Source organism: Coturnix japonica, chromosome 26 (assembly GCF_054131305.1).
Source record: "Coturnix japonica strain WE chromosome 26, WE-NBRP24, whole genome shotgun sequence".
NCBI lineage: Eukaryota > Metazoa > Chordata > Aves > Galliformes > Phasianidae > Coturnix > Coturnix japonica.
The window spans coordinates 5,744,408-5,885,479 of record NC_140688.1 but is presented as its reverse complement, the minus strand read 5'-3'; the positions used below and the strand labels follow the sequence as shown (position 1 = coordinate 5,885,479).

Below are 141,072 nucleotides of genomic sequence, written 5' to 3'. Positions count from 1 at the left end.
GAGCTGCTGGCTTTACGTTGGGTGCAGCTGCTTCGAGCAGAGGAGGTAGGATACTTAACTGTGGTAGAGCTAATGGGCAGAATCGTGGTGGCCCCTTCCTTAGGTTGGTTTGCATCTTTTAAATTCACCGTGCTCAGTGTGGACTTCAGTGGAAGCATCAGGTGGACTGTAATAAGAAGTGTTATGAATGTGTTTGCTTGCTGCTAGTTTACACTGCATCTCCACAGGCTGTGGGGACAGTTGTGATTTGTGTGCACTACATCCATCTGCTCATACAGTTGTCACTTTCAGCACATCAAGTTGCCCATTTATTTAAATTGTCCCTTTAGCAAGGGGGAGGAGGGAAGAGAAGAAACAAAATAGGTTAAAGTAGCCTTGTTTTATGGGTGTGCAATTTTTCTTAGAGATGCTCATTTAGATTGTTGTTCAGAAAATCCAATTGCAAAAGCTGTAGTTTCATCCCAAATAGTAGTTTTATCTTCTGTAGCAGCGAAGCAGCAGATGAATTGCAAGAAGATGCATCTTTTGTTGATTACCACTGGATTTCTGTCACTTTGTTTTAATTTTAATAGTTTCACCTGCATAAAGCTCCTTTTTTGGGAGACATAATTTCTCACCTTCAATTACAATTGCTTTTGTTTGTGTTGTGGAGACGTAACAAAAATTGTCTTGGAAAAATAACTTCATAAGCAACAACAGTACATTGTTTGTATATACCGTATCTTTTTGGACATGGTTTGATTTATAATCAAATAATGTTTTTTTCAATTACTTTTATTTAAAAAAGAAAAAAAAAAAAAACAACTGAGAAAGACTTTGTGATCCAGAAAAACTGTTACATTTTCTCATTGCCTTGTAAATAAAAGAAATACATTCCTTCAATGAATTTGTAAAATCCAGGCAGCGTTTATAAGCTCAAATTGCCCTAAATGAATCTTAGAAAGTTGCTATTTTAGTATGAATGAGATTGCCTTGCAGTTTACGTTTCAAGCCCCAACGTACGAGGTTTTATTTGTTCCTTATTTTTAAGGGTTTTGTGAGAATCATGTGTCAGATGGGCAGCAGACTGTTCAAACACAAGTCATTACTTTTTTATTATAAAGACTGAGAAATATGATCAAAGAATACATGGCATATTTTTTCTTCCTGGACTTATCCCAGATGGAAGTATAGATTTTAGACCCAAGTGATGTTGCCTTTGACTTAGGAGCAGTTACTTTGAACTAGAGAGTGGTTGAAAAAGTTTCTTCGTAGCTTGGTTTTGAAGTTTTGTTTGCTTGTTTTTCAGTGGGGCTCGATACAGTTGGTTTAATCATTGAAATACTTTTTTTTATCCAAATCCACTCAGTTGCTACCTTCCATGCACATAGATAGTTGCTCTGGTACCCCATTGTAAGGACTAACAGGCCTGGGTTAATTTAAAATATGTGATTTGAGGGTTTCTTCTTCCAAGTAGAGGGTACATTTAGACTAGATATCAGGAAGAAATTCTTTACTGTGAGGGGGATGAGACACTGGAACAGGTTGCCCAGAGAGGTTGTAAATGCTCCCTCCCTGCAAGCATTCAAAGCCAAAGGTGCATGGGGCTTTGAGCAACCTGGTCTAGAGGGAGGTGTCCCTGCCTATAGCAGGGAGTTGGATTTAGATGATATTAAAGGTCTGTTCCAACTCAAACCATTCTGTGATTCTCCCTGTGCTCAGTCTCTTAAAGATGACACCAGCATGAGGAGTAGGAGGGAGCAGAGAGAAAGTTCAGTAGCGTAGTAGAAACAATATTGGAATTAATTCTGCAGTCTCTGATTGCATCCACACCCTGAATCATGAGAGTCCTTTTAATATGCCACAGTAACAGTCTTAAAAGTGTCCTTTAGAGAAGCCGGGATGTTGAGAGAGAGACCAGAGAAATACCCACTTTGGAATTCTTTTATTGTCTTTTGCTCTTCTGTTTTATTTTTCTGCTATCTAAAATTTTGACCTTATCCTTTCTGCTACTTTTGTACTTTCTAATTAGAAGAGGAGATTCTGAAGAATGTTGAACAGGTCAGCATTTTTCAACAAGTTTGCTCATGATTATTTGGATGTCAGAACATGAACCCTTTTATTAATCACGTACAGATTGGCTTCCAGAACATATTGAATGACCGATCTCTTAGATTTTAAGTAACAATTTCTTTTTGAGGAAAACAGTAGTTGTGCTATTTCTGTTTCTAGTATGTTTGCAGTGACAGTATGTTTGGCCACTGCAGCACATACTAGTGTATTGTTCAGCGTTTCCCTGAGTCATTTGCAATTGGACTTGATAATCTTTTCCAACCTTAGTGTTTCTATGATTAGAGGAATTGTCTCAGCATTGTAAAACTCTTTACAAAAGTAAATTATCACTTCTGTGTGATTTTTATCTCCTGAGGTCAGATAAAACTTTTCCTGTATTCCCTCTTAAGGAAACAGAGAAAAGCCAGAAGGGATGAGAAATCATCTTGAGGTTCTTTTCAACCCAAGCCATCCTATGATTCTTTTAAACTTTCTCTTAAGTGTATGTTTCTGATAGTAGCTGTTTTTCCACAGCACTGCATGTGTATGTGATAAAATCCATGTAAGTAGGACAATCTTCTGCTCCAGAGAAAAGTAACAGATTTATTGTGAAAGAATTTGATGTCAAGGTAGTGTTCCACAGTTTCTCTTTTGACACACAGATGTACACATGCACACAAATGCATGTCATAGTCACAGCGCATTCTCCCAGTGCTGTAGCTTTGTGTGTGTGCTTTTTGTATTTTCCAAACTTGTGAGATTCCGCATTTATTCTGATGTCATTGTTGTCTGTCCTTTCCATGCCTTTCCCTTAATGGATATAGAAATGCAGCGGTCCCCTGAGCAGACTCTGAGAACAGGAGAATCGAGTGAAGGTATTCATTCTGCACAGCAGTATTTTAAATACCACACATGTCTTGTGATACACAAATACTTATTCATCATAGGTGCTTATTATCTTGCAGATCTGTATCTTGATGATTTAAGATCTATGAGTTAGAGTGGATTTGGGGCAGCTTTTGTTTCTTTGCATGTTTTGCATGAGTCCCTTATTACTGAATTCAGCATTTGCTTTTATCACTTGTGATAGTGTTGGTTTTGGGGTTGTTTGTTTTGTAATCTGTTCTCCTCTTGCTCAGAAATGGTGATATAGGCTTCAGTTAAAGTGGAAACGGGTCCCTGGAGACTAGATCTCATTTCTGTGTCAGTGCATCATGGCTGTGGTTTTGGTCTAGCTGAAAGCTATCTCATCAAATTCCTGTCTCGCCTTCTAAAGGATAGCAGGATCATTGGCAGTATTTATATGTTGAAAGCAAAAGTGTAGGTAATTTAATGAGCTGTTTTCCTTACTTCTAGTGGTACTCATTGAAGATGTAACTGAAGTCGTTCGTCCAGAGTTTAACTGTTCCACACAGCAGCAATTTTCTGTTCTGCGTGGAAAGTTAGCAGATAGAGTCATAGTACTGAGTTAGTTATTTAGCTTTACATACAGCAGGATTCCATTAGCATTTAAGAATATTCTGTGTTTTCTGTAGTGGAAAACATCAAAAATCAGATTGTTAGCATTTGAACCATTTAAGATGCCCTCAGATGGGAAGTTTCAGCCTCTAGCTTTTTTCTCCATGAGATTTCTTTGAACATTTATACTGTACTGCATCTCAGAAAGCTGTGTTCAGATCAGGGAATATTCTCGCATACTGTGTTTAGGAAAGGCAAAATTTGTACACTCATTTGTAGGTTGTTAGTAGTAACCCTTCTTTTTGTTATAATATTTAACAGTTCAGAAACTTCAGGAATTATGATTTCTATGTGGAGATCAGATATGTCTGTTTTCCCTTCTGTGCTGGGAATCAGAAAGTCCTTCTATTATGTTTTAGTTGTTAAGAGGTGTTAGCGCTTCAAAAATTGTGTTCCTAGACTGCAGTTTTCATTAGAACGGTGACCTGAAGGATTTACTGCAGGGCGCTCTCATCAGGGTTGCTAATGATCTGAAGTAAGAGCGATTGTTGGATATGCTTCAGCACAGAGCTGGCATTCAGAGGGACTTCAATGAGCCAGGGCAATAGACTGGCAGGCATCTTAAGAAATCCATCGGGGGCAAATACCAAGACCCATTTGGGGTGAAAAAGCCCCTTCCTACAAAACATGATGGGACTGCACGGCAGGGGAGCAGCTCTGCTGAGAAAGGACACAGACCTGTCAGAAGGCAAGCTGAGCATGAGGCAGCAGGGTGCTCTGGCAGCTAAGGGCTGCAGCTTGCACTGTGCTAAGAGTAGCAAAGCCAGGAGACTGAGAGAAGCGATTGTCAGCCCCTGTTTAGCACTCACTTGACTGTGCCTTGGCTGTAATTTTGAGTTCCTTCTACGTGAGAGGTCGATGGATCAATAGCAAGCTAATTCTCTAGGGAGCCATCATATTTGTGAAGGAGTATTTGCCCTGTGAGAGAGGGCTGAGAAAGTGGACTTACTCAGCCTGAAGAAGAGGCAGCTTTGAAGGGCCCTAACTGCAGCGTCCAATGCAGATGAGAAGACAAAGCCAGATGCTTCCCTGTGATACTTGACAGGAAGCGAAGATGGCAAGAGGTATAAATGGAAGCAAGATGGTTTCTAGCTGGAGATGAAAAGTGTTGCCATGATAAGGATGGCAAAATAGAGAAGTTGTGAACCTTCTCTTGGAGGTGTTCAAGACTAGACTGAATAAAACCCTGACCAACTTTTCCTGACCTCAAAGCTGAGCTGGCTTTAAGTAGTTGGTTGAGAGACTTCCAGAGATCCCTTTTGACCTGACCTATCCTATAGTCTTAGGTGTGAGTTACTACCTTCACTGAACTGATAAAAACTTGGGGGTGTAGTATAGCATGCCCTGCTAATGCTCCTTTTGTCTCAAGTATATCATTTTTTGATTCACTGTAGAGAAATGCTGGTGATTCTTCTAGCTAGGGATAACCTATAGCTCCTGAGTATGCTTTTTGATTTTCTTTGTATTTATAAATATACTTTATTTATAATCCATAGCAAGGTACGGCAGCAAAAAATGGTAGATATTGTAGATATGTCTGATTTGTTTTTCAGTATAATTTGAAAAAGCATTTGTTTTGTAAATACTTTCCTTCATGCTGTTCTTATTGAATTGGCCACTTCAGCTTCTGTACTCTTATGAGCTGTTTTCATGTTAAATGTCTGTATTGGTTAATTTTTAGTATGCAAAATCTAATCTCAACATGTCGATTTATATTTGAACAGCAATGGATGACTTTTTCGAAGGATACTCAACAAGGTGAGTCTTATAAAAATACCAAATGCTTATTTGAGGAATTATTTGAGAGGACCAGTACTTACTTTTCGTTGTTTTTGAAGTTCTGAAAAAGAGGGCAGTAATGGCACCTGGAATAATTCTGAGGAAGAAGAACTGGATTTTACAGCCAAGGTATGGTGCCTTTATGGGAAAATAGTTGTGTAAAATAAGTGATTTGAAGGCAATTTCCTATGAGATAGAAGGAAACTCTTTTTCCAGCCAATTCTTTGTTTGTTTTTTTTTTTTTTTTTTTTTTCCTCCTTAAGAAGAGTCTCTCATCTGCCAACCTTTCTTCTGCTGTAAGTTTTTCCTAAAAATTGTTGCTTTGGCAGAACATGCAGTAGATTTGTGGTTTGAGGCAAAAGAGTAGATATTAAGATAAACTACCACATTGTATTAGTTGTTCATTGAGTGAGATTTGCCAACCCTAGGAATTGATAAGTTAATAAATAACCTGTTCTGTTCTCTTTCAAACTTCACAATTGTTTCCCCTAATTTACATGATAGGATGATTAATGAAAAAGAACACGATAATGAAAAAGAACATTTATTTATCAAAATCTAGTGAAATTGTTCATCACCTGGTTCTCTTTCCTTCCTCACTAGGTTCCTCAAGTGTTCGATACTTGAGTTGCTCAAATAATTATTTTTTCTTTCTTTTTTCCTTCTGTGGGATGACATTCCGTGCTTGTATATAATCTCACACTGCATGACTATCTTCATTTTTTGAATATTTGGACTTTTCTCTTTATAAGCTCCATGTGCTTATCCTGCTGTTTTTATGAATGTTCCAAAGGATTACCAGTTTTTTCAATGGCGTCTGGAGTATTTAGTCTGTTGCACTGGGATTCTGCAGTGATTAGGAACTTTAGTTTGTTAGTTCAGCACACTCTGTAATGCTGGAGATGTAAGCATGTGTACTTTAAAATTTTTTCTATTTTCTTACATTGATTTTAGGGGAAGTGATTCAAATTTCTAGCATTATTTTGAAATTTACAGATATTTCACTAAGTGGAGTTATATTAACTAATTTATTCTTCAAGCTTCAGGAACTTTAATTGATACTTGAGTTGTGCATACTTACAAGTAAGTTATTGCGAGTGTAGTTGTATTTTACCAATGGATTAAAATACCTTTTTAGAATTGTTATGCATTTACAGATAGTTTTGAATAGTCACTGACTTGTACACAAGAGGAGAGGAATGTTTGTGTAATTAAAGTTGAAGGATCTAGCAAGTATCTTAGTCCTTTCAAAAGGGGACAGCCTGGTTGTATTTACTGTTCAAGATTTGATGTAAGTAAAGGATTTGCTTTAAAACAAAAAAGCAAACAAAAACAGATCAAATAATTCTTTTAAAATGTGTTTTTATTTGCAGAAGCCACAGAAGCCAAACTTGACATCGTTAATGAATGTTCCCCAAAAGTTCAGAAATAATGGTAAGTTATTTGGAAAGTACTTCATAATACAATGACATACAAAAGTAAACTTACTAAGTAATTTCATTTCGGTTTTTGTTGTTGTTGTTTTCACTTGGCTGTAGTAATTGAGGAAAGTAGTGTTATAAGAACAGAACAGATGGTCATGTCAGAATAAAATAAGTAAGATAATGGAAATGACCATACTGAGTCCCCTCCTAAGCCTTTGTGTCTGATGTGTCCTTCTCCCATCCTGCCCTTACCTGGCTTCTTTTCCATACAGTCCCAGATGACTACTTTCCTGTGTTTTTAATGGGTAAAATGCCTGCTGCTATTTATATAACCCATTTGATTCATATTCCTCTTTCCCTTTCTCATGCTTTAAGGTGGTGGTGATAGTTCTAGAATTGAAATTCCTAAGTCACAGAAGAAAAGCCTCAAACAAAAAAAACCAACAGGTGCAAATCTGAGCAGAGGAGAATGTGGAGAGTTGTTGAAACAAGATGTCTCAGATTCAAGCAACCTTGAGGAAGATTTATTGGTGGAAGAGGAAGAAGGGCAGTGCAAAGAGGTACATAATAAATTCCATGAAACACTAAAACAAGAAAGTGAAAACCTGGGCCTAAATAGATATGAGGAAAATCTATGGGCAGCATTTCCCTCAAGCACAAAAGTAAGTGTACAGGGATGATTCAATTGGAAGAGTTTGTTAAGGGTAATACAGGTAAGCGACAGTAAATATTTTCCTGTTAATACTCAATCACGTATCTGTATTCAATCATTGTATTTTGATACTGAAAACATCTTGTTCATAGCCAAACTCAGACATTATTTTCAATATTTTTATTATGAGATTGGAGAGTTTTGGAAGGAGAAAGACAGGAAACTTCATTCTTTCTGGAATCTGTGCACTTTCTGTTATGTAAAACTGAGGGAATGGATAATATCCATTAGAAGTTGTAGCCATTTAGTAGAATTCATGAGGTAATGACTGGAAATGAAGAAACAAAAGGAAGTTTTGAATGAAATTGAGGGCAGGAAACTAGTGAAATTGTGAGATATGTAGGCAGAAAGAAGACTTTCTGAATAATATCAATGAAACTGCATTTAGATTGACACAAGGAAGTGCTTCTCAGAGGTTTTGCATAGCCAGAGATGAGGTTTACAACATGAGGCACTGCAGTTTAATTGCGCAGATTCCCACTAAAAATTGTAGGCCTTTAGAAACCATGTTGCACTTTGCTTCATTTAAGTCTTACCCAAGAAAACCGTTTTCCAAGTTGTTAATGGGTGGTGAAGTAGATATTGATTTCTGTGCTTTTCAGCTGTTTTGGTCAATCTGTTTTAGAAGGAGTCACCTAAATGGAAAGAAGAACAGGAGAAGGAAGATACTAGAAGGAAGCTGCAAACGACAGTTTTGGGGGATGTGAAACATTCTGTTTCTAGTAATAAACATCAAGTCCGTAAAGTTTCAGAAGACACAGCTTATGCGAGAAGTGAGTTTAAATATGATCCTGATTGCTCCTCTATAAGTATTAATGTTCAGTAAATAAAGTAAAATGATGATTATCCTCAAAGATGATAAACTTTCCTGTTACCTGTGAACCCTAGCCTGCTGTGGTAGAGAAGGTCTGCAGCTTTTGTTTTTTTTCGTTCTTACCTAACGGTCACAAATGGTGGTGCTGGATTCCTAATGATTATGTATGATGCAAGTTTCTTTATTAATTTTGTTGCTGTGTTCTCCTTGATGCCGTCTGAACAAAACAAGAAGCTAATCTAATCTATCTTCTGTGTGACAATATTGTTTCCCTTTCCGATGCTACTATCTGATTGAAAAGCTGTGGTTTTTCAGGGCTTCAGCCAAAAGCAGACCTGAGTCAAACTCAGAGAAGACTCTTCCAGTACCTCAACTTGTTCAGTTGTAGAATGTAGGAGATCTCTCCTTTGCTAAACCTTTGTGGGCTTGAGAGCATGACCAGCTCAGAGAGAGTTGGGTAATTTGGCATAGACCCCAGGGTGTGAAAACAGAAGATACTATTTCCATTGTCTGATTCCAGAGCACTGCTTGTTGCAGTAGACTTCTTCAGAGCATGTGTAGCTATTGGTCAGATGCTGCACAGAACATTGTCCAAACATGGTGAACGTAGCCATGTCAGCTGTCCTGCTTGGGCATCTTCTGCTGGAAAACAGATGAAGAGGAGTGAAGAGAATACTGTGATGTGACAGGATGTAAAGTTACCCTTGAGTGGGACTCACTGTTTGGTTTGTTCTTTGCTGTAGAATTACTGCTCGTCTTTCAGATCCTTTATTTGACTGATGGGGTATAAAAGTGTAGTGCAGTATATTTCTCAGTGTCTGTATTTCTCCTTTTTTTTTGTAGAAGCCCAACCCACAGTAGGAGCAGAGAAAAAGGAAGAGTCTGATTCTCCTTGGGATTCTGAGGTACTTTCTGTGAAATGTGCATCTCCCCGGTCTGTGGGAGAGCCAGATGAGAACTACGTGAGAGCTTGCCTTTGCGTTGAGCCCTGCCCCTGGTGAGGCTTATTTACCCCATATTGCTGCTGCTCGATGTCCTGTATCTGAGGGTCAACGAAATACTTGTAGTGTAGGTTCTGTGTGGAGATAGTACTGGGACAAAGTTAGGTTAAGCTTCTTGTATCGGCCCTTTGGTTGCAGGCTTTTGAGTTGATTTTCTAGCACAGTAGTGAAACAGAATAACTACTTCCCCTCTAGTCTTTGTTGTTGGGAAAAAAACTAATTCCCCACTCCTTTCTTAAAAATACGAGACTTTCTAGATAGCTTAATCGCTATCAGCTTTGCCTTTTTGGCCTTTAAGCAAATCAAATCTTGCTTTTGCAACGTAGTGATGCACTCACTCAACATTGTGGGACATGTGCCCCAGCAATGTAGGCTGATATTTGAATGCCAGGTGCAAATTTGATGCCAATGTTCAATCAACACAGAGCTGCAGCTTCTTGTTCACAATCAACATCTTGATTTCCTGTGTTAATTTCTTGTGTGGCTCTGTGATTTGCCAGCCTTAATCAACATTATGGAATAGTTTAGATGAATTGTGAGGATTTTTTTGCCCTTTTATTTAAAATGCAAAAGCCTTTGTTAGATTTTATTTTAAAAAAATTGTTTTGTACAAATTCTTACGCGTATGTACTGTATTATACAGCCGTGTTCTGAAGGTTCGAGGAAAGCATCTCCTCCTGTGTTTCTCCCACCTGCAGTTGAACATGGAGTACGCTTGCAGAGTGTTTCAGGGGAGCACAACAAGGGTAACTATCTGATAGATTGGATTTGTCTGTGTTTATAGACAAGTGAACTTTTTCTTTTGTTTTCCTTGTTAGTCCTGTTGTTCAGTGAGTATGTGCTGTAGCAATGAAGTGCTTGGCTGATGTTAATTAACAGCAGTGAACACTGAACTTGCTGGCCTGCTTGATTAGTCCAGGCGGTTCTTGCGTTCATTATGTATACTTTTTGGATATGTGTTTGTTTGGGTGTTTTTCTTTGCTTTAAGTGGTTGCTTAAAGTGGTGGGAGTGGTATCTGGTTTAAGATTTAGCTGTGAACCCTAGCCTGCTGTGGTAGAGAAGGTCTGCAGCTTTTGTTGCTTTTCGTTCTTTCCTAAAGGTCACAAATGGTGGTGCTGGGTTCCTAATGATTATGTATGATGCAAGTTTCTTTATTAATTTTGTTGCTGTGTTCTCCTTGATCTGCACAAAACAAGTAGGTAGTCTAGTGTGCCTTGTGTGTGACACTATTAATTCCCTTTCTAATGGGTACTATCAGATTGAAAAGCTGTGGTTTTTCAGGGCTTCAGCCAAGAGCTGACCTGATTCAAAGTCAGAGAAGACTCTTCCAGTGCCTCACCTTGTTCAGTTGTAAAATGTAGGAGATCTCTCCTGTGCTACTCGTTTGTATGCTTGAGAGCATGACCTCAGAGAGAGGTGGGTGCTTAGGTACTCACCCCAGGGTCTCAGAGCAGAAGATAGTATGTCCGTCTCCAGAGGATATCTTGTTGCTGTAGATGTTTTCAGAGCTCGTGTAGCTATTGGTCAGTTGCTGCTCAGAAGGTGTGGAAGCAGCACTCACGGTGCATTCACTTTTCTCTTAGTGCATTTTATGTGCAAAGAGTTTATTTTGGAAAAGCGTGAATAGTCAGCACTCAGGCTGTAATCAGCAGTTACGGTTTTCCAGAGTGGACGCCATTGCTCCTGTCTGGCTCATTCCTGTAAATTTTCCTTGCGTTTCTGTGTGAGTCAATGCTGAGTTTGTTTTACATAATGGAGTAGCTTAGAAGAGAGAACTGACTGTGGTCTGCTCTAGATGGGAGTTTGGTGGTCAGAAGATACTAGACTTTGAAGTGATAAGATTTAAAATGCTTGCAGTGTTCTGGACTGTATTGGAGCTGTGAGCTTCTGTTTCATTCCTAAATGTCAGTTTCTTATGTATGTACCTGGTCAGAAGTTGCAGGATTATGAATCATGGTCAGGTGAGGTATCCCTTGATAGCACTAAGCAAGGAGCCGTGTGTGTTGGCAGCTTCCTCTTAGTGTGAGGTTGTTTTGTATCGTGCTTTTGTGGTATGTCCTGTAGAGTGGAATGTGATAGTAAGTGCCAGATGATGGAGGTGTAGGCAAGAGGGAAGATGACTCAGGGTGTCCATATGCTGAGACTGAAGCATGCTGGAGTTTCTTCCTTAACGTTGTCCCAACACGAGGGACATTGTCATGTCAGCCACCATTCTTATGCATCTTTTGCTGGAAAAGAAATGAAGAGGAGAAAACAGAATACTGTGATGTGACTGGGTGTAAAGCTACCGTTGAGTGTAACTCATTTCTTGGTTTGTCCTTTGCTGTAGTACTGTTACTCATCTTTCAGATCCTTTGTTTGACTGATGGGGTATAAAAGTGGAGTGCAGTAAATTCTCAGTGTCTCTCTTTGTCCATTTTTTTGTAGGTGCTCTGCCAGCAGTAGGAACAGAGAAAAAGGAAGAGTCTGATTCTCCCTGGGATTCTGAGGTACTTTCTGTGATATGTGCATCTCCCTGGTCTGTGGGAGAGCCAGATGAGAACTACGTGAGAGCTTGCCTTTGCGTTGAGCCCCGCCCCTGGTGAGGCTTATTTACCCCATGTTGCTGCTGCTCGATGTCCTGTATCTGAGGGTCATTGAAATACCTGTAGCGTAGGTTCTCTGTTGAGATAGTACTGGGACAAAGTTATGTCAGACTACTTACGTTGGCCTCCTGGCTGCAGGCTTTGGAGTTGATTTTCTAGCACAGTTTTAATACAGCAGTTTATTGCTGCTTTTAAACTTATGAACTTCTCAGGCATATTTTTGTGAGGATTTTTTTTTTTCCTACTATTCAGATCTATTCTGCTGATCCAGTCAGAGTTTAACGGATGCCAATACACTGAGCAACCCAGACATTTAGATTTTTCTGTATAGAACCTCTGTCTTCTCTAGATAGACTTAATCCGATTTTGAAAATCATGTTCAGCAGACACCAAGTGTGCTGGCTGTGTTTATCCTTTCTGTCTGATAATTCTCAAGATGAGAGTGAGCAGGGTCTGTAGCTACTTCCCCTCTAGCCTTTGTTGTTGGGAAAAAAACTAATTCCCCACTCCTTTCTTAAAAATACAAGACTTTCTAGATAGCTTAATCGCTATCAGCTTTGCCTTTTTGGCCTTTAAGCAAATCAGATCTTGCTTTTGCAACGTAGTGATGCACTCACTCAACATTGTGGGACATGTGCCCCAGCAATGTAGGCTGATATTTGAATGCCAGGTGCAAATTTGATGCCAATGTTCAATCAACACAGAGCTGCAGCTTCTTGTTCACAATCAACATCTTGATTTCCTGTGTTAATTTCTTGTGTGGCTCTGTGATTTGCCAGCCTTAATCAACATTATGGAATAGTTTAGATGAATTGTGAGGATTTTTTTGCCCTTTTATTTAAAATGCAAAAGCCTTTCTTAGATTTTATTTTAAAAAAATTGTTTTGTACAAATTCTTACGCGTATGTACTGTATTATACAGCCGTGTTCTGAAGGTTCAAGGAAAGCATCTCCTCCTGTGTTTCTCCCACCTGCAGTTGAACATGGAGTACGCTTGCAGAGTGTTTCAGGGGAGCACAACAAGGGTAACTATCTCATAGATTGGATTTGTCTGTGTTTATAGACAAGTGAACTTTTTCTTTTGTTTTCCTTGTTAGTCCTGTTGTTCAGTGAGTATGTGCTGTAGCAATGAAGTGCTTGGCTGATGTTAATTAACAGCAGTGAACACTGAACTTGCTGGCCTGCTTGATTAGTCCAGGCGGTTCTTGCGTTCATTATGTATACTTTTTGGATATGTGTTTGTTTGGGTGTTTTTCTTTGCTTTAAGTGGTTGCTTAAAGTGGTGGGAGTGGTATCTGGTTTAAGATTTAGCTGTGAACCCTAGCCTGCTGTGGTAGAGAAGGTCTGCAGCTTTTGTTGCTTTTCGTTCTTTCCTAAAGGTCACAAATGGTGGTGCTGGGTTCCTAATGATTATGTATGATGCAAGTTTCTTTATTAATTTTGTTGCTGTGTTCTCCTTGATCTGCACAAAACAAGTAGGTAGTCTAGTGTGCCTTGTGTGTGACACTATTGATTCCCTTTCTAATGGGTACTATCAGATTGAAAAGCTGTGGTTTTTCAGGGCTTCAGCCAAGAGCTGACCTGATTCAAAGTCAGAGAAGACTCTTCCAGTGCCTCACCTTGTTCAGTTGTAAAATGTAGGAGATGTCTCCTGTGCTACTCGTTTGTATGCTTGAGAGCATGACCTCAGAGAGAGGTGGGTGCTTAGGTACTCACCCCAGGGTCTCAGAGCAGAAGATAGTATGTCCGTCTCCAGAGGATATCTTGTTGCTGTAGATGTTTTCAGAGCTCGTGTAGCTATTGGTCAGTTGCTGCTCAGAAGGTGTGGAAGCAGCACTCACGGTGCATTCACTTTTCTCTTAGTGCATTTTATGTGCAAAGAGTTTATTTTGGAAAAGCGTGAATAGTCAGCACTCAGGCTGTAATCAGCAGTTACGGTTTTCCAGAGTGGACGCCATTGCTCCTGTCTGGCTCATTCCTGTAAATTTTCCTTGCGTTTCTGTGTGAGTCAATGCTGAGTTTGTTTTACATAATGGAGTAGCTTAGAAGAGAGAACTGACTGTGGTCTGCTCTAGATGGGAGTTTGGTGGTCAGAAGATACTAGACTTTGAAGTGATAAGATTTAAAATGCTTGCAGTGTTCTGGACTGTATTGGAGCTGTGAGCTTCTGTTTCATTCCTAAATGTCAGTTTCTTATGTATGTACCTGGTCAGAAGTTGCAGGATTATGAATCATGGTCAGGTGAGGTATCCCTTGATAGCACTAAGCAAGGAGCCGTGTGTGTTGGCAGCTTCCTCTTAGTGTGAGGTTGTTTTGTATCGTGCTTTTGTGGTATGTCCTGTAGAGTGGAATGTGATAGTAAGTGCCAGATGATGGAGGTGTAGGCAAGAGGGAAGATGACTCAGGGTGTCCATATGCTGAGACTGAAGCATGCTGGAGTTTCTTCCTTAACGTTGTCCCAACACGAGGGACATTGTCATGTCAGCCACCATTCTTATGCATCTTTTGCTGGAAAAGAAATGAAGAGGAGAAAACAGAATACTGTGATGTGACTGGGTGTAAAGCTACCGTTGAGTGTAACTCATTTCTTGGTTTGTCCTTTGCTGTAGTACTGTTACTCATCTTTCAGATCCTTTGTTTGACTGATGGGGTATAAAAGTGGAGTGCAGTAAATTCTCAGTGTCTCTCTTTGTCCATTTTTTTGTAGGTGCTCTGCCAGCAGTAGGAACAGAGAAAAAGGAAGAGTCTGATTCTCCCTGGGATTCTGAGGTACTTTCTGTGATATGTGCATCTCCCCAGTCTGTGGGAGAGCCAGATGAGAACTACGTGAGAGCTTGCCTTTGCGTTGAGCCCCGCCCCTGGTGAGGCTTATTTACCCCATGTTGCTGCTGCTCGATGTCCTGTATCTGAGGGTCATTGAAATACCTGTAGCGTAGGTTCTCTGTTGAGATAGTACTGGGACAAAGTTATGTCAGACTACTTACGTTGGCCTCCTGGCTGCAGGCTTTGGAGTTGATTTTCTAGCACAGTTTTAATACAGCAGTTTATTGCTGCTTTTAAACTTATGAACTTCTCAGGCATATTTTTGTGAGGATTTTTTTTTTTCCTACTATTCAGATCTATTCTGCTGATCCAGTCAGAGTTTAACGGATGCCAATACACTGAGCAACCCAGACATTTAGATTTTTCTGTATAGAACCTCTGTCTTCTCTAGATAGACTTAATCCGATTTTGAAAATCATGTTCAGCAGACACCAAGTGTGCTGGCTGTGTTTATCCTTTCTGTCTGATAATTCTCAAGATGAGAGTGAGCAGGGTCTGTAGCTACTTCCCCTCTAGCCTTTGTTGTTGGGAAAAAAACTAATTCCCCACTCCTTTCTTAAAAATACAAGACTTTCTAGATAGCTTAATCGCTATCAGCTTTGCCTTTTTGGCCTTTAAGCAAATCAAATCTTGCTTTTGCAACGTAGTGATGCACTCACTCAACATTGTGGGACATGTGCCCCAGCAATGTAGGCTGATATTTGAATGCCAGGTGCAAATTTGATGCCAATGTTCAATCAACACAGAGCTGCAGCTTCTTGTTCACAATCAACATCTTGATTTCCTGTGTTAATTTCTTGTGTGGCTCTGTGATTTGCCAGCCTTAATCAACATTATGGAATAGTTTAGATGAATTGTGAGGATTTTTTTGCCCTTTTATTTAAAATGCAAAAGCCTTTGTTAGATTTTATTTTAAAAAAATTGTTTTGTACAAATTCTTACGCGTATGTACTGTATTGTACAGCCGTGTTCTGAAGGTTCGAGGAAAGCATCTCCTCCTGTGTTTCTCCCACCTGCAGTTGAACATGGAGTACGCTTGCAGAGTGTTTCAGGGGAGCACAACAAGGGTAACTATCTCATAGATTGGATTTGTCTGTGTTTATAGACAAGTGAACTTTTTCTTTTGTTTTCCTTGTTAGTCCTGTTGTTCAGTGAATATGTGCTGTAGCAATGAAGTGCTTGGCTGATGTTAATTAACAGCAGTGAACATTGAACTTGCTGGCCTGCTTGATTAGTCCAGGCGGTTCTTGCGTTCATTATGTATACTTTTTGGATATGTATTTGTTCGGGTGTTTTTCTTTGCTTTAAGTGGTTGCTTAAAGTGGTGGGAGGTGTATCTGGTTTAAGATTTAGCTGTGAACCCTAGCCTGCTGTGGTAGAGAAGGTCTGCAGCTTTTGTTGCTTTTCGTTCTTTCCTAAAGGTCACAAATGGTGGTGCTGGGTTCCTAATGATTATGTATGATGCAAGTTTCTTTATTAATTTTGTTGCTGTGTTCTCCTTGATCTGCACAAAACAAGTAGGTAGTCTAGTGTGCCTTGTGTGTGACACTATTGATTCCCTTTCTAATGGGTACTATCAGATTGAAAAGCTGTGGTTTTTCAGGGCTTCAGCCAAGAGCTGACCTGATTCAAAGTCAGAGAAGACTCTTCCAGTGCCTCACCTTGTTCAGTTGTAAAATGTAGGAGATCTCTCCTGTGCTACTCGTTTGTATGCTTGAGAACATGACCTGATCAGAGAGAGGTGGGTGCTTAGGTACTCACCCCAGGGTCTCAGAGCAGAAGATAGTATGTCCGTCTCCAGAGGATATCTTGTTGCTGTAGATGTTTTCAGAGCTCGTGTAGCTATTGGTCAGTTGCTGCTCAGAAGGTGTGGAAGCAGCACTCACGGTGCATTCACTTTTCTCTTAGTGCATTTTATGTGCAAAGAGTTTATTTTGGAAAAGCATGAATAGTCAGCACTCAGGCTGGAATCAGCAGTTACGGTTTTCCAGAGTGGACGCCATTGCTCCTGTCTGGCTCATTCCTGTAAATTTTCCTTGCGTTTCTGTGTGAGTCAATGCTGAGTTTGTTTTACATAATGGAGTAGCTTAGAAGAGAGAACTGACTGTGGTCTGCTCTAGATGGGAGTTTGGTGGTCAGAAGATACTAGACTTTGAAGTGATAAGATTTAAAATGCTTGCAGTGTTCTGGACTGTATTGGAGCTGTGAGCTTCTGTTTCATTCCTAAATGTCACTCCTTATGTATGTACCTGGTCAGAAGTTGCAGGATTATGAATCATGGTCAGGTGAGGTATCCCTTGATAGCACTAAGCAAGGAGCCGTGTGTGTTGGCAGCTTCCTCTTAGTGTGAGGTTGTTTTGTATCGTGCTTTTGTGGTATGTCCTGTAGAGTGGAATGTGATAGTAAGTGCCAGATGATGGAGGTGTAGGCAAGAGGGAAGATGACTCAGGGTGTCCATATGCTGAGACTGAAGCATGCTGGAGTTTCTTCCTTAACGTTGTCCCAACACGAGGGACATTGTCATGTCAGCCACCATTCTTATGCATCTTTTGCTGGAAAAGAAATGAAGAGGAGAAAACAGAATACTGTGATGTGACTGGGTGTAAAGCTACCGTTGAGTGTAACTCATTTCTCGGTTTGTCCTTTGCTGTAGTACTGTTACTCATCTTTCAGATCCTTTGTTTGACTGATGGGGTATAAAAGTGGAGTGCAGTAAATTCTCAGTGTCTCTCTTTGTCCATTTTTTTGTAGGTGCTCTGCCAGCAGTAGGAACAGAGAAAAAGGAAGAGTCTGATTCTCCCTGGGATTCTGAGGTACTTTCTGTGATATGTGCATCTCCCCGGTCTGTGGGAGAGCCAGATGAGAACTACGTGAGAGCTTGCCTTTGCGTTGAGCCCCGCCCCTGGTGAGGCTTATTTACCCCATGTTGCTGCTGCTCGATGTCCTGTATCTGAGGGTCATTGAAATACCTGTAGCGTAGGTTCTCTGTTGAGATAGTACTGGGACAAAGTTATGTCAGACTACTTACGTTGGCCTCCTGGCTGCAGGCTTTGGAGTTGATTTTCTAGCACAGTTTTAATACAGCAGTTTATTGCTGCTTTTAAACTTATGAACTTCTCAGGCATATTTTTGTGAGGATTTTTTTTTTTCCTACTATTCAGATCTATTCTGCTGATCCAGTCAGAGTTTAACGGATGCCAATACACTGAGCAACCCAGACATTTAGATTTTTCTGTATAGAACCTCTGTCTTCTCTAGATAGACTTAATCCGATTTTGAAAATCATGTTCAGCAGACACCAAGTGTGCTGGCTGTGTTTATCCTTTCTGTCTGATAATTCTCAAGATGAGAGTGAGCAGGGTCTGTAGCTACTTCCCCTCTAGCCTTTGTTGTTGGGAAAAAAACTAATTCCCCACTCCTTTCTTAAAAATACAAGACTTTCTAGATAGCTTAATCGCTATCAGCTTTGCCTTTTTGGCCTTTAAGCAAATCAAATCTTGCTTTTGCAACGTAGTGATGCACTCACTCAACATTGTGGGACATGTGCCCCAGCAATGTAGGCTGATATTTGAATGCCAGGTGCAAATTTGATGCCAATGTTCAATCAACACAGAGCTGCAGCTTCTTGTTCACAATCAACATCTTGATTTCCTGTGTTAATTTCTTGTGTGGCTCTGTGATTTGCCAGCCTTAATCAACATTATGGAATAGTTTAGATGAATTGTGAGGATTTTTTTGCCCTTTTATTTAAAATGCAAAAGCCTTTCTTAGATTTTATTTTAAAAAAATTGTTTTGTACAAATTCTTACGCGTATGTACTGTATTGTACAGCCGTGTTCTGAAGGTTCAAGGAAAGCATCTCCTCCTGTGTTTCTCCCACCTGCAGTTGAACATGGAGTACGCTTGCAGAGTGTTTCAGGGGAGCACAACAAGGGTAACTATCTCATAGATTGGATTTGTCTGTGTTTATAGACAAGTGAACTTTTTCTTTTGTTTTCCTTGTTAGTCCTATTGTTCAGTGAGTATGTGCTGTAGCAATGAAGTGCTTGGCTGATGTTAATTAACAGCAGCGAACACTGAACTTGCTGGCCTGCTTGATTAGTCCAGGCGGTTCTTGCGTTCATTATGTATACTTTTTGGATATGTGTTTGTTCGGGTGTTTTTCTTTGCTTTAAGTGGTTGCTTAAAGTGGTGGGAGGTGTATCTGGTTTAAGATTTAGCTGTGAACCCTAGCCTGCTGTGGTAGAGAAGGTCTGCAGCTTTTGTTGCTTTTCGTTCTTTCCTAAAGGTCACAAGTGGTGGTGCTGGGTTCCTAATGATTATGTATGATGCAAGTTTCTTTATTAATTTTGTTGCTGTGTTCTCCTTGATCTGCACAAAACAAGTAGGTAGTCTAGTGTGCCTTGTGTGTGACACTATTGATTCCCTTTCTAATGGGTACTATCAGATTGAAAAGCTGTGGTTTTTCAGGGCTTCAGCCAAGAGCTGACCGGATTCAAAGTCAGAGAAGACTCTTCCAGTGCCTCACCTTGTTCAGTTGTAAAATGTAGGAGATGTCTCCTGTGCTACTCGTTTGTATGCTTGAGAGCATGACCTCAGAGAGAGGTGGGTGCTTAGGTACTCACCCCAGGGTCTCAGAGCAGAAGATAGTATGTCCGTCTCCAGAGGATATCTTGTTGCTGTAGATGTTTTCAGAGTTTGCGTAGCTATTGGTCAGTTGCTGCTCAGAAGGTGTGGAAGCAGCACTCACGGTGCATTCACTTTTCTCTTAGTGCATTTTATGTGCAAAGAGTTTATTTTGGAAAAGCATGAATAGTCAGCACTCAGGCTGGAATCAGCAGTTATGGTTTTCCAGAGTGGACGCCATTGCTCCTGTCTGGCTCATTCCCGTAAATTTTCCTTGCGTTTCTGTGTGAGTCAATGCTGAGTTTGTTTTACATAATGGAGTAGCTTAGAAGAGAGAACTGACTGTGGTCTGCTCTAGATGGGAGTTTGGTGGTCAGAAGATACTAGACTTTGAAGTGATAAGATTTAAAATGCTTGCAGTGTTCTGGACTGTATTGGAGCTGTGAGCTTCTGTTTCATTCCTAAATGTCAGTCCTTATGTATGTACCTGGTCAGAAGTTGCAGGATTATGAATCATGGTCAGGTGAGGTATCCCTTGATAGCACTAAGCAAGGAGCCGTGTGTGTTGGCAGCTTCCTCTTAGTGTGAGGTTGTTTTGTATCGTGCTTTTGTGATATGTCCTGTAGAGTGGAATGTGATAGTAAGTGCCAGATGATGGAGGTGTAGGCAAGAGGGAAGATGACTCAGGGTGTCCATATGCTGAGACTGAAGCATGCTGGAGTTTCTTCCTTAACGTTGTCCCAACACGAGGGACATTGTCATGTCAGCCACCATTCTTATGCATCTTTTGCTGGAAAAGAAATGAAGAGGAGAAAACAGAATACTGTGATGTGACTGGGTGTAAAGCTACCGTTGAGTGTAACTCATTTCTCGGTTTGTCCTTTGCTGTAGTACTGTTACTCATCTTTCAGATCCTTTGTTTGACTGATGGGGTATAAAAGTGGAGTGCAGTAAATTCTCAGTGTCTCTCTTTGTCCATTTTTTTGTAGGTGCTCTGCCAGCAGTAGGAACAGAGAAAAAGGAAGAGTCTGATTCTCCCTGGGATTCTGAGGTACTTTCTGTGATATGTGCATCTCCCCGGTCTGTGGGAGAGCCAGATGAGAACTACGTGAGAGCTTGCCTTTGCGTTGAGCCCCGCCCCTGGTGAGGCTTATTTACCCCATGTTGCTGCTGCTCGATGTCCTGTATCTGAGGGTCATTGAAATACCTGTAGCGTAGGTTCTCTGTTGAGATAGTACTGGGACAAAGTTATGTCAGACTACTTACGTTGGCCTCCTGGCTGCAGGCTTTGGAGTTGATTTTCTAGCACAGTTTTAATACAGCAGTTTATTGCTGCTTTTAAACTTATGAACTTCTCAGGCATATTTTTGTGAGGATTTTTTTTTTTCCTACTATTCAGATCTATTCTGCTGATCCAGTCAGAGTTTAACGGATGCCAATACACTGAGCAACCCAGACATTTAGATTTTTCTGTATAGAACCTCTGTCTTCTCTAGATAGACTTAATCCGATTTTGAAAATCATGTTCAGCAGACACCAAGTGTGCTGGCTGTGTTTATCCTTTCTGTCTGATAATTCTCAAGATGAGAGTGAGCAGGGTCTGTAGCTACTTCCCCTCTAGCCTTTGTTGTTGGGAAAAAAACTAATTCCCCACTCCTTTCTTAAAAATACAAGACTTTCTAGATAGCTTAATCGCTATCAGCTTTGCCTTTTTGGCCTTTAAGCAAATCAAATCTTGCTTTTGCAACGTAGTGATGCACTCACTCAACATTGTGGGACATGTGCCCCAGCAATGTAGGCTGATATTTGAATGCCAGGTGCAAATTTGATGCCAATGTTCAATCAACACAGAGCTGCAGCTTCTTGTTCACAATCAACATCTTGATTTCCTGTGTTAATTTCTTGTGTGGCTCTGTGATTTGCCAGCCTTAATCAACATTATGGAATAGTTTAGATGAATTGTGAGGATTTTTTTGCCCTTTTATTTAAAATGCAAAAGCCTTTGTTAGATTTTATTTTAAAAAAATTGTTTTGTACAAATTCTTACGCGTATGTACTGTATTGTACAGCCGTGTTCTGAAGGTTCGAGGAAAGCATCTCCTCCTGTGTTTCTCCCACCTGCAGTTGAACATGGAGTACGCTTGCAGAGTGTTTCAGGGGAGCACAACAAGGGTAACTATCTCATAGATTGGATTTGTCTGTGTTTATAGACAAGTGAACTTTTTCTTTTGTTTTCCTTGTTAGTCCTGTTGTTCAGTGAATATGTGCTGTAGCAATGAAGTGCTTGGCTGATGTTAATTAACAGCAGTGAACATTGAACTTGCTGGCCTGCTTGATTAGTCCAGGCGGTTCTTGCGTTCATTATGTATACTTTTTGGATATGTATTTGTTCGGGTGTTTTTCTTTGCTTTAAGTGGTTGCTTAAAGTGGTGGGAGGTGTATCTGGTTTAAGATTTAGCTGTGAACCCTAGCCTGCTGTGGTAGAGAAGGTCTGCAGCTTTTGTTGCTTTTCGTTCTTTCCTAAAGGTCACAAATGGTGGTGCTGGGTTCCTAATGATTATGTATGATGCAAGTTTCTTTATTAATTTTGTTGCTGTGTTCTCCTTGATCTGCACAAAACAAGTAGGTAGTCTAGTGTGCCTTGTGTGTGACACTATTGATTCCCTTTCTAATGGGTACTATCAGATTGAAAAGCTGTGGTTTTTCAGGGCTTCAGCCAAGAGCTGACCTGATTCAAAGTCAGAGAAGACTCTTCCAGTGCCTCACCTTGTTCAGTTGTAAAATGTAGGAGATCTCTCCTGTGCTACTCGTTTGTATGCTTGAGAACATGACCTGATCAGAGAGAGGTGGGTGCTTAGGTACTCACCCCAGGGTCTCAGAGCAGAAGATAGTATGTCCGTCTCCAGAGGATATCTTGTTGCTGTAGATGTTTTCAGAGCTCGTGTAGCTATTGGTCAGTTGCTGCTCAGAAGGTGTGGAAGCAGCACTCACGGTGCATTCACTTTTCTCTTAGTGCATTTTATGTGCAAAGAGTTTATTTTGGAAAAGCATGAATAGTCAGCACTCAGGCTGGAATCAGCAGTTACGGTTTTCCAGAGTGGACGCCATTGCTCCTGTCTGGCTCATTCCTGTAAATTTTCCTTGCGTTTCTGTGTGAGTCAATGCTGAGTTTGTTTTACATAATGGAGTAGCTTAGAAGAGAGAACTGACTGTGGTCTGCTCTAGATGGGAGTTTGGTGGTCAGAAGATACTAGACTTTGAAGTGATAAGATTTAAAATGCTTGCAGTGTTCTGGACTGTATTGGAGCTGTGAGCTTCTGTTTCATTCCTAAATGTCACTCCTTATGTATGTACCTGGTCAGAAGTTGCAGGATTATGAATCATGGTCAGGTGAGGTATCCCTTGATAGCACTAAGCAAGGAGCCGTGTGTGTTGGCAGCTTCCTCTTAGTGTGAGGTTGTTTTGTATCGTGCTTTTGTGGTATGTCCTGTAGAGTGGAATGTGATAGTAAGTGCCAGATGATGGAGGTGTAGGCAAGAGGGAAGATGACTCAGGGTGTCCATATGCTGAGACTGAAGCATGCTGGAGTTTCTTCCTTAACGTTGTCCCAACACGAGGGACATTGTCATGTCAGCCACCATTCTTATGCATCTTTTGCTGGAAAAGAAATGAAGAGGAGAAAACAGAATACTGTGATGTGACTGGGTGTAAAGCTACCGTTGAGTGTAACTCATTTCTCGGTTTGTCCTTTGCTGTAGTACTGTTACTCATCTTTCAGATCCTTTGTTTGACTGATGGGGTATAAAAGTGGAGTGCAGTAAATTCTCAGTGTCTCTCTTTGTCCATTTTTTTGTAGGTGCTCTGCCAGCAGTAGGAACAGAGAAAAAGGAAGAGTCTGATTCTCCCTGGGATTCTGAGGTACTTTCTGTGATATGTGCATCTCCCCGGTCTGTGGGAGAGCCAGATGAGAACTACGTGAGAGCTTGCCTTTGCGTTGAGCCCCGCCCCTGGTGAGGCTTATTTACCCCATGTTGCTGCTGCTCGATGTCCTGTATCTGAGGGTCATTGAAATACCTGTAGCGTAGGTTCTCTGTTGAGATAGTACTGGGACAAAGTTATGTCAGACTACTTACGTTGGCCTCCTGGCTGCAGGCTTTGGAGTTGATTTTCTAGCACAGTTTTAATACAGCAGTTTATTGCTGCTTTTAAACTTATGAACTTCTCAGGCATATTTTTGTGAGGATTTTTTTTTTTCCTACTATTCAGATCTATTCTGCTGATCCAGTCAGAGTTTAACGGATGCCAATACACTGAGCAACCCAGACATTTAGATTTTTCTGTATAGAACCTCTGTCTTCTCTAGATAGACTTAATCCGATTTTGAAAATCATGTTCAGCAGACACCAAGTGTGCTGGCTGTGTTTATCCTTTCTGTCTGATAATTCTCAAGATGAGAGTGAGCAGGGTCTGTAGCTACTTCCCCTCTAGCCTTTGTTGTTGGGAAAAAAACTAATTCCCCACTCCTTTCTTAAAAATACAAGACTTTCTAGATAGCTTAATCGCTATCAGCTTTGCCTTTTTGGCCTTTAAGCAAATCAAATCTTGCTTTTGCAACGTAGTGATGCACTCACTCAACATTGTGGGACATGTGCCCCAGCAATGTAGGCTGATATTTGAATGCCAGGTGCAAATTTGATGCCAATGTTCAATCAACACAGAGCTGCAGCTTCTTGTTCACAATCAACATCTTGATTTCCTGTGTTAATTTCTTGTGTGGCTCTGTGATTTGCCAGCCTTAATCAACATTATGGAATAGTTTAGATGAATTGTGAGGATTTTTTTGCCCTTTTATTTAAAATGCAAAAGCCTTTCTTAGATTTTATTTTAAAAAAATTGTTTTGTACAAATTCTTACGCGTATGTACTGTATTGTACAGCCGTGTTCTGAAGGTTCAAGGAAAGCATCTCCTCCTGTGTTTCTCCCACCTGCAGTTGAACATGGAGTACGCTTGCAGAGTGTTTCAGGGGAGCACAACAAGGGTAACTATCTCATAGATTGGATTTGTCTGTGTTTATAGACAAGTGAACTTTTTCTTTTGTTTTCCTTGTTAGTCCTATTGTTCAGTGAGTATGTGCTGTAGCAATGAAGTGCTTGGCTGATGTTAATTAACAGCAGCGAACACTGAACTTGCTGGCCTGCTTGATTAGTCCAGGCGGTTCTTGCGTTCATTATGTATACTTTTTGGATATGTGTTTGTTCGGGTGTTTTTCTTTGCTTTAAGTGGTTGCTTAAAGTGGTGGGAGGTGTATCTGGTTTAAGATTTAGCTGTGAACCCTAGCCTGCTGTGGTAGAGAAGGTCTGCAGCTTTTGTTGCTTTTCGTTCTTTCCTAAAGGTCACAAGTGGTGGTGCTGGGTTCCTAATGATTATGTATGATGCAAGTTTCTTTATTAATTTTGTTGCTGTGTTCTCCTTGATCTGCACAAAACAAGTAGGTAGTCTAGTGTGCCTTGTGTGTGACACTATTGATTCCCTTTCTAATGGGTACTATCAGATTGAAAAGCTGTGGTTTTTCAGGGCTTCAGCCAAGAGCTGACCGGATTCAAAGTCAGAGAAGACTCTTCCAGTGCCTCACCTTGTTCAGTTGTAAAATGTAGGAGATGTCTCCTGTGCTACTCGTTTGTATGCTTGAGAGCATGACCTCAGAGAGAGGTGGGTGCTTAGGTACTCACCCCAGGGTCTCAGAGCAGAAGATAGTATGTCCGTCTCCAGAGGATATCTTGTTGCTGTAGATGTTTTCAGAGTTTGCGTAGCTATTGGTCAGTTGCTGCTCAGAAGGTGTGGAAGCAGCACTCACGGTGCATTCACTTTTCTCTTAGTGCATTTTATGTGCAAAGAGTTTATTTTGGAAAAGCATGAATAGTCAGCACTCAGGCTGGAATCAGCAGTTATGGTTTTCCAGAGTGGACGCCATTGCTCCTGTCTGGCTCATTCCCGTAAATTTTCCTTGCGTTTCTGTGTGAGTCAATGCTGAGTTTGTTTTACATAATGGAGTAGCTTAGAAGAGAGAACTGACTGTGGTCTGCTCTAGATGGGAGTTTGGTGGTCAGAAGATACTAGACTTTGAAGTGATAAGATTTAAAATGCTTGCAGTGTTCTGGACTGTATTGGAGCTGTGAGCTTCTGTTTCATTCCTAAATGTCAGTCCTTATGTATGTACCTGGTCAGAAGTTGCAGGATTATGAATCATGGTCAGGTGAGGTATCCCTTGATAGCACTAAGCAAGGAGCCGTGTGTGTTGGCAGCTTCCTCTTAGTGTGAGGTTGTTTTGTATCGTGCTTTTGTGATATGTCCTGTAGAGTGGAATGTGATAGTAAGTGCCAGATGATGGAGGTGTAGGCAAGAGGGAAGATGACTCAGGGTGTCCATATGCTGAGACTGAAGCATGCTGGAGTTTCTTCCTTAACGTTGTCCCAACACGAGGGACATTGTCATGTCAGCCACCATTCTTATGCATCTTTTGCTGGAAAAGAAATGAAGAGGAGAAAACAGAATACTGTGATGTGACTGGGTGTAAAGCTACCGTTGAGTGTAACTCATTTCTCGGTTTGTCCTTTGCTGTAGTACTGTTACTCATCTTTCAGATCCTTTGTTTGACTGATGGGGTATAAAAGTGGAGTGCAGTAAATTCTCAGTGTCTCTCTTTGTCCATTTTTTTGTAGGTGCTCTGCCAGCAGTAGGAACAGAGAAAAAGGAAGAGTCTGATTCTCCCTGGGATTCTGAGGTACTTTCTGTGATATGTGCATCTCCCCGGTCTGTGGGAGAGCCAGATGAGAACTACGTGAGAGCTTGCCTTTGCGTTGAGCCCCGCCCCTGGTGAGGCTTATTTACCCCATGTTGCTGCTGCTCGATGTCCTGTATCTGAGGGTCATTGAAATACCTGTAGCGTAGGTTCTCTGTTGAGATAGTACTGGGACAAAGTTATGTCAGACTACTTACGTTGGCCTCCTGGCTGCAGGCTTTGGAGTTGATTTTCTAGCACAGTTTTAATACAGCAGTTTATTGCTGCTTTTAAACTTATGAACTTCTCAGGCATATTTTTGTGAGGATTTTTTTTTTTCCTACTATTCAGATCTATTCTGCTGATCCAGTCAGAGTTTAATGGATGCCAATACATTGAGCAACCCAGACATTTAGATTTTTCTGTATAGAACCTCTGTCTTCTCTAGATAGACTTAATCCGATTTTGAAAATCATGTTCAGCAGACACCAAGTGTGCTGGCTGTGTTTATCCTTTCTGTCTGATAATTCTCAAGATGAGAGTGAGCAGGGTCTGTAGCTACTTCCCCTCTAGCCTTTGTTGTTGGGAAAAAAACTAATTCCCCACTCCTTTCTTAAAAATACAAGACTTTCTAGATAGCTTAATCGCTATCAGCTTTGCCTTTTTGGCCTTTAAGCAAATCAAATCTTGCTTTTGCAACGTAGTGATGCACTCACTCAACATTGTGGGACATGTGCCCCAGCAATGTAGGCTGATATTTGAATGCCAAGTGCAAATTTGATGCCAATGTTCAATCAACACAGAGCTGCAGCTTCTTGTTCACAATCAACATCTTGATTTCCTGTGTTAATTTCTTGTGTGGCTCTGTGATTTGCCAGCCTTAATCAACATTATGGAATAGTTTAGATGAATTGTGAGGATTTTTTTGCCCTTTTATTTAAAATGCAAAAGCCTTTGTTAGATTTTATTTTAAAAAAATTGTTTTGTACAAATTCTTACGCGTATGTACTGTATTATACAGCCGTGTTCTGAAGGTTCGAGGAAAGCATCTCCTCCTGTGTTTCTCCCACCTGCAGTTGAACATGGAGTACGCTTGCAGAGTGTTTCAGGGGAGCACAACAAGGGTAACTATCTGATAGATTGGATTTGTCTGTGTTTATAGACAAGTGAACTTTTTCTTTTGTTTTCCTTGTTAGTCCTGTTGTTCAGTGAGTATGTGCTGTAGCAATGAAGTGCTTGGCTGATGTTAATTAACAGCAGTGAACACTGAACTTGCTGGCCTGCTTGATTAGTCCAGGCGGTTCTTGCGTTCATTATGTATACTTTTTGGATATGTATTTGTTCGGGTGTTTTTCTTTGCTTTAAGTGGTTGCTTAAAGTGGTGGGAGGTGTATCTGGTTTAAGATTTAGCTGTGAACCCTAGCCTGCTGTGGTAGAGAAGGTCTGCAGCTTTTGTTGCTTTTCGTTCTTTCCTAAAGGTCACAAATGGTGGTGCTGGGTTCCTAATGATTATGTATGATGCAAGTTTCTTTATTAATTTTGTTGCTGTGTTCTCCTTGATCTGCACAAAACAAGTAGGTAGTCTAGTGTGCCTTGTGTGTGACACTATTGATTCCCTTTCTAATGGGTACTATCAGATTGAAAAGCTGTGGTTTTTCAGGGCTTCAGCCAAGAGCTGACCTGATTCAAAGTCAGAGAAGACTCTTCCAGTGCCTCACCTTGTTCAGTTGTAAAATGTAGGAGATCTCTCCTGTGCTACTCGTTTGTATGCTTGAGAGCATGACCTCAGAGAGAGGTGGGTGCTTAGGTACTCACCCCAGGGTCTCAGAGCAGAAGATAGTATGTCCGTCTCCAGAGGATATCTTGTTGCTGTAGATGTTTTCAGAGCTCGTGTAGCTATTGGTCAGTTGCTGCTCAGAAGGTGTGGAAGCAGCACTCACGGTGCATTCACTTTTCTCTTAGTGCATTTTATGTGCAAAGAGTTTATTTTGGAAAAGCATGAATAGTCAGCACTCAGGCTGTAATCAGCAGTTATGGTTTTCCAGAGTGGACGCCATTGCTCCTGTCTGGCTCATTCCCGTAAATTTTCCTTGCGTTTCTGTGTGAGTCAATGCTGAGTTTGTTTTACATAATGGAGTAGCTTAGAAGAGAGAACTGACTGTGGTCTGCTCTAGATGGGAGTTTGGTGGTCAGAAGATACTAGACTTTGAAGTGATAAGATTTAAAATGCTTGCAGTGTTCTGGACTGTATTGGAGCTGTGAGCTTCTGTTTCATTCCTAAATGTCAGTCCTTATGTATGTACCTGGTCAGAAGTTGCAGGATTATGAATCATGGTCAGGTGAGGTATCCCTTGATAGCACTAAGCAAGGAGCCGTGTGTGTTGGCAGCTTCCTCTTAGTGTGAGGTTGTTTTGTATCGTGCTTTTGTGATATGTCCTGTAGAGTGGAATGTGATAGTAAGTGCCAGATGATGGAGGTGTAGGCAAGAGGGAAGATGACTCAGGGTGTCCATATGCTGAGACTGAAGCATGCTGGAGTTTCTTCCTTAACGTTGTCCCAACACGAGGGACATTGTCATGTCAGCCACCATTCTTATGCATCTTTTGCTGGAAAAGAAATGAAGAGGAGAAAACAGAATACTGTGATGTGACTGGGTGTAAAGCTACCGTTGAGTGTAACTCATTTCTCGGTTTGTCCTTTGCTGTAGTACTGTTACTCATCTTTCAGATCCTTTGTTTGACTGATGGGGTATAAAAGTGGAGTGCAGTAAATTCTCAGTGTCTCTCTTTGTCCATTTTTTTGTAGGTGCTCTGCCAGCAGTAGGAACAGAGAAAAAGGAAGAGTCTGATTCTCCCTGGGATTCTGAGGTACTTTCTGTGATATGTGCATCTCCCCGGTCTGTGGGAGAGCCAGATGAGAACTACGTGAGAGCTTGCCTTTGCGTTGAGCCCCGCCCCTGGTGAGGCTTATTTACCCCATGTTGCTGCTGCTCGATGTCCTGTATCTGAGGGTCATTGAAATACCTGTAGCGTAGGTTCTCTGTTGAGATAGTACTGGGACAAAGTTATGTCAGACTACTTACGTTGGCCTCCTGGCTGCAGGCTTTGGAGTTGATTTTCTAGCACAGTTTTAATACAGCAGTTTATTGCTGCTTTTAAACTTATGAACTTCTCAGGCATATTTTTGTGAGGATTTTTTTTTTCCTACTATTCAGATCTATTCTGCTGATCCAGTCAGAGTTTAATGGATGCCAATACACTGAGCAACCCAGACATTTAGATTTTTCTGTATAGAACCTCTGTCTTCTCTAGATAGACTTAATCCGATTTTGAAAATCATGTTCAGCAGACACCAAGTGTGCTGGCTGTGTTTATCCTTTCTGTCTGATAATTCTCAAGATGAGAGTGAGCAGGGTCTGTAGCTACTTCCCCTCTAGCCTTTGTTGTTGGGAAAAAAACTAATTCCCCGCTCCTTTCTTAAAAATACAAGACTTTCTAGATAGCTTAATCGCTATCAGCTTTGCCTTTTTGGCCTTTAAGCAAATCAAATCTTGCTTTTGCAACGTAGTGATGCACTCACTCAACATTGTGGGACATGTGCCCCAGCAATGTAGGCTGATATTTGAATGCCAGGTGCAAATTTGATGCCAATGTTCAATCAACACAGAGCTGCAGCTTCTTGTTCACAATCAACATCTTGATTTCCTGTGTTAATTTCTTGTGTGGCTCTGTGATTTGCCAGCCTTAATCAACATTATGGAATAGTTTAGATGAATTGTGAGGATTTTTTTGCCCTTTTATTTAAAATGCAAAAGCCTTTGTTAGATTTTATTTTAAAAAAATTGTTTTGTACAAATTCTTACGCGTATGTACTGTATTGTACAGCCGTGTTCTGAAGGTTCGAGGAAAGCATCTCCTCCTGTGTTTCTCCCACCTGCAGTTGAACATGGAGTACGCTTGCAGAGTGTTTCAGGGGAGCACAACAAGGGTAACTATCTGATAGATTGGATTTGTCTGTGTTTATAGACAAGTGAACTTTTTCTTTTGTTTTCCTTGTTAGTCCTGTTGTTCAGTGAGTATGTGCTGTAGCAATGAAGTGCTTGGCTGATGTTAATTAACAGCAGTGAACACTGAACTTGCTGGCCTGCTTGATTAGTCCAGGCGGTTCTTGCGTTCATTATGTATACTTTTTGGATATGTGTTTGTTCGGGTGTTTTTCTTTGCTTTAAGTGGTTGCTTAAAGTGGTTGGAGTGGTATCTGGTTTAAGATTTATCTGTCTGAGGATTTGGATATTTCTGGATAATCAGCAGAAGAAAAATATCATTTGGTTGATCTTTTTGTTTGTTTATTTAATTTTTTTTAGTTTCCTGTTTTTCTTTAGAAACTAAAATATGTGGGCAAATTCTTGTTATGTTTCTGCGGGTTTCCACCTGCAGCTCATGGCATTTGCTTTATGACCATCCTGATTGATCATAAGTGTGCTGGAAAGTTTTGCTATTGGAATAAAGCTTTTATCTTTTTGAGAGTGCTTTGGCAATGTGGCTTATATTATGGATTCAATGACATAGCCTAAAAGGCAAGTCCAATTTTATTTTTGTAAGCAGTCACCAAATCTTAGCAAGCTTCTGGAATCCATAAATCAACTTACCAATTGTCTTTAATGTCTGCTTCATATGATTCTGCTAAGCTTGAAATCAGTGTGGGAGGGGGAAGAGGTGACTGTGGTAGTCTTTCTAATGTATTTCCATGTTACTTGACCACCTAGTGTTCGAAAATCAAGTCTTGATGATTTGTTTTTAGTATTTATTTAAATCTAAAATTTATTTTGTGGAACAATTCGTAGAAGCATTTTGTATGCTTGTTTCATGAATGGAGTCGTAAAGTATAAGATGACTGCAGCACAGGGCAGTAGGTTGTGTGAGTTAGGAAATAAAATTTGACACTAAACTTGAAAAAGATTTGGAATAACGCACATGTTGTGCATTACAACCAAGCAATGTTTGTATCATTTATTTCCTTGCAAACTGATCCAGAGAGGTCAGTTGAGAACCAGATTGTTTTTACCTCATTGAATGATGTTTGTATGAGGTTGCTGTGTCTGTACCCTTGCTCTCCATAAGCTGTTAATGAGAAAGTAGCCTCAACATTATGCACTGCTAGAATAGAAGTAGTCATAGTTCTGCTGGGTTCTTTCTTGATTGGTCATTAAGAAGCCAAAGCTATCTGCTCTAATTAATTTTTCCAGAAAGCAGAATTCAGCTTCCAAAAGGAACAAAATATTTTAATCTTGTTCTCTTAATAGACATGACTTAATGCTTCACATGAATTGTTGTCATTCTGTGATTTGATTCTTTTTTTTTTTAAATAAAAGTTGGATGATGGGAATTACTCTGTATTTCTTATATACTACTACAAGTTCTGTGTGATAAGATAATTGGATATTAGCTATTTCACTCTCAATGAAGTAATTTGTGCAAGAAACAATTACAGAGCCTACTAATGTTGTAAAGAATAAAAGATATCTTCAATTAAATAAAATAACGCTTTCATTTTTCATCTCCAGGCTTTTCAGAGAAACCCAGTAATTTGCAGGTAAATGCTTTTCATTGAAATCTACTTGTCCTGCTCATTAATGAATATGTGGTTACTTTGAATGTATGGGTGTTTATTTTTCATTGGTTTGTCTTTCATAGTTAAAGGTTTCTGCAGTTTTAGAGATGAATGAAACATCTTCAAAAACAGAAAAGAAAAAATCAGGTAATGATGTCTTTTATATTCTGATTTTAGCTTCAAAATCTTTCTGATAAGCATATTTAATTAAGCATTTGATTCATTTGTTTTGCAGATCCACAGGAGAAATTGAGTGTAGATGATATTGAAGGTATTTATAAATAGTTGTTGTTTTTTTTTTGTCATGTCCCTTTGTGGGCAGATACATTGTAGTTGTAAATTCTTCATATTAAATTAATGTTTTGCTAGCAAGATGTTATTTCAGCAGCAGATTTAATGAAATATGGCTCTATCTTTGGGTGTTTTCTCCACTACAGCTCCATTCAACATTTCTAAACATCCTTCTACAGTGTAAGGTTCCTCCGGCATACCTGCTATCATCACCCCTTGTCAGGCAGTCCACATTTACTCATTTCCTTCTCATTGCCAAATATACCAATCTGCAGAGGAGCAATAGGGTCATGTCCTGTGTCTGATTCCTGGCTAGGGTCTGCAGGTGGAGCTGTCCAGGAGCTGCAGGTGGGACAGAATGGGTGATTCACAGGCTTATGCTTCATTAGCATGATTGATTATTTACCTGGCTTTTTCTTTGCCTCTCTGGCAGTTGTATGAAAACATGTATTACATATGCTCTTCCAAAGCCATCCTCTCATGTTTTGTTTAAACTGGCCACTGAGTTTAGAGCTAGTGGAAGGACATGGGAAAGAGAGTGTAGGTGGGAGGTAGTGAGTGGAAGTATGTTGGCAGGTATTCCTTTTGGTTGGGAAAGATAAATAAAAGTGAAGCAGCTAGATCATTTGTTATACATGGGAGGGAGTATATCTAACCTCAGTGGGTTCTTAGTTTCTTAATTCTGATATATGTGAATTTAAGTATTTGTTAGCGAGATACAAAACAGTTCCCTATTAAGGTCTTAGAATTTCTACAACGAGCCCTGAAAATTACAAATCAGGTGAAAACCTATATAAGCAAGCATATGAAGTAGATGATTAGATAAGAGTTCAGAAAACTATTGCAACTTCTAAGTATGGAATGGAAATTGCTCCAAGCTGTTTGACATCCATGTCTTGGGAAAAAAGGTACTGTTTCTTTTGATGACAATAGAGGTTAAACTTCTTTCTAGAAAAAAAATGTACGTGTGTTTGCATAAAGAAAAGGAGATTCTCTACTGCAGTGATATTGTTTCTGTAAGATGCACAAAAGGTGGTTAGAATCATTGAATTATAGAATTGGGCTGGAAAGGACCTTTAAAAATCACCTAATTGAAACTTCCCAGCTGTGGGTAACCTGTTGCAGTGCCTCATCACCCTCATCAAGAATTTATTCCTTATATCTAATCTGAACGATCTTTTAGTTTAAAACTGTTACCCTTTGCTCTGTCACTACAGGCCATAGTTAAAAGTCTTTCGTGTAAGCCCCCATTAATTATTGAAAGGCCATCATATGGTCTCTGCAAACTCTTATATTCCCCAACTCTGTCAGCTTTCCTCATAGGAAAAGTGTTCCAGTCCTCAAATTGTTTTTTGAGACCCTTCCCTGGACCTGCTCTAGCCAGAGATTTTTTGTGCTGGGGGCCCCGGAGATGAACTCGGTGCTCCTGGTAGGGTTTTGAAAGAGTGGAGTAGAAGGGGACACCACCTCTCTTGGCCTGCTGGCCATGCAGTGCTTCTTTTTTTGTGGCCCAGGGTGCAATTGGCTTTTTGGACTGCAAGCATGCATTCTCAGCTTATATGTAATTCTTCATCCAGCATTATCCCCAAGTCCTTTTCCACAGGACTGCTCTCAGTCTGTTCATTGTCCAGCCTGTGCTGAAGCTGATGACTTCCCAACCCAGGTGCAGGATCTTGCGCTTGGCCTTGCTGAACATCATAAGACCTGCTTCTGTAGGCTGTCAGTATCTGTCTGAATGCGATCTCTTTTCACTAACATATCAGATACACCACTTGGCAGCACTTCCCTGTCTACCAAAGAATCCATCCATGATATTTCTCCAATTTAGAGAGATGAGCTCTCTAGGTAGCTAACATCAGTTGCTATTTCTTTATCCTCCACTCTAGTCACTCCATAATAGAAGGTTGTCTGGGCCTTGGAAAGTACCTCCTTTCTTAAACTCTTTAAAAACAAGTGTGATGTTTCCCTTTCTCCTGTCACTAAGGGTTTTACCTGACTGCCACAACTCTTTAAATATGGTGGATAGTGACTTAGCAACCTAATTTACCCATGATCTTGGAGGTCTTTTCCATCCTTTGTGTTTCTGTGATTCTGTGAGTTCTTGTTTTGTCTGTTTTATGTAGTCATGTGAAATGTAGTCCAGTGATGGTGTGGGACGTGGCAAAGTTAGATAGGAAAAACAGTCTTTTCATAGCTCATTTTATGTCATCATTTCATGTATTTTCTGTTCATCCTTCCTCGTGTCTGTTTTTTTTCTATAATCCATGTATTTGCTCAAAGATCAGGTATTAAGAAATATATGTGAAAGTTTGTCTCAAACTCCTATGTTTGGGTTTCAGCAAGCTGTATTTCTTCTGCAGAGTGTTATAATTCCTATGGTACAAGTATTTCTAACTCTAAAAGGGTTAAACGAGACCCTTTGTGGCACAAAACAAGGAGAAATGAAAGTAGCTAGAGGAATCTAGCCGATTGCTGTCTAGCATACAGTGTGTCATGTATGTATAAATATAGTTCTACATGTAAACCATTTGAGATTCTTAAAGGTGTATTTCTGACTGATTTTCATCAAATTTCCCTTAGGAATGAAAGGGAAAATGCCCTGAGAGGGATTAGTTCGCACAGAGAGAGGCATCTTCAAACTGTTTTGTAATATTATGTTCAAATCGTAAATAATCATACGCTTGAGAGGCTGTGTTAGTTTGTGCTATTTTCTCACAAATGCAATGATTCAGGATGTACTCTAGGTATAATTAATTTGTAATAAGTCATGTTCGTTATAAAGTTGTAATTTTTTCACTGTAGGTGAGCGCTCAGAATCTACCGTTCATGTGTCGTCATCAGCTAAAAAAGAGATGGTCAAGGATGCCACTGAAAACTTTGGGAGGCAGGTATGTGAAACCAAATATTGTGTTTTTCCTTGCGTGCAATTCTGAGAAACAGTGCAGTCATGTGGTGGGTTTTTTGTTTTTTCCTATGCAAAATACATACTCATTTGGGAGCAAAATTTTATATCATGTGATTATTTCTTTGACAAAACACGCCAGATTTTCCTCTGCGTATTAGAAAGATTAAGTAAAAACCTGAAATATGATCTGTCAGTGCTTTCTCTGCCTCTGCAAAATATCTCCTTATCTGATCAAGTTAGTAAGTGTTCGAAAATATTTTTTGAAGGTCATTATGGAGGAATATAGGCTAGGCGTCCTGTTTGTATTGAGCATACAGGACTGGGTAGGGATCTTCATTGAGTGTCTGGAGTCTTCTGTAATACCTCAAGGGAAGTGGAGGAAGTAATATCATCATACATCCAAGGCACTGTGGAAGAGGGATGTGATTCATTTCAGCAGGTAGAGAGCGGAACTTAAGTATTGGAAGGTGGTAGCAGATGTGCAAAGTGAATGGAGCTTGGAAATGAAGTGGCTGAGGCATGTGGTGACTGAGATGCTCTCCATTGTGAAAGATTTTTGTGGAGTTACGATGTGGAAGGAGAAAAGGGCCTCTATAACCAGAGTAAGAAGGACAATAGTTGTGGTTCCTTGGGATGCCAAGGCTGCAGACCTTGTTCAGAAGGGAACACAAACCAAGGGCAACTTTGCAGGGACTGTGAAGTCAGAGATAGTGAGAAGGCTGGAGAGAGGAGCTGGTCAGTGAGCTTGAGGCATGGTACCGTTTGGATAGATGTCTCAGTTCTTGATTTTGGGCTGAGGGCAGGAATGAACAGGTATTCCTTGTAAATATTTGTCTTGGGAGCTTGGAATAGAATTTAATAATTCTGACTCTGAGGAGCATAAGCGATTGTAATGTAGCCAGTCCCTTGTTGTGGTTAGTAAAAAAGCTCGTTATGATCACTCACGCTTGTTATGAACGCTAACCAGCAGGGGGTTTAAAGGGACAGTCAGTAGAAAGTTGAGTATGGGAAAATTTGGGCAGTTGTGTTTTCTGTTGTTACTGATTGGTTTTGATCTGTTTGATTGGTTTATGTTTCTAAACTAGATCCTTCTGTTTTGAGGAAAAAATAAATAAGGTATCTTTGTTTTGTTGTTGTTGTATGATGGGATGAGTTTGCAATGTAAATTATATGGCTTAACGGTAATTTCATTTTTCTTGGTAATTTTTCTGTCTTTACCTGCTTACTTAACGATAAATATGTTTTAGAAACTACCAACTTGATAGAAAATACAGCACATGAAAAGCAGACTGACAAAGCAGAAATTTCTCATCAGGAAGCCCTAGCAGAAAATGAGGAATCCCACAGTGCTGACAAGCAGTTAAGTCTAAAGCTGTGGGAAGAAAGATACAAAAAATGTGGATTGAAAAAGAGAAAAGGGAGTTGAAAAGAAATTTTACAAACATTACAGCAGAGCTGAAGCAGCTGTTTGGTGAAATTAATGAATCTGAGAAAGCTCCATCCCTTGTGGCAGAAGTGTCAGAAGATGACCTCATTGAAGAATTGAAGAGTCTTTGTGTTTCGTCTTGTGTGACAGAATCAAGTGATAAGTTAGAAAGTAAAGGTGAATTTGGAGATGTGAAACTTAATGTAGACCTAAAAGAACCCAAACCTGAAATAGTTATTCTGAGTCTCTGTGTCCTTCCTGATCACAATAACTTAAATGCGAGCATGGAAAATACCTGGAGAATACCAGATGAAGAAGGCTGCACTAATTACACAGATAATACAAAAGTACATCTATCAAAAGCAGAGGAAATGGAAGAGAATGAGAATGGGATTAGTAGAGATGTAGAGGGAAGTCCTGAGTATTCCCTGAGACATTGTTTAAAAACAAATATTTGGGATGACATTTCTAATAATCTTCCTAATATAAGACCTGTTTCCACAAATGGTGAAAGTACACTTGGCTTTATAAGTGAGAAGAAAATTGGCAAGGACATCTGTCTTAGTGACAGTGTTCCCAGAGACTGCCTTATCAAAAACAAGGAAATAGGAGAAACAGAAATCGAAAATCTTTTCCCGCATGCTCAGCAACCTTGTGGCATGCTGAAAAGGAATCTGGATGAAGAACTAAAACAAGATGTGGAAAGATTTAAGAGTAAGGTAGGAATGCTGCAAATGGTATTCCTGGCTTTGGAAAAAGAGAAGGTAGAGCTACAAAAAGAGGTAGAAGTTCACCTGCTTTTCCTTATTCTTTAGTCTTTCTCAGTATCGGTGGTCCTGTTCATGTTAGCTATTGATCATTAAAAGAAGGTGCTTTGTGCAAATTGGTTTTTTTGTCTTAAGAGAAGAACGTTACTCATAAATAAGGAAAGCAGTGGAGAACTGTGCTTTTCCCCATAATGTAATCAGAAGGTTTTGAGAAAGCAAAGTGTATTGTTTCAGTTTGACAATAGGTGGCAGTCATTTCCAGTGTAAGTAGTTATCACCTCATTACCATAAAAAGAAATTCATACAAGTACACCAGTTTTGATTGTCGATCAAGGAATGAAAATAGCTTCTGAACAGGGTCTTGATTTATCTCTTCATTTGCTGTGGTTTGTGCATGGTGTGCCTTCATTGCCTCTCACTAAAATTCCTGATTGCTGTGAAGCTGTTTCTGCTTTTGAGTTCAGTTTGCTTTTTTCCTCATCATTAAGGAAGTATGACATCATACATCCACTCATACTTTGTGTTTCTACAACTACTGTTGTGTAGTCCATCTGATTTCTTATCCATCAGTAATGCTTCTATTGTTTGTTTCCTTAGGGCTGCTTTGCTTTTTTGTTTTTGTTTGATTGTTATACTTCAAATCAAGAGTGAATTCAGAGTATATTTGTAGACTTGGTACATTTTGTAGAGTAATTTTGGGGGAAAATCTTTTTTATTTTACATTATTTTAAAAGTCAAGCTTAGATTATTTGGTCTTGGATCTCCTTTAGAATCAGAAAAATATATGAAGCTTAATTTTCTCTTCATAGGTTGAGAAGGAAAAAAGGAAGCAGAAACATTTCAAAATGCAAGCAGTGGAGAAACAGGAAAGTCTTGATAAATCAAATACACCAGTGGGCAATATTACCCATCAACCAGTAAAAGAAAAGCTTGCTCTAAGGAAGAATGAAAAAATGATAGAAGAAAAACACACAAAGAATTCTTCATCTGAGGAGAGACCAAAATTACTTGAAATGCCAGTAAAAGGGTAAGCTAATAAAATAATCCGTAGAATTAGATTGTTTTAAATCTTGTAATTGAAGCACTTTCCTCGGTATTGAAAGCTATGCTGAGTAGTCCCCTGCTCCCCAAACTGTTTTAAAAGTATATTTTTCAAAGAACTAAATGCACAGTGGAGGTTCAGATTAATTTTGCTGGAGGTGATAGAGGTCTTAATCACAGAATCATAGAATGGCCCAGGTTCAAAAGGACCACAATGATCATCTAGTTTCAACCCCCCTGCTATGTGCAGGGTCACCAACCACCAGACCAGGCTTCCCAGAGAATTTCTTCCTTAACACTGACTCTAATCGTGTCTTTAGAATCTTACCTCCTATGCCTAATAAATTAATCAAGAACGAATTCAAAGCCCTTGCACGTGGGATGGAGGAACCCCTTGTGTACACAGTGAAATGCTCTGGCTGGTGAGCTGATTCGCTGAGAAGCCTCTGGGGGCTTTGGCAGAGATTAAGTGCAACGTGAGTCAGAATGATCTTGCAGCTGAGAAGGCCAGCAGCATCCTGGGTTGCAGAGTCAAGAAGCTGAAGGGAGGAGTCCATCCCTACTTAGCATCTAGTTGGTCTGTGTCTGGAGCACTGGGTCCAACTTTTGGCCTCCAAGTACTTGTGTGCATTTCTTTTTATGGCCTTCAAGAGATCGTAGTCAACATGTGTGAGTTCAGTAGAGGCTTTCCAGGCTGATCACAGAGCATGAAACTCTGTGAGAATAAGCTGAGGGAAATAAACTTCAGGATGTGCCTGCAGTCTCCCAGTACGTGGAAGGGGATTGTAAGTAAGACAGAGCTGTTCCTGATTTGTCCTGGATTTGATTCTAAACACTTTTCAGAATTCCCAAACATCTGTAAATAGAAGGAATTAATTTTTTCTTCTATGTAAAATCTCAAAACAGTATTAGCTATACATGAGTAAAAGCTGTACTTTTTGGGAAGCTAAAGACTACATGTAAATCTTTCTCCTTTAGAATAAGCTGCTTCAATACTGATGTTACAGCCAATGTTTTGAACTACTTGTTAGTGGTTGCTGATATTCAAATCTTTTTTTGAACACTATCCTTATCCTTTAATTTATTAAAAGAAATGAAAAGGTTCATCCGCACATGGTAAGCAGTTGTTATAGTCTTAGGGAAGGCTTCTTAAAAGTTTTTGATTTGTCTTAGATAAGTGATGTGATGTTTTATCGGTATTACTTGCAGTCATTATGAATCTGTACTATATAGGTGATGATCAACTTATTAAAAACAGTGTATTTTTGTTAGTAAAAGTTCGTGGTTTACTGTTCATGTTTACCTATGTCGACATGGAAATACATGATGAATTTTGTACATCACTTAAGGGCTTATTTGTCAGTCTTGTGCAGCTCATGTATAACGTGTCTTCCACCACTAATGGAATGAAATTAGAGTGATGTTAAAAGTTTAAAATTGCAGAAAAACTTCTATATTTGAAAAGGTGTGACATTTCTACAGTTTTAAGTTGTTTCTCCTGGTTCATGATGTGGCATATTTACTTTTTTGTCAGTGCTTTAATTCCTCAAATACTCTCTTTTAAATCCCAGATTTTTTGTGAAACAAGAAGAAGAAAAGAGACATAGAGCTGAAATGCGATATGAAAAAACAAGAAAGCAACTAAAGAGGGAAAAGGATCAATATTCTAGAGAGACAGAGGAAAAACAACAACTTGAGTTTCGTGTAAGGAATTTAGAAACAGAGTTAATAACGCTGAAACAGCTCAAGAAACAGGTATATTAAATATATATCTTCTGTTTTTCTGTTTCTTTCAAACTGATATTTTATGCTAGTATGTTCAACTTGTTGGTGAAAGAGACATTAGGCAATTATCTTGGTGCATTTTGAGGACCATTGTCATGAAACCAGCGTGAACAAACAAGTTCATGATACCTTTTCACATTTTTCAGAATTATAGTTTGGTTTGTGCTTCAGGCAAAGCTTCTTTTTGAGTTATTTTTCCTAATTACTACAGAACTCTGTGCGCGTGTGTGTATATGTATGTCTATATCTATATATCTATATATATATTATATGTGTATATATATATATATATAATGTTTTTATTATTATTGTTTTTTTTCTTCAGAAGGAAATTACAGTTACTGTTTGTAGTATTCTTTCAAGTATACTTACATGAATTTAAATTTAGGCCTAAATGTTACTGTTTACCTGATAATCTGTAAATTGCCTCAGTTGCTTACAATCAAGACTGAATCCAGAAAAACTCTCACCTTTATTTTTATTACAAGTTTAGTGGCTTATTTAATGCAATTGAGATGATGATGTTCTCACTGTACACAACCTGCATGAATTCTTCAGTTCTTACATACAGTTTTGAGGGTCTTTTCACTGGCCTTTACCTACTTTTCAGCATTCCTGTCATGGTTCTATGCAGTTTGAAATATACCTCGGAAATTCGGTCTGTTGTGTTGTATTTTTCCCCATAAATAGTAAGCCTCAAATTTCCAGAACTTGTATTTGCAAACATATTAAGAACATGTGAAAGTGGTCATTAAGGATCCTCAGTGGCCACGTTGCTCTGGCAGAAGCAGTAAGTAGTTAGCATCACCTCTTTCAGTCTGCCTGGATTTAACAGGGACATCATTGGCATTAGTTTACCTCCTGGTCTGCTGTTCAGCTGGTCAGTCCTCTTCTGTGTCTCACTTCATTAATAGCCTTTGGAAATCTCATACAACTCAATTTATCCAGCAGTATTGCTAGATTTTGGTAAACTGAAAATGGATTGGCACATTTTCTGAAGCATTTCTAAATATTAGTAGAAGAGATGTAGACTTAAGACCTTGCAGTGGGGTAAAGTAAGTGTAGTTATTGTGCTTTTGGAAATCTTAGTCATTTGTTTTGTGCAGTTCTTAGTGTTAGTGCTCATATTGATGAATAGATGTTTTTAAATCTTTGACTGTAAGCATATGAGTGTCCATCTCTGGTTTTAGTATGTATATATAGTTTGTTAGAAAGATAACTTGGGTTTCTACTTAAACTCTGTATGTTTCCAAGAATAGTAGTTCTAGTTTGTTTGTTTTTTTCTTGTGTTATAGAGGGAGATTCATTAAGTATAAAACTTCTATGATGCTGATTTGTGCAAGGGACTCACACTATCCTTATAACTTTCAATTCAGATAAATCTAAAGGTGTTTGTTTGCAAACATGGAAAATTGATATGCAGGTCATTCTATGATTTTATGATAAATGACTCTTAATAGAATTAATAGAATGTAAGAATAAAAAGAATGAAATAGGAAGGTATTGCTAATTCTGATTTTGTTCAAAATTCACAAGTTCAACTATATTACTGTAGGTTGAAGAAGAGCGTGATGAAACACAGAGACAGCTCTCTAATGAAAGGAGTGCTAGAGCTCTGCAAGAAGGAATTTTGAGCAACCACCTGTGGAGACAGAAGGAGCTGGAAGAAGAGACAAGAAAAACTATTGGGAAAAATTCAGAGGTAAGCAGTTCCATTCCTAATTAATTTGGTTATACTTCACTGTGCTCATTCTAAAACCTTAAGAAAAATAACCTTTTGTGCCTTTTCGTGGATTATCTACAGTTTATCAATAAAACCAAATTTTGTTACTGTTGTCTAAAAACTCTGAATAGCATCATCAATCCCACATAGACCTGAATTGCATGTGGAAGTAGGAAGCCACTGGAAAATAAGACATTGTGTTCCCAGTCTCTTAAACTGCCTGCTGTTCTTCACTGTATAGTTGTTACAATCATTTCTAAGGTTTCTACCCGTGAAATGTCCAGATATCTGGAGATTCACTAGGAAAGAAGCTGGCTGAGGCTGTTTGTGATCCTATTACTTGGCTTTTGAATTCGTTATTATACTGTCATCACTTTCTTGTTTCCATGTCCTTCATCTTTTTGCTTAATAAATTATTTTTATCACAGCCCATGAGTTCTGTTTTGTTTCCTGTTCTCTCCCTCATCCCACTTAGTGATGAGAGTGTGGTGCCTAGCTGCCTGATGGGTTAAACCTGAATTTATTTCCCAACTAACTATTCATTATTGTCCTTTATCACACAGAAATCTGACACTAATGACAGAGAAAAGGATCTGCTACACAGAAATCAGTTACTGCAAGAAGAGATTGCTATGCTAAGACTAGAACTCGATCAAGTAAAACTTAAGCACCAGGAGGATGAAGGAAAATACTTAGAGGAAAATGAGTCTTTGAAAGAAAAGAATGATTCTCTTCAGAAGGAACTTAAACTGAGTGAGGAAACCTTAACACAGACAGTATTTCAGTACAATGGACAGCTGAATTTACTCAAGACGGAATCTGCAATGCTAACTTCCAAGCTTGAACAGAAAAAAGAAAGCAAAGACAGACTGGAAACAGAGATTGAATCATTCTGTTCCCGCTTGAATGCAGTGGTTCAAGATCTCGAACATCATCAGTCATTGAAAAGTGATGCCGAACGAACATTTCAGAGAGAACGTGATGAATGGCTTCGTTTACAAGACAAGCTCCATCGTGAGCTCTCTGAGGTGCGAGAGAGCAACAAGAGCTTGTCTCAGCAGCTGAGTAAAACGGAAAGCAAAGTTAATAGTCTAGAAAACGAGCTTCACCAGTTGGAACAAACACTTCGAGAAAAAACACTGCTTTTAGAAATGACACAAAAAGACTTAAATCAAGCCCAGTGTCAAGCAAAAGAAAATGAGCATGCGTGGCAACTTGAGAAAGATCAAGTCAGTAAATTTATGATAAAGCATGAATCTATGCAGGAACAATTGGCCCAGCTCCAAAGTGAAAACCTTTTACTCCGTCAGCAGCTGGAAGATTTGCGGAACAAGGAGATCATCAAAGAAAAGGTTGTGAATGATGTCCAGGACAGATTTCATGATATGTTCAACAAACTCAGAGCTGACAGTGAAAAGCAGGTTTACCTCATGGAAGAGAGAAACAAGGAATTAAATACCAAGTGTACTGATTTAAAGGAACAAGTCTTTAAATATGAGACTGACAAAGTAGAAAGAGAGGTAAGCTATACAATTAGAATAAATTAAAATGTTTCAATTCATAAAATGATTTTGTATTTCTAAAATGCATCAGGTGTAAGTTTTACACATAGGACCAAATTGTGTTGTTTTGTTGTGGTTCATTGTTTTTTCTCTTAGAATTAAGGAGGACCGGTAAATGACTGAACTGTATAATATAGTCAGTTTAAAGGAGTAAAGTCAAGTTTCATGTTTTTCCTCATGTTTATCTGTTTCCTTAGGGTTTGGTCAGACAGCTGCAGCAGGAGCTTGCTGATGCTCTTAAAAAGCAGTCTATGTCAGAAGCTTCCCTTGTAGTTACTACATGCTACCGCAGTGACCTTGAGGAAGACAAATTGCACTTGCAGAAGGAACTGGACAGGATTAAAGCTAAGGTACAGAGAGGCTGTAACTTACACATAAAATCTGAGGGTGATTTTTCCCTGTTTCTGGTGAAGAAGAGAAAAATAATGTTCTGAGAGCAAGTACCAGAGAGAGCTAAGGAGGTTAGCAGTGATACCCTGTCATAATTCATGAAGCTGGTGAAATCTTTGCCAGCTGGCCTCCTCCTCTGTAGTGAAAGATAAGTGTTACTAGAATCATCAAAAAGCCAACTAGTTTCTTTTGCAAGTAGGAGCCGTTCTTCAGCCCCACAGCTGAAGTTCTTCTTGTGGCTCCAGGGTGTTGTAGCAGTGTTCTTTCTTTTCCCAACTTACTTCCCTCTCCTGGTGTCAAACACAATTAAGAATTTATTTGTGGATGGGATGTGTACAAACTACCAACTATCTGAAGCAACATTACACAGGTGCTCTGAATTTACAAATTGTTTTTCTGTGTCTTATAAGGTTGGTTGTAAACACTATAAGGTGGTCTTTATCCCCTTAGTCTTCTCAACTTGCCCCTTGTCATCTGTGATCACAGTCATGCCTGTGCCAAATCAGAGCAGAGAGTTCAAAGTATAAGCAAATGTCCTCCTATCCTAGAAATAAATTCAGGGGTATAGATTTAAAGACAAGTATATGAACTGCATTGTTCTGTGCACTTGGTGTCCATGACTGGGTGGTCTTCGACACAAAGTCATTATGTCTTTAACTGGAGAAGATCTGTATTTGATAAGCTGCTTTGCAAAATGACCTGGTGTCTCAGCAGGTTATCGCTTTTGGTTTGGCCAAGTTTGGTGTCTGATTTCTGAGAAAAAGTAGAAATACTGGACAGCTGAATTTGAGTTTTTCTTTTTTGCTCTCTGTGAGAGTTGTGGGTTTTTTCTGAAACATCTACCATAATAACATACTAATGAGCTGTGAAATCACTTTAGGAAAAGGATGAGGTTTTTTTGGTTAATATTTTCGATAGAATAGCAAACAAGTAATTTCAGGATGTCACAAGCCACTGAGAAGGTAGGATTGGCAGTGTCAATGCTCATAATGGTGTTATAGAAAATCCTTTGTGCAGATGGGAGAGGCCAGTGTCACAGATGATGAAATATCATCTGTTATTGTTCATTTGCTAAGAGAAATGAAGGCTTGAATGAATTGGAAACGATTCCAGTACTTTGGGTAGGGGGTGTATGTAGATACATGCAATATCCAAATTCTTCAGTGCTCACTGAGCTCTCTATACTGAACCTAACCGGGCTGCTGAGGATTCTCATTGCTACTTTACAGTTACATGACTCTGAAAAACAGCGTATTCAATATGAGCGTTGCATTCAAGATTTGAAGACTGACCTAGATAATAAGGAAAGACAAATATCAGCTTCTAACCAAAAAATGGAAGACCTTCTGTTAGCAGCTTCCAGAAGCAGTTCTACAATAAAGCAGCTGGAAGAACATGTCCAACGGTAAGAAAATAACAGAGTGAAGCAAGGTTTTGCTTTCTGGGATTCTCTGAAAACGTCAGAATTGCCTTGTTGCATCATCAGGGTAAAACATGATTTTAAAAGAAGCTCTTGCTTTAAATAGCATTCTTTCACACCATTCTTTTGCAGTGTGCGCTATTATGGATTTGTCTAATAAGATCTGTGCTTCTCTTTAAGGCTTGAAATGGAAAATGCCAGGGTGGAAGCTGCTGCGCAACACCAGGACAAGAGAACTGAAGCCTCAGTAAGCCAGTCATAAACTTCCCTTTTATTTATTTATTTTTTATTTTTTTATGTGAGCTTCTGAGCCTATTTAGATATTTTTCGTGGGGAAGTTATGTGGTTTTCCTGGGGATCATAGGGGAGCTGAGTCATCTGAGCTGTGGTGTGACTGTAGGGTACTCTGAAAATCCTGATGGTCTATTCTCCAGTTTTGAGAGTTTTCCCATAAGGTAAAGGTTGTAAATCTCCACCTTTCACTGCTGCCATTTCTGTCTTTGCAGTAGTATGAAAATGTTTGTGTTAATCAGCATGATTCTTTTGATGGATAGGACGGACAGTGTCAGCAGGAGGGAGATGTGTGGTTGAGATCTGGGAGGGGAAACCTGGATGTGAGAAATCTATTTTATCTTCAGAGCTTTGTCATAGTTTCCACCTGAGCTCATTAGGTTCTTTTTCCATTTGTGAATATGTGTTGGTACTTTACTGCCCCGCAGGGGGCTGAGGTAAGGAAAGAACAACTAGGTGAAGTAATGCTGTGCAGTCAGTGGCAGGCAGCTGGGAAGTAGCTGGTGCGCATGCATGGCTTAGCATCTTGTGTAACCTTGGAATATTCTTTAATTAGTTTGCTGTTGGAAAATTAAGCTGCTATAGGGAGAATAAGAAGGATCTAGTGGAAGGGAAAAGCTGTTGATTATCTGCACCAGAAAAGTCTGAGTTCTTTTCCAGGTTCCTTTCCTGTCATCTTCTTTTGGTGATATACCAATTAGAAGGTTTTTAGCATTTTTAACACTTCTGTATTTTACCCATACATTGTCACATAGGGAGAACCGACATTTAACATATCCTGTAAAGACACATGAGGAAGTTTTATGAGTTTGTCATATAAGCCTTTAAGCTCAGGTTTTTATGTCCTTCTGTACGTCAGGGATGTCTCTCTTTTTCTTAAAATGTGCTATTCAAAGCATGTAGACAACTTTCATTCTTTACAAAGGGAACTGAATAAGCAAACTTGTTTACACACAAATGCATCTGTGATGCAAATCTTTGCTCCTTTGTGTAAAAGGATAAGTAACATTGCTGTTCTGAAAACATTTTCTTGCTCTGAGGAGATCTGCAGTTATTTCACAGTCAGTAAGTGTAGGGAATTTTAAGAAAACTGTGAGTTAATGTTGTATGTGTGTCTTCTTATCTCCAAATGATGTAACCTCATTTTATCGTATAGAGAGCATTCACTTTTTCCACTAGCATTAAGTGCTATTCTTGATGGTGCTTCTCAAGCCATCTTTTATAAACTCAGTGTAACATTCACTATAGATCCTTAGTTGTGAGAGCTTAGCCCTGCCTCCATTTGAGTTAATAGTTTATAATGCAGTTTATGTGCAGTGTTGTCTCTCTGGTTATCTTGGCATTCCCTTTGTCATTGTTGTTTCCATAGATACAAAATCAGAATATGTTGGCTATGACATCCAGAGGCTCATGCATGATGTGCGAGGAAGATCGAAAGTCGAGAGCCCACCTTGAAGACCATATTGCTAAACTGAGTAGGGAAAATGCTGAGCTTTTAGAAGAAGTGAGCCCAGAAAACAGTCCCTAACACCTAGCCAATACCCAGAGCAATGCTGACATTTTCTTGAGTTCTTACATACTCTGATTTTATATCCCTGCTACTCAGGCCCTGAGTACTATTGTGATTTGGGTGTCATGAAGGAATTGAATAAAAGCCAAGAGAATATCTCGGAGTTGTGCTGTCAGAAAGACGGTGTGGTTTGATACCAGTTGAGCACATGGAGCAAGGCAGCAGTTCCTGTGTTCTTTATTTGATTTCCGTCTGGTTATTGTCTGACCCCTTGATTTCCAAGCAGGATTAAAACACCCCTTATTTTCAGTGCAGTGTACGGAGGAACTGCTGCATGTTTTCAGAATAACAGGAGCTTAAAACCCTTGCAGAATAAATAAGGTGCAAATGCAAACTACAGAACTAGTTGCCAGTTCTCCTGTAGTTTGTCTGAAAAAACACCATGAGGAACAGCAACTAAATTAGTAAACACCCACAAATAAGATATGGAAGTAATGACTGAGAAGACACTGGTGAATTCCAGAAAAGCAGACTCTTCCACAAGAGCCTGCTGGTCATTGGAATGAATGCTGTAGAGTGTGCAGTGTTCTCCAGGGCTGTGGCTACCTGTGCAAGCTGACCTATTAGCAGAGGAACTGCGGAAGCTGTTCTCTAGCATCTTTTTTCCAGCTTTTTGGGACGAAGCCCAATAAGGGGGCAGAGGAGCATTTGCTTCAGCAGGGGCGTTAATTGGTATCCCTAGGTCTTGGCCCGCTTGTGTGAAGCCTGAAGTGATTTAAATGTTTACAAGAATCCTGTGCCTCAGTGTTCTGCTGAATGTGGCAAAAGGATGGATATGTGCTATCTGCAGTTGCTATGTGTACTGTCCTGTGCTGAGTGTATCATGTATTTTTGTTTGTTTGTTTTTTGAAAGTGTGAGAATGAAAGAAAGAATGTGAAGAAGCCGATAGAATTGAAACGACCACTTGAAGCATGTCTTGACCAGGAAAGGGAAAGAAATACTGAACTGCAGAAGGAATGTGACAGGTATGGTTCACTAGTACTTGAAAGAGAGCTCATGTAGGTTAGAAGTCAGGCTTTAAGGAACTTGCATGTAAAAGCAGGTGTGTTTAACTCTGAGCAAATTCAGATCTCACATCAGTTCTTGCAAGACAGTTCTGGTACATGAGCCTATGATTTTCTGTAGCTGCCATAAGAAGAGCAAATGTAGGCTGCCTTGCACTTCTGGGAGGGAAGTCTTTTTTTCCTCTGTTGAGGTGAAATTTGGACCCTCCAGGTGATCTATTGCATTGAAATGCTGGTTTTTCTTATTAACTTTTGGCCTGTTGAGCATGTTAAAAATGAAGCAAGCCATAGCTATGCTTTTCTTGTACAAGCGTGACAAATAGATACCTAGTTCCTTTGCTTATTTTCTTGACTGATTTGTTGTGCAGGTTCAAGAGCCTTTTGAAGAAAGCTGTGAAAAAACTAAAGATGCATGAAGCCAAAGAAAGAGACTCGCAGTTCAATTTCCAGGGAGAAATGAAGAACAGGTATTCTGAAATGGTGAATGAAGTTGAAAAATCAAGAACAAAGGCAAGTTCTTGTTGTTTCTTTTTGGTTTTTTTGGTGTTTTTTTTGTTGTTGTTGTTGTTGTTTTGTTTGGGTCATGTTAATTTCTAGAGACTTGTAATATTCTTTTCAGTAGGTATGGAAAAGTTATATTTCTGGGAGAGAAAATTGGCTTCACAGTTGACCTTGGAAACTACTGAAACATCTCATATTTTGTACATATTCTTGCAACCAGACACTGGATTTGACCTAGAGAGAAAATACCTTCCTTTACCACTGCTGTGGAAGCTGCTTTTTGAAGCACTGTTTACAAAGCTTTCAAGAGCAATGGCAGGAGGAGTACTTGTTTCCTGTGCCCAGTTAACTCTGTACTGGAACATTCCCCCTGAAGCATGATAGGCATTCTTTCTGCTGTCTGGGTAGAGTGGTTTGATTTCCATCGAGCAGTAGAGCAGTGCACAAAAGAATGGCCCTAGTGCCTTTCAGCACACTCCCGTAAGTGAAATTCTGCTAGTTTGCTACTTGTTGATCTTTTACTTGCTGCAGAACTGAGGAAGGTTGTAAGTCAAGGAACCCTATTGGCAAGAACTTAAAAGTTGTTCTTCCCTTAAAAGATGATCTTGTCTTTCCTTTGACTCGGGTACTGAGTCAGCAGATGACAGTTACAGACTTGATGGTCTTCCCCTTCATAAATTTTCAGAGAATAATTTTACACCCCTCTAAGTTCATTTTATTACTGTCTGTAGGTTACTGAACTTTCTCATCAGCTGGATTTAGAGTGTAAAAAATGCGTCCAACTACAAGGACAAAACCATTATTTGCAAGAACTGCTGGCTCTAAACATGAAAAAACATGAAAAACTAGAGAAGACCAGATGCCAGCTGAAAGAAGAGGTGGCAAACCTGAGACAACATCTGGAGGCTGTCCACAATGTGCACATGATGACTTACAACCAAATCGAACGATACAAGAAAGAAGTGGAAGAGCGAGCTGCACAAGAAATAAATCAAAAACTTCAAGAAGTCAATTTGTTTTTGCAGGTAAGTGAATTTGTTGTGTATGTCTGTAGTTTTTATTATGTAACTTCTTTTTGCCATTTCTTGTTCGTACTTTGGTTTTTTGTGTTAGTGCCATACTTCTATATTTCCTGAAGGGAAGTGGAAGAATGGAAAATTGTTTGGCGAAAGTGCTTTTGTGTGTGTAATTTGCCTGCAGGTCCCCAAGCTAATAGCCGTCCCTTGACAGACTTCTGTTTTGCAGTTCTTAGAAGAAGCTATGGCCATCTGGTCATCTTGTTATTGCTGTTCATCACATGAATGCTATAACTTAGAGATGGCTTGGCCATACGTACAGGTTATGTTTTATCATTGTACAGGATAAAATGCTCAGGGAAGAAGTCACTGAAGTTACCGTGGGGCAGAAAGAGTGGGGATGGGATTCTCATAATTTCTTTGTAGAATCCTTTTTGTGTGCCCCGTCCTTCAGCCATAGCATTCTTTTAGTAGCTGCTCCCATAAGTAATATTGCTAAGAGCAGATCTGTCTGGATGAAAACAGTTATTTAACGTGTTGGTTCCAGGGTTTTGCCTTGATTGCTGATAGTAGTGAAAAGGTCCAGTTGACTCAGTTGAGTAAAACTGGGCCCTTTAAATTGGTTATGGGCAACCGTATAGGGAGATGCAGTTCACTTTTTCTTTGCAATGGTTGAAATTGTATTATCTGCTTCAGGTCCAGGCAGCCTCACAAGACAAGATAGAACAAATCAGAGAAAATCATCATGCCTCGCTGAGAGACCAGCTGAAGTGCAGAATAAAAGAGGTTGAATGTGAGTTGGACAAAATAAAAAATACCAAAGACAATATTTTTCAAAACGAATCTATGCTTGCGGAACTGGGAAAATACAAAGAGCTGCATCGTGAAGAAATGAAAATGAGAATAAGGCTAGCAAATAAGCTGGAAAGGTAAGTGCGTGCTTTTTTGGAGTGGTAACAAGACGTGAAGTAGCAGTAGCTTGCATGAAAAACCTTGTACTGTTTCCTCCTAAAATCTTTTTTCTGTGTCTTGTCAGCACTATGGATGTAAGCGTAACCCTCTAAAACCTTTCCCCTTTATTTTTGGAACCACCATCATTTCACTTCAGTGTTCTAGCAGTCACACCACTAGTTATGGCATCACTGGCCCATGTTTGAAGTTGATAGCATTTTAACACATGGCCTTTGGGCCCCTCTCATTTTGGACTTCTAATGCCTTCTCTTTTCAAAAGCTGAATAGTAGTCAAAGACCTGGAAGAAGTGACTCTGCAAAAATATTATCAAAGATAATTCTTTGTGTGTTTTTAAATATTTCAGAACAACCAAGAGACTTGCAGAAGCCAATTGTAAGCTCTTTGAGGAACGCCAAAGAAACAAATCTTTAATTGCGAGCAGCACTGTCAGTGGAGGTCCTACTGCAAGTCCAGGAAAATATTCAGCTGAACTGGGAAATCTCAGAAACAATTCCACACTGAACAGAAGCTTCAGCCAAGGGGAATGCTTCCTAGATGCTGCTGGGACTGCATTATTGGCAAGAAAAAAAGTTGAAGTGTACATGGATAAGGTAAGCATTGTGAAATACTCTTCAGTGATGAAGACTTTAGGTCATTAAGATTGTACAGAATTCCTAGAGTGCTCAGACACCAAAAATACTGACATCTAAATGATGAACTATCTAACTGTATATACACATAACTATGTACTTATGTAAGGTTTTTGTGTGTTTTGTTTTTTTTTTTCTTTTTTTTCAACTAGAGAAAATTTAATAAGCAGCTGCTGTGGCATTGGAAGTTCCCAGCTAAGCTATTTATTAAACTTTACTGTATAGAATGTGCATAAAGTGTATGACATACTTGAAATGGATAACTTTGACATCTTTGCTCAGCCCATCAGACATCTCTGGTCAAGCCACGTTGTTTTTTTCCTTACTGATCTTCATTTTTAGTTTCTTTTAGTACATTAATACTAACAAAGACATCCTTTAAAACTAGGATGATGTGAGTATGATTGCTTTGCTTCTTCCTATACAGTCTGCTGTGGGATGCATGCTGTGCCTAGGAAACATTTCTTTTTGTGCTTCCTGCTATGTACCTGAGAAAACAACAACCTACTCTTCAAGTCTTGACAGCTTTATAATATTTTGCAGCAATTTATACATGATTGCAACTTCTGCAATAGCTTTGAAGTACTTTGCCAGTTGTGCTGCTTAGTACTTGGCCTGTTCACCAGGCTACTTAAAAAGACAAGAGTTTACCTGACTCTGAGCCTTGTCTTTGCTTCAGTTATACCTCAGATTTTTCCAGTAATCTGTTTCCTTCTATTGGGAAAAAAAAAAAAACAACAAAAAAAAACACCTCTGTATTGCCATTAAATTCAAACTAAGTGCTGCCTTCTTGGATGGAGGAGATTACAAGTTCTCCTGACAGTAAAGTTCATAATAACTGGAAACTAAGGAACTTAAATTGGAGTTTGCCTCGTGTAGTCATCTTGCACTTTTGTTTTTATGTAAAGCTCTCAGTGCACATTTGGTGTTTTTCAAAGTAAGGGAGGTTATCTGAAGTAGAGTGTGAGCATCTCCTGGGATGAGGAAGCTCGTGTAGATTTTGGCTTTGATTTTGCAAAAGCTTTGATAAAGCTTCAGGGATAAGAAGCTGAAAATACTTTACGCCGCTGTTATTCAAAATGCTGGTATCAATTACTTTGTCCATGCAACTGTTTGAAAAAACAAATTGCACTGATTACAAACAAGAGAAAGAAATGCAGCTCTGAAAAGTGGGTGCAGGAAATAATAGTGACTTCTGCTAGCTGCAACCAGCGTGAGTGCATGGATTCATGAAACCAGTTTTCCTACTGGTAGCATAAGAAAGGGAACACCTACTTCCCATTCCGTCTCTCAGTTTCTGTTTCCTTTCTGATTTTATTTCCTGTCTGCACTCCTGATTTTTAGCAGTCTTATAAATTTCCACTCTTTTGACTTCTGCCTGTTCCTCTTGTTCTTTTACTTGGCACCACCGAGAAATTTCTTGCTCTGTCTTCTTTATGCTGCATCCCACAGTCAGATAATTACACCTGTAGGTGAGACCACAAGCCTTCTGTTCTCCAGGCTTAACAGTCCTGATGCTCTCAGCCTCTCCACGTAAGCCACATGCTCCAAGCACTTAACTGTATTTGCTAATGACATGAGTCTGGAAGCTATATGCTGTCTGTTTTGACAATTCTATGCGTTAAAGACCTGATGGAAAATAACACAGGAGTCGCAAATATCTTCAAATGTAAATGATCGCATACGGTGTTTGGACTGTGGCCCTTTAAAAGGTCTAATTTCTCCTTATGAAAACTTTGCATTCAGAATAAATGACAGTAAATAAACATCTCCTGGGAGAGCGAGGGGCAAATGCTCCTTTCTAGCGATCCAAGCTGGTTTCTGTTACTTAATAAAATGTGCAGTGTTATTTATAATGCATGTGTTATTTATAATTCTAGGTACAGAAGGAATTGGAGGAAGAAATCAATAAGGAACTTCAGCAAGGTAATATGCTACTCTGATATCAGTGTTTTTAAGGAAGGTGATGACTGTTCGTAACTTCTATGTAATTATTTTCAAAAGTTGTCAAGATTTGTGCTGTTTGAAGCACAGTGTGGGGCTGTTTTTAACTCTAACTTAGAGAGTTTTAATGGAAAACTTCCTGCTAACCAATATACTCTTCAGAATGTTCTGCAGCTACTTTTGAGAAGAAGCATGGAGAGCAAACCATCTCCCCCGCACAGATACACTTGGCTTAAGTTCAAGTCACCTTTCATCCTCAGGCACAAACATCAAATGTAAAAAAAAAAAAAAAAAGCCCAGAAATAAGATTTTTATGGACTTCTGTCACTACTTCTCTTTCTGCATACATTCATTGCATTCAGCACTTCAAATATACCATATACATTTTCTGGTGTTCTTAATTTTTGCTCGCTCTTTTTCATTGCTTTTTTTTGTACCTGACATGTTGTCATACTTGTCTTTGGATAAAGAAGAATCAGTGGAAAAGATAGCCTTTCTTTAGGTAAAAATCATTCAGCAATATATAGGCAAACACAGCATGAACTGATTGCTTTTAATATGCAGTGTAAAGCCTGTTCTATAATAAAAGGCCAGGTCTTCAGAGAAGAATTCATACTGTTTCACAATTAGCATTCTGCCAGAGTCACTGCTGCTGTTCCTAGAGTTATTTTGAAGCAGGGAGCCCTTGAGAATCCAGCTGTTGCTTCACAGCTCTTCCAATTTCCCTGAATAGACAGAAACCCATTGCCATGTGCTCATTTGCATATTCAAACATAATTACATGTGTAGTAGGAGCCGTAGTATTTGCTTGGTCTGGGGATCTTGTCTGGAAAAGGCTGATGGATGGAAGTACTGAAAATCCTTTTCTGCTTCCATCGAAGATGTGTTTCCATGAACGAAAGAGGGTTTAGCCAGGGAAAGTTAAGACATCCCTGGCAGTTAAAGTTAAGGCTGAAACTTTCATATATATATATGGGCATGTAATAACAGGATGCGGAGAAATGGCTGTAAACTTGAAAGTAGGTAGATTTAGACTAGATATTAGGAAGAAACTCTTTACTTCCTAATGTAAGGGTGGTGAGACTCTGGAACAGGTTGCTTAGAGATGTTGTGCATAGCCCCCATCTTGCAGGCATTCAGAGCCAGTCCGGATGGGGCTCTGAGGAACCTGGTCTAGAGGGAGCTGTCCCTGCCTATAGAAGGGAGATTGGAACTGGGTGATCTTAAAAGGTCCCTTCCAGCCCAAACCATTCTGTGTTTCTAAAACCTGGAATTTCTTTAACTAGCTTTAAAAATTGTATTGGCTGATCATTGAATGTGAAAAAATGTTTCTTCCTTTATGCCTTCCTTTTTGATTTGTGTTTTCCTTGGAAGTTTTTAAATATCTCTCTAGAGCATAGCCTGATCAGTTATCAGTAATGTTTTTACAGTGACTGATTTGACTCAATCTACTGTAAAAGTAACATCGTGAATCTTGTTTCTTTTCTTTCCAGCCACCGCTGAGCTTGAAACTGCTAGAGCTTCTCTAATGAAATCTACTTATGGATCTTCAAAAAATCTCAATGTTGACCAGGATCCCCTTTGCAGAGCGGTACAGGAGTACCGGGATGTTTTAAACCAAAATTACCTGATCTAAATATATTTTTATTTAAAATGTAAAGGGAAAAGTACTGGAGATCATTTGTTTACATAGGAGGTCTGTGACTTCCCATCCTGCAGCTTAGTGTGGAAACATCTTTACTGCGGTTTGAATATAAATTTTAAATATATTAAATAGGTTGACACTCTGCACTTACCTGTTGGTCACCGAGGGGTAGTCAGTTTATTTTGCACTCAGGATAAGAACCATATCTATTTTTAATTACTGTCAGACTGAGTAAGGTTGGCTCTTGAACTTGACGGAACTGTCAAAATGTTTTTGACACATTATTTTGCTCCATGTTTTTTGTTAAAGGTTTTACCAGAAGCATTCCTTTGGTTCTATTTAACCCTTCCACTGTTTGTGGTAGAGTCTCCAGTGTTATTTTAACGCATAGGAGATTTTGATTGGATTCCTGCCAGCTGTTTCCGTCCTGATGCTGTGAATATTTCTGCTGGTTAAGTGGAAGTTTTAGCAGTGATTAAGCTGGAGAAGAATGCACTTTACATTGCTGTCACTTTCACGCACCTAGGGTTTAAAAATACTGTGCGTGTGTAGCAGTGCCAAGAAAGCTTTAATGTGACCTTTTTGATATTTCTGACTTGATATCCTTGTTGGATTTTGCATTAGAATTTGACCCATCTTAAGACATTCACAGTTGGTAGATGAACACATGATGAACCTGAAGCGGTTCATAGTGGGAAGAAGGAAAATTAATGTTTCAACCTTCTGTCTAATTGGTACTGCACCTTTTTATATGAATGTATTTTATGACACTAATATGCTATATTTAATTCCAGATATTTATGTTCCAACTTGGTATTTAATAAACTTTCATATCTGGTACATCTTTGTTTTATTCTGTTGGCCTTCTTGACTTGCTTTCCACCTCATTCCTTGCCTCTATGACTTGCTACAGTCCTCCTCTGCTCACTTCCATCTCTCCTTCTGGTGCCTTCAGTCTGCCCTGAGATCAGACAAGTGGCCAGCATGCATTTGTGTTCTTTTCCTCCTGGGTACTTGAAGCAGTGGGGCAAACAGCTACTATATGTCATAAGGTTTGTCATCATAGAAATTAAGGGGTATATGCTTGAAACAAGTGTGGAGGGTTGTGATTTTAATGGGTGTGCTGAACCACTTTCAGGTCTTCGGTGGTGATTCATTAACAGGAAGCCGAGGGTAAAGTCTCTGTTGTAAACCTGGCCATGCTTGGGAGGGGGATCTTTGGAGCCTTTTCTGCAGGTTGGCCATTCCTTTATGAGATAACTTCTGGTGGCCCTTTGTGCTCTCTCCAGCTGGTACAAGCCAGGAGCCAGGTGGAAGAATATCTCCAGCAGAATCCAGACAGCAAAGCACTCATAGAGTACCTTGCGCTTCTCCATGTTGGTTAAAGCCAGTTCTCCCTCCTCATTTGTCAGAGGGAGTGCACTCTCCCAGGTCTGTCACTTCTGCCCAGTGCACCTGTAGGCTCCCTTCTGGTTATTTTTACATCCCTCGCCAAGTTCAGTTCCATCTGTGCCTCAGCCTTCCTGATCCCATGCATGTCCAGACAGCATACCTGGCCCCTTCCCAGCTACCTGTCCCTGCTTCCACTGCATACAACAAGCATGCGGGGCAGGGCCAACCAAGGAGTCCTATTAAAACTAGTGCCACCAAAAACAGCTGACGAGCCTTGGTAATTGAGACTCCTTGCTGGGAGGCACTGAGGCCCCGAATTTGCCACCAAAAATAACCTCTCCAGAGCAGTTTGCTGTTATCTGGGGGCACATGTCACAGATGTTAAGAAGACTCTACTGCCTCTGATAAAATAGAAGGCTACTACCCACTCAAGGTCTCATTCAAGTAGGGTCCCAGGAGGCTGCAAAAAAGGAAATTACAGAACATTAAAAGGGACTTTGAATCCCTTGGGAAGATGTTAAAGGGAGCAGGAACACAAGTAGTCTTCTCTGTACTGCTGACTGGGGGCTGAGAAATGAAGAGGGAGAATGGGCCAGGTAAATTACTGGCTCAGGTAATGGTGTCAGATCAAGGTTTTGGTTACTGTGATCTTGGGCAGGCCTTTGAGAGACCAGGTATGTGGACATCAGACAGAATGTGACAGAGCAGGTGGGGCAAAAGCATGCTGGGGAGCAAGCTGGTTGGATTGATTACCAGCACTTTAAACTAGATTCAGTGCAGGGAGTGGATAGTTCCTTGTGATAGAGAAGGGACAGAGAATGCTGTCATTTAAGGAAACTGCAGGGGAAATCCTCAATTTGTGAGGAGTCTTGTATTTCGATATCATATTTAGTAAAATAAGTTTTTCCTCCTTAGATTGCCGCTGTTTTTATCCCATTCCCCTTTTTCCCCCTCCTTTCTGGGCCCCGGGGAGGGGCCCACGGGGTGGCTTCCCCTGTCACGGGCATAGGTAAATCTAAGTAACCCATGACAGATTTTTTAAAGACTAGTCAAATGCAGCAGTGGGTGTGGAGAAAGAACAAAGAAATCTGTAACGGACTGTGATCAATTATTATAATTTCCATTGCCATCGGACTAGCAGCTGCGCCGAGCCCGGGACCGGACCGAGTTAGAGTTGGGCTGCCGGAGCAGTGAGGCGGAGCGTGTGTGGCCCCTTGGGGTTCGGTGCCTGCGGATATGATATCGAAATACAAGATAACACAATATAATATAATTGAGGCTAACAAATCGAACAAACAGAGAGAGAGAGAGTCCCCGAAAACAGAGAGGCCTACTGTGAACTCTATGCGACACGGCTGGAACGCTTCCCACTCTCCGAGAAGTCCGAGAGAAGGAGGAGGGCACTCCAGCCTGGGAACGAGATTATACAGCGTCCTGGTCCCGTGACTTATCATATCCCAGAGAACAACAGGGGTAACGTAGTCTTCTTCTGTGGACTGCACATTCAATAGAAGTATCCATACTTTACATGATGTTATGATGTGGAATACTGATAGCAAAATTACAAAATTACAAAACCATGACACACGGTGAACACCAACCCCGTGTGGCTGCAGTACTTGATGGAAACGACATTATTTGGGTGACCCTTGAGGGAAGCAATTTCCTGACCCGTCACCAAGTTCCACATCTTATAGCTCCGGTCTGTAGGAAGAAGAACGTGACTGAGAGAGTTGGGCTGGGGAGTTCCTCCGTGGCGTGGAGGCACCGACTCCTTCCCAAGCGCTGCCTCCCACCACCCACAGCTCCTCTCCAGGGCAATGGAGCCAGCCTGCTCCAGCACCTGGACATCAGAAGGCAGGGACAGGGGAGCAGCCCAGAAGGAGCCATCCCTGCCATGCACCCCAATTCCCCACGCCAGCCTGGGGAGATCTATGAGAATAGCGCATAAAAAGCCAGCAGCCCCCACACCTGTTCTGTCCAATATATGCCTTTTTAGGCAGTGAAAAGCAGTTCATCAGTGGCATCCAGGCAGAGCACAGGCTTGGTGTGTCCTTCTGCCACAGAGACGCACTGCAGTGGGGCTGTCCGGGCATTCTTGGTGCCACCCACTGGATTAATGATGACCCCTGCATGGGAAAGAAAGAAGGTGGGGTAGGTATGTGGAAAGGCACAGCACTGTAAGGTCCTACAGGCATGGGAAAGCATGAGCTGCCTCACCCCCTAGCATCTTCCACTTCCTGGTAGGGCAATGGGCCCCTCCATCTGAACTCAGGCATATCTGAGCAATCATCTTCATGGAAAACCTTGGCATCTCCCCACTAGCAGCCCCTGCCTAACGGCTCTGCCCAGGTGACACAGACTGTGAGACATGATGCTCACGGCCTCTGCTCTGAGCCAGGAAACTCAGCTCATTGGACCCCAGCTCAGTTGAGGACAAACTGCACTTTCTCCATTCTGAAGCTCTGCCAGGAACGCTTCATTAGACCAATTTCATGGCAGTTCCTTCATGCTGCCAGCCAGCCCGTGGTTGGCAAAGTTTGGAAACGGAGCTGTACTCCTTTTAAAACCAAAAGGATGACAGGGGGCAGCACTGGCATTTGCACCCAGCACCCTGTCCCCGATGCTGGCTCAGAGGATCCATCCTCACCAAACCTTCTTCCAAGGGATGCCCTGCAGGCACCTCATCCCTACGGCCACAGCATCTGCCAATCACTTCCACATCAGAGTGTTCAGAACACTGAGGTCCAGCAGCCCCACTGCTGCAGTCCTGAGCTATGTGGACACCAGCAGCTCTTTCCTGCTGGCATTCCAAGCGCCGCCTGGGGCTCTGAGCTATGCTAAATCTTTTCCCATGAGTAGGCAAAACAAGGCAGGAGGCTGGAGAAGGGCAGGCCCAGGGCTGCATGAGGTCTGCATTAGTCAGGAGGGTGAAGGTAAGCTCATTAATTCGGGTTTCCAAGTCACACACGTGCGATCTCCTTCTGAATTAGCAGCTTTGCTCACACATTCAGCAGCTCTCCTCTGACCCCTAGTGTTGCTACTGGTCTCGAAGTGACACCGAGACCAAAGGGAAATCCCGGCTCCCCAGGGTGAGATGCGATCAGAGCAAACAGCTCAAGGTGACAAAGCACACACGCGCCTGGAGCCGTGTATCCAGTGGTTGCTGAGAGCAGAGCACCCATCAGCACCAGAGGTGCTCCTAAAGGGCAATGAGAAGGTTGTCCTTGCACTGGGACAAACTCAGGAGCACATTCACCCCGAGGCTGAGCTCTGCACAGCAGTGACTTGGCTTCTGGGGCAGAGAACTCTGCTCACACAGGACCCAGCACTGCAGAGGTACAGCCAAGAGTGGGGAACGCCTGCACGTATTTCCCTGGAAGATGCTTGCAAGAAAAACACACTGACAGTGCCCAGTGTTGCTCACCCCAGCATTACAGTCCTGCTGGAGAGCCAGGGATGCGACAGGACATGCTGACAAGAAATGACACAGAGTGTGTGATGAGGACCTCAATCTGCTTATTATGTGGATAATGCGGAGAGGTCTGGCTGATGGAGCTTCTCACTGTGTGAGTCGGTCAGCATTAGAGAAAGCCAGCATGGAGTTCTGTGAGCTTTTGCAGGGGACGAAGAGGCGCAGAAGCTGCTACCCACCTTTGGTGCTCTTAGAAAGTTAACTGAGAGAATTGGAAGGGAGACCATCAGCTGACCAAATGGACACCAATAGGTCAGGTCCTGATCAGACCCGACGGAGGGCCATGGCTCCCAGACCCTATGCCACTCCTTGTCAAGGGCAGGAAACACGTCTGTGTCGGGACCCCAAGTGGGCCCTGCTGGCTGCCGGCACATTGGGTTAAGCCGGCACCAAATGACGAGCCATCCTGAGCACCGTGAGGATCCGAACATCTCAGCACCAGTTTTGGTCAACAACTCCTTGGTTAATTTCTCCAGTGCAGCCAGTGATTTGACGTCAGCACTGGGCAGCGGCTGCTGGTAACAGCACATGAGACAGCGTTGCTCCCAATGTGCCTGAAGGTCCGAACTGGGAATCCAGCCTTCATGCCGGACTGATAGTTCGTGAGCGGGGGAGACCTTGTTCCTGGATAGTCCCCCAGTGGTGGACATTCAGAACGATTCTGCACAGCCAATATGTTTTTGTCTTCTTATTTGGTTATGGAGTGTGACATTATAATGCACACTGGACAGAACTGGATTGCCATGAAGATTCTGTACAATAGTGTTACATTGAACTTGGAGAAGTTGTAACTCCATTGTGTACTGTGCTGTTATCTTGAACTTGAATGCACTGTTCTCTACAAGTTGACTAAGTGTTGCCACACAGCATTTCACAATTTTTAGGCAGATTGCTGTTGTGTGCTTTCAGGTTTGTAGTCACTGCAGCTGCATCTCTTTGGTATGTTATTATGACAGTTTCATTGTTTTTCGCATATGTTTAATGATTGATTCATTTGCGGAATAGCCTTAAATGTGCAAATCACCTTTGGGGTAACAGGGAGTATGCAGGGGAACCTTTACAGGGGCTGCAGATAATAAAGAGGGGGGAGATGTTGGGTATTGGGCAGGTGGTGCCTGCGTGCACCAGGGCTGGAGTCATGGAGGTCATGGGTATCTGATAGGGGTGGTCACCTGTACCACTATATAGGGATTGTGGTGCGGCATTAAACTGGTACTTTCAGTGTTACACACTGTGTGTTCTGGTTAGCATTTGGGCTGCTGTGCTAACAGATGTGTCTGGGCTTATCTTGTTTTAAAATGGAAGGGCTCGTAAGGAGCAGAGGGATGTGAGGTATTTCTAGTCCGCTTCATGCTCCCGATTCCAGAACCCTTCCAATTGTGAGGAAACAGAAGTGCTGAGCTGTGTGCGTGTTCCATGGTGCAGAGTCCAGTGACAGTTGGTGCCCGGCGTCTGTGCAGGGCAGCACCGAGGTTGTTAGAAGCATAGGAATCTGCCAGAGAGGAATCTGATGTGAAGGTACTAAAGGTAAAAGGCAGCATTTCTATCAGTACTGGAGGAGGGTAGGAAACTTTGTCCTTAAGTGCTGTTTTTGTTCCCTTTGTCATGCAGTCAATCCAGCAACTAACTTGAGAACTCGACTTCTCCTCTCTTTAGTTTAGATTTAGGGAAATTCCCTGAAAAAAAAAAAAAAAAAAAAAAAATTTCCTCGAAAATTCACTAGTGTCTGTGTGAGTAAAAGGTTCCAACCTTTATTGACTATCGGAAATGCTTAGCTCAGAAATGTGCAGCACTTTAATGAAAGAGTTCTGAATCACTTGAATTTGATCTTCTGTCTGGCCTGGTTGCAGGTTTTACTGCATTTGGTACCTTAAAAAATACAACAACAAAACAAATCTAAAATATCAAAATATTTGATTTTTACATCAGAAAAGAAAAAAAAAAATGAACCAACCCAAACCCTTGTTGTGGCTGAGCAGATCGTGCTGCAGCTCCATGCAGTGCTGAGTTACAGTATACAGGCACATGTGTGTGGATTTGTGTATTGATACGCACTGGCATGCTTTTGCTGTACAGGTAATAAAGACGGAGGATGGTTTTTGTGGATTCTTCAAAGGTGAAGAATCCTTGAAGACCAGAAATTCCAACTTACAGAATTTGACATAGGCAAAGTGAGGAGGAAAATTCTTCCTAACCTGTTATAATTAATTAATTCACGGATTCAGTGTTGGTTCGGCCTACAGGAGAAGTGAACTGCAAAGCTTTGAAGATCACTGTATTTGCTGAGGTTGTCCAGGTGGTTGAGCTTGAAGACCTGCAGCGGTCAGACAAATGTGTTGGGGTTACTCACTGCTGTCACTCGTGGTGTTGAAGGAGGGGCTCCATTGGAGGGCTTGCAGCCATGCAGCCCAGGGACTCCGTGCTGAGTCAGGGTGATGTTACTAGAGTTTGACCAGTGTTGAGGAGGGCAATGTTTTGAAACAACTGCTCCTGAGAGACTGATTGAATGAAGAGAACAAAGCTGGGAAGACGGGTGGGCATTCCTCATTCTTTTCTGCTTTTTGGTGTTTTGCTTAGGGTTCCTTTTCAAAAGAAGATTTCACTGATCAAGACTGTAGAAGACTTTCAGTCCAAGGAAGCACGAGCCAGCTCTTTGAGAAGCACAGGAAGAGCTGCACAGAGATCCCCGAGACCAGAACTGCTTCTGTGCGCTCATCCAGCATGTCGATTAAAGGAAATGATTGCTATTTCTACTTCTATTCCACTTGTAAAAAGGTCTGCTTGGGTTTTTTCCTTCATTTTTTCTTTCTTTCAGTTCTGAAGTTAAGAAGAATGGGTAGAATAAGTAGAAGTATTACTGGTCTTCAGCAAACTTCATAACTAATTGCATTGTACAATAGAGCAACTCGCTAAAAATGAGCTCAAAGCATGGCCAGTTCTCAGGCTGTACTATTTAATTTTCCTCTCTTGGTTTCCATTGGGTTACAGGGAGACAACTGTCCCTTCAGGCACTGTGAAGCCGCATTGGGCAATGAAACCATCTGCACGCTGTGAAAGGAGGGCCGCTGCTTCAGGAATGTCTGCAGGTTCAGGCACATGGAGATCAGTGTGAGTGTTGGCTCCTCAGAGTTTATCACCAAACCCACTTCTCATTTCTTTAGGTGGGCTGAATGTGCTTTTGCAGATTAGGTTCATTTGCTTTGAAATGATGATGGTTCCTACGGTTAAGAATAGGGGAGGAAGCAGAGGGAAGAGAGCTCAATGGCATTGGTATATCATAGCAGAATATTCTTGTAGTTGATACCAACAGTGTTCTCTCAACAGATACTAAAGAACCACATCAATCAGACAAGCATTCTGCAAGGTGTGTTAGTTTAACCCCTTCTAAACTGGTGTCCTCACCCACAGAATGCTAGGAAAGTTCAGTGAGCCTGGTGCTCCCAGCCTGCGCACGCTTCAGAGTGGTGTTTGAGTGCTGCTTTGTGGCAGTCTGCTCACTGGCACCATCTGGAGCTCAGTCTCCCTTTGCAGATCTTAGGTCCACGTTACCATCAGCTCTTCTTCCTTTCTGTCTTCAGAAAAAACGCAGCATGATTTCCTGCTACTGGGAGAACCAGCCAGGAGGCTGCCTGAAATCCAACTGTGCCTTCCATCACACCAAGGGACGTTACCTCAATGGGGTTTTCTTTCCACCAAGCCAAAGTGAGTTTGTCTTTTTTAGGGACGAAAGATTAACTCTATTACTCACAGGTGGGTATAGTGTCATAAAGAACGCCAGGTAACGTTCACTTGTGAGCTGATAGATAGGTTCAGAGCTGAACTTTGTGCGCTTCTGATACCTCAGTTTTATCTTGCATGCTCAGCTTCTCTCTGCTCCTGTGGCCTTTGCCTTGCAGGTTGTTCTCCTGCATTTAAGCTTTTACTGGGTGTCAGGGAGATGAATGTTGTGTAGGGGGGGATTTCCTTGTTCACAGAGAAGCCATTTGGATGGGCAAGTGGAGACTCAGCATTTATCTGTGTGGGTTTTCAGCCTTGCCTGCCATCTTTGTGCAGTGGATAATCTGATTGAATTCCTACCGCATAACTGAAGAGACTGATTTTTTCTTTGCTTGTACAGACCAGCTTTCTAAGGAGGGAGAAGAAACAAAAACACCTGTCCAGCAACCAGCTGAAGAAAACCATCTTGGATTGCAGATAATTTCCACTACAAAATCTGATGCTGATACAAAACAAGGTATTCCAGGATTAATCAGAAGCACTTGCCAATTAACTCCAAAGCAATTTATTGTACAAACACAACAGAACATAGGGTTGCTGAATGGAATCAGCTATTTCCATGATCTTGTTCCTACCTTGTAACTTCATGTGCCTTTCAGATTAGGAAGGTAAACTCCTTTGTTTACATCATTAGAGCAAGACAAGGCCACAGCATGGAGTTTAAGTGCCTGTATGTGCATCTTTCCAACCAGTGGTGAAAGCCACATTTGCTGATAGAGGAATCTAATGTCATATGGATGGGATAAAGTAAGGGATAAAGCCTACTTTTAATATCCAGAAGGATGAAAGGAGGGCAGCAGACAGACATCAGGTCCATGGTGCTCTTAGCTGTTAGGAGAGCTGACAGGGTTTGTTCTGCATGCTTCTGAGCAGGAGGCAGTTTGCAGAGCTGTGGTCCTCAGCGTGTGCCTCTGTCCCTCGGTCTCATTTACTGCTCTGTGTTCCCAGATGACAGTTTGAATGCTGGAATAAAAACACTTGGATCAGAAGGACCTTCAGGAGCTCCTGCTCATCGTCTCAAATCTCAGATTGTTCGTGTGCCTAAGAAGGAGAATGTGCGGACACTGGTCAGCACTGTGATGCTGCCTGCAAAGCAGGGTAATGATGAGTACCTTTGCTTCCATTTGGTGGCTCCTAAGTGGAATGGATAAATTACAATTGGGACTTACCCTGAGTGCATTACAGTTGCAATATTATTTTCTGTCAGGGCTGTCAAAGTGGTGTCTTTTGGTTGTATTTGTTTTGGGTGGGAAATGGGCTCACAAGACAGTAATTCTGTTAGTTTCTGTCAAATAAGCACTTTGTTTTTCTTTGTTTTAGGGGAGGTGCCTGTGAGTCAACTGAATACTGCTGATAAACCTGGAAAACGGAAATCCTCTGTAGGTAAGGGCTGCTTGTGAGCTGCTGTTTGGCTGCCTCCACGCAAATGGGGGGGCACTGCTGAAGCAGGAGGGAGGAAAGTGTGTCGTGGGTCTGTGATGACTCCAAGTGGCACACAAGTGTAGCATCTGAAAGGTGAATTTGAGAACATACACTTGGAGAAACCAAAGTTTGTGGTTGACTTGTAAAAATCTTTCTCCAAAGGAATTATCTTAGGAATGTTGTTGTTTTCTCTCTGTAGCTGATGTCAGTGGCCTTCCGCTGAAGCGCAGCCTCGTAGAAGGGCTGGGGAAGAAGATCGAGGTTGACAGAGCACCAAGGAGAGGTAAATGGTCATCGGTGTTTGCTGCACAGATTCTCTAGGCTTTCTGCTTATTCTTTCTCAGGAGCGTTGTTGTTGGGAACACGTATATTCTGTAATATTATGACAAATCTGGAAACTTGAGCTCTCGTTGTAATTTCTTGTAATCCTTATGCTTCTCCTTTCTTGATGATGACAGAGAAGGGTGCCAAGCCAGAAGGGGAGATCTGGAAGAAGAGACGACTGGAAGAAGAGAAGCAAAAAGTAGAAGAGGTTCTTACTGAGAAGAGATCTAAGGATAAGCGCAAGAAGAAGAGAATTTTCCCTCCACCTGAGCCTGGTAACGTGAAACTGGAAGAGCCACCGCGTAAAATCAAGCGATTGGAAGAAATGCATATTAAAAGCTTAGAAGAAATCAAGCAGGAGAAAGCCCTGTGGATGCAGCAGATCGCAAAGCCAGCAGGTAACGAGGTGTTTCACTGTCTGCTCTGCTGAAGTGCTTCCCCTGTCAAGCAAATGGAGTTTGCTTAGAATTGCCTGGGCTGTTTCTTACCAAATGCAAAGGCAGGAAGTGCCAGGATGTCCATCCATGTGTTTTTCCATTGAATCCGTGGTGTCTGCCTGCTTCATTCTGGAGAATTCATTCGCTGTGAGGTTTTGTAATTCAGTTTCTCCTGTACTTTCTTTCTGCCATGTTTTTGGTGTGGCATGTTCTGTGTGTTGACACCAAGGTTATCTTCATCTTTGGCGTGTTGCTTGTTTTAATATGTAAATGTGTTTGTAAAGCATGGATTGAGTTTTTAACATGGGGGCCAACCTCTGTCAGAAAGGTCAGGGGGGTGAGTTATTCATTGGGCAGGTGAGAGAGGCTTCGTGAAGAGACAGCATGTGAAGGAGGGAAGAGCTTGGATACTGTATGGACTGCGAGATGTCGCCTCTCTCGTGTTCTTTGTTATTGAATGTGAGGAAATAAGCACATGGAGGAAACACTGGCACTCAGGTTTCTTTCTATGCTTGCTGTTGACCAAGTGATTTTCTTTTTCCTTGTTTTAAAGCACCTGGAAGAGAAGAGGAAAAGACTGTGGAATGGAACAGGGCTGCTCCCAAAGCTGTCTCTGCACCCGCAGAGGTGAGTCCCTTCTGTAGATGGACACAGTGACACAATTTCTTCACATATTCTCATGTCTCACTGCTCACCATGAGCCACCATCATGAGTGCATTCCTACCTTCCTGCCTTTGGTGAAGAGCTGCAGCCATGTTTCACAATCCTGGTACTTTCAATGGCTTTCCCAGACAGCTTTGCACTCCTCAAACTCAGAATTGATCTGATTGTATCTGGCAGTGAGGCAGTAACCCTGCTGGCACCAGGTACAACTTGTGAGGTTAACGTGGGAGCACTGGATACAAAAAGGTCACGATGGCTTCGTGTTCAATGAAATCAGACTGTGGGTGGATGTTGTGTAGGGGAACAGGAATGACTTTCTGTTGCTCAAATAGAATGTGGTATGTAACAGCTCTAGCACTGTGCTGATTTAAACGAGCACTGAAGAAGAGGAGCCTCCAGCTAAAAAAGCAGCTTTGGTAAGGAGGGGAAGAAGTGTCAGTGCTGTCCTGGTCAGGCTGATACTGAGATACAACTCCTGTAGAAAGTGTGGAGAACTGAAATGTTCTGCAGGTTTCCTTTCAAAGTAGTCACTGTGTGCAGGATGCTGGATGAATGGCAGTGTGTGCACAATGCTCTGCAGCCCTGTGATTCCTCTGTAGTGTGAAGGAATTTGTCCATTAATGCTGCATTGTTAAAAAGACCTGAGGTGCTCTGCAGACTTCCCATGGTTGTTAACATCCTTCAGGAGCCCCTTAGCCCCCGTGTTGGGTTCAGGATCAGCAGTGCTGAAGGAGAAGCACTGCAGAGGAAGGATCTCCTGAGCAATCATTGACTTTGTCTTCCTTCTTCCCAGACTGCTGCTCCAGCCCTGCCGGAGGTCAGCCTGCTCACCAAGGCTGTAGAAGATGACACTGAAAAGTTCATCTTGGAAATCTCAGGAGGGGAAATGGTAGCAGAAATTGACTTGGACCTGGAGAAGGATGAGGATGATTTCCTTCGTGAACTTTCTGAGATGATTGACAGTTGAACTGCATAGTAGTTATTATAGTATGTTTAAAAAAACAAAAAACAAAAAAAACAAAAAAAAACCCCTTTAATTTAATAAAAACCTTTTCTTTTTGGTTGGATACCAACCAATAATCCCCCATCCTCGACCTCTTCAATGTCTCTGGCAGATCCGGTTTTGGCTGGTGAGGAAGGTGCGGTGGGGGGGGGGGGCTGAGGGGTGTGCAGAGCAGCAAGAAGCTCCTGAGAGTGAAAGCGACTCGGATAATGGTGGGAATGAGAAAGCGTTGGAGGAACATAATAAAACATTAACTGAGGAGCTGCAGGACTTAGAACTGCGTATGAAGGAGGCATCAGTCTCTTTGAGCGTTTCACCGATGTCTTTACAGCCCCTGTCTATGCGATTCCCCCCCACATGTAGCGATCCTCCACCTTTGCGTTGGTCTGGAGTCATTAGAGACATGATATTGGAGGGACCGTGTCAAGCTGTGCTTCAGCTCGCTTGCCCGCTGATAGACGATCAGCAGGGAGCTGCTCGGTGGGAAGTGCATCATTGGAAATTGTTACAGCAGGCTGGTAAGACTGTGACTGACTATGGGATAGATCTGAAGCTTCTAAGCAAATCATTCAATGGATTTTCACTGAGGATACTCATATGACACTAGACACTTCTAATCTTGTGCGGTTGTTACTAACACCACCAGAATACGTTGTTGGTCTCATCTCAAGGCAGAAAATAGCATCCAGCCTTTATAATAACTGTGTTTGTGTGTTTCTTTCCTAGTGGAATTGCTTTGTAACTTGCGGTGTTATAAATAATATTAGTAATGGTTTGACATAGTGTGTGATTTTCTGTTACCAATGCAGTCTCAAGAATTACAATTTTAGGCATTATCCATAGATCAAATGTGTGTTAAAGAAAGGATTTGATGTAATCAGTGCTGTAATCTATGGGAATAGCTCTTTTAGTATGTTAGTACTGCTCACTCATGATGTTATTAGCCTATTAATTAGCTTTTCTTAATTTGCAAAGACAAAACCTGGAAAGGAATCCCAGGCAAAGGGATGACCCTGTATTGTAGAATGGATACGTCTCTTACACCCAACTAATTGGGATTTTAAAAATATGACCATGCATCACTTGAGACAAAAGTGCATACTAATAGAACTAAATTTGATAGTTTATTCTGTTTTCCAGGCAGCTGTTCCACTTGGGCTCTGTATCACGCACTGGCCATGCGGATGTGGTGTACAACTGGAAGAAATCCTTCAGACCCTGAATGCAGGAGAGAATCTGTGATGGGTGAGAGAGGAAAGGTGCACTTTGAAGCAGGGAAGGCCCTGCTGGCACCGCCTGTCGCAGCCACCACCAACACGGTTTGCTGTTTCTCAAGGGTCAATAAGTAATAATGCCCCTAGTGATACTCCAGCACATTTGTCCTCTAAAACTGGTTCTATCTGACATGCAACTTCATAAAGTTCAATTATCAATTATTAGCTCAAAGGCATGGTTATGAGCATCCTAAAAGCATTTGTTGCACAATAGTTAGTGGCCATTAAAAATCAATATATCAGAGTATATGAAAGTTGAAGACTTTTCCTAACTAGTGACATGTGAACACAATGGGACCCTCATGGATTTATTTCCAGGTTGCAGAAACTTAGGTTGCAGAGCAAACGAGTTTGCTCTTTTTAGTAGGTTTAACAGTAATGTTGTTATGCTGTGTTTGACTTGTCTCTTTTTTCACTTCTAGAGGATTGTCAATCGAGGTCTTGATTGAGTTATAATGGTTATGTTATTAATATAAGTAGTGTTGTTATTCTATAGGCAGTAGCTTGCTAATTAATAAAAAAGGGGGGGTCGCCGCGCTCCGACCCCGCAGAGCTCCACTCCATGCGGTACTTGGAAATAGGGATGACGGATTCCGGCCCCGAGCAGCCCTGGTTCTTTGAAGTGGGGTACGTGGATGGTGAAATCTTCGTGCACTACAACAGCTCCGGTCGGAGGTACGTGCCCCGCACGGGGACAAGTACCAGTGCTGCGTGGAGCACGCCAGCCTGCCCCAGCCCAGCCTCTACTCATGAGGTGAGTGAGGGGATGTGGGGCTGGGGGTCTCTGGGCTGCCCCTTCTGCTGCTGACAGCCCTGCCTTCCCCCAGAGCAGTCACAGTCCAGCCTGGTGCCCAACGTGGTGGGGGTGGTTGTCGCCATTGTGGCCATTGCCATCATGGCTGGCGTTGGATTCATCATCTACAGACGCCATGCAGGTAAAGGTGGAGGGGTGTAGGAGGACAGTGGGGGCTGTGGGGGGATTTGAGGCTCCCTCAGGAGCCCTCAGCCTGGCTGTGATGTGAACCTGTGCTGATGCATCTCTCTGTCTGCAGGGAAGAAGGAGAAAGGCTACAACACGGCGCCCAGTGAGTGATGAGGGCAGCGCTGTCCCCCACCTCTGCCCAGTGCCAGGGCAGCATTGGGGTCCCCGATTTCTCCCAGGGTTCCCCTTCCTGGTGCTCAAAGCTGCTCCATGCCCCACAGCAAGAACAGGGCTGGGGGTCATGGCTTTGAGAGTCCTTCCTTGTTTTCTGGCTCCAAGCTTGCTTCCTGAGGTGTTTCTTGTGAGAAGACTCTCAATGATTTATTGAAGTGGCAAGTAATGGGTGCTACCGTGTGACAATCAATATCACTTTTTGGGTATTTGAATATTTGAAAGCACCTTCCTTCAGAGCTGTTTGCCTCCAGAAGAGTGCTCAGGACTGTTTATGAGCGGAAGATCTGGCCCGGGACTAAATAGCTCCAGCTTGGTGTGGGAAATGTGGGTAATGAAGCCATCGTGCCCTGTGAAAAACAGGATGCGGATGGGTATCCCTGCTCCCTCTTATCTGCTGGCAAGGCTCAGAAGATGGGAACAAAGGAATTTCTGCTAAGATCCCAGAGCCAGAAGCTTCCATTCCAAGGAGTGCTGACTCAACTACTTTGGATTCGAGCTGTCACTCCAAAGTGAGCTGACTTGACCACTTTGGACATATAAATAAGTTGGTGCTACCATTGGAAATTGTCATCGTGGTCACCATTAACAGAACAACGCCTGACGACCCACCACGACTGAAGACCAATGACTGAACTACAAACCTCGATGGATCCATGGTGGTGAATATCTCCCTCTTGCTTCCTACAGAGACTCCTTGCTTCTATTTCATATTTTTACTGCATTCCCTTCCCCATCACCCTACACCATAATAGCGTCCGTCCTCCCCTTCCCCATCTCCCTGATAAAGTCTTGTAATAAACTGGTCGGACCAATGTTTGAACCGTTGTTTCTTACTCCCGCACCAGGTATATGTATATCAAAGAACCTTGCCTCCCTCCTACAAACTGGGCTGAGACAATGGCTCTTCTTACCTTACAGGCCAGGAAGGTGGAACCAGCAACTCGAGCACAGCTGCGGTGTGGGGCTGGGGGTTGGAAGGGGTCCCTGTGCTCCTTGTGCTCCTTGTGGTGCTGCACCAGGGCTGGGCTGGGACTCTGCAGGGAGCTGAGGGTTGGGATGTGAACGTGGCCCTATGGGACACCATCTCTTCTTCTTCACACAGGAAGTAACCAAACCGTCTGAGTGCTGTGCTTCAGCCTGCAAGGGGCCAACTGGCCACACGAGCATTTGGGGTCGGTGATGAACACAGCCCCATCCCCTCTACCTCTCACATCTCCCTCTGCTTCCTATGCTGTTATGCTTTTCCTGTGCTGCTTCTTGTGAAATAAAGTGTTGGGCTGTTCTGTGCTCAGCCTGCGGCGCATTCTGCTCCGTGCTGTGCTCAGGGTTGGGGTGGATGAGGGGACCTCTCCTCATCCCTCCTCCCCCCACCCCACACTCTTTGCCCATTGCTCCATTTCACACTGCTGCTCTCCTCCTCCCCCTTGCACTCCCTGTGCTATCTGCACCGCTTTGGCATGAAGACATGACTGGAAAGTTCATCTAGTATTGGGCTGAGCTGTGCTTCCCCCCCATAACCCACAGTGCTGCCACAGCCACATTCTGAGGGCAGACACCCAGCTTCCATAACCAACCATGCACTGAGGCTGAGCTGCCCACACCCCACATCCCAACCTGCTCCTCTACAAAACATCTCCGCTTTATTCCATACCAATCCCAGAGCATCCCACTCTTCCCATCCTGCAGCGGGGAGCGGAGACAGCCACAGCTCCCCATGTCCCATCGCATCCCACTCCAGCTGCCCTGTGGTCCTCAGTGCTGCAGCAGCCGGCTGTAGGGTTGTCTCGCTTCAATTTAGGAGTGAGGCAAAGGTTCTTTTGATATGTTATGCCCGGGTGAGATAAGAAGAAGAACATTCAAATGTTGATCCGTTTATTGGAAATAAATTCCAGTTTATTGGAAATAATAGACAGTTGATTCCAGTTTATTGGAAATAATAGACAGTTGAGGAGATGGGGAAGGGAGAGGGACAAATGCCAAAATTAGGGTGATGGGGAAGGGAAAGTAGGTGATAGAAAAAGGTAGAAAAGAGCAAGAATTACGTTAAAGCGGGGAATAGTCACCTCCTGAATGCAGCAGCGTCCCATAGCACGTTGTTAACGTTGGTCCAGGGCAAAATAAGTGTAGGGGAGAGCAGCAGCGAAGTAGCAGGCCACAGATCGATGAAACGCAGAGAAGATGGTCAGAATAGCGAGGTCTCAGGAAGTGGAGTCTTGGGCAGCGAGGTCCCTCAGAGCAGAGTCTCGAGCAGCAATCCCAGAAGAGATAATAGGCAGCAGTAGGACAACGGTGGAGGAATCTGAGGTCAGATACCTAGATGCCCACAAAGGTCCTTCAGCATGCAGGCATCTTCTTCAGCATGCAGGCGCTCGCGTAGAGAGGCATCTGATGACAGAAAACATCCTTGTTTCCATAGTGAGGCATCTGGTGTCAAAAAACCTCAAATTTGGGGTTTGTCCGTGCCCTTTTTATCCTTCTTTCCAGCCTTCGAGACATTTCGGGACCGCTCAGGTCAGAGTCCTGTGATTTCCTCAGAGTTGTCAATCTTCCTTGAGATGGGCCAACATGGAAGACCACTTGAGGGACATTAGTCCTCAGAGATGGCCATCTTCCTTGAGATAGGCCAACACAAAAGACCACTTAAGGGCCATTAATCAGTATCTTATCTCCCTTTGGTAGCTCCCCGACTTGTCCATCTCCTAAACAAAGGGATTTCTCGAACCTTGGTTCCTGTGTGTCTCAGTCCTGGAACCTTGGTCAGGACTTGCCTGAACTTGTCCATTTCAGCAAACTTTGAGACAGTAATGTAAAAAGCATGGCCTCTTACAAGGGTCCATTGCGGGTCCTCAGTTCGGTGGGTGTCCCCATCTCAGCCATCGTGTCATGCTCCAGCACCACAACATGGTCTGCCTTCTCCAGCATCTGGGGTTGATGGCTGATGAGCAGCATTGACTGGTCCCCCCTGTTGGGTAGGTTTGTGGCGTGGCATTAAACTGGAACATTCGGTGTTACACACTGTGTGTGAGTCCCGTCTGTTCCCATGTGCGGAGGCACGGTACTTTCACACAGCAGCCTTGATTTGTCGCCGGATCGGGAGACGACAGCCTTCATGTCAGAAATGTGGACAAATGCTTCTGTTGTCTGAACCGTCTCTTGGCCCTCAGCACAATGATGCGCTGCCTTTCCAACCCTTCACAGCACTGCTAGGTGCCAAGTGCTGTGCTTTAAGTCTGTTGTACGATGAGTGGCAGCAGAGACTTTCCAAGTGAAATGCTTCATGCTGTAGATAAACAACAACAACAAATACAGCTGGGTTAATGTGGTTGTCTTCCTGTGGCATATTAGTTGAAGCAAAAAAGAAAATCCCCATCCCTTCTTGCTGAAGCTCTTGGCCACCCCCAGGAAGGGCTGAAAACCACTTCCAGGTCCTTTCCTTAGAGCCTTTGATGCAGAGGGTCCCCACAGATTCCATTCCAAGATCTCCCTAAGCCTCCCTGTTTCCTACAGCTGTAGGCACTGATCCTAAAACAGCTGGGCTCTGTTTCCAGCCTGTGGGATCCCAGGAGTTCCTCACACCATTTTCTGCAAAGCCAGAGCTGCCCACAGTCCCCCACAGCCACTCTTCCCACTACATACGTCAGGGTGCGGATGCAGTGCGCTGAGTCCCGGATATCCCACACTTTGATGTACGACGTGGACACGGTGAACACCAACCCCGTGTGGCTGCAGTACTTGATGGAAACGACATTATTTGGGTGACCCTTGAGGGAAGCAATTTCCTGACCCGTCACCAAGTTCCACATCTTATAGCTCCGGTCTGTAGGAAGAAGAACGTGACTGAGAGAGTTGGGCTGGGGAGTTCCTCCGTGGCGTGGAGGCACCGACTCCTTCCCAAGCGCTACCTCCCACCACCCACAGCTCCACTCCAGGGCAATGCAGCCAGCCTGCTCCAGCACCTGGACATCAGAAGGCAGGGACAGGGGAGCAGCCCAGAAGGAGCCATCCCTGACATGCACCCCAATTCCCCACGCCAGCCTGGGGAGATCTATGAGAATAGCGCATAAAAAGCCAGCAGCCCCCACACCTGTTCTGTCCAACATATACCTTTTTAGGCAGTGAAAAGCAGTTCATCAGTGGCATCCAGGCAGAGCACAGGCTTGGTGTGTCCTTCTGCCACAGAGACGCACTGCAGTGGGGCTGTCCGGGCATTCTTGGTGCCACCCACTGGATTAATGATGACCCCTGCATGGGAAAGAAAGAAGGTGGGGTAGGTATGTGGAAAGGCACAGCACTGTAAGGTCCTACAGGCATGGGAAAGCACGAGCTGCCTCACCCCCAAGCATCTTCCACTTCCTGGTAGGGCAATGGGCCCCTCCATCTGAACTCAGGCATATCTGAGCAATCATCTTCATGGAAAACCTTGGCATCTCCCCACTAGCAGCCCCTGCCTAACGGCTCTGCCCAGGTGACACAGACTGTGAGACGTGATGCTCACGGCCTCTGCTCTGAGCCAGGAAACTCAGCTCATTGGACCTCAGCTCAGTTGAGTAAAAACTGCACTTTCTCCATCCTGAAGCTCTGCCAGGAACGCTTCATTAGACCAATTTCATGGCAGTTCCTTCAAGCTGCCAGCCAGCCTGTGGTTGGCAATGTTTGGAAACGGAGCTGTACTCCTTTTAAAACCAACAGGATGACAGGGGGCAGCACTGGCATTTGCACCCAGCACCCTGTGCCTGATGCTGGCTCAGAGGATCCATCCTCACCAAACCTTCTTCCAAGGGACGCCCTGCAGGCACCTCATCCCTCCGGCCACAGCATCTGCCAATCACTTCCACATCAGAGTGTTCAGAACACTGAGGTCCAGCAGCCCCACTGCTGCAGTCCTGAGCTATGTGGACACCAGCAGCTCTTTCCTGCTGGCATTCCAAGCGCCGCCTGGGGCTCTGAGCTATGCTAAATCTTTTTCTATGAGTAGGCAAAACAAGGCAGGAGGCTGGAGAAGGGCAGGCCCAGGGCTGCATGAGGTCTGCATTAGTCAGGAGGGTGAAGGTAAGCTCATTAATTCGGGTTTCGAAGTCACACGCGTGCGATCTCCTTCTCAATTAGCAGCTTTGCTCACACATTCAGCAGCTCTCCTCTGACCCCTAGTGTTGCTACTGGTCTCGAAGTGACACCGAGACCAAAGGGAAATCCCGGCTCCCCAGGGTGAGATGCGATCAGAGCAAACAGCTCAAGGCGACAAAGCATACACGCGTCTGGCGCCGTGTATCCAGTGGTTGCTGAGAGCAGAGCACCCATCAGCACCAGAGGTGCTCCTAAAGGGCAATGAGAAGGTTGTCCTTGCACTGGGACAAACTCAGGAGCACATTCAGCCCGAGGCTGAGCTCTGCACAGCAGTGACTTGGCTTCTGGGGCAGAGAGCTCTGCTCACACAGGACCCAGCACTGCAGAGATACAGCCAAGAGTGGGGAACGCCTGCACGTATTTCCCTGGAAGATGCTTGCAAGAAAAACACACTGACAGTGCCCAGTGTTGCTCACCCCAGCATTACAGTCCTGCTGGAGAGCCAGGGATGGGACAGGACATGCTGACAAGAAATGACACAGAGTGTGTGATGAGGACCTCAATCTGCTTATTATGTGGATAATGCGGAGAGGTCTGGCTGACGGAGCTTCTCACTGTGTGAGTTGGTCAGCATTAGAGAAAGCCAGCATGGAGTTCTGTGAGCTTTTGCAGGGGACGAAGAGGCACAGAAGCTGCTTCCCACCCTTGGTGCTCTTAGAAAGTTAACTGAATCGGCCAAGGAGGAGCGGGAGTTATGGCTAACCTGTTTCCTGCAGGGGTGAACCCCAGAGGTTTGAGACCAAATGAGGTTTGGCAGATGAATGTCACAGACTTCCCAGAGTTTGGGTGTTTCCGTCACTTGCATGTCACAACTGACACATGCAGTGGTTTTCTCTGGGCTGTGGCACAATCTGGACAGACCGCCATGCATTACATAAATGGCCAACGCTGTCATGGGTGCACCTCATGAGTCAAAGACTGACAATGACCCAGCATATAGAAATGCATGTTTTGAACAAAAAACAAAAAAAACAAAAAAAAACCCCTTTAATTTAATAAAAACCTTTTCTTTTTGGTTGGATACCCCAGGGTGGTACTTTACTAAAAGAGTCTTTGCAATAATGAGTCATAAAGCACAGCTGAACTGGTAAAAGATTGGCAGACTGCATTCCATTGTCCTGAGTTTTCCTGCTGGTCAGAGTTGAGGTCCTGTCCCTGATCCTGGTTGGCTCCTTTCAGCAGCAAGAGAAGAAAGCAGTGGGGATCTGTGCCCTGGGATGTGCCCAAGCCTCCAGCCTGGCACCCACCTGCCTGGTGCTGCCCCTGGCACGTGTGGTGCTGGGATGAGGGGGGAGCCCAGCGGGTTCTCCCTGCTGCTCCCTTCAAACCAGTGTGCGAGGTATGACCCACTGACGCCATCACCCCGGAGTGGGGCACAACGCGGTGCCAGCATCATCATCTCTGCGGGCACTGCAGCGCAGTCAGCGCGGCTCGGGGGCGGGGGGGGGCAGAAAGGAGTTGGGAGGGAGGGAGGAACCTCACAACATCCCGCAAACGGCCCCGGTGCCAACACCGCCCACCGCCCGCCGTCCCCGCACCGCAGCCCGCGCTGCCACCTGGCGGCTGTCCCCGCAGCGCTGCCGGGGGTTCCAGCAGCCGGGCCGCCCCCAGGATGGGACAAATGCGGGGGCAATTAAATTGGATGGAGGAGCCGGAAGGGACCGAGCGGGTCCTGAGCGCTTCAGGGCTGCCCTGAAGTTAAGCACCACATTCGGGGCATTGTCCAAACGCCACTCGGTCAGTGACGGGCTCGGGGCATCCACCACCCCCCAGAAGGGCCCGTGCCTGCGTTGGACCACCCCCACGGCAAAGACGCGTTTCTCAGCCCTCCCCCGCTTCCTTCATCAGTTACGGGCAGCTCTGTGCCATTCCCCTGCTTAGGAAGCCACAACGAGCAACGGGACGGATTCTCAGCCCCATCTCCTGCAGCTCGGACGAGCCGGGGGTCCTCAGCCTCTCCTACAGGATGAACCTCGTAGCCCTTACCAGCTTTGTCGCCTCCTTGCGATGCTTTCAAGGACCTTTTTGTAGGGTGGAGTGCCCCAAAATGCACTTTGCTCCCTGAGCTGGCTCACTGAGCCCAGGCAGCTGCTCAGGTACATCCCAGAGCCACGGGGACATCCCTGCAGTCCCTGAGGACCCTGTTCCCATGTGCTCACTTCCTCACAGCACCCACGGCACAGAAGGACAGGATGCACATCAGGACGGGCGGCTCCCAGCTCTGTTCTTCCCCATAACAGTCAGCACTGCTTTGTCTCTTCCTTTCAGTAACGCTTTATTTGTGAAGACAAAGAGGCGAGGAACAAACACATCCATCGGGAAACAATTCAAACCAACGTACATCATGAGAGCGAAATAAGTTACACTATTTACAGGAACACATCGAGGGATCAAATATTTGTACACACCTTGACAAACCCAGAGCGCAGTGCTGGGCTGCACCACCCAGCAGAGAAAAAAAGCCTTCACCAACAGGAGTTGGGCTCTGTACAACAGCTCTGAGCAAGAAAAGGCACCTGCTGCTGTGTGGGATGGGCTGATGGAGCAGGCAGTGCAGCACTGCAGAGCAGGGAGCAGAGTGCAGGGTGGTGGTGGGATGCAGAGCAGTGAGCAGCTAAAGGGGCAGAGCTGCTCCACTGGGAATGGGGACAAAGGCCCGGGGTGGCAGGAAGGTGAAGGGCAACGCTTTGCTGGAAAGGCCTGGGGGGGGAGTGGGACTGTGCTGGGATCCCTCACAGTTGGGGTGGGAGCAGCACGGGGAGAGAGGGGCAGCTGGTGGGAGCCCTGGGGAGGGTGATGCTGCCTGCAGGATGGAGCAAAGCAGGGGTGAGCACGCTGCAAGGCAAGGGGACAAGTGACAGGTGCTCTGTGGGATCGTACCTGGAGCCCATCCAGTGTGGGATGGGAGGGCATCCCTGGGAGCAGACTGCCCAGGCAGGGAGCCCAAAGCAGCTGTGCTTTTGGAGGCGCTGGGGAGGAACAACGCATCCTTGTGCTTCTCGCAGCTGTGGTTGGTTTGGGGGCCCAAACATTTGGACTTCTGGGTCAACTCCAGCCCTTGTGTGCAAAGCTCAGCTCCAGGCAGTGCAGTGCCCTTAGCAGAGCATGAAGCTGGCTCCTGTGTGCTGGGAGGAGGAGATCCAGGAGCAAGAGGCAGAAGCCAGGAAGAAGAAGTCCCCCAGCTCTCAGCAAAGGAAGGAGCTCCCTCCCTGGACAGCAGTTATTATCTCCATGCTTGACACCACCAAAGGCACCGAGGGAGAAGCAAAATTAGGTGCACAGAGGCTCAGAGACCACAAGAAAGCAGTGCAAGTCCTGAGCCCTAAAGGAGCACCCAGCACAGTGCGAAAGGACGGAGCCCATCTGCAGCCCAGCCCTGAACCTTCACCCTCTGTGGCCAAAGCCCTCAGCCCCAGCACGGGGCCTGCAGGCACCGTGCTCTGGGGCATGGAACAGATGGCAAAACAGGCAAGTGCAGCCCCAGGGCCTCCTGCTGCCTGCCCACAGGCAGAGGCAGGGCAGCAAGGGAAGGATCTGAAGAAGCAGAGGCCAAGAAGCCACGCTCACTGGACTGCAGCTGAGTTGGGACTTTGTGCTTTAGCATTTGGGGGACCTGCCCCCCCAACCTGACAGCATGGCTCAGAGCTGCCCCCCCACAGCCCCCTGTGATGGGGAGCAGGGCAGAGCTCTGTGCCAGCTTCCTGGGGCTGTCCTCATCATGTTCAGTGCCTGGGACAGGATCTAGATTGAACTGCATTTTGGGGACAACAACTCTTAACAGCATTACGAGATTCAGTTTAACTCAGATTGCCTCGACCTCAGGCAGAGGCTGTTACAACACCAGAAACCCTTGAGCTCCCCAGCCCACCCCCAAAATGAAATCAATGACAACAGCACCCAGCTTGAACCGTGAGGTAGCTACACCAAATCAACACACACCCTCCATCTCCCCAGATCAACACCCCCCCACTCTTCCACATGGGAGATACCAACCCACACAGGTACTGAGACACCAGTACCTATGGTACACCCAGCTACAGCCACACGAACGCAGACATACACATCCCAATGGAAAAGAACAGGCTGAGAGGGCAGCGCTGCCTCCACCTCCCAGTGCTGTGCGTCACAGGGCAACCATGGGGCCTGTGATCCATCCTGCCCAGCCCCACAGCACAGGGCTCAGCTGTGACCCAGGAGCAGCCACCATCCTGTCCATGGCAGGGTGACCCTGCGCATGCCATCGTGCCCTCCACCAGGCCATGGAAACTGCATTTTCTTCTTCCCCTCCCCCCCATTCCCAGAATGATAAAAGACAGACTCCATCAAGTAAATAGAGATGCTCCGGTTTCAAGGTGTGCAGAAATTCCCACCCTGCAGTGGTTTGAACGAGGGCTGGTGGCACAAAATAACGGGGCTGCAGAAAGCAGAAGGAAATTGGTCTGTGCTTTCGCATCCGCCCTTACAACTTTCCCAACCACCTTTACATGTCAACAGAGCATTCTACAAAAACTCTTCAACTGTCCATGCAGGCACATATCCAGTCAGAGCCGTGAGTCCCTTCTTCTCCTTCCAGAGGTGTCCTTGGTTCTCATGCTGTTAATCTGGCTCCACAGCTGCTGCTCTGAACAGCTTTTCCGGTATTCCCACGTTCCCCTACGAGCCCAGCGTGGGGCAGGGCACGATGGAGCAGGGGATGCTCCAAGGGACCACAGGAGAGGTAGAAGAAAGCTCCAGTGTGAGACCAGGGCCTCGTCGGCCCCCTGAGCAGAGAAACGTGAGCAGGGCAGCTGGAGAGGCTGCGTCCTCATTGACACTCCTGGGCTGAGCCTTCAGCCTTCTGAAGGGCTCCAGCCATGCACCATCATTCTCTGTAGGATTGTCCTTCAGGCGTGCAGCCGTGGGGGGAGTCGTGCAGGATCATGGTCCAACCCGTCCGCACTCCGCTCCTGGCACAACCATCTCCATCCTCACCCATCTGCAGCCCTTCCCCACCCCACTGCAGAGCAAAGTGGGTACCCAGGGAAGAGCAGAGGGTCAGCAGAATTTGCAGCTGGGATTCAGAGATCTCTGCAAGGAAGCTCAGGGTGAGCCAGCTGTGCAGCACTGGCTGCTTCAGAAACAAAAGAGAATGATGGAATGAGTCAGGAGCTTTGCATGCTTCAGACAGGCACCGCCAGCAGAAGCAGCGCCCACCCCCAGCCCATGGTGGGCTGCCGACTCCCCCCCCCACTGTCCTTGCAAGGGTGAGTGCAGAACACGGCTGCCACAGATGTGGGCAATATTTGGGGTGAGAAGATGCACAAAAAGCCACATGCAGAACAGGGGAAACCAGAAATGTGGGCAAGGGGGAGAGAAGAGGTCTCAGAGGGGTGCTCTGCCCAGCAGCCACAGGAGACTACCTTGACATAGTGATCTTTGGAGCCCGTCACCACCAGGTCATGTTTGCTTGCTGTCTGGCTTACTGCGAGACACATCACGGGCCCAGTGTGGCCACTCAGCTTCCCAACGGGCTGCAGCCTACAACCAGTGAAAAGGGTCAGTCAGCCCCTTCCCAACAGCACAGCTCCTCCAGGGCCCTCCCCCAGCACAAAGCCCACTGCCCTCAAGCACTCCTGACATAGAAAGGTCCCCAAACACGGGCATCGCCATCAGGGGTACCCTGCTTCACAGTGATGCTGAGGGATGAAGGCAGCTCTGGGGCACACCGACAGCCATCTGCAGAGCCCAGGCTGCAGTGAGGGCTCAGGGTCAGTGGCACAGCCTGGGGAAGCTGCTGCTCATCTCCCATTTCTTCCCTCTTCTCACAGATGGAAGCCACGCCTCAAGTAGTCCCATTGCTGCTCATCACCCATCAGGTCCAAAACAGGGGCTTGAAAAGGCATATGAAAGGGTTCTGTAAGCCCTCATTTGAGGCAGCTTCCACAGCTACAAAGGTTTTCCCTTTCCTAAGGGGAGTCTTTTCAGATGGACACCGTCCACACAGAATCAGTCAGTTGTCCTGCCTGCCTCTGTGCTGCCCCTCACCTGCTCAGCTCCCAGATGTGGACGGAGTTCCCAGTGGCAGCATAGAGGGTGGTACCAGTGGGGTTGAGAGCAATCTGGTTGATCTGGTGCTCCCCCTGCACACTGGTCACAGGGCGGGTGGTTGTCCCAGCACATGCATCCCCAGAGATCACCTGGCCAGAAGATCTAGAGGAGGGAGGATGGGAGGAGAAAGGATGATCAGAGACCAGCTCAGAGCCTGCGAGGCCCCACCGAGGAACCCAAAGAAGCTGTTGCCTCTCAGCTGGTCCCACACTGGGAATGGTCCTGCAGCTGTCTGGCCGCCATGGGACCAGCAAAACCTCCACCTTCCAGAGCAGTGCTTTCCTTTGAGCATTTGCTGCAGAGGGTCCCCACAGATTCCATTCCAAGATCTCCCTAAGCCTCCCTTCTTCCTACAGCTGTAGGCACTGATCCTAAAACAGCTGGGCTCTGTTTCCAGCCTGTGGGACCCCAGGAGTTTCTCACACCATCCTCTGCAAAGCCAGAGCTGCCCACAGTCCCCCATAGCCACTCTTCCCACTACGTACATCAGGGTGCGGATGCAGCACGCTTAGTCCTGGATGTCCCACACTTTGATGTACGATGTGGACGCGGTGAACACCAACCCCGTGTGGCTGCAGTACTTGATGGAAACGACATTTATTTGGATGACCCTTGAGGGAAAGGCACAGCACTGTAAGGTCCTACAGGCATGGGAAAGCACGAGCTGCCTCACCCCCAAGCATCTTCCACTTCCTGGTAGGGCAATGAGCCCCTCCATCTGAACTCAGGCATATCTGAGCAATCATCTTCATGGAAAACCTTGGCATCTCCCCACTAGCAGCCCCTGCCTAACGGCTCTGCCCAGGTGACACAGACTGTGAGACGTGATGCTCACGGCCTCTGCTCTGAGCCAGGAGCATGATGGCCATTGTGCATGGCCATCGCTGTCATGGGTGCACCTCACGAGTTAAAGACCGATAATGACCCAGGATATAGAAGTGCATGTTTTGGACATTGGTGTACAGCTTGGGGCATTAAGCATACCTTCGGCATTCCCGGCAGCAGCACCGGCCAGGCTATTATGGAGTGTGCACATCAGACCTTGAAGGGGTGTCTTCGTGCACTTAAAGAGGGGGGAGGGCTGGAGGGGCCTGAGCTGTGCCCACATGCTCTCCTCCTGCGTAAGAGAATCGGATGGGAGACCATCAGCTGACCGAATGGACACCAATAGGTCAGGTCCTGATCAGACCCGACGGAGGGCCATGGCTCCCAGACCCTATGCCACTCCTTGTCAAGGGCAGGAAACACGTCTGTGTCGGGACCCCAAGTGGGCCCTGCTGGCTGCCGGCACGTTGGGTTAAGCCGGCACCAAACGACGAGCCATCCTGTGCACCGTGAGGATCTGAACATCTCAGCACCAGTTTTGGTCAACGTCTCCTTGGTTAATGTCTCCAGTGCAGCCAGTGATTTGACGTCAGCACTGGGCAGCGGCTGCTGGTAACGGCACATGAGACTGCGTTGCTCCAATGTGCCTGAAGGTCCGAACTGGGAATCCAGCCTTCATGCCGGACTGATAGTTCGTGAGTGGGGGAGACCTTGTTCCTGGATAGTCCCCCAGTGGTGGACATTCAGAATGATTCGTCACAGCCAATATGTTTTTGTCTTGTTATTTGGTTATGGGGTGTGACATTATAATGCACACTGGACAGAACTGGAATGCCATGAAGATTTTGTACAATAGTGTTACATTGAACCTGGAGAAGTTGTAACTCCATTGTGTACTGTGCTGTTTTCTTGAACTTGAATGCACTGTTCTCTTCAAGTTCTCTTTAAGTGTTGCCATACAGCATTTCAAAATTGTTAGGCAGATAGCTGTTATGTCTTTTCAGGTTTGTGGGCACTACAGCTGCATCTCTTTGGTATGTTATTATGACAGCTTCATGGATTTCCGCATATGTTTAATGTTTGATTCATTTCCAGAATATCCTTAAATGAGCGAAATCACCTTTGGGGTAACAAGGAGTACCTAGGAGAACCTTTACAGGGGCTGCAGATGATAAAGAGGAGGGAGATGTTGGGTATTGGACAGGTGGTGCCTGCTTGCACCACGGCTGGAGTAAGGGAGGTCACGGGTATCTGATAGGGGCGGTAACCTGTACCACTATATAGGGTTTGTGGCATCGCATTAAACTGGTACTTTCAGCGTTACACACTGTGTGTTCTGGTTAGCATTTGGGCTGCTGTGCTAACAGATGTGTCTGGGGTTATCTTGTTTTAAAATGGAAGGGCTTGTAAGGAGCAGAGGGATGTGAGGTATTTCTAGTCCGCTTCATGCTCCCGATTCCAGAACCCTTCCAATTGTGAGGAAACAGAAGTGCTGAGCTGTGTGCGTGTTCCATGGTGCAGAGTCCAGTGACAGTTGGTGCCCGGCGTCTGTGCTGAGCAGCATTGAGGTCTTTAGGAACGTAGGAATCTGCCAATCTGTTGTGAAGGTACTAAAGGTAAAAAGGCAGCATTTCTATCAGTATTATAGGAGGGAAGGAAACTTTGTCCTTAACTGCTGTTTTTGTTCCCATTGTCATGCAGTCAGTCCAGCAACTAACTTGAGAACCCGACTTCTCCTCTCTTTAGTTTAGATTTGGGGAAATTCCCTGACACCCTAAAAATATTTACTGGAAAATTCACTAATGTTTGTGTGAGTAAATGGTTCCAGCGTTTCCTTACTGACTGTCGGAAATGCTTAGCACAGGAAAGTGTGGCACTTTAATGAAAGAGTTCCGAATCACTTGAATTTGATCTTCTGTCTGTCCTGGTTGTAGGTTTTACTGCATTTGATACCTTAAAAAAAAACCAACAAAACAAACCTAAAATACCAAAATATTTGATTTTTACATCAGAAAAGAAAAAAAAAAAAACCAACCCAAACCCTTGTTGTGGCTGAGCAGAACGTGCTGCAGCTCCATGCAGTGCTGAGTTACAGTATTCAGGCACATGTGTGTGGATTTGTGTATTGATATGCACTGGCATGCTTTTGCTGTACAGGTAACAAAGACAGGGGAAGGTTTTAGTGTTTTCTTCATAGGTGAAGAAACCTTGAAGACCAGAAATTCCAACTTACAGAATTTGACATTGGCAAAGTGAGGAGGAAAATTCTTCCTACCCCGTTATTCTTAATTGACGGATTCAGTGTTGGTTCAGCCTACAGGAGAAGTGAACTGCAAGGCTTGGAAGATCGCTGTATTTGCTGAGGTTGTCCAGGTGGTTGAGCTTGAAGACCTGCAGCGGTCAGACAAATGTGTTGGGGTTACTCACTGCTGTCACTCGTGGTGTTGAAGGAGGGGCTCCATTGGAGGGCTTGCAGCCGTGCAGCCCAGGGGCTCTGTGCTGAGTCAGGGAGATGTTACTAGAGTTTGACCAGTGTTGAGGAGGGCAATGTTTTGAAACAACTGCTCCAGAAAGACTGATTGAATGAACAGAAGAAAGCTGGGAAGATGGGTGGGCATTCCTCATTCTTTTCTGCTTGTCGGTGTTTTGCTTAGGGTTCCTTTTCAAAAGAAGATTTCACTGATCAAGACAGTAGAAGACTTTCAGTCCAAGGAAGTACGAGCCAGCTCTTTGAGAGAGCACAGGAAGAGCTGCACAGAGATCCTCGAGACCAGAACTGCTTCTGTGCACTCGTCGAGCATGTCGAAGAAAGGAGACGATTGCTATTTCTACTTCTATTCCACTTGTAAAAAGGTCTGCTTGGGTTTTTTCCTTCATTTTTTCTTTCTTTCAGTTCTGAAGTTAAGAGGAATGGGTAGAATAAGTAGAAGTATTACTGATCTTCAGCAAACTTCATAACTAATTGCATTGTGCAAAAGAGCAACTAGCTAAAAATGAGCTCAAAGCACGGCCAGTTCTCAGGTTGCACTAGTTCATTTTCCTCTCTTGGTTTCCATTGGGTTACAGGGAGACAACTGTCCCTTCAGGCACTGTGAAGCTGCTTTGGGCAATGAAACCACCTGCAGGCTGTGGAAGGAGGGCCGCTGCTTCAGGAATGTCTGCAGGTTCAGGCACATGGAGATCAGTGTGAGTGTTGGCTCCTCAGAGTTTATCACCAAACCCACTTCTCATTTCTTTAGGTGGGCTGAATGTGCTTTTGCAGATTAGGTTCATTTGCTTTGAAATGATGATGGTTCCTATCGTTAAGAGGGGGCTGGGAGGAAGCAGAGGGAAGAGAGCTCAATGGCAATGGTATATCATAGCAGAATATTAATGTAGTAGATACCAACAGTGTTCTCTCAACAGTTGCTAAAGAACCACATCATTCAGACAAGCATTCTGCAAGGTGTGTTAGTTTAACCCCTTCTAAACTGGTGTCCTCACCCACAGAATTCTAGGAAAGCTCAGTGAGCCTGGTGCTCCCAGCCTGCGCACGCTTCAGAGTGGTGTTTGAGTGCTGCTTTGTGGCAGTCTGCTCACTGGCACCATCTGGAGCTCAGTCTCCCTTTGCAGATCTTAGGTCCACATTACCATCAGCTTTTCTTCCTTTCCGTCTGCAGAAATTTCGCAGCATGATTTCCTGCTACTGGGAGAACCAGCCAGGAGGCTGCCAGAAATCCAACTGTGCCTTCCATCACACCAAGGGACGTTATCTCAATGGGGTTTTCTTTCCACCAAGCCAAAGTGAGTTTGTCTTTTTGAGGAATGAAAGATTAACTCTGTTACTCACAGGTGGGTATAGTGTCATAAAGAACGCCAGATAACGTTCACTTGTGAGCTGATAGATAGGTGCACAGCTGAACTTTGTGCGCTTCTGATACTCAGTTTTTTCTTGCATGCTCAGCTTCTCTCTGCTCCTGTGGCCTTTGCCTTGCTGGTTGTGTTCCTGCAATTAAGCTTTTTCTGGGTGTCAGGGAGATGAATGTTGTGTAGGGGGGGATTTCTTTGTTCACAGAGAAGCCATTTGGATGGGCAAGTGGAGACTCAGCATTTATCTGTGTGGGTTTTCATCCTTGCCTGCCATCTTTGTGCAGTGGTTGTAAGGTTAGGATCAAAGTTTTAAATTGATCCTTTTCTTCCTGTAGCTACGCTGCCAAGTCCACCAGAGTCTGCAGGTGATGATCCGAATGCAGCTCAGATAACAGTGCAGCAGAGCAAGCTTTCCGTGCAGTCCGATCCCTCTCCACAGTTGATGGAAGTGATGCAAATGGAAAACAAAGAGAGTGTCCCAAGCGCTACACATCCTCCCATTTTAATCAAAGCTGCAGATGATGACAAATGTGATGATGGTGAGTGTGGTTGCTTTTCCCAGTTCTTTACTAGTTACTCTATTCACTTAGGCTGCTTCTATGGGTTTACCAGGTAAGTATAGCTGTTAAAATAAGGAACCTGTCTGTAATCACTTCCATTTGTACTTAAGAATATTAACTGTGGGCTGCCAATTAACTCCAAAGCAATTTGTTGTAAAAACACAACAGAACATAGGGTTGCTGAATAGACTCAGCTATTTCCAGGATCTTGTTCCTACCTCGTATCTTCATGTGCCTTTCAGATTAGGTAGGTAAACTCCTTTGTTTACTTCATTAGAGCAAGATGAGGCCACAGCATGGAGTTTAAGTGCCTGTATGTGCATCTTTTCAACTACTGGTTAAAGCCACATTGTTGATAGAGGAATCATGTGGATGGGTTAAAGTAAGGGATAAAGCCTACTTTTAATATCCAGAAGGATGAAAGGAGGGCAGCAGACAGACATCAGGTCCATGGTGCTCTTAGCTGTGGGGAGAGCTGACAGGGTTTGTTCTGCATGCTTCTGAGCAGGAGGCAGTTTGCAGAGCTGTGGTCCTCAGCGTGTGCCTCTGTCCTTCAGTCTCATTCACTGCTCTGTGTTCCCAGATGACAGTCTGAATGCTGGAATAAAAACACTTGAAGAAATCAAACTGAAGAAACAAAAGGATAAAACCAAACAACAAACTGGTGAGTTCATATGCCCTACTTTGTTATCCTTCTGATAATACTCAGCTGGCACTGTGTTGGGGAATAGAGCCGTTCACAGAAGTGAACCTTTATCTTGCACTGCTGGTTTTGGAGTAGCAGTTGCTGGTGGCTGGGTGCTCCATGAGAGATAGACTTTTTTGTGGTTAACTGTTCTAAAATCTTTCTCCAAAGGAATTATCTTAGGAATGTTGTTGTTTTCTCTCTGTAGCTGTTGTCAGTGGCCTTCCGCTGAAGCGCAGCCTGGCAGAAAGGCTGGAGAAGAAGATCAAGATTGACAGAGCACCAAGGAGAGGTAAATGGTTGTCTGTGTTTGCTGCACAGATTCTCTAGGCTTGCTGCTTATTCTTTCCTGGGTGCGTTGTTGTTGGGAACACGCATATTCTGTAATATTATGTCAAATCTGGAAACCTAAGCTCTCGCTGAACTCTCTTTTAATCATTATGCTTCTCCTTTCTTGATGATGGCAGAGAAGGGTGCCAAGCCAGCAGGGGAGATCCATGTCAAAACTCTGGAAGAGATCCGTCTTGAGAGAGCGAATCAGCGAGGAGAAACCCCAGCTGCCCCCCAGGCAGAAGGGTGCTGTAAGGTGGAGGATCCCAGCTCCGGGGTGAGGCCTTCTCCTGCAGTTCGCACCAAAACCTTGGAATCCCTGGCTGAAAGGAAACACAAACAGCTGGAGGAAGAGAAGCAAAAAGTAGAAGAGCTTCTTACTGAGAAGAGAGCTAAGGATAAGCGCAAGAAGAAGAGAATTTTCCCTCCACCTGAGCCTGGTAACGTGAAACTGGAAGAGCCACCGCGTAAAATCAAGCGATTGGAAGAAATGCATATTAAAACCTTGGAAGAAATCAAGCAGGAGAAAGCCCTGCGGATGCAGCAGATCGCAAAGCCAGCAGGTAACGAGGTGCTTCACTGTCTGCTCTGCTGAAGTGCTTCCCCTGTCAAGCAAATGGAGTTTGCTTAGAATTGCCTGGGCTGTTTCTTACAACATGCAAAGGCAGGAAGTGCCAGGATGTCCATCCATGTGTTTTTCCATCGAATCCATGGTGTCTGCCTGCTTCATTCTGGAAAATTCATTTGCTGTGAGGTTTTGTAGGAAACAGGAAAGTTTCTCCTGTACTTTCTTTCTGCCATGGTTTTGGTGTGGCATGTTCTGTGTGTTGATGCCAAGGTTGCCTTCATCTTTGGCTTGTATTGCTTAGTTTGATATGTAAATGTATTTGAAAAGCATGGATTGATTCCTCAGCATGGGGGCCAACCTCTGTCAGAAAGGTCAGGGGGGTGAGTTATTCATTGGGGAGGTGAGAGAGGCTTTGTGAAGAGACAGCATGTGAAGGAGGGAAGAGCTTGGATACTGTATGGACTGCGTGATGCCGCCTCTGTCTGTGCTTTGTTATTGAATGTGAGGAAATAAGCACATGGAGGAAACACTGGCACTCAGGTTTCTTTCTATGCTTGCTGTTGACCAATTGATTTTCTTTGTTTCAAAGCACCTGGAAGAGAAGAGGAAAAGACTGTGGAATGGAGCAGGGCTGCTCCCAAAGCTGTCTCTGCACCCGCAGAGGTGAGTCCCTTCTGAAGATGGACACAGTGACACAATTTCTTCACATGTTCTTGTGTCTCACTGCTCACCATGTGCCACCATCATGAGTGCATTCCTACCTTCCTGCCTTTGGTGAAGAGCTGCAGCCATGTTTCACAATCCTGATACTTTCAATGGCTTTCCCAGACAGCTTTGCACTCCTCAAACTCAGAATTGATCTGATTATATCTGGCAGAGAGGCATTAACCCGTTTTTGAAACATCTCTAATCTGATTTCCTTCATATGCTCCCCCTGGTGTTTGTTCTTATTTTGCACTTACTTTATTTCTTTTTAGCCCTGGGATCAGAGTACACCAAATTCTAGAGCTCAAGCAAAGAGCCTTGAGGGGACAATAAAGGAGAAGCTACAGCTGAGACAACCGGAGAAGCTGAAGAAGGAAGTGGCTGCTGTGCCGGCTGCAGCTAAAGAAACAGTCAAAGGTAAAAGTGCAGAGCTTAGCAGTCCTGAATCCACCCTTCATGGTCAGCTTATCAGCTTGCAAAGGCCTAAGTGAAATCTCAGCACGGTGGGCAACAGCATTGCCAGGGAAACCATCAGCCCAACCTCAGGAGCAGAGAACTATGAATGAGTGTTGAGTGTGAGGTGGTCCTTGGAAGTAAAGGGACCTGAGTGCTCATGGTGGGTGCGTGCCTTTGCTTAGTGCTAGAAAGGGAAATGCTTATTTTCTTAGTTCACTTGTGTTCCTTCCAGCCAGACTTCAGCTTGAGAACGAGGGACAGACAGTGGCACTGAGCTGCAGACTTACCTGTGTGATAAACCCCTGGATGTATTTTGTGGGTCTGTTGTGGCTTGCACAGAGTCTGGTTGCACACTCTTGTCTGTAGCTCCTGCTTTTTCCTTTCTCTAGAGGGACCATGTATTGCTTTCTCCTGCTGTATGGCTGTTTCCCTTGTCTGGGTTATAATATGGTGTAGCTGTGCAGTTTCTTTGTTCCTTTGGTCGGACTGTTGGTATGCAGCACTTACTGTGGAAGATATTGCTCAGATTTGTGGAAAGAGCAATGTAATTTTGCTGGCCGGATGTATTTAACTGTGGAGAAGAGCTGTGGGAATGACAGGACAATCTGGACTCCTCTCAAGGCACAATTGTACCAGCTCTCTCTTCTTCCTGTAGCCAAGGCCAATGTGTGTGAGAAGCCTTGGGATGGCAAAGCCAGCAGCCCCACGAAGCGAGCAAGGAAGCGGAAGGCTGCTGAGATCTCTCCTTCTGCTGTGGCAGCTGTGAATCCTCGGAGAAGCACTGAAGAAGAGGAGCCTCCAGCTAAAAAAGCTAAAATAGCAGCTTTGGTAAGGAGGGGAGGAAGTGTCAGTGCTGTCCTGGTCAGGCTTACTGTTAACGTCCTTCAGGAGCCCCTTGGCCCCCATGTTGGGTTAAGGCTCAGCAGTGCTGAAGGAGAAGTGCTGCAGAGGAAGGATCTCCTGAGCAATCATTGACTTTGTCTTCCTTCTTTCCAGACTGCTGCTCCAGCCCTGCCGGAGGTCAGCCTGCTCACCAAGGCTGTAGAAGATGACCTTGAAAAGTTCATCTCGGAATTCTTAGAGGAAATGGAAGGACAATATGACTTGGAGCTGGAGAAGGATGTGGATGAACTCCATCTTGAACTTTCCGAGATGATTGACAGTATAACTGAGTAGTCTTATAGTATATATATATATATATATATATATATATATATAAATATTTTAAAAGGCTTCACAATGAGTCTTAAAGCACAGCTGAACTGGTAAAAGATTGGCAGACTACATTCCATTGTCCTGAGTTTTCCTGCGGGTCAGAGTTGAGGTCCTGTGCATCCATTCCCTGCTCCTGGTTGGCTCCTTTCAGCAGCAAGAGGACAAAGCAGTTCTGTGACAGCCCAGAAGGACATCCATCCAGAAGGAGAACCCACGTCTCCTCGCCCGCTCCTTCTTCTCCTGTAGGTGAAGATGGGGCAGAGATGGAGGTCAGGGTCTGCTGCATAGCAGGGGGATCATGCAGGACTCGGGAGCCCAGCAGCACAACAGTGCTGGAAGGAGCCCTGTCCTCAAGGAGACCCCATTGCATGGGGAGACCACTGTTGGATGGGGTGAGGGTGCTGTGTGTTCTGCCCCTTACCAGCTGTGCCTCCACCAGCTCCGGCAGCACAGCCCCAGGCTCACACTCCACCTCCAGCTCCATCTGATGCTGTTGCCTGTGTTGAACAAGGCTTGGTTGGAGTCTATCACCACGGGGGGCTCCCCAGCACTGTGTGCCCACCCCCCAGGGCTGGGATGGGGCTGCTCTGTCACACCGTGCAGTAAACAGAGCCCCATCTCCAGCAGCACTGCAGTCCCATTGCTGCCCCAGGTGTGTCAGAGACCCCCGTGTGCAGGCGTGGGGTGCAGGGTCCCATGGGTGGGTCCCACTCACCAGGCACCCTCCAGCTCCAGCTCCTCCCGCTCCTCTCGCAGGCGCTGTTTCTCCCTGCGCAGCACCTGGAAGACAAAAACATGAGCTCCAGGTCCACAACATAGGGGTGGGCAGCCCCCCACCCCTTCCCTCAACCCACCACACACACTATCTCCATTTCCTCTGTCTCAGCCTTCAGCTGCTCTTCCAGCTGGGCAATGAGCTGCTTCTCCTGCAAGACAAAGCGTGTACCACCAGGGGTGGCTGCGTTGGGTCCCATTCGGCCATGGGGGACGGGGGGGCTCATCTGGGGCAGATGTGACCTCCCCCCTTAATATGGGGGCTTGGGGGGTGGTTAAAGGTGAGTTAATGGGGTTTAATGGGGTTTACTAGGGATTAATAGGGATTTATTAGGGATCAATAGCAGTTAATAGGGATTAATAGGGATTAATAGGGGTTAATAGGGGTTTAATAGGGATTATTAGGGGTGTAATGGGGATTTATTAGAGATTAATAGGGATTAATAGGGGTTTAATAGTAATTTATTAGGAATTAATGGGGGTTTAATGGGGTTTAATGGAGGTTAATGGGGGTTTAATGGGAATTAATAGGGGTTATTAGGGGTTATTAGTGGGTTAATAGGGGATTAATGGGCTTAATAGGGGTTTAATAGGGATTTATTAGGGATTAATAGGGATTAATAGGCGTCAATAGGGGTTATAAGTGAGTTAACATGGGATTAATAGGGGTTAATGGGGGTTTAATGGAGATTAATAAGGATTTATTAGAGATTAATAGGGATTAATAGGGGTTTAATGGGGATTAATAGAAAATTAATAGGGAATAATAGGGATTAATAGGGAATTAATAGAGGTTAATGGGGATTAATAGAGATTTATTAGGGATTAATAGGGATTAATAGGGGATTAATAGGTTGTAATGGGGATTAATAGGGATTTATTTGGGATTAATAGGGGATTTATTAGAGATTAATGGGGTTTAATGCGGGTATAAGGGGGTTTATTAGGGATTTAATAGGAATTAAAAGGGATTAATAGGGGTGTAATGTGGATTAATAGGGATTTATTAGTAATTTAATATATGGATTAATATGGATTAATAGAATTAATAAGGATTAATAGGGATTATTAGGGCTAATAATTATTAGGGCTATTAATTAATTAATTATTAGGGCTATTAATGCCATTACTAGGGCTATTAATTATTCAGTCTATTAATTAATTATTCCGGCTATTGATTAGGATTATTAATTAATTATTTATTGATTATTAATTATTAGGCTAATTAACTGCATCTTTTCTCTTTCCAGGTCCATATCGACGACGGAGCGACTTCCGCCCCCCCCTAATTAGTTAATTAATGATTAATTAATTAATGACCTGCCATTATATAATTAATCCATTAAAAGAGGCCTCATTAGCACTTAATAACAGGGACCGGGAAAGGGGGCGGGGCTATGTAAATCAGGCCAATGGCTCATGAATATATAATCATATGCTAATGAGGTCTCACTGTTAGCTGATTTGGCGTGGTGGGGTTTGACAAAGCCACGCCCCCTTCATTTGCATAATTAATGCGCACGCGTTAACAAAGCTGGTGCCCGATTGGTCGGCGTCTTGTTCTTCCTTCGTTCCGATGGGGTTAATATTTGGGGGGGGGGGGGGGTGTTTAATTAAGGCATTAATTAAGAGGTTAATTAAGGGGTTAATTATGGGGTTAACGAGGGTCGATGTGTGGCCGGAGGTGGGGGGGAGGGGGAGATGATGGATGCTGTTGGATGAGAATAAAGATGGCGGAAGAGCGACAGGGTCTGGTGTTATTGGGGGGGGTATGGGGTATATGGGGGGGATGGAGCCTATAAGACCCTATAGACCCCATAGGACCCCATAAGAATCCCATAGGACCCCATAAGAATCCCATAGGACTCCATAGGACCCATAAGTCCCTATAAGACCCCATAGGACCCCATAGACTCCATAGGACCCCACAGACCCCATAAGACCCTATAAGACCCCATAGGAACCAATAGGACCCTATAAGACCCCATAGAACCCCATAGGAACCAATACGACCCCATAGAATCCCATAGGAACCAATAGGACCCTATAAGACCCCATGATACCCCATAGAACCCATAAGTCCCTATAAGACCCCATAAGACACCATAGAACCCCATAGAGACCCCATAGGACCCCATAGAACCTCATAAGTCCCCATAGAACCCCATAGGACCCCAAAAGACCCCATAGGAATGAATAGGACCCCATAAACCCCATAGAAACCATAAGTCCCTACAAGACCCCATAGGACCCCATAGGAAACAATAGGACCCCATAAGACTCCATAGGAATCAATAGGACCCCATAAGACCCCATAGGAATCAATAGGACCCCATAGAACCCAATAAGATCCCGTAGAACCCCATAAGACCCCATAAGTCCCTATAATACCCCATAGGACCCCATAGGATCCATAGGAACCCACAGACCCCATAAGACCCTATAAGACCCCATAGGAACAAATAGGACCCCATAAGACCCCATAGGAATCAATAGGACCCCATTAGAAGCCATAAGACCCCATAAGAACCAGTAAGACCTCATAAGACCCCATAGAAACCAATAGGACTCCATAGGAATCAAAAGGACCCTATAAGACTCCATTGACCCCATAAGACCCCATAAGATCCCATAGGACCCCAAAGGAATCAATAGGACCCCATAAGACACCAGAGACCCCATAGGAACCAATAGGACCCCATAGAACCCAATAGAACTCCATAAGACCCCATAGGACTCCATAAACCCCATAGAAATCAATAGGATCATTAGAAACCATAAGACCCCATAAGAACCAATAGGACCTCATAAGACCCCATAAGACCCCATAGGAACCCATAGGATCCCATAAGACCCCATAGGAATCAATAGGACCCCATAGAACCCCATAAGAGACCCCATAAGACCCCATAGGACCCCATAAGACTCCATAGGAACCAATAGGACCCCATAGACCCCATAAGAGACCCCATAAGACCCCATAGAACCCATAGGAATCCGTAGAACCCCATAGAACACTATAAGACCCAATAGGAACCAATAAGACCCCATAAGACCCCATAGGACCCCATAGGATTCAAGAGGACCCCATAGGACCCCATAGAACCCCATAGGAATCAATAGGACCCCATAAGACCCCATAGGAACCAATAGGACCCCATAAGACCCCAACAGAACCCTATGGGATCCCATTAAACCCAATAGGATGCCATAAGACCCCATAGGACTCCATAGACCCCATAGGACCCCATAGGAATCAATAGGACCCCAAAAGACCCCATAAACCCCATAGGACCCCATAGAACCCATAAGTCCCTATAAGACCCCATAGGACCCCATAGGACCCCATAAGACCCCATAAGACACCATAGAACCCCATAGAACCCCATAAGACCCCATAGGACCCCATAGGAATCAATAGAACCCTATTAGACACCATAAGACCCCATAGAACCCCATAAGATCCCATAGAACCTCATAAGTCCCCATACAACCCCATAGGACCCTATAAGACCCCATAGGAATGAATAGGACCCTATAAGACCCCATAGAACCCCATAGGACCCCATAGAACCCCATAGGACCCCATAATACCCCATAGGACCCCATATAAACCCCATAGGACCCCATAGGACCCCATAAGACCCCATAGGGCCCCATTAGACCCCATAAACCCCATATGACCCCATAGGACCCTATAAGACCCCATAGGACCCCATAAGATCCCATAGGACCCCATAAGACCCCATAGGAACCAATAGGATCCTATAAGACCCCATAAGACCCCATAGACCCCATAAACCCCATAAGACCCCATAGAACCCCATAAGGGGAAGGAAGGAGCCCCAAATTCCCCTTATTAACCAATCAAACGAAGCTTTTCCTGGTCTTTCAACCAATCAGAGCTCTCCTCCAGCCCTCATTTGCATACGGCTGAGGCAATAGTTACACAGCACTAACGGCTTCATCCTATAGGAGGATATAGGGTGAGACTATGGGGTCTATGGGGTCTTATAGGGTTTTATGGGGTGTATGGGGTCTTATGGGGTCCTATGGGGTCTTATGGGGTCTCTATGGTGTCTCTATGGGGTCTTATGGGTTCATATGGGGTCCTATAGGGTCTTATGGGGTTCTATGGGGTCTTATTAATTCCTATGGGGTCCTACGTGGTCTTATGGTTCCTATGGGGTCCTATGGGGTCTTATAGGGTCCTATGGGGTCCTATGGGGTCCTATGGGGTCTTATGGGGTCTATGGGGTCTCTATGGGGTCTATGGGGTCTTATGGGGTCTCTATGGGGTCTTATGGGGTTTTATGGTGTCCTATGGAGTCCTATGGAGTCTTATGGTGTCTATGGGGTCTCATTGGTTCCTATGAGATCCTATAGATTCCTATTGGTTCCTATGTGGTCTTATGGGGTCTTATGGTGTCCTATGGGGTCTTATGGGGTCTCTATGGGGACTTATGGGGTTCTATGGGGTCTTATGGGGTCCTAGGGGATCCTATGGTGTTTCATGGGGTCTATGGGGTCTTATGGGGTCCTATGGGGTCTCTATGAAGTCCTATGGGGTCTTATGGGGTCTCTATGGGGTCCTATGGGGTCTCTATGGGTTCTTATGGGGTCTATGGGGTTCTATGGGGTCTCATTGGTTCCTATGAGATCCTATAGATTCCAATTGGTTCCTATGGGGACTTATAGGATCTCTATGGGGTCCTATGGGGTCTTATGGGGTCTCTATGGGGTCCTATGGGGTCTCTATGGGGTTTTATGGGGTCTTATGGGGTCCTATGGGTTCCTATGGGGTTTTATGGGGTCTATGGGGTCTATGGAGTCTATGGGGTCTGTGGGGTCTTATGGGGTCCTACGGGGTCTATGGGGTGTTATGGGGTGTTATGGGGTGTTATGGGGTCTATGGGGTCTATGGGGTCTTATGGGGTCCTATGGGGTCTTATGGGGTCTCTATGGGGTCTTATGGGGTCCTATGGGGTCCTATAGCGTCTTATGGGGTCCGAATGGTTCCTATTGATTTCTATGGGGTCCTATTGATTCCTATGTGGTCTCTATGGGGTCTTATGGGGTCTATAGGGTCTTATGGGGTCTTATGAGGTTCTATAGAATCTATGGGGTCTTATGGAGTCCTATTGATTCCTATGGGGTCTTATACGATCCTATGGGGTCCTATGGGGTCTTATGGGGTCTGTATGGGGTCTTATGGGGTCAATGGGGTCTTATGGGGTCCTATGGGTTCTATGGGGTCATATGGGGTTCTATGGGGTGCTATGGGGTCTTATGGGGTCCTATGGGGTCCTATGGGGTCTATGGGGTTTATGGGGTCTCTATGGGGACTTATGGGGTCCTATGAGGTTCTATGGGGTCTATGGGGTCTTATGGGGTCTAATGGGGTCCTATGGGGTCTTATGGGGTCTTACAGGGTCTTATAGGGTCTATGGGGTCTTATGGGGTCCTATTGCTTCCTATTGATTCCTATGGGGTCATATTGCTTCCTATGGGGTCTTATGGGGTCTTATGGGGTCTTATGGGGTCCTATGGGGTCTTATGGGGTCTTATGGGGTCTATGGGTCTTATGGGGCCTTATGGGGTCTTATGGGGTCCTATGGGGTCGTATTGGTTCCTATGGGGTCCTATGGGGTCTTATGGGGTTTATGGGGTCTTATGGGGTCCTATGGGGTCCCATGGGGTCTTAAGGGGTCTTATTGCTTCCTATAGGGTCTAATGGGGTCCTATGGGGTCTTATGGGCTCTCAATGGGGTCTTATGGAGTCGTATTGGTTCCTATGGGGTCCTATGTGGTCTCTATGGGGTCTTATGGGGTCTTATGGTGTCCTATAGGGTCCTATGGGGTCCTATTAATTCCTATGGGGTCCTATTTTTTCCTATGGGGTCTTACGTGGTCCTCCAAGGCCATAGAGTTGGAGGGCCGGGGGGGGATAGGAGGCTCCTCCAGGATCATAGAGTTGTAGGCTGAGGGGATATTAAGTCCTCCAAGGCCATAGAGTTGAATGGGAAGGGGGGATAGGAGCCTCCTCCGAGCCCCGTAGCTTAACTAGGCCTCTAACACCCCCATTCAGCCCTTAATTAACCCAATTAAACCCTTAATTAACCCAATTAAGCTTTAATTAACCTCATTAGAGCTAAGATGGACAATGAGGCCTTCGAGATGGGACCCGAGGAACCCGTCGGGTCCCGGAAGGGAAAAGATGGACACCATAAAGAGGTAAGGATTGGGGTGAGGCCTAGTGAGGCCTAGCGAGGCCTAGTGACAACTCTATAGAGTTCCTATGGGGTCTTATGGGGTCTCTATGGGGACTTATGGGGTCCTATGGGGTCTATGGGGTCTCTATGGGGTCTTATGGGGTCCTATGGGATCCTATGGGGTCTTATGGGGTCCTATGGGGTCTTATAGGGACTTATGGGTTGTATGAGGTCATATGGGTTTCTATGGGGTCTTACTAGTGAGACCTAGTAAGGCCTAGTGAGTCCTAGCGAGGCCTACCTAGGCCTATCATGGCCAACCTTGGCTTGGATTGGATTGGATTGGCCTAGCACGGCCATCTTGGGCCTACCTTGGCCTACCTAGGCCTGGATTGGATTGGATTGGATTGGCCTAGCACAGCCATCTTGGGCCTAACTTGGCCTACCTTGGCCTGAATTGGATTGGATTGGATTGGCCTAGCACGGCCATCTTGGGCCTAACTTGGCCTACCTTGGCCTGAATTGAATTGGATTGGATTGGATTGGATTGGATTGGATTGGATTGGCACGGCCATCTTGGGCCTAACTTGGCCTGCCTTGGCCTGGATTGGATTGGATTGGCCTAGCACGGCCATCTTGGGCCTAACTTGGCCTACCTTGGCCTGGATTGGATTGGATTGGCCTAGCACGGCCATCTTGGGCCTACCTTAGCCTACCTAGGCCTGGATTGGATTGGATTGGATTGGCCTAGCACGGCCATCTTGGGCCTATCATGGCCTACCTAGGCCTGGATTGGATTGGATTGGCCTAGCATGGCCATCTTGGGCCTAGCATGGCCTACCTTGGCCTACCTTGGCCTAACTAGGCCTAACTAGGCCTAGCATGGCCTATCTTGGCCTACCTTGGCCTAGCAGGGCCTAACTAGGCCTAACTAGGCCCAATTAGGCCTAACTAGGCCTAACTTGGCCCACTTCGGCCCGGTTCGGCCTATGTAACCCCCCCTTTCTCCCCTCCCCCCCATATCCAAGATGGCGCCCGAGTGGGGCAGGAGATCCCTATGGAAGCTGTTCGGCCTCTGCCTGTTGGCCAGCTCCATTATGACCGCCGTGGGGCTGGGAAGCTTGAGCGTCATCAATAGGAAGGCGATTAACGAGTTGCGTGTTAACAAGGTGGTTAATGAGGTGGAGGGGGACAAAGGACGGCTCCGGTTCGTGTATAGGATGGGGATGTCGGAGGTAAGTGGATGGGGGGGATATGGGGTGGGGGGAGGAAGTGGGGGGGAAAAAAGTAGGGGAGAGGAAATAGGGGGGGATATAGGGGGGAAATAAGGGGGGAAGAGGAAGTAGGGGGGGATATAGGGGGGAAATAAGGGGGGAAGAGGAAGTAGAGGGGGATATAGGGGGGAAATAAGGGGGGAAGAGGAAGTGGGGGGATATAGGGGGAGAAGAAGTGGGGGAGGAAGTGAGGAGGAAGTGGAAGTGGGGAGGAGGAAGAGGAAGGGAGGGAGGAAGAGGAAGTGGGAGGGGAAGGGGAAGAGGAAGTGGGGAGGAAGAGGAAGGGAATGGGAAAAGGGAGGGGAATAAGAGGGGGAAGGGAAGAAGGAAGAGGAAGAGGAAGAGGAAGAGGAAGAGGAAGAGGAAGAGGAAGAGGAAGAGGAAGAGGAAGAGGAAGGAAAAGACAAAGTGGGAGGGAAGAGGAAGTGGGGGGGGGAAGTGGGGAGGAAGTGGGGAGGAAGTGGGAGGGGAGAGGAGAGGAGAGGAAGTAAGAGGGGAAGGGAGGAAGGGGAGGGGAAGAGGAAGTGGGGGGGGGTATAGAGGGGAGAGGAAATGGAAGGGGAAAAGAAAGCGGGAGGGGAGAGGAAATGGACTTATGGGCTTATGGGGTCCTATAGGGCCCTATGGGGTCTTATGGGGTCCTATTGCTTCCTATTGATTCCTATGGGGTTTATGGGGTCTTATGAGGTCCTATGGGGTCTGATGGGGTCCTATTGATTCCTATGGGGTTTATGGGGTCCTATGGGGTCTTATGGGGTCCTATCGGGTCTTATGGGGTCTTATGGGGTCTATGGGTCTTATGGGGCCTTATGGGGTCTTATGGGGTCCTATGGGGTCGTATTGGTTCCTATGGGGTCCTATGGGGTCTTATGGGGTTTATGGGGTCTTATGGGGTCCTATGGGGTCCCATGGGGTCTTAAGGGGTCTTATTGCTTCCTATAGGGTCTAATGGGGTCCTATGGGGTCTTATGGGCTCTCAATGGGGTCTTATGGAGTCGTATTGGTTCCTATGGGGTCCTATGTGGTCTCTATGGGGTCTTATGGGGTCTTATGGTGTCCTATAGGGTCCTATGGGGTCCTATTAATTCCTATGGGGTCCTATTTTTTCCTATGGGGTCTTACGTGGTCCTCCAAGGCCATAGAGTTGGAGGGCCGGGGGGGATAGGAGGCTCCTCCAGGATCATAGAGTTGTAGGCTGAGGGGATATTAAGTCCTCCAAGGCCATAGAGTTGAATGGGAAGGGGGGATAGGAGCCTCCTCCGAGCCCCGTAGCTTAACTAGGCCTCTAACACCCCCATTCAGCCCTTAATTAACCCAATTAAACCCTTAATTAACCCAATTAAGCTTTAATTAACCTCATTAGAGCTTATGGGGTCCTATAGGGTCCTATGGGGTATCTTCTTCCTTTCCTATGGGAAGGGGAAGGGGAGGGGGAAGAGGAAAGGGAATAAGCCCATTTCCTTTCCAGCCACAACGCTACCCCGGAGGTGAAATCCAATGGGCGACGTACCGGCTGGATCCCAAGTGTTATCCGGATCGAGAAGCTCGCATCTTCGCTCAAAGCCTCCACGAGCATCAAGCCAAAATGAGCCTGGCTTTAATCAGGATCAAACCTGGAGCGCTTCGGGTCCCCCACTGGCATTTTAATGCCAACGTCCATGGCTACGTGGTGCAGGTAGGCCGCAGCCTTTGGTTTAGCTTCCACATCCTCTTTCTCTCTTCCACCTTTAAGAATATACTTCCTTTTCCTTATTCCCCTACCTTGTAATCCATTTACCTCGTGGGTCTACCCTAAAACCCTATAGGATTTGGCCATATTATATAGGGGTGGCCCATGTTACTTGGGGGTGGCCTTTGGTTTTACTTCCACTTTCTCTTTCTCTCTTCCACCTTTAATCCTATACTTCCTCTTCCTCCTTGGCTTCATCTAGCCCTTCCTCCCCCACCTTATAACCCTTTACCTCGTGGGTCAACCCTAAAACCCTATAGGATTTACCCTATATTCTATAGGGCACAACATGGATCTCGCTTTTCCTCCCACTTCCTCTTTCTCTCTTCCGCTTTTGACCCTACACTTTCGATTCCTCTCTCGCCTTATCCATCCCTTCTTTCCCCACCTTATAACCCCTTTACCTCGCGGGTCTACTCTAAATCTAATAGGATTTCCTCTATAATCTATAGGGCACGGCCTGGATCGGCATCGTCACCCCAACCAACGTCACTACCTACCGAGCCGAAGTCGGCCAGGTCCTTTTCTTCCCCCGGAACGTTCTTCATTGGATCCAAAACACGGAGGACGGGGGGGAAGGAAATAAAAGCCGGACCCCAAAAGAACTCGTCCTCGTTCTCTTTTATGGGACCCACGAGGAGCTGAAGACATTGGAGGTGGATGAGGCCGTTAATGGGACCCCAAATGAGGTCTTAATTGAGGCTTTACAGGTATGGGGGGGGGGGTGGAAAATGGGGGGTTTGGGGTTTTTTTGGAAGGTCCTAGAAGGGATTGAAGGGATTGAGGTGAAAGAGGGGACCCGGCCGGTTAAAATGGTGGTAGTTGCGTCTATCACGTTCCGTTGAGGAGATATAGGGTTTTATATGGGATGGTTGGGTGTTTCTATGAGGTTCCCTTGAGGAGATATAGGGTTTTATATGGGATTTGGGTCCTGGAAGGTTAATAATGGGGATTTGGGGTCATCTCATTGGGTTCTATGGGGGATTTGGGTCCTGGAAGGGGGATAAGAAGGAACTTGGGTCCTGGAAGGTTAATAATGGGGATTTTGGGTCTTCCCATTGGGTTCTATGGGGGATTTGGGTTCTGGAAGGGGGATAAGAAGGAACTTGGGTCCTGGAAGGTTAAAATGGAGGCGGTTGGGTGTTTCTATGGGGTTCCGTTGAGGAGATATAGGGTTTTATATGGGATTTGGGTCCTGGAAGGGGAAAAGGGAGGTAATAGGGTCTTCCCATTGGGTTCTATGGGGATTTGGGTCCTGGCAGGGTAAAAGGGAGGTAATAGGGTCTTCCCATTGGGTTCTATGGGGTTTTGGGTCCTGGAAGGGTAAAAGTTGGTAATAGGGTCTTCCCATTGGGTTCTATGGGGCATTTGGGTCCTGGAAGGGTAAAAGGGAAGTAATAGGGTCTTCCCATTGGGTTCAATGGGGTTTTGGGTCCTGGAAGGGGAAAAGGGAGGAAATAGGGTCGTCCCATTGGGTTCTATGGGGGATTTGGGTCCTGGCAGGTTAATAACGGGGTTCTTTTGGGTCCTGGCAGCTTCGTAGTGTTCGGGATTGGATTGGAAGCTTCCAGAAGGTCCCGATCCTACAAAGCTTGAACCACCCCATTAATTTAAGTCAATTAGTGCGGGATGTTAATTACACCCAGGCGGATAACGAGCAAGTATGGCGGTATTTATATGACCTTAAAGGTAAGGACCCTATAAGACCCCATAGACCCCATATAACCCCATAAGACCCCATAAGACTCCATAGACCCCATTATACCCCATAAGACCCCATAAGACCCAATAGACCCCATAAGACCCCATAAGACCCCATAGACCCCATAAGACCCCATAAGAACCCATAGAACCCATTAGACCCCATAAGACCCCATAGACCCCATAAGACCCCATAGAACCCATTAGACCCCATAAGACCCCATAGACCCCATTAGACCCCATAAGACCCCATAGACCCCATAAGATCCCATAAGACCCCATAGACCCCATTAGACCCCATAAGACACCATAGACCCCATTAGACCCCATTAGACACCATAAGACCCTATAGACCCCATAGGATCCCATAAGACCCCATAGACCCCATTAGACCCCATAAAACACCATAGACACCAAAAGACCCCATAAGACCCCATAAGACCCATAAGACCCCATAATACTCCATAGACCCCATAAGACCCCATAAGACTCCATAGACCCCATTAGACCCCATTAGACCCCATAAGACCCCATAAGACCCCATAGACCCCATAAGACCCCATAAGAACCCATAGAACCCATTAGACCCCATAGACCCCATAAGACCCCATAGAACCCATTAGACCCCATAAGACCCCATAGACCCCATTAGACCCCATAAGACCCAATAAGACCCCATAAGACACCATAGACACCAAAAGACCCCATAAGACCCTATAAGACCCCATAAGACCCCATAGACCCCATTAGACCCCATAGACCCCATAAGACCCCATAGAACCCATTAGACCCCATAAGACCCATAGACCTCATAAGACCCCATAAGACCCAATAGACCCCATAAGACCCCATAGACCCCATAGACCCCATAGACCCCATAAGACCCCATAAGACCCCATAAGACCCCATTATTACCCTTCTAGGACCTTAAAGACCCCATAAGACCCCATTATTCCCCTTAGAGGACCTTAATAGACCCCATAAGACCCCATAGACCCCATTAGACCCCATTATTCCCCTTCCAGGACCTTATAGACCCCATAAGACCCCATAGACCCCATTAGACCCCATTATTACCCTTCCAGGACCTTATAGACCCCATAAGACCCCATAGACTCCATAAGACCCCATTGACCCCCATTATTCCCCTTCTAGGACCTTATAGACCCCATAAGACCCATAGACCCCTAGACCCCATTATTCCCCTTCCAGGACCTTAGTAGACCCCATAAGACCCCATAGACCCCATTAGATCCCATTAGACCCCATTATTCCCCTTCCAGGACCTTCTCAACCCCATAAGACCCCATAGACCCCATAAGACTCCATTATTCCCCTTCCAGGACCTTAATAACCCCCATTAACCCCCATTTTACCCTTCCAGGACCTTAATAGACCCAATAAGACCCCATTGACCCCATTATTACCCTTCCAGGACCTTAATAGACCCCATAAGACTCCATAAGACCCCATAGGACCCCATTATTACCCTTCCAGGACCTTAAAGACCCCATAAGACCCCATAGACCCCATAAGAGCCCATTAAACCCCATTGACCCCCTTTATCTCCCTTCCAGGACCTTCTCAACACCATAAGACCTCATAGACCCCATTATTCCCCTTCCAAGACCTTAATAACCCCATAAGACCCCATAGACACCATGACCCCATTAAACCCCACTATTACCCTTCCAGGACCTTAAAGACCACATAGACCCCCATTATTACCCTTCCAGGACCTTAATAGACCCCATAAGACCCCATAGACCACATAAGACCCCATAAGACCCCATTAGACCCCATTCTTCCCCTTCCAGGACCTTAATACCCCCATATAATCCCATATTCCCCTTCCAGGACCCTTCCTTTAACCTTCCAGGACCTTTCTATCCCCCTTAGGTTCCCCTCCGGCACCATTTAATGGCGGAGTTTTCCATTGGGCTCCGTATCGACCTGCCAGGACCTGGATGGAACCAATGAATCTCATTTACATCCAGTCGCTCCTTCAGGTAACGCCTTTAAGCTGCCAGGACCTTGGAGGGGTCGGTTGCCAAATAGTGAGCCAATGGAATGCATAGGTGCCAAAGAAGGAGTCATTGGTATACATAGGGGCCCATTGTTGCCAAATAGTGAGCCATTAAAAGACATAGGAAACCAGCGTTGCCAAATAGTGATCCGTTGGATTACATAGAGCCCCATAGCTGCCAAATAGTGATCCATAGAGTCCCATAGGACCCCATAGCTGCCAAATAGTCATCCATATTCCCCCATAGAGCCCCATAGAACCCCATAGAGCCCCATAGAACCCCATAGAGCCCCATAACCCCCCATAGGACCCCATAGAGTCCCATAGCCACCGCATAGGACCCTATAGACCCCCATAGAGCCCCATAGAGCCCCATAGGGATCCATTAGACCCCATAGACCCCCCATAGGACCCCCATAGAGCCCCATAGCTGACAAATAGTGACCCATAGAGCCCCATAGGACCCCATAGACTCCCATAGCCACCCCATAGGACCCTATAGAGCCCCATAGGACCCCATAACCCTTCACTGGACCCCATAGAGCCCCATAGCTGCCAAATACAGACCCATTAGACCCCATAGAGCCCCATAGGACCCCATAGAGCCCCATAGACCCCATAACCCCCCATAGAACCCCATAGAGCCCCATAGCTGTCAAATAGCGATCCATTAGCCCCCATAGCTGCCAAATAGTGATCCGTTGGACCCCATAGGACCCCTACGACCCTCATAGACCCCCCATAGGACCGCCATAGAGCCCCATAGAGCCCCATAGACCCCCATAGGACCCCATAGACCCCCATATAAACCTATATAACCCTATATGATCCTATATATAACCCATTGCAGCACCCCGATCCTCTCACCATAGCCACCCTAAGGATCTTCCCTAATGAACTTGGCCAACCCCATTATCATCTTAACGCTAACGAGCTGGCTTACATCCTCCAAGGCTGTGGCAAGGTAAGGCCCTATATTATATATAGGGGATATAGGGGGGTGGGATGCAAATGAGGCTTAATGAGCTCATGAATATGCGAATGCAGGCCGGCCTGGTGTTGGAGAATGGGGAGAGCCTGAGCTTCGAGGTGGAAGTGGGGGACGTCCCATTCTTCCCTATGGGGAGCCAGCATTACTTGAAGAGCGGGTGCCCCGACGGGATCCTATTGGTGCTGGGTTATAGCACCGGGAATATGGTGGGTCTATGGGGTCTATATGGGGTTCTATGGGGGTCTATGGGGTCTATAGGGGTCTATGGGGCTCTATGGGTGGCTATGGGGTCTATATGGGGTCCTATTGGATCCAATTGGGTCCTATGGGGTTCTATGGGGTCCTATTGGGTTCTATGGGGCTCTATGGAGCCTTATGGGGTCTATGGGGTTCTATGGGGTCCTATGGGGGTCTATGGGGCTCTATGGGGGGTCTATAGGGGTCTATGGGTCACTATTTGGCAGCTATGGGGTCTATGGGGGTCTATGGGGGTATATGGGGGTCTGTGGGGGTTTATGGGGTGTCTATGGGGCTCTATGGCGTTCTATGGGGGTCTGTGGGGCTCTATGAAGTTCTATGGAGCTCTATGGAGCCTTATGGGGTCTATGGGGGTCTATGGGGCTCTATGGGGTCCTATGGGGGTCTATGGGGGGCTATAGGGCTCTATGGGGTGCTATGGGGTCTCTATGGGGTTTATGGGGTCTCTATGGGGCTCTATGGGTTAACAATTTGGCATCCCTGGCCCTCCATTCATTCGAATGGATCCCTATTTGGCAACTATGGGCCTCCGTTCATTCCTATGGGGCTCCATTCATTCATATGGCTCACTATTTGGCAGCTATCTGGCCCACCATTCACCCTAATAGCTCCCTATTTGGCACCTATGGGCCTCCATTCATTCCTATGGCTCACTGTTTGGCAGCTCAGAGCCTCCATTCATTTTAATGGCTCACTATTTGGCACCTATAGGAACTCCAAACCCAGCGCCTCAATCGCTACTTCCGGTCTCTCCCGGCCGCCATCTTGGCTCGCCTCTTCAGTACGGATCTAGAAAAGACCCGGATGTTGCTCCGGGATTAATTAAAGCTCATTAATTAACGCTTGTAACTCATTAAACAGATGGCAACGCATTGATTGTATTGAGACGGTCCTCCAGGGCCATAGAGTTGGACGGGCTAGAAGAGACTTCCGGGTTTAGAGAGGCATAAAGGGACTTCCGGGTTCCGAACGCTTCCGAACGGTTCCGAAGGCTTCCGAAGCCCGAAGAAACCCGGAAGTCGAGCGGAGCGGCTCCGAACTTGACCCGAGCGGCTCCGAGCGCTTCCGAGTGCACCCGAGTGGTTCTGAAGTCGATCCGAGCGCTTCCGAAAGGTTCCGAACGGTTCCGAAGCGTGAAGGAACAAGGAAGTCGCTCGTAGCGATCCCGAATGGCTCCGAACTGGACCCGAGTGTTTCCGAGCGTCTCCAAAGTCGACCGGAGCGCTTCCGAACGGTTCCGAATGGTTCCGAAAGGGTCCGAAGCCCGAAGAGACACGGAAATTCCTCGTAGCGATCCCGAATAGCTCCGAAGTGGACCCGAAGGGCTCCGAGCGTTTCCGAGCTCCTCCGAAGTGAACCCGAGAGCTTCCGAAAGGATCCGAATGGTTCCGAAGCCTGAAGAAACCCGGAAGTCGCTCGTAGCGACGCCAAACGGCTCCGAACGGCTCCGAACTGGACCCGAAAGTTTCTGAATGTTTCCGAAGTTGACCCGAGCGCTTCCGAACGGAACCGAAGCCCGAAAAACCCGGAAATCGCTCGTAGCGATCCCGAAATAGACCCGAGCGTTTCCGAAAGGTTCCGAACAGCTCCGAACCCGACCGGAAGCCGCCTGTAGAAACCCGGAAGTCAACCAGAAGTCGCTGGGAGCGGTTCCGAACCCGACCCCAGCGGTTCCGAAGAATTCCGAAGGTGAAATCGAAGGAACCCGAAAGTAAACCGGAACTCGCTCCGAAAAGACCCGAGCGCTTCCGAACGGAGACGAAGTGGATCTCGGAGCAACCCGGAAGTTAACCGGAAGTCGCTTCAGAACGACCCGAGCGCTTCCGAATACTTCCGAAGAGAGCCGAACCGGAACAGAAGTGGCCAGACCAACCCGGAAGTAAACCAGAAGGCCCTTCAGAAGGGTCCTCCGGCAGCCGAACCGGCTCCGAACACCGGACGAACTTCGGCTTTTTTCGGCTCTTTTCGGTTCCGGTACCGGGGATGGAGAAACAAGGGCGGGTGGATTGTCCGGCGTTACCGCCCGGGTGGAAGAAGGAAGAAGTGATACGGAAATCGGGGCTGAGCACCGGGAAAAGCGACGTCTATTACTTCAGGTAACGGGGACCGGCCCACCGTTCCCTGGTGGCAAAGTCTCATCTTTTGTTGGCTCTGTGCTCCTCCCCTGGCTTTCTGCAAGGCTGCCATTTGCTGGAAGGCTGCTTCCATCAGCTTCTGACAGAAAGGAGACAAGAAATGCATGAAGAGCATCTCTTTGGAGGAGGATCTGAGCACAGCCAACCACAAGCTTCTGGTCAAGAGCAGTTTCTTCAGTTTACCGTTCCACTGCTACAGTGTTGTGCCACTTCTGCAGTGTCCTTTCCTCTCTCCTGCATCACACACCCTGCCCTTCCCTTCACGCGGCCCTATTTAGAGGCAGGTACCCACACCACAGCTCACAAGAGCTTCCTACCCACAGAGGCTTTCTCTTGCTTGGCCTCCACGCCTCACCTTGGCCTCAAGACTACTAAGTTGCAAGGCCTCTTGGCCAGGCTCTGGGCCTCCCTCCAGGCTGTTTTACCTTAAGGCCTCTAAGCCTCCTGGGCAACCTCTAAGCCTTTAGGACTCCCCCTATGCCTCTAGGACAGCTTACAGGCATCTGTGCCTCCAGGTGTGTTCTCCATTACAGCTCTAAGCCTTCCTTTGTGCCATAAATGCTCATGGAAACGTGGCCTCTTTTTTGGCGTCCCTCTGTGCATCAGGCCCTCAAAACCTCAGTGCTTCCAGTCCAGCCCTTTAGTACCTCGGCTCCAGGCCTACCCTTAAGCTTCAAGGACTTTAGGCTCTACAGGGCTGTTAAGGCCTCTCAGCCTCCTTTTTTTGGCTGTGTCCGATAGAACCACCACTGCCCTTGATGCTCTGTCCCATAACCCCCACAGCTTAGCCCCGTAAGCTATGCACCATAAGCTTCTGTTTGCCTACAAGCTATGGCCTCTAAGGTTCCCCATGGGGCTCTACGCAACATGGCCAGGGACAGAAATGGGGCTGTTTCTGCCCTTCTTGTCACCCGGCCCCTCCCACCGTCTGTCAGGGGCAGGAACCCACAGGACCCATAGAGAACCAAAAGAACATCATAGAGAGTCATAGAGCCACATAAGAATGACAGGGAGCAATAGAGACCCATGGGGAGCCAAAGGGAACAAATACAGACCCATATGGGAGCTATACTAACACACTCACACATGTACCTGCAGGGACCCATATTAGTGCATAGGGGAACATACTGCCCTGTAGCAACCAACTGTGCCCCACAGCCAGTTACGATGATGTTCAGTCACCATGGGTCAAGGTTCACGGCACTGTGGGATGGCCTGAGTGGCCAACTCACACTCTTGGCCACCCTCCATCTCCTGTGGCTCCCACACCAACCCCACAGCACCACCCACACTAAGACCTGTCCCGCAAATGCAGCTGCTGCCGCTCAACAAGTCTTATTGGCTGAAAGCAGGAGAGTTGAGAGATCCAAAGGGGTTGTGAGATCAGAGGTTGGGGCTGGAAGGCAGAGCATCTGCAGCTTTCGTTCCTCACTGAGTCCTTTCTATTGGGAAAGGAGATGGAGGGAGTTGAGAAGATGGAGGGCAGGGATGTGGGGTAGGAACCCATTTTGATGCTGATGTCACAGCTCCGTGCCTGCAGCTTGTTACCTGGGACTCAGCCGTGTCAGCACGTGTCAGACTGAAGGGGCTTCTCCTGCCAATGCAAAGAGGAAAGGCTTCATTATGGGCCGGAGGGGGACCAGTGCCCCATAGTGCCCCATAGCTCCCACTGTTCGCCCCATAGATCACAAAGCATCCCATAGATCTCATAGTGCCCCATAGCTCCCACTGTTCGCCCCATAGATATGGGTAAACCTAATACACAGTCAATGATTTCCTGGAATTCGGATCCATATTCAATAGTTGTTTAGCATGCATGACTTGCGGAATCAAACTCTATAATCCAGAGATGGGTTATAAAGCAGGTATGTTTATTCCAGCGTTGCGCAGCGCCGGGTGCAAGGGGGATAGCTCCTCCAAACTTGCACACCGTAAAGAGAAAAGTGTGTTACAGATATAGGTTAAGCTAATACATAATCAATAGTCTCCTCCTCAGTTTGATTACATATTCATTACATTCCCTATGGCCCCGTTCCCCGCGACCCCATTCCCTCATTCCCCCTGACCCCATTCCCCGCGACCCTTGCCGATGTTTTGGGGTGAAATTCTTCTTCTGTTTTCTTCTTGGTGTTATCTGCTGTTATTGTTCTCCCATGTCGGCATCATCTTGCCCGGGGGGGGATCTAATCCTTCTTGTCAGAGGTCTCCGGACAGTTTCTTCTTATCTTTATTGCTTTATTTTGACTAAGTGTTTGCAATTCCCCCTTTCCCTGCACTTTTAAATGTACAGTTACCCTTTGTCTTGGTTTCTGTGAAGTTCCCCTTTCCCTTTCTATAGCAAAGTGTTACCTTACCACCATTTTGAGGCTTTGCTCACTCTTCAATTCCCCCCTTTTCTTTAATCTAGCAGGCTTTTACCTGCTAGATTCTTAATGGGTCTCAAATTGGCTCCGCTCTCTACCTTTTGTCTCAGCTCATGTCTCTTCCAAACCCCATATTCCCTTCTGGTATCCTGGCACAGACACAAAAAGCACCTTATAACAACACAAGTAAAACACACCAAGAGTAGCAAGGTGATGCAGGCTAAGAAAAGCTGTTTTAGTCATCCTAAATTTGGCAACTAGTAAGTTTATCCCATGATCCAGAGAAAACTATTCCCCAATCGGTGTTATCCCTGCCTACTCCATGTTGCAATGCATCTTTGGATAAACAGGATATCTCCTTTTGGATTGTCCATCAAGCATCTGCAGCAGCATCCTCAATTGTTTCTAAGGTTACAGAAATTTTCATACAGTGGTACCCCCCTTTTCTTGGGAGTTCTGTGAACTCAATTTGCCGTTGTTGCCCTGGAAGGCCCACTCCCATGAGGCCCACTTGTGCCCTGTTCCTGGTACTGGGACTGTACTTTGTAGTGTTGGTTTGCTCAATATATTCTCTTATCTTCCCTTATAACCAATTTCCATAAAATACTAAAGGGCATAATAATGTGTCCATTTGGGCATGCACACATCTGTCAGCTTGCTCTCTTCCTTTCTAAATTATTAATTGGACTCCTGTTCTCTTTAGAATATTTTACAGGTTTTGACTTGGCTTCAGAGATTTTAAGTTTACCTTCTGGAATTGAAGCCCTCTTCAACTGCCTGTTCTGCCACCTGATCTATCATCTTATTTTCTGTTTCCTGTACAGTGTTACATTTCTGATGTCTTTTACAACATATAATAACCATTGGTAGATTTAAATCAGGCTCTTTTTCTTGTGTGTGAGCAATCCTTGCTCTTTTCAGATGGTACTATGAGCATGTGGCACATATTTAGCATCTGTCCATATGATTAAAGCTCTTGTCAAGGCAGTTATTTCAGCCTTCTGAGGGGAAGTCCCCACAGCTGGTGGTTGTGCTTCGATTACCTGGTCAGTAGCAGTTACTGCATGTCCTGCCTTACAGTCTCCTTGTCTCATAAAACTGCAGTTGCTGGTAAACCAGGTGTCTTCTGCATCTTCTAAGGGTTCGTCCTTCAGGTTCGACTGACCGGCTGGAATGTGCAGCTTCAGTTGATTCAAAGCAGTCATGTAATAGTGGTTCTCCGGGAGTTCCGCTAAGGAAAGATACTGGGTTGACAATATTAGTCACAATTATTTCTACATCACCTTGCTCTACCAGGATGGCCTGGTATTTCAGGAATCTTTGGGGTGAGAGCCAATGAACTAATGTCCCCCTTTTGCCTCCAATACAGTAAACACTGTATGAGATATTAAAACTGGTGTCCTTTGGCCCAGTGTAGATTTATGGGCTTCTTGAATATTGAGCACTAGTGCAGCCACTGCCCTCAGGCACCATCCCTTACTCACTTCAAGCTGTTTGAGGTTTACCATCAGTCCGTAGCTGTGTATCCATGGTCAGCATCCTCCTGTCATTCCTGGGAACGTATGGAGTTCCTTGACAGTTTGCAGCTCAGGGGCTTAGCAGATGGCTTCTTTCTTGGCAGTCCTTAAGGTCCAAAGTCCAGCTGTAATTTCTGAGTTATTTGTGCTTTCTGTAAACCAAGAAACTCAGCAAACTCTCAGTCTATTGTACACAGTTCTTTTGTTGCTGTGGCATCCACATGCTCCAGTAAAGTTCCACCCTAGGATGGAGGATCCCAGGTCTCAGGCTCATGAGTTGACCAGTTCTCAAAAATCATTAAGCTGTTCTCACAACCCTGGGTAACACTGTCCAGGTTAACTGAGTCTCTTCTCCCTCTATTAGGGTTTTCCTATTCAAAGGCAAATAACCTTAGGCTTCCTTTAGCCAAACCAGGCAGAAGAGACATCCCTCAAATCCAGAAGGTAAACTCCACCTATTCATTCCTTAACTTGGTTGATAAAGTGCATGGATTTTCCATCACTGAGTGTATCCATTCAACAATTCCATTACTTGTCCTCATGTCTTCTACCAAACTAAAGCACTTGCTATCCGAAAATTTAGCAAATTGGCAAAATTGGAGTTTTGTACTTGGATTCCCATTCAATTAGTAATTCAAACTCAAAAAATTATCTATTATTTCTTTTGTCCTTCTACAGTCACATATCCTCAAAGGGCACCACTTTACCCTGAGTGGGTGAGCTCTTGCTTTTAACTTGTATTTAGGGCTTAATTTTTGGCCCTGATGCCCACACCCCTAAGTGTGTCTTAATTGAGATTGCTGTGGCTCCTGGGGGTATAACATTGTTTTTCCCAGTTTATGTTAATAGTCAGACTTACAATTCTTAATCAGCCAATATTGTTTGACCCTTAGCTCCAGTTTTATTAAATTTCTTGCCAGGGTAACCTGACAGGTACAAGAATTTCTGTATTCCTACTTGTTTTCTTAGCTTATATTTAATTAATTCCAAAAGTAAGCCTTTTCTTGTTGGGCAGTAGCACCTACTAATGTTACAAAACCATCTATGGGTAGTAAGAAGCTCCCATATCCATCAGAAAATGAACTACTTTATCCTGCTTCCTTAGCTGCAGTTTCATCGGTGTATCTGCTAGGGTTAACTTCCCAAGTTCTCATTGTTCAGTTCTGCAATCAGAGGCAATTCCTTCTCACTCAGCTTGGTCGGATTTCTCTACCAGTGTCCCACTGCATTTGCACACTGCTTTCATTCCAGCGGGGCAGAGCCCTCCCTGGGCTCTTCAAGCCTCCCTCCCCTTTCCTCGTGGGGGATCCCTGGGTCCTATGGCCCTACTCTAGCACCACAACAGTAACAGCTGTTATTATTCTCAATTTCCTGAACATCTCTGATTCTCAATCAGGTGTTTGTTTTGTTTTCTGTTGTTGTTGTTGTTTGTTTGTTTTCTTCTTATTGTACTCCTCTCTTTAGACCTGACATCCCTGTTTTTATCTTTGCCTTCCTCAACCTGTGTCCTTCCCAAACTTTTTCGCTTTCCAAACTCTAATCATTACATTTCACCTCCTCTCCAGAGCCATCCAGTGCTGCCCAGATTTCAGATTTCCCAAATCTCTGCACATGAAGGCTATTCTCACTTCCAATGCCCTGTCCTCTCCACCTCCCCCTTTGCAGTTTACAGCAGCAGTCTCTGACCCTGGCTCCCTCTCCCACTCTGAGAGTTCTGATTGCAGGGGAACGGTGCGGGGGGGTTGTTCTCATGCCAGCACAGATAAACTCACTTTCTCTTTAACCCTTTTTCCTCTGTACACTATTCCACTATTTGTACCCTCAGTTACACTTCCACATACCCTCAACTATACTTCCGTATGCCATTAACAACTACACTTTCTTATACCAGCAAAACAGTTTGTCCCATTCCCTTCAAAACCCACAAATCAAGCAACACAGTTCTTCAGTTTCCATAAACACCCTTACTACCTTATAACTTTCCCTTAGCAATCCATATCGTTCAGTTATAAACCTCTCGCCACAGAGCCAGCACTGACTGACCCACCTCCCTTACACCTCTTCGCAGGCAGAACACAGTATCACATAAATGGCTTGATACTCATTCCACACAGACATCCCTCTATATGTTCATTGTCCCTGTCCTCTAGCTTATACATCAACCACCACTGATTACAATATTTAATCAGGATTTTTTTTTCGGCTCAGGGTTCCTCCTGGTTCCCCAGCGATATCTCGCCAATGTGCCAGTATACACCCCAGGGGTGAGCGCGCAGGGACCTCTTTGCTCTGTGATTTTCCCATCGTAACTTAATATAAACCACCATATTCTTTTATAAGTAAAACCACTTCTGACACAACAGCATTGTTATGACTTATGACCACATACTTTACAACAACCAGTAATTAATAATACAAAATAAACATGTATTAAAACAAAGACATACAAGTATTGGAGACAACTTTCGCTTCGTCCGTCCCCGGCCGTTTCCCTCGCGGGAGGACGGAACCGCGGGTCGGGACTCCGCACTCGCCCCGCAGCTGTGCTGCGTCTCACTCACACCACACTCACACGACAATTCAAGCACAATTACATTATATCATTTGTTAAGCTTAACCAAAGATGTTAAGAACACCGGTGCTAGTTGTTGACTTAGGTCACCTATATAAACAGCACTGTACGATACCAATTATCCCAGGATTACCCAAATCACCCTGTACCAGAGAGCAGACAAGCTCTGCCCAATTAGCAATCACCTGAATGTGAGCAATAGCTCTTTTACCATGCGTACGACTTACTGGCCCCTTTGTAGGCACTCCCTAGGGAGTCCTAACCCAGCCGGCAACCTAACCTAACCCGTGAGCTCACATCCCTGGGGGGGAGCACGCCGACTCCACTGTGCCCTGCGTAGGATGTCTCCTCACGACTTACGGGTCCCCCATTTCACATACCTGGTCCGCTGATAGATGGTTCTTGTCTGCTCCTGCAGTGATCAGATGAGGGAGGGGAGTCCTTCCGAGAAATCTCGGGGCGCGCCAAAGGCGTCCCCCTTCTCAGCTGGTCCTGCAGCCGAACAGAGAGGGTCCCATCTGGGGTGCCAAATTGACTTGCGGAATCAAACTCTATAATCCAGAGATGGGTTATAAAGCAGGTATGTTTATTCCAGCGTTGCGCAGCGCCGGGTGCAAGGGGGATAGCTCCTCCAAACTTGCACACCGTAAAGAGAAAAGTGTGTTACAGATATAGGTTAAGCTAATACATAATCAATAGTCTCCTCCTCAGTTTGATTACATATTCATTACATTCCCTATGGCCCCGTTCCCCGCGACCCCATTCCCTCATTCCCCCTGACCCCATTCCCCGCGACCCTTGCCGATGTTTTGGGGTGAAATTCTTCTTCTGTTTTCTTCTTGGTGTTATCTGCTGTTATTGTTCTCCCATGTCGGCATCATCTTGCCCGGGGGGGGATCTAATCCTTCTTGTCAGAGGTCTCCGGACAGTTTCTTCTTATCTTTATTGCTTTATTTTGACTAAGTGTTTGCAATTCCCCCTTTCCCTGCACTTTTAAATGTACAGTTACCCTTTGTCTTGGTTTCTGTGAAGTTCCCCTTTCCCTTTCTATAGCAAAGTGTTACCTTACCACCATTTTGAGGCTTTGCTCACTCTTCATGCAGACCCCTCTCTTGTTATCACCCATCATATCAGTGTGGGAATAAAATGTTGTTTGTGCCTTTAGAACAAGAGAAGAATCTTTTCTTTCCAGGTCTCAGTATATAAGTGAAGTAGTTTGTAGTTATTTCAAGGTCTCAGTATATAAGTGAAGTAGTTTGTAGTTATTTCAAGGTCTCAGTATAGAAGTGAAGTAGTTTGTTGTTATTTCAAGATCTCAGTATACAAGTGAAGCAGTTTGTAGTTATTTCAAGGTCTCAGTATACAAGTGAAGCAGTTTCTAGTTATTTCAAGGTCTCAGTATACAAGTGAAGCAGTAGCAGAGGAGAGGCTTTGTTATGGGCATGGGAAGAGCCCCAGCAAAACAAGTGCTTCCAAAGGCTTGCAAAAGGGACCCCACGGGAGTCGGCCATGTTGGAGAGCAGAGGGTGGGCAGGAAAGCTCTTTCTTCCCATGACTTGCAGGCAGCCCAGCCTCCCCCCTTGCACTTGCCATACCTGAACGTGGAAGGTCTGCGCAATATCTCCACCCACGTCATAAACATACAGTCCCAGGAGAGTTTCCCTTTCGTCCTCATCCACTCCCTCAAAGACAAGAGATGATGGCGGTCACACTTAGGCAGGCCGTGCCATAAAGAACACACTGAGGCCAAAGGTGGGAGCCCTTCCAACCCTCCCTGTGCTCTGGTAGGATTGGAGCACAACGGAGGGCGAACCTGAGTCAGGGCACGTGGAGCAATTGCTCCCAGCTGCTCGGCCACAAAGAGCAGCAGAGGCCTTTGGAGACATGGAACCAGCCGAGGGATTCGGTGCCCTCAGGCAGGATGCCGTGCTCTGCAGCAGCCCACCACTGAAATTTGGGAGCTCCCAACTGTATGGGGTCGTATGGGGCTCTGTTGGGTGTCTACCGTGTGGCTCTATGGTGCTCTATGAGCTCTTGTGTGGCTCTATGGGGTCTTACAGGGCTCTATGTGGCAGTTATGGGGCTCTGTTGGGTGTCTGTAGGGCCCTTATGGGGCCCTGTTGGGTGTCTGTGGGGCACCATGAGGCTCTTTGGTTCTCTATGAGCTTCTTGTGCAGCTCTATGGGGTCTTATGGAGCATTATGGGGCTCTATGGGGTGCCTGTGGGGGTCTATGGGGTCTTATGTTGCGGTTATTGTGTTCTGTTGGTTATCTCTGGGGCTCTATAGGATTTCAATGGGCTCTTATGGGGCTCTATGGCAAAGCTTTTTCCTCGGGGGCCTCCAGAAGCAGCAGCAGGCAGAGACTTACCAAGATGGCAAAGTCTCTGGGGGCACTGTTGACATCCCCAGAGGGAGGCACCGCCTTGGAGACATGCCAGACAGTGAAAGCCATGGGCCAGATGTTCTCCGGCAGCTGGATGACGGCGTGGCCCTGCGAACCTTGGAAAGCCCAGCAGTTTCCAACAGACATATCAGGCTGAAATGAGAGAGATGCGTCCATCAGCGGTGAGGCAAAGAGTCGCCAGAGCTGGATGCTGGGCAAGGAGCACAGAATTTGTTTTCTGTGTGGGCTGCCGTGCTCCCCGTAATGGAACGCTACTCAAGGGACAGGAGGGGAATATGCAAAGGTTTGGACAACAGCTCTGGAGTCAACTGCCTTTCTCTGCTTGCCCAGAGCCGGCGGGGCAGCCCTCCCCAGCATCTGTCAGCCCAGCACCCTCCCAACGCTGGTGTCAGTGATGTGGGGAAGAGTGTGGGCTGAGCAGAGCAGCTGGGCCAAAGGAAATGGATGTGCAGCCAGAATGGGGTGAGGATGGGGGGAGGGAGAATGGGGGGAAGGGTTGGGGGTAGGAAAGACTGGGAGAAGGATGGGGGATAGGATGGAGGGAGGAAATGGGAGGATGGGGGGGAAGGATGGTGGAAGAAAGGGAGGGGAAGGATGGGGGGGAGAAGGATGGAAGGAAGGTTGAGGAGGGGGAAAGGATGGGGAGGGGGAAAGGATGTAGGGGGACGGATCCTGGGAAGGAAGGGCTGGGGGATGGAGGGGGAGCCCTTATGGGGCTCTGTGGGGTGTCTGCAGGGGGAGGGGGGCGAAAGCAAGGGGGGGAAGCCCACAGTCAGCACTTCTCCTGCCATACCTGCAAGAGGGTCTCAGGGGACTTTGCGGAGGAAAAGAGGGGAGAAAGCCGGCCTTTCCCACCGTAACTCTTGGTTGTCCTCTCCGCATCAACAGTGGCACCTGAAATAAAGATGGACAGACGTGCACTGGGACAGCCCAGAGACAAGCTGAAGGAGTGAATGCTCATTCCCCAAAGCTCTTGGCGGGGCTCTGGGGTGCAGAATCCCTCCTGCTGTGTATGGGAACTGCTGAGTCCCGGCATGATGCGCTGATTGAGCACCTGGGGAAATGAGCCGGTCAGCCCTGGGAGCAGAGTTGAAGGGTTTTTAAATTCTCAGAGATGGGGGCTTTAGACGGGATGTGAGGAGGAAATTCTTGACCCCCAGTGGGCGGTGAGGCCCTGCAATGTGCTGCCCAGAGGAGCCATGGATGCCCCATTCCCGGAGGCGTTGGAGACCAGGTTGGATGGGGCCCTGAGCGCCTTGATGCAAAGGGTGGCAGTCCTGTCAGTGGCAGGGAGTTGGACTGGGATGGTCTTAAGGTCCCTTCAGACCTCAGCCATCCTAAAGCTCTATGAGATAAGTGTGACAGGAAGCAGAGCTGGGCAGGTTTTGGGGAGTGCCAGGCGCAAAGCTGAGGGTAGTGAAGCTGTCTACATACCCAGGGATTTCAGAGCCCAGTTGGGCATCAAGTAGCTGTTTTCCACGATGCTGTCAATTTCAATCCGTGTCAACAGAAAAATTTCCTGGCAACAAACAGGGAATGGAGAGACAGCAGTGAGCACAAAGACAGGAGATGGGTGTGAGCAGGGAGTCCTACCCAAGAACTGCACTCCAGAGACACAGCAAAGATGGACTTTGGGCTCTGCCTGATCCCAGTGTTGCCAGCCCCGTGTCTGCTGTAGAACAGCCTGGACAGGCAGTCAGATCGTGCCCTGAGCCAGCCAGGCTCTGCAGAGCTCCAGTTGCAGCTGGCCTGGAGAATGGCCCTTCCAGCTAAGAAGTCTGAAGCACAAGTCTCTTGGCAGGGGCCTCATCCAGCCTCCAAGCCAAGCCCAGCAGGCCTCTGGCTGGGGCCAAGCCAGGGGGAACTCATGGCTCTGCACAGAGCACCCTGATCCCAGGTTTACCGTGCAGCCAGCACCAGCAGCAGCTCTCAGTGTGGGGAGCAAAGTAGCTCCAAGACACAGGGGAGGCTGAGCCTGAGAGCCAGGTGTGGGGCAGGCGGCCAGAGCACAGAGCTGTCCCTGTAAAGGGCTGGAAGGGAGCAGTACCATTACCTGTCTCGTCAGTTCGTCGATCCCATTCTCCTCCAGGACATCATACACTGATTGTGCAATGAGATGCTTCCTGATTGACAGCTCATAACTTATCAGGTGTAATTCTGGCCCAACCATTGAGTTCCTGAAGGCAAAGCAAAGCAAGTCTTGTTCAGCAACGCAGGTCAGAGTTTCAGTGCCACGAGGTGAATGATTCCGGGGGGTTGTGCCCTTCCTTATCCCCCAGCCCCTTTGGTTCCTTTGCTTTGCCAAGGGCTGCCTTCACCATATAGATGGGAAAGGCTGGAGCCCTGGGCACAAAGTGAAGGCGTGCATGGAGCACACAGCCAGCCGAGGCCAAGCTACAGAGCCAGGTGCATGGCAAGGAAGTGTTCTTACCCCTGAGACGGGAGCTCATGCACAGGTCCTGCTGACACCACCTGGAAGAGAAAAGCATTTGATGGGAGGAAGCACCAGGAGCACGGCCAGAGCTTCCAAAGGAGCTTCCCAGGGAGCCGCTGGCAGAATTTCCTGCTACTTCCCAGCACTTTGCAGAGGACCGCTGCCCAAAGTTGGGCCTTCAGCCCTCCACGTGCTGCAGAGCATCTGCTGCTTCTCCGTTTGCTCTCCCATCCCCTCCAGACTCCACAGTGTCACGGACAGGCCAAAGGCCCCTTCTTCCCATGTGCTGTTGCCTTCAGCCTGAGCTCCGTGCTGGGCACTGGGAAGATGCTGCCACACCAAAGCCCGTCCTGCTGCCAAGGCAGCCCCCAGCCTGGCTCAAGGGCCCACAGAGTCTCAGCAGCGATGGGCCCGTGGCCAAACTCCCCCTGTCCCCATGGAGGCTGAAGGGCAGAGCTTTGTCTTCTGCCGCACGCTGTGGCACTGACCTGCAGGACATTTCCCCAGGCTCCCAATATCCAGAGGAAGGCTCCAGCTGTGGGAGACATCAGTCAGGAGAGACCATTAGTTTGCCAGAGTGCTCGGAGCCCTGCAGCCCATTTCCCTCCTCCCAACCCAGCCGTGTGGGACAGTCCCGCTCCTTGACTCCCGTGGGTTTGCCTCCAGCCCAAGGCTGGAATTCCCAGAAGCAGCTCCGAGCTCCATTGGATGCCCTGGTAAAGATGGCTGTGCCATTGCACAACTGCTCCCGTCCTGGGCACGGACAGGCCGTGTGCTGCTGGCAGGGGCTGTGAAAGTCACAGACTCATAGAATGGCCTGGGTTGAAAAGGAACGTAATGCTCATCCACTTCCAACCCCCTGCTATGTGCAGAGTCACCAACCAGCAGCCCAGGCTGCCCAGAGCCACGTCCAGCCTGGCCTTGAATGCCTGCAGGGATGGGGCATCCACAGCCTCCTTGGGCAACCTGTTCCAGTGCGTCACCACCTTCAGAGTGAAAGACTTCCTCCTAGTATTTAATTTAAGCCTTCCCATCTCAGTTTAAAACCATTCCCTCTTGTTCTAACACTAGATCTAGATCAATCCATGTCTGTGACAGGGGTGCCGTAGGCCTGTGCCCCCCATGGTCTCCAAAATGTGGGAAGGGAAAAAGGAAAATGGTAGGTGGATGGGAGCTGGGCTCAAGGAAACAAACAGAGCAGCAGCAGCAACGATCTAAGGAGGAAGACTTACTTTACTAACTACAATGTTGGAATGCAAGATAACACAATATAATACAATATAATTGAAATTGAGGTCCTCTGGGCTGTGTAGTTCTCTGCGCTCCACAGGATGTCGTGAGGTGGGAAACCAATAGCAAACATTACACAACCATGACAATTATGCAGCTGCAGACATCTGGCCAGAAGGTGTGGTACAGGCGGCCGGGTCATGCCCCAGTACAAGCTGAAGCGTTGACCCAGGATAGAAATACGACCTGTATCTTGCCCTGGAGGGCAGACACTCCCCTCCTGCTACCCCTGAAACATCCGTATTACTCCCGGTGAGTCTTTGGGCCTCTAGGATCACCGGAAGGAATGAAATGCCATCAAAGCATTCCAGTGCTGCTGTCAGATCATGTGCAGCATCTGGTGATGGTCTGCATGGGACTGATGGAGCATAGGATGGACCTGCACCTCACAACCACATGCCTCCAGTAGCACCATCTGGCACTGGCCCATAAAAGAGCATGAACTTTAATTGAGCATCACTCATTTTAAATTGTGTCAGCATGTATTGTGACAGGAAATTATACAAGCATTGCGAGAGGATTTGGCAGAGGATTTGGTGTGTTCTGTGCTGAGCCTGAACACTGCCAAACAGGCTTCTCCTCAGCCGTGGCATCCTGTTCCCTTGTGCCTATTAGCACAGGCCACCAGCAGTTGTCCTGAGTATGGAACACTGCCATGAGCAGCCAGGAGCCCTGCTGTATGCCTGGAGGGCACTGGTTGTGTTCCCCCAACCCCCCCCCAGGCCCCATGCTAAAGTTGTGTCTGTTTAAGTCCACTGGTTATAGTATACAGAGCTGCGGAGCACGTTGGAATGGCTCCTCTGGGATCAGGTGGCCTTCTGCAGAAGCATCTCCAGATCCCATCCTTGGGTCCATCTATGCTGACATGCTGGATGTAGGGATGTTCCCAGTGGCTGGCTTTGGTCACAGTGGGCGCTTCCTGACGGTGACCCCTCAGATCCAGGGGTAGATCACACAGCAGAGCTTAGCTGGGTCCTGCTGGCTGTTCAGATTGCTTGTTTTTCACTTGTTTTGTTTTCAATTGACGGAGTAGCTGGTGTGAATGGGGAGTGCTGCGCAGTCAGGACCAGTCGGTTATGGAAATGACACATGCCCAGAAATGTTATGAAAACAATTGTCCAGGCAGTGAGAGGTTCTGGTGGGACAGAAGGTGAAGCAGAGATGAGAATTTCATTTAACAAGGAAAGGAGGAAAAGACAGAAGAATACAGCAAGAATGGGGGATAGATTTACCTCCTAGAAAATTCAGTAATCTGTGCATAACCTGACATGTGTGATGTCTGCATATTCCCCTAGAACGTGCAACACTTTGTTTCTTCATGTTATTTGAAGCTCTGCTGTGGTTTGATCAAGTTGCTCCTGATGCCAGCCACGGGTGCAACTTAAAACATTCTCAGCAGAACGGTAATAGAGGTTGCTCAAAAGGAACTAAAGGAATTAAAGAGTTAAACTGAAGCCAGCACTTAGCGTCCTCTCACCAGCCATCACCTCTGGTCAGCCATCAAAAAGGAGTGTACCATCAGTGGCCTTGAGGCCTAATTCCTACTGGCCTGTGTGGTGGCCCTGAGGGCCTACACCTAGTAACCAAGGGGTTAATGGAGACCTATGGAACAAGAAGCTTTTCAAGAGGATGAGAGACCACGGATGCCAATGAGAGAGAGCACTAGACCTGGCCTGCAGGCCAGGAGAGAGGCCTCTAGTCCTCTAGCCATCTCAGCCTTCCTCTGGACCTCCATGTCTCTAAGCCCTCCCGTAGGTGTCTAAGTCTGTACACCTCTGTACCTTCTTTGGTGCCTGAGTGCCCCTGGGCCACCCTGTGGCTCTCTTGGCCTCTCTGTCTCAAGACCTCTAGTCCAGCTTCAAGGCCTTCAGACTTCTTGGGCTGTGGGTGTCCAGACCTCAAGGTACAAGTACAACCCCCAGCTCCTCTTGGCCTTTGCTCTTCTAGGCTTTCTCTTGCTTGGCCTCCATGCCTCCCTTTGGCCTCAAGACTACTAAGCTGCAAGGCCTCTTGGCCAGGCTCTGGGCCTCCCTCCAAGCTGTTTTACCTTAAGGCCTCTAATCCTCCTGGGCAACCTCTAAGCCTTTAGGCCTCCCCCTATGCCTCTAGGACAGCTTGCAGGCATCTGTGCCTCCAGGTGTGTTCTCCATTACAGCTCTAAACCTTCCTTTGTGCCATAAATGCTCATGGACTCGTGGTCTCTTTTTTGGCGTCCCTCTGTGCATCAGGCCCTCAAAACCTCAGTGCTTCCAGTCCAGCCCTTTAGTACCTCGGCTCCAGGCCTACCCTGAAGCTTCAAGGACTTTAGGCTCTACAGGGCTGTTAAGGCCTCTCAGCCTCCTTTTTTTGGCTGTGTCCGATAGAACCACCACTGCCCTTGATGCTCTGTCCCATAACCCCCACAGCTTAGCCCCGTAAGCTATGCACCATAAGCTTCTGTTTGCCTACAAGCTATGGCCTCTAAGGTTCCCCATGGGGCTCTACGCAACACGGCCAGGGACAGAAATGGGGCTGTTTCTGCCCTTCTTGTCACCCGGCCCCTCCCACCGTCTGTCAGGGGCAGGAACCCACAGGACCCATAGAGAACCAAAAGAACATCATAGAGTCATAGAGCCACATAAGAACGACAGGGAGCAATAAAGACCCACGGGGAGCCAAGGGGAACAAATACAGACCCATATGGGAGCTATACTAACACACTCACACATGTACCTGCAGGGACCCATATTAGTGCATAGGGGAACATACTGCCCTGTAGCAACCAACTGTGCCCCACAGCCAGTTACGATGATGTTCAGTCACCATGGATCAAGGTTCACGGCACTGTGGGATGGCCTGAGTGGCCAACTCACACTCTTGGCCACCCTCCATCTCCCGTGGCTCCCACACCAACCCCACAGCACCACCCACACTAAGCCCTGTCCCACAAATGCAGCTGCTGCCGCTCAACAATTCTTATTGGCTGAAAGCAGGAGAGTTGAGAGATCCAAAGGGGTTGTGAGATCAGAGGTTGGGGCTGGAAGGCAGAGCATCTGCAGCTTTCGTTCCTCACTGAGTCCTTTCTATTGGGAAAGGAGATGGAGGGAGGTGAGAAGATGGAGGGCAGGGATGTGGGGTAGGAACCCACCTTGATGCTGATGTCACGGCTCCGTGCCTGCAGCTTGTCACCCTGGGACTCAGCCATGTCAGCACGTTCCTCTGCCTCATCCAGCATGTGCTGTGCCCTGGGGAACTTGGCCAAGTTGGCCTGCTTGTCCTGTGGCTTAGCCCCGGTCCCCACCCCAGTCCCCCCCCCAAACACCCACCCAACTCATCCCCGCAGCTCCTCCCTCCCCCCAACCAGCCTCAAGGCGGGCAGAAAGTTATCGACATCTCTTCATTGAATGATCAATCCCTAATTAAAACCCTCTGGCAGACATCAGAGTTTAGGGGTTTTTAGGGTTTATTAGGGTTTTTTATGGTTTTTAGATTTTTTACGGATTTTTAGGGGTTTTTAGGTGTTTTTAGAGGTTTTTAGGGGTTGCCATGGATTTCCACTCGGTACACACAGGTGTATTCCGCGTACCCCCAGTTGCTCCACACATCCAGTTTGATCCTTTGGTAGGATTGAAGGGGCTTCTCCTGCCAATGCAAAGAGGAGAGGCTTTGTTATGGGCTCCGTTATGGGCCGGAGGGCTTATTAAGGGTTCATCAGGAGATGGATCCACCTCCATGGTCTCATCAGGGGTTGGATCCACCTCCATGGGCTCCACGGAGGGGGTCACACGTCTGGTCCAGGCATGACGGGAACGGGCTCTCTTGCCTGTCTGCCGCCTGATGGTCATGGCGGGCCCCCTCCTCCTCCTCTTCGACCCTGCGGTCCCCAGCTACATCTTCCCACCTAAATCCTGGGAATCCTCCAGCCTCGCTCTCTTAGCTCCCCACATGGCTGTTAATGGCCAGAGCTCTCAGAGGTGAGTGCGTTGCGTGGGGCAGCGGTGACCAAGGTGACTGCTGTGACATGGCCAGGGTTCTAACATGGTGGCCGCACTGCTGGCACTGGCGTTCCACATGGCATGAGGAGGGGGCTGTAGGACAGGGCACGGCACGGGAGCCAGAAGACAATGGTCCTTGGGTTAAAAGGGGAGGGGGACTGCGCACATTCCCTTTGTGTCCCCCCCCCCCCCCCCCGACTCCATCCCATAACCCGTGTAAACCACCCCAACACCATCCCATAACCCATTCCAACCCCAAACCCATCCCATAACCTCTAGAACCCCTGCCGGCACATGGGGTCCCAGCCAGGCCAAAAGCCAGCTGGCAAGGAAGGCCCGAAGGAGAAAGCCGTCTGGTCGGATGGTTGCGGGGCGCCTGCCAGGCCAAAGGCCGGCTTGGGGATCCCTGCCAGGCCAGAAGCCTGCAGGTCTGGGAAGCCCTGCCAGGCCAAGAGCCTGCCGCCGACCGGCAAACACTGGAAGGCCAAAAGCTGACTGGCCAGCCTGGGGAGTCCTACCAGGCCAACATCCAGCCTGCCCGGGGCTCACTGCCAGGCAACAAAATGGCTGACTGACCTGCTGGGCCTGTGAGGCCAAAAGCCGGCCACGCAGTCGGGGGGGACCTTGCCAGGCCTGAAGCTGGTAATGTGGTTAGATGGGCACTGCCAGGCTAAAAGCCAGCTGTCTGCTCTGGGGGGCACTGCCAGCTCAAATGCCTGCAGGCCAGGGAAGCCCTTCCAGGACAAAGGCCGATGATCTCACTATAGTGTCATACTTGATCCCAACAAAAAGACATTTTCTTCCCAAAACACTGCTTTTCATCTCCAAAAGAAGAAATTTTCTACAAAAAATCACTCCTCTTAGCACAATATGATTCTTTCTCCCCAGTATAAGATTTTTGTCTCAAAAATGCAATGATTTCAGCATTCAATATCTATTTATGTCAAGATTTAGACAGTTTTCACCCGAATATCACTATTTATCCCAGAATGCAGAGAGGTGCATTCTTTCTTTCCAGGATCCCAATAACCAGCTGTGCTGTTTATGACCCTTCGTGGCTTCTCCTGGTGGTTCGACGTGTCCGGCCTCACCTAGAAAGGAAAACTCAAAGCACAAACAGTTCCTAACAGGTGCCACAGGAGGATTTTCTCTCTGCCACTGGATGGACCAACCAGATGCTGCCTGGAGGGTTTCACTTCACTGGAAGGACAGGAATGGGAGCCTGAGCAGATCCAAGCTGAACTTCAATACTCAATGTGTTCAATGCTCACAACGAATGGGTTGGTTCCAATGGGCCATATGCCCCCACTAAAGAGCTTTGACAGCTCACAGCACTTGCCCAGGGCACTGCAGGTTGTTTCTCCTCTGCACTGTGGGGTCTCAGGGGTGGGAGCCTGCAGTTTTCTAAGCTTATTTTGGCTGAAAACAAGTCCCGTGTCAAAGAAAGCCAAGCCTGCCCCTTGATCCTCATTGAGCTCTGAGGCCGACCTGCCCTGGGTGCCCAATGAGCACCAGTGAGAGCTGCAGCAATCGAGATGCTCATCATTAGAGATGGCAGCGGTCAAGAGGTTCAGGCCCATGCAGGAAGATGCTGAGAAGGGCAGCGGGCTCAGCATCTCATCCTGAGGCCAGCCTGCCTGAGGAGGCCACCTCCATCCCCACTGGTGGGGGCCATGGCACACAAGGGGTGAGCATCAGCCTGAAAAGAGCAGAGCTGGGCTCCTGCAGGCAGGGCAGGCAGCAGGCGGGCTCAGAATGGGCAGCAGCCATCACCGCCTGCATTCCATTGCGTCGAATAGGCTGCTGTGTGACATGGAACCCAGGAGCCGCATCAGAGCGGCTGCAGGGCGGTGGGTGCCACATCCAGGAGGAGCTTCTGGCGAACGACTGGAAGCATTTGGAAGGGATGAGTTCCCACGTGGCTGTTGCCAACAAGGAGCAACCTGCGTGTGTGATGCGCACCAAGATGAGCTGGTGGGAGGACGGCCCCGCAACAGGCTGTGGCTCCCAGGAGTCCAGATGGCACCAGCAAAGGTGTGGGGATCCACAGCCAGCACACGGCACCGTTGCCAATGGGCACCAGCCGGCCCCATTCCGCAAGCGGTGCGGGTCCTGCAAGCAGCTGTGTGAGTGGTACAGCAATGCGGGCCCAGTTTGCCAGCGGAACATTAACAGCATGCAGCAAGTGGAGCTGCTGCAGGAGCTGGAGCAGGTGAGCACCTAATGGACGGGCACACAAGGGCCGAGCTGCCGGCTGAAGGGTACCCTGCCCATGGCATGGCAGCAGAGGGCCGGGGGACAACGCTGCTCCCTTCCCCTCCCACAGGCTCATGAGCAGCTCATGGAGAACCGCACGGCCACGGCCAGGGAGTCTTTGTTGAAGGTGAGGAGATGCTGCTGTGTGGTGTGGGGTGGGAGAAGTGCCCTCGTGTGGGTCTGCAGCTCCAGCCCTGCAGGCCCTGCTTGCCCCGATGGAGGAGGCAGGAAGGGACGGAGCCCCATGGGAGCACCAATGCCCTGACAGTCGATGCTCTTCTGCTTTCCCACAGAATGCCCAGCAAATACGGGCTGAAAGAATGGCTGCCCGTAAAGAGGAGCTGGAGCAGGTAGGGGGCAGTGAGGGCTCGTCCTCACAGCTCGGCATCCTCACGCCTCTGGCTGTGCAGGAGGACCTCGGTCCCAATCCCTCGGGTCCATGGGACCCAACGCAGCCACCCCTGGTGGTACACGCTTTGTCTTGCAGGAGAAGCAGCTCATTGCCCAGCTGGAAGAGCAGCTGAAGGCTGAGACAGAGGAGATCGAGGTAGTGTGGTGGGTTGAGGGAAGGGGTGGGGGGCTGCTCACCCCCATGTTGTGGACCTGGAGCTCATGTTTTTGTCTTCCAGGTGCTGCACAGGGAGAAACAGCGCCTGCGAGAGGAGCGGGAGGAGCTGGAGCTGGAGGGTGCCTGGTGAGTGGGTGTGGTGAGTGGGACCCACCCATGGGACCCTGCACCCCACGCCTGCACACGGGGGTCTCTGACACACCTGGGGCAGCAATGGGACTGCAGTGCTGCTGGAGATAGGGCTCTGGTTACTGCACGGTGTGGCAGAGCAGCCCCATCCCAGCCCTGGGGGGTGGGCACACAGTGCTGGGGAGCCCCCCGTGGTGATAGACTCCAACCAAGCCTTGTTCAACACAGGCAACAGCATCAGATGGAGCTGGAGGTGGAGTGTGAGCCTGGGGCTGTGCTGCCGGAGCTGGTTGAGGCACAGCTGGTAAGGGGCAGAACACACAGCACCCTCACCCCATCCAACAGGGGTCTCCCCATCCAACAGGGGTCTCCCCATCCAACAGTGGTCTCCCCATGCAATGGGGTCTCCTTGAGGACAGGGCTCCTTCCAGCACTGTTGTGCTGCTGGGCTCCCGAGTCCTGCATGATCCCCCTGCTGTGCAGCAGACCCTGACCTCCATCTCTGCCCCATCTTCACCTACAGGAGAAGAAGGAGCGGGCGAGGAGACGTGGGTTCTCCTGGATGCAGTGAGTATCCCCTCATTGCTCTTTGCCAACAGCAGCCGGGTTCCCATCAATGTGCTGATGGCCTGGACCCCTCTGCAGCCCCTTTGGCACCATATGGGGCTGTGCTGCCATGGGGCAGGGACGCCTCATTCCCAACCCTCTTTCACCCCACAGGACCATCTGCCTCATCTTCGTCTGCCTCCAGCTGCTGCTCATTGCTGTGCTGGGCTCTGCCCTATTTTACGCCCAGCACTATGACCAGGAGCTGCTCTATCGGCTCCTGCTGCGGGTGCTGCCCCAGTCAATGTACACTTCCGTGGCGTACTTTGCAAGCAGGACCCTGCGTGTGGTCTGTGATGGGCTGCTGCCCATCTGACCACCCAGCTCAGTAACCCCTCCCAGCTCGGGGCTGCGTGCTGGGATAGGGGACAGGGCTCTGTCCCCACGGAAGGGGCCTCTCCTGTGCTCCTGCCCCCAGGCACAGCAGTGGGGCCGCCATTTGGGGTGGTTTACACGGGTTATGGGATGGAGTCGGGGGAGGGGGCGCTCACAGGGAATGTGAGCAGTGCCCCTCCCCTTATAACTCCCATCCCCAACTTTTCCTCACAGAGCGCAGCAGACACAGCGAAGGGGCTGCAGCAACATCAACTGCCGCAGCAGGGAGAGCGCGGGAAGCAAGCCAAGGAAATGGCAGCAGAAACATCTCATGGCGAGAGCATCCTGCCCGAGGAGTCCTCCCACAACACATCTGGATCGCTGCCACCCAGAAGGGAAAAAGCGGGGTCTCCCACTGACAAGATGGCGGCAGCAGCATCTCGTGTGGAGCCCAGCCTGCCCGAGGAGCCGCCTGTCCTCACATCCACGTCGCTGCCACCCAGCAACGAAGGAACGGGGTCTCCCACTGAGGAGATGGCAGCAGCAGGGGCTAACGGATCGTTGGTCAGCTGCTCATCCCGGCCGGGCCGGCCACTCATTGGCCAGCGGCAGCTCCGGCCCGCCCATGCCGGCCTGTCATTGGTCAGCGGGTGCGCCGCCGACGCGTGTCGCCGTCTCATTGGCCAGCGGCAGCGCCGCCGGCTCCGATTGGCTGAGGCTCCGCGCGCGGGAGCGGCCGCCATCTTGTGTCTCGGGGCCTCCCGGCTCTCCCTTCGTTCGGCTGAAGCTGCTGCCGCAGCCCGGGCCGCCCCGCACGGCAACGCCGCTGCAGCCGCTGCGCGCCGGAGCAGTCCGGGCAGCATCGAGACGGAACCGCGGCACGACGGGAGCGGTGCTGAGGACGGCGGCGCCGGAGGTGTGCGGGAGAACGGGGCCGGGCCGGGGCTGGGGAGAGGAAGCTGAGGTGGGCTGTGGGTGTAGGGGGCAGTGGGGGAGGAGTGGGGGGGATGGGGGAGTTGAGGGGGCTGTGGGGTAATGTGTGGCCGTGGGGGGGCTGTAGGTCCTATGGGGCTGTAGGGAGGGCCTAGGGTAATGTGGGGCTGTGGGGGGCAGTGGGATGGATGTAGGGGTGAACAGTGGGGGAGATGGGGTTGTAGTGGGCTGTGTGGGGATCCCGAGGGATAGGAGGAAATGGGTGGCTGTGAGGGGAATGTGGGGTCTGCCGGTGGCTGTAGGGGGATATGGGGATGTAGGTAGGTGAAGTGGGAATGTAGAAAGGTGTGAGGGGGTTATCGGGAGAGCTGTGGGTCTCTAGGGAGCACTGTTTGGGCTGTAGAGGGCTATAGGGCTGTGCGGGGTTTGTAGGAGGATATGGGGCTGTAAGGTGCTAGGGGGAGTGTAGGGGTAGATGTAGGTGTATGTGGGGCTCTGGGGAGCTTCCTAGTGGCCATAGGAGGGGTATGGGGTTCTAGAGAGTTGTCTGGGACTTTTGATGTGGTCTGGGGCTATATGGGACAGCGGGGGCTCTGGGGAGAATATAGATGACTGTGGAGGGGCTAGAGGGCTGATGCTGGGCTGTGGGGGGCTCCAGGGGATCATGGAGCTCTAGGGGGCTGGGGTGCTCTGTAGGGCTGTGGGGGAGTTGTAAGGTTCTAAAGGGGGGGGTGTAGGGTGCTCTGGGTGGATTATAGGAGGATATGTGTCTCTAAGGGACTCTGGGTGGGCAGTAGGAGGATTCTAGTGGGATACAGTGTTATAGGGGATGTATGGGGCTATAGAGTGGGTTATAGGGGCATGTGGGGCTAGAAGGCTCTCCCTCGCTTCCCCTTTCATTTCCCCCTCCCCTTTCCCCTTCCATAGCAGAGTGGGTGAAACGGTAGTCCTGAAATTTCAGTCAGAATTGGAAGAGAGAAGGGAACGGCAGGAACGGATCAGCCGGGCCATGGGGCAATATCTGCTGGGGAGGTACCGGATGTTGGGGAAATGCTGCCCCCCAGTGCCAGGTGGGGGGGGGGACATGGTGAGTCGGGAAGGGGCCCGGAGGGGGGGGGGCCGTGTGGGGGTTGTGGTAGAGATGGGGGGGCAGAGGGGGGGTCTGGAGGGGATAGTGGGGTGTTGTAAGCAGGGGAGCTGCTGCCCCCAATGCCAGGTGGGGGGGTTATGGGGTGGGGGATTGCTATGGGGGGGTATTACTGTTGGGGATGGAGAAATGTTGTGGGGTCTTAAGTGGGGGGTTGGGTTCATGGTGGGGAGGCGGGGGTGGGAGTGGGCCATGGCACTGTGGGGGGCTCCCTGTGACTCCCCCACCTCTAAACTGTACCCACCCCTCCCCACCCCCCAGACGATTTTCCTACAGGACTATTAGCAGCATCTCTGGAAAGGGGTGAGTTGGAGGGGGGAATTGGGGGTCAGGTGGTGGGGGGATGGGAGTGGGATGGGGGGTTGTAGATGGGGGGCAAAGGGTTGGAGGGTGGATACGGAGTGGGGTAAAGGGACCCATACTCCATGAACCCATGGAGTGGGGTCAAGGGACTCATCTGGCAGCCTCGTTTCGGGGGGGGGCGGTGCCCCGAGCACCCCCTGCCTCAAAGAGGCGCCCAGAGCCCCCTGCCCCCCCTGTGGCCTCTAAGATCTGGGGGGCGAAATGGGGGCAGCGCAGCAGCAAAGATGTGGCGGCTGCGACCAACTCGACGGGGGGGGGGTCCTGCTGCCCCCTAGGTGTTTAGATAAGGCCACCAGAGCCCGGCAGAAAACACCGGGAGGACCCCCCCGAGCTGCCAACCCCACCACAAAAGCCCGGAGCCAACAGCTGCCCCGCTGCCCTTCATCCCCTCCCCCAGCCGCCAGCTCTAAGTGGGGCAGGAGAAGCTCGGGGGGGTCGGAGAACGTGGGGAAGAGGCTGGTGGCCAAATGGGGGGTTAAGTGGGGCGAGGGGGCGGGTCCTGAGGCAGAGGAGGAAGAAGAGGCGCAGGGAAGGGGCAGAGCTGGGTGCTGGGCTAAGGAAGCCAAGCAGTGTCGGAAGGAGGCAGGGATGGGACAAAGACCCCCCTGGGACCCCCAGAGGGCGGCGTGGAGCAACGCCGGCTCCGCAGTGGACAGCAGTTGGGCTTCTCGGAGACCCCAGACCCCACAGCAGCTGGGCCTGGGCTGCAGGGGTTAGGAGGAAGGAGTGGACAAGGAGGTGGTGTGGAAGGGGAGGGATGGGATCCAGCGAGGGGCTGCTATGGGGGTCCCCCCTGGGATCCTGAGGTGCTCCATCATTGGGAGCCCTGGAGGTGGTGCCATGGGGGGGATCCTTGTGATCTGGATCCCACAGTGCTGTGCCAAGGGGACCCTTGGGATCCAGCAGTGCGATGTGGAGCGGATCCCCAGCATCCAGTGATGTGACAACACTGGGACCCTTTGCCTCACCGCTGATGGACGCATCTCTCTCATTTCAGCCTGATATTTCTGTTGGCAACTGCTGGGCTTTCCAAGGTTCACAGGGCCACGCCGTCATCCAGCTGCCGGAGAACATCTGGCCCACGGCTTTCACCATGTGGCATGTCTCCAAGGCGGTGTCTCCCTCTGGGGATGTCAGCAGTGCCCCCAGAGACTTTGCCATCTTGGTAAGTCTCTGCCTGCTGCTGCTTCTGGAGGCCCCCGAGGAAAAAGCTTTGCCATAGAGCCCCATAAGAGCCCATTGAACCCCTATAGAGCCCCAGAGACAAGCAACAGAACACCATAACCACAACATAAGACCCTATAGACCCCCACAGACACCCTGAAGAGCCCTATAGAGCCCCCACAGATACCCCAGAGAGCCCCATAATGCTCCGTAAAACCCCATAGAGCTGCACAAGAAGCTCATAGAGAACCAAAGAGCCTCATGGTGCCCCACAGACACCCAACAGGGCCCCATAAGGGCCCTACAGACACCCAACAGAGCCCCATAACTGCCACATAGAGCCCTGTAAGACCCCATAGAGCCACACAAGAGCTCATAGAGCACCATAGAGCCACACGGTAGACACCCAACAGAGCCCCATACGACCCCATACAGTTGGGAGCTCCCAAATTTCAGTGGTGGGCTGCTGCAGAGCACGGCATCCTGCCTGAGGGCACCGAATCCCTCGGCTGGTTCCATGTCTCCAAAGGCCTCTGCTGCTCTTTGTGGCCGAGCAGCTGGGAGCAATTGCTCCACGTGCCCTGACTCAGGTTCGCCCTCCGTTGTGCTCCAATCCTACCAGAGCACAGGGAGGGTTGGAAGGGCTCCCACCTTTGGCCTCAGTGTGTTCTTTATGGCACGGCCTGCCTAAGTGTGACCGCCATCATCTCTTGTCTTTGAGGGAGTGGATGAGGATGAAGTGGAAACTCTCCTGCGATCGTTTATCTATGACGTGGACGGAGAGATCGCGCAGACCTTCCATGTTCAGGTATGGCAAGTGCAAGGGGGGAGGCTGGGCTGCCTGCACGGCATGGGAAGAAAGAGCTTTTTTTTTTTTTTCCTTTTCCCCTTCCATAGCAGAGTGGGTGAAACGGTAGTCCTGAAATTTCAGTCAGAATTGGAAGAGAGAAGGGAACGGCAGGAACGGATCAGCCGGGCCATGGGGCAATACCTGCTTGGGAGGTACCGGATGTTGGGGAAATGCTGCCTCCAGTGCCAGGTGAGGGGGGGGGACATGGTGGGTCGGGAAGGGGCCTGGAGGGGGGGGAGCAGTGTGGGGGTTGTGGTAGAGATGGGGGGGCTGAGGGGGGGTCTGGAGGGGATAGTGGGGTGTTGTAAGCAGGGGAGCTGCTGCCCCCATTGCCAGGTGGGGGGGTTATGGGGTGGGGGATTGCTATGGGGGGGTATTACTGTTGAGGATGGAGAAATGTTGTGGGGTCTGGTGTGGAGGGTTGGATTCATGGGGGAAGGCGGGGGTGGGAGTGGGCCATGGCGCTGTGGGGGGGTCCCTGTGACTCCCCCACCTCTAAACTTTTCCCACCTACCCTCCCTCCAGATCATTCTCCTACAGGACTATTAGCAGCATCTCTGGAACAGGGTGAGTTGGAGGGGGGAATTGGGGGTCAGGTGGGGGATGGGGGGGGGTTGTGAGTGGGATGGGGGGGAGCAAAGGCTTGGAGGGCGGATACGGAGTGGGGTCAAGGGAGGGGGTATGTGGGGCTGGGACGGGGTAAAGGGGTAGGGATGGGGGGTGAGGAATGGGGCTGTGGGGTGCTCAGGGGTTGGGCATGTGGGGGTTGGAATGGGGTCTTTGGGGGTCAAGGGGTGGGGGTGGGGGTGATATGGGATAGGGTCATGGCGGGGGAAAGGGGAATGGGGTCATGGGACGGGGGGGTGAAGATATGAGGAGGGGTTGCAGGGCCATGGAATAGGGATTTTTGGGGGGGGCGGTGAGGGATGGAGTGGGGAGGGGTCCAGGGGGTGGGGATTAGGTTGGGGTTGTGGGTCTAGATGGGGATCTGGATGGGAGGGTGGGGGCAGTGGTTATGGGGGGGATGTATGGGATGGGGTGAGGGGGGACCTGGGGATGGGGGCGATATGGGATGTGATCGAGGTGGGGGGGTTGGGGGCTGTGGGATGGGGTTATGGGGAGTTACAAAGGGAATGGGATGGCAGTTGGGCTGGGTTACGGGATGGAGTGGGGGGGTCACAGGGAATGGGATGGGGTGGGGTGGGATGGGATGGGATGGGGGGGTTATAGAGGTGTTGGGATGGGTTTGGGGTTGGGATGGGTTATGGGATGGCGTTGGGGTGGTTTACAGGGGTTATGGGATGGGGTTGGGGGGGAGCACACAGGGAATGTGAGCAGTCCCCCTCCCCCTTTAACTCCCATCCCCCCCTTTTCCTCACAGCGCCGCAGTCACAGCGAAGGGGCTGCAGCAACATCAACTGCTGCGGCAGTGAGAGCTGAGAATCCTAAGCACTAGGCCACCAGGGATATCTGTTTTTCTGCAGTATGAACCTTTTAATATTTAATATTTGCTCTTGCTCTTCTATATCACGACGTCATACTTAATATAAACATCTACATAGAAATAAACTATAATCAAAACATAATATGCGCATGGGTCTGCATACAAATATATACACAGAGTTACCGACTATACTGCCCTAGCATCAGATTCCTTTGCGGTACACATTGAACATCCCCCCTAACCCTAACCCTGCACTAACCCTACACTAACCCTAACCTCTCCCTTGTTCTGCCTTTCTAAGGCCCTGGACTGGCCCACTGCCTTTTGGCCTGGCAGGGCACCTGGCCGGCTTGATTTTGGCCTTGGAGGGCTTCCTTTGCAATGTGCTGTGGAAAAGGGAGTTGAAGGGAAGGGAAGGGAAAAGAAGGGAAGGGAAGGGGACCCAGTGTGTTTAGTGGAGCGTGGGAAAGATTGTGAGCCTGAAGTATTCGGCCCATGAGGAACCGGGGGAGATAGAGATGAGCGTGGAGTAACAGGGTTCTGATGTGCACAAGGGGTTGCCTGCATGTGAGCTCCTGCTCTGAGTCCTCGGTCCTTCAGCAGGGAGGCGGTTGCTCACACACAGACACTGGGTGATGCCCAAGGTGCCTGGGCTGCTCCTGATGTGTGCCAGTGCTTGTAAACCGTGTGGGAAGTCCCTTTGACAGACACCTCCTTCCTGGGCATCAGCTGAGGGCCAGAGAGGGGATAGCACCGGCTGTCTGGTGAATTCACATGCAGCTGCAAGTGCGGCACAGGGCCTTCAGGAAAGCCATGCCCATGGTGTGTCCGTGCTGCTACGTCAGCTCCAAGACCCACGATGGCTCTGATGCCTGTGTGCCACCTTCTGCACACTGATACCATAGATGAGCTCTCCAGTCCAGCTGTGTCCAGGGATGCTTTCCAATGAGGATGTTGACACGTGTGGTTTTGCACTAATGCAAACAGCAACACACAAGAAGCTCAAAATCTTGGTAGAGCTGCAGGCCTGAGCTCCTGTTTGGACCACAGGGGCACAGCTGAATGGCTTCCACAACTGCACTGTAGCACAAGGAGGATACAGAGTCTTTAGGATGGATGGGCGAGGAGACAAGGAAGGGCGGCTGCCCTCTGTGAGAGTGCACTGAGCTCTGCCAGGGGATGGAAGAGCAGCCATGTCAGAGCTAATGGAAATGGCAAACAGAGGAGACCATCAGTGTCTGTTCCTGGCTTCTTGATCATAGAGAGCAATTGGAAGGTGCCCTCTGCAGACAGATGGGTTTAACATGTTGTCAGGCCATTGTCCTCTTTGGGAGCCTTTTTCACTCCAGTATCTGCTGCAGGGACAGCACAGCAGGGCATGTGCCATCCAGCAGATCCGTGGAGAGCACAGATGGGAGATTCTTGACCAAGCTGTGGAGGAACCAAAGTGGAGAGATTCTCTGCTGGATCTCATGCTCTCCAGCATGGAAGGTCTGGTGGGAATTATAAAGGTCAAAGGGGCATCAGGCCAAGTGCAAGATGCTAATGTATCTCTTTTTATTTATTTATTTATTTATTTTGAGGGTGTAAGCTTAGAAGATGTTCATAAATGTCAATAAAATTGAGACAAAGGATTGAAGACAAAGATCAAAATCAATGAGAACGTGTTAACCCTTCTCAACATGAGAAATTCTCATGAGTCTTCTTCCATTTTAAGTTGTAAATATGAATCTTTGAGGTGATTTGATGTCCTTTTTTTTCTTTTTTTTTTTTCTTTTTCTGAAACTACGATGTTTTCCAGAATTGTTTTTGCTGGGCACAAATGCCTTCAGGTTCAGAGACACAGACAGCGGTGCCAGTGCCAATGACCTGTGACTATAGCCCGGTGCCTGCCGCTGATTTTCCCTGCTGCCTATTTGATGTCCCTCATCCTCCAGGTGTCTCCAGTTCTCCTCAATAAATGGCCGTGGTTAAGGGCATGTTTTCAGCAGGCCATTTAGACACACGCTCCTGTCACAGCCTGCCAGATTTCCCCATCCCTTGTCTTTGTTCAGTCAGATACCTCCCAATTATCGGTCTGATTTCTGACTTTTAGGGGGATGACTCAAGTTTGCTCCATCTCACCAAAGTCTGATGGACTGTGTTGTCAACTCCTTCACCGTGATTCTATCCCTTCCTATCTTTTCATTTTCTCTTTCTTTTTCTTTTGCTATGTCGTTTTCTTCTCCTTCTCCTTTTCCTATAATTTTCCTTTTCCTTTCATTCTTTATCTTTCTTTTTTTTATTCTTTTTCTCTTTCTCTTTCTCTCTTTTTAATTTTTCATGCTCAGTGTGTGAAATACTCACAAGTCCTGTTCAATTTTACGTTGATACCTCCCAACTCCCTGGCTGATCTATCCCAGGGAGATTACTGGAATTTTCTCCATTCCTCAAAAATCTGTTGTCAAGTCCTTCACCATGATTTTATCTATCCCATCCTATCTGTGTATAACTCATTTCTTGTGCAAATATTCCCTAAGAAAGATAAACCTCAATAGAAGCGGCTTGGACGTGGCATGCAATTGATAACTGTGTTTTTCTGTTCATTCAATTGCATCACCTTTCCTTCTGTTTGTTGGCCATAAATAAAGAGAAATCTTTCTTTTTCTGTGTGCAGCTGGTTCTCTGTGGAAAGCCAGTGGGAGTTGGTACAAAGGAGGTTTAACACTGAGCAGGTGACAACAGAGAAGAGTGATTTGAGGAAAAGTGATGCAAGTCCCATGGGGCTAATGAGAGTAGAAGAGGGGTGGGGAGGTTGAGGAGGAACTTTGTCCACACAGCAACAGATTAGAACTCATTGGCGACATCCTGCATTGACATCAGTTGCAAAGTGCTTCTTTAACTTCTTGTATAAAACAAACTATAAATAAACAGACATTAAATGCATTTTGGATTCTTGCTCTTTAAGCTCTCTCCATTTTGCTGAACACGTTCTGAAAACCTGAAGAAGACAACAGGAAGGCAGAAGGCACAGGAGGCTCTTTAGTTTATAATGGGCCCCAGGGCGCATTTGGTGCTGAGTCCATCAATCTCCAGTGCAGAGAGAAGTTTGCACAAAGAACTCAGCACGACAAAGTCAGAAGTAACAGTGAAGTTTCTTGGAGTATTAATGGGCCCACTGAGGGCCATTAGTAAGCAAGCTTCCCAAGGGACTAGTTAGAGCAGATAATTGGAAGCCATGACTCCAGTCAGGCAAAGGCACTGGCATGGTGGCTCTGATGCTAAGAAAATCCTCCTTTGTCTTAAAAAGCAAACAGGACAAGACCTGATTCCCAGACACTTGGCATGGAGATCCTGTCTCTCATGTTGGCTCAGGGCACTTCCTGTGGCAGTGAGTTTGAAATCTATGTGATGTTAAGTGAAAGACATGGGAAGGGAAGATCCCAGGCTCTGCATGTGTTGCAGAAATGCTGTCAAGTTCATAACCCACATGTGCCCTGTGTCTCATCACAGGATGTGGGATGTGAGAAGGGCCCCGTCTGAACAAGCAGTCAATCCCAATGTAACTCTGAATCTCTGATCTCTCAGTTCCAGTGCCCTCCTGTGCACACTCCCCCATAGTTTGATGCACTTGATCTTCTGCGGTGCCCAGAAGTGCACCCAGTGCTCCAGGTGAGGCTGCAGCAGTGCAGAGCAGACAGGGACGACCCTTTCCCTCACCCAGATGGCAATAACTTACTTGATGCACTTTATGGGACCATTGGCCTTCCAGTCAGCTGTCATGACTCTTAACTTACTTAGATGCAATTGAAATGAGAGCCCAGAGCATACTAAGGTGTCATCATTGAAAGAACGTAGGTGTTCCATAGCTTTGAAATGCTTTGGACTCCAGAGTATGCCAGAGATGGAGCAGAACAGAAGATTTGCCTCTTCTGTAGTGAGCTCATCCATTTAGTAAGCAGAATAACACTACATGCTACATGGGGACAGTTGCTCTACTCTGCTCTGCTCTGCTTTGCTCTGCTTGCAGGGGAATGGAGCGGGGGGTTGCTCTCATGTCAGTGCAGATAAACTCACTTTCTCTTTAACCCTTTTTCCTCTGTGAACTATTCCACTATTTGTACTCTCAGATACACTTCCACATTCCCTCAACAACACATCCATATGCCATTAACAATTATGCTTTCTTATACCATAAGAACAGTTTGTCAAACAATACAGTTCTTCAGTTCCCATAAACACCGTTAATACCATATATCTTTCCATTAACAGTTAGTATTCTTCAGTGATAAATACCTTGCCACAGAACCAGCACCGACTGGCCCTCCTCCCTCTCACGCTTCCTCACAGGCAGAACATTGTATTACGTAAATGGGTTGATACTCATTAAATAGGATAATAAAAAAGGCTTTTGAAATTACGTTAAGAATAATATGAAGACTAGTGAGACTGTGAGTCCCTACTAAGTGAGGGAGGTGTTCTGGTAATGGGGGTTGTTGAGAAGGTGGAGATACTGAAGGCCTACTTTGCTTCTGTCTTCAGTGTATAAGCTCTCCTTCAGGAATCCCAGACCCTGGAGCTTAGTGAGAGGGTATGGGGAATGGAGGACTTGCCTTTAGTCAAGGTAGAGTTGGCCCATGAGCGCCTAGGCCACAACAATATTCAGAAATCCATGTGTGCTGAGGGAGCTGGCAGAGATGACTGCAGAACCACTCTCTATCATCTTTGAGAGGTCTTGGAGAATGGGGGAGGTGCCTGAAGACTGGAGGATAGCCAGTGTCAATCCTGTCTTCAAAAATGTGTATGAAGGAAGATCTGGGTAACTACAGGCCAGAGAGCCTCACCTCTGTCCCTGGAAAGGCGACAGAACAGCTTGTGCTGAATGCCATCTTCAGACAGTTGGAAGAAAAGGAGGTTATCAGGAGTTGTCAGCATGGGTTTACCAAGTGGAGGTCATGTGTGACCAACCTGGTAGCCTTCTATAACACTGTTGCTGGCTGGGTGGATGGGGAGAGAGCGGTAGATGTTGTCTACCTTGATTTCAGCAAGGCTTTTGATACTGTCTCCCACAATATCCTTATCACAAAGATAAGGAAATGTGGGAAAGATGAGTGAACAGTGAGGTGGGTTGAGGACTGTCTGACTGACAGAGCACAGAGGGTGGTCGTTGTCAAAGCAGAGTCCATTTGGAGACCTGTAAGTAGCGGTGTTCCCCAGGTGTTGGTGCTGAGCCTGGTCTTGTTCAGCTTCTTCATAAGTGACCTTGACAAGGGGATAGTGGCCACCCTCAGCAAGTTTGCTGATGATTGGCTGACACGCCTGAAGGCTGTGCTGCCATTCAGCGAGACCTGGACAGGCTGGATAGATGTGCAGCAAGAAACCAGACGAGGTTCAATGAAAGCAAGTGTAGAGTGTTGCACATAGGAAGGAATAATTGCACACACCAGGACAGTTTGGGGAATGAGCTGCTGGAGAGGAGCTCTGTAGAGAGGGACCTGGGTGTTGTGATGTCAGTGTGTGGAAATATGAGTAGGGGAACTGAACAGAAACTGGAGCATAGGAAGTTCTGCACTAATTTGTGCAAGAATTTCTTTATGGTGAGGGTGATGGAGCACTGGAACAGGCTACCCGAGGGGGTTGTGTTGTATCCTTCACTGGAGATATTCAAGACCTGCCTGGACGCCCACCTGTGTGCCTACCTGGTGTTCCCCAGGGGTCTGTGCTGGGGCCTGTCCTCTTCAATATTTTTATTGATGACCTGGATGAGGGCACTGAGTGCATCCTATGTAGGTTTGCAAACTACAACAGATTAGCTGGGAGTGTAGATCTGCCTGAAGTTACCAAGGCCCTACTGAGGGATCTGGACAGGCTGGAGATCTGGGCTGAAGCCAATGGGATGAGGTTCACCAAGACCAAATGCCAAGTCCTGAACTTTGGGACCTGGCATGGACTGCCCAGGGGGGTGGTGGATTCACCGACCCTGGAGGCGTTCAAGGAATGATTGGATGTTGTGTTGACGGACATGGTTTAGTGGGAGCTATTGGTGATAGGTGAACAGCTGGACTGAATGATCTTTTAGGTCTTTTCCAACCTTGGTGATTCTATGATATCCTGTACTTGTATGAGTGCCCTCTTTGAGCAAACACTCTCTGACAGGCCTCACCACATGTCAGGAATTAGTCACTGACCACCTGAAATCTGTTGTTAAATTCAACATATTCCAAAGCACAGTCATGATGCTGTTGACTTTCAGGAACTGTTGGCCATGATGATGCAGGGAAATCTCAGGGGAGACAAGTGGGAAGGATAAAAATGACATCCTCTACTGCTCAGCTGGGTTGGGCTCCTAAAACACAGGGAGCTCATAAAAGTGGGCAGAGATGTAGAGAGACAGCTGTGCCCAGGAGCAGCTCTTGTGCACAGCACAGCCTGCAGGTGACAGAAAGAGAGGAGAGAAATTGGAGTGAGCTTACAAGATATGTACTGTGTGAGCGGGCTGTGAGCTCTATGAAGGAGCATTGCTCACAGACCACAACACGGTAAGTCTCATGCAGTAGGCAATGCAGTTGCTTTTAATAGAGGGTTAACAAAATACACGACATTCCATAGCAGATTGGCTGCAGGTAATGCATGTTTCTTTACTGTGGGAAAAGCCTTCTGGTCCAGCTGAGGGCTTCTGTGCTGCAGCATAAGAGCTACGGGGTGTGTGTGTGGGGGGGAGCTGCATGTCCCAGCACGGCTGCAGGCTGTGCAGCCGGGGCTGCAGGCGGGTGCCCAGGGCTGTCCTGCAGAGCAGGATCCCTGCTGTGCCCCAGGGGCTGTGTGCCGGGTATGGGACTCTGCCGCCTGCCAGGCTCAGCACTCAGCCTGCCCGGGGAGCTGCCCAGGGCGCTGCGGGGAGACGTGTGGGGGGAAGGAGTATTTTCAGTAGACATGGATAATTCACTCAATCTGCAAACAGGCAGATTTTTAGGATTCACACTGAATGGCACAGAGGCTGTTTTTGGTGCTCTAAGAGCAGTTGGGTTAAAGATATGAGACATGAAGCACATGAAAATATCCAGGGAGGAGGGATAACAAAAGAAGAGGAAGATTAGAGCTCCATATGCTGCTTCTGCTTAAGGAATGCTGAAATATATGAAATTAAAGGCAAGTAATGGTGCTAAATGTACACTGTTGTAGGAGAATGAAAATATTTCATAGTATAGCAGGAGGAGTGTCTCTGAGAATGGTCTGGACTTGTCATTACCTTCTTCACTCTGAGCAGGACTCACTTATGGGTCACACTTATGGGGCCGGGGTCACACTTATGGGGCTGGGGACTCAGATATGGGGCTAGGGATGCAGTTATAGGTCACACTTATGGGGCTGTGTTCCCACTTATGTGGCTGGGGACTCGGTTATGGGTAACACTTATGGGGCTGGGGAGGCACTTAGGAACACAGTTATGGGGTTGGGGTCACACTTATGGGGCTGGAGCCTCACTTATGGAACACACTTATGGGGCTGGTGATACACTTATGGGGCTGGGGAGGCACTTATGGGGCTGTTTCCACTTATGGGGCTGGGGATGTAGTTATGGGGTCACACTTACGGGGCTGGGGACACATTTATGGGGCTGGGGAACCACTTATGGGGCTCGGGTCCCCATTTGGCCCCTATGGGGTCACACTTATGGGTCACACTTATGGGGCTGGGGACCCAGTTATGGGGCTGGGGACTCAGTTATGGGGATGGGGATGTAGTT

General features: G+C 46.5%; 3 protein-coding genes and 2 pseudogenes across 10 annotated transcripts in view; 4 read left to right on the top strand and 1 right to left on the bottom strand.

Annotated features, from left to right (window-relative positions):
• Positions 1–55,427, top strand: part of LOC146756776 (uncharacterized) — a 59,053-nt pseudogene extending 3,626 nt beyond the window's left edge. The window contains exons 6-29 of the transcript XR_014937374.1: positions 1–45; positions 2,856–2,906; positions 3,267–3,351; positions 5,388–5,457; positions 6,702–6,762; positions 7,128–7,312; positions 8,090–8,237; positions 34,797–34,882; positions 36,122–37,139; positions 37,552–37,555; positions 37,902–38,119; positions 39,705–39,888; positions 41,474–41,620; positions 42,205–43,161; positions 43,401–43,553; positions 44,823–44,998; positions 45,194–45,260; positions 47,728–47,840; positions 48,248–48,389; positions 49,112–49,405; positions 50,093–50,325; positions 50,713–50,959; positions 52,879–52,924; positions 54,436–55,427. The exon at positions 1–45 is cut by the window's left edge and continues 104 nt beyond it. The product of XR_014937374.1 is annotated as an uncharacterized LOC146756776 (transcript). The remainder of the gene's footprint in view (positions 46–2,855; positions 2,907–3,266; positions 3,352–5,387; positions 5,458–6,701; positions 6,763–7,127; positions 7,313–8,089; positions 8,238–34,796; positions 34,883–36,121; positions 37,140–37,551; positions 37,556–37,901; positions 38,120–39,704; positions 39,889–41,473; positions 41,621–42,204; positions 43,162–43,400; positions 43,554–44,822; positions 44,999–45,193; positions 45,261–47,727; positions 47,841–48,247; positions 48,390–49,111; positions 49,406–50,092; positions 50,326–50,712; positions 50,960–52,878; positions 52,925–54,435) is intronic.
• Positions 55,428–61,981: 6,554 nt separating this feature from the next.
• LOC146756775 (zinc finger CCCH domain-containing protein 11A-like) lies at positions 61,982–89,876 on the top strand (annotated as a pseudogene).
• A 143-nt stretch (positions 89,877–90,019) lies between these two features.
• Positions 90,020–92,511, bottom strand: LOC146756774 (uncharacterized). The gene is made up of 4 exons (XM_085524185.1): positions 90,770–92,511; positions 90,631–90,695; positions 90,337–90,412; positions 90,020–90,155 (listed from the first exon to the last, which is right to left on the bottom strand). Exons 1-4 carry the CDS (start codon positions 90,914–90,916, stop codon positions 90,063–90,065), a joined length of 381 nt encoding a protein of 126 aa, XP_085380311.1. The 5' UTR covers positions 90,917–92,511; the 3' UTR covers positions 90,020–90,062.
• Positions 92,512–94,435: 1,924 nt separating this feature from the next.
• Positions 94,436–105,720, top strand: LOC146756773 (uncharacterized). Its single transcript, XM_085524169.1, has 10 exons — positions 94,436–94,675; positions 96,839–96,923; positions 97,930–98,136; positions 99,644–99,850; positions 100,357–100,614; positions 101,440–101,593; positions 103,505–103,614; positions 104,482–104,595; positions 104,679–104,828; positions 105,592–105,720. Exons 2-10 carry the CDS (start codon positions 96,846–96,848, stop codon positions 105,700–105,702), a joined length of 1,389 nt encoding a protein of 462 aa, XP_085380295.1. The 5' UTR covers positions 94,436–94,675; positions 96,839–96,845; the 3' UTR covers positions 105,703–105,720.
• An 8,193-nt stretch (positions 105,721–113,913) lies between these two features.
• On the top strand, positions 113,914–133,488 carry LOC146756772 (uncharacterized). 7 transcript variants are annotated; one of them, XM_085524163.1, is made up of 15 exons: positions 113,914–114,047; positions 124,590–125,783; positions 125,898–125,954; positions 126,121–126,177; positions 126,315–126,374; positions 126,457–126,521; positions 126,753–126,828; positions 127,048–127,091; positions 127,680–128,361; positions 129,787–129,828; positions 130,886–131,053; positions 131,774–131,860; positions 131,950–132,054; positions 132,428–132,469; positions 133,284–133,488. In XM_085524163.1, exons 2-10 carry the CDS (start codon positions 125,160–125,162, stop codon positions 129,808–129,810), a joined length of 1,689 nt encoding a protein of 562 aa, XP_085380289.1. In that variant the 5' UTR covers positions 113,914–114,047; positions 124,590–125,159; the 3' UTR covers positions 129,811–129,828; positions 130,886–131,053; positions 131,774–131,860; positions 131,950–132,054; positions 132,428–132,469; positions 133,284–133,488. The 7 variants fall into 7 exon arrangements, with proteins under 7 accessions (XP_085380289.1, XP_085380288.1, XP_085380291.1 ...); XM_085524162.1 differs by having other exon boundaries at positions 131,950–132,091; XM_085524165.1 differs by lacking the exons at positions 131,774–131,860; positions 131,950–132,054; positions 132,428–132,469; positions 133,284–133,488 and adding an exon at positions 129,309–129,465 and having other exon boundaries at positions 130,886–130,978.
• Positions 133,489–141,072: the final 7,584 nt, after the last annotated feature.

What these genes read in the sequence shown, in the direction of transcription:
- LOC146756774 (XM_085524185.1), bottom strand. Translation starts at nt 90,916, where the DNA reads ATGAGCCCCCCCGTCCCCCATGGCCGAATGGGACCCAACGCAGCCACC. An exon ending in AAATGGAGATAGTGTGTGTG is followed by an intron (nt 90,696 to 90,769) that starts GTGGGTTGAGGG and finishes TTTGTCTTCCAG; the next exon opens with GTGCTGCGCAGGGAGAAACA. An exon ending in CTGGAGCTGGAGGGTGCCTG is followed by an intron (nt 90,413 to 90,630) that starts GTGAGTGGGACC and finishes TGTTCAACACAG; the next exon opens with GCAACAGCATCAGATGGAGC.
- LOC146756773 (XM_085524169.1), top strand. Translation starts at nt 96,846, where the DNA reads ATGGACAATGAGGCCTTCGAGATGGGACCCGAGGAACCCGTCGGGTCC. An exon ending in TCCATGGCTACGTGGTGCAG is followed by an intron (nt 99,851 to 100,356) that starts GTAGGCCGCAGC and finishes TATAATCTATAG; the next exon opens with GGCACGGCCTGGATCGGCAT. An exon ending in GTTATAGCACCGGGAATATG is followed by an intron (nt 104,829 to 105,591) that starts GTGGGTCTATGG and finishes TGGCACCTATAG; the next exon opens with GAACTCCAAACCCAGCGCCT.
- LOC146756772 (XM_085524163.1), top strand. Translation starts at nt 125,160, where the DNA reads ATGCTGAGAAGGGCAGCGGGCTCAGCATCTCATCCTGAGGCCAGCCTG. An exon ending in CCAGGGAGTCTTTGTTGAAG is followed by an intron (nt 125,955 to 126,120) that starts GTGAGGAGATGC and finishes GCTTTCCCACAG; the next exon opens with AATGCCCAGCAAATACGGGC. An exon ending in CTGAGACAGAGGAGATCGAG is followed by an intron (nt 126,375 to 126,456) that starts GTAGTGTGGTGG and finishes TTTGTCTTCCAG; the next exon opens with GTGCTGCACAGGGAGAAACA.